We start from the raw sequence: 121,896 nt of genomic DNA, 5'->3' as shown, positions 1-121,896 counted from the left end.
GTTCTGTATTATGTCATTCTGTATTATGTTTCATGTTTGGTGTGGACCCCAGGAAGAGTAGCTGCTGCTTTTGCAACAGCTAATGGGGATCCTAATAAAATACCAAATCCATTACAGGCCACGGCGACCTGGTCTGTGCTCTGTTACAATCTTAAATCAAGCAGAAGCAATCACTATAGTCTGTCCTTTGAGTAGCCTCTATGCAGACATGAAAGGAAATGTTATTAGGCAAATCAATGTCTTATATCAAATAGTGCGACACATCCCTCTGCGCTGTCGGTTGAGGGACGGTAGTCGCCTGGGTGTGACGCCACCTGTCGGAAGACAATGAGGGCAAATAGCATGAATGGATTGATGAAAACCTAACGTAAACATATTGGTGTGATGCTAATCCAATCTTTTTGATGCAATAAAAATATAAGAACACCTTGGCATTTACTGTATATGCCAAAGGGGCGTTATGGCATTGAGCTTGAAAGGGGCAGGCTCTCTCTTGGTCCTCTCTCCCTCTATCGTCATGCCTCACTTGAAAGAAACACCAGGGGGTGCCAAATATCAGAGGGAAGTCTTTGATGCCTTGGCCTTTAATCCAGCTTTGATTTCTGAGGTTCATTCAGTAGTGTACTTGTTTTGTAATGGTTCCCCAACACATTTCACAACTGTTTCCTTACTATTCCAATTCAAACTGAGTCCAAATATGACCTGACAGGCACCAATAATAAAGTCTATAATACCAGTAAGTTATTTTCTACAGAAATGATTCATTACATTTGACGTTTTATTTATTTAAGAGACGCACTTATCATTATTGGATATGATAGATATATGTTTTGATGTGTTGATCATGTGAATGTTCCTAACAGAAGCATGTCAGTTACTTTATGTATGACCATAAACTGGGTGGTTCGAGCCCTGAATGCTGATTGGCTGACCCTATACCACGGGTATGACAAAACATTTATTTGTACTGCTCTAATTACGTTGGAAACCAGTTTATAATAGCAATAAGGACCCTCGGGGGTTTGTGGTATATGGCCAATATACCACGGCTAAGTGCTGTGTCCAGGCACCATATACCACACCGCCTCGTGCCTTATTGCTTAAATAGCCTATGTTAGTAGATAAATAATTAAACAAAACAACTCACATACAATGGTAAACTATATTACAGAGCAGGCCTAATAGCTAGTAGTATAGTTACAGTAGAGTTGCTGCAATACACTTGGCTCTAGCACCAAGGCTAAAATAGGAAAAAAAACTCCTCACTCCACTCTTGACAAACAAAGCCAATTCCCAAAAGCAACGCACTGTTTTGGGAAAGATTAAGGGATAAGGATTAAGTCGACAAAAATAAAGACCAGCCTTCACTACTCGTTCCAGTGCTTTCGTTTAATCCTTCATCAAATTATAGTCTAAAATTTGAAGGAATATTTTTTGTTAGACCAATATTATTTAATTCGACCACTCCCACCGCTCCAAACTGAGTGTGAAGAAAATATGCGCATCTGAATCACAGGCAGACAAGCTTCGTGCTATTGGTTCCCCGGGGATTTACCTGGAAATGGGAGTGCCCATCATCATCATCATCATCATCGTCGAGATGAATTGTTCCTTCCTCTGATCCCTTGTAGAGTCCGTTGAAGAATTCGATTGGGAATAACTGAATCAACGTTCCCAGGACTCCAAGCATGGAGCCTATAACGTCGTGGAGCAAGGAGAGAGTAAGCGACTGGCTCAAAGGTAGGCTATTAACGGCGCCTTTTGTGTTTGCCAGGTGCGTTTAATTCGGTTTGCACGCAGGTAGTCGTAAGTAAAACATCCACAAATCCGCTTGGAAGGGGAGGTGTAGGTGGAATGAGGAAGTGAAGTTGAATGGCCATTTCATAAAGTGATCGTATGTTTTGTACTTTTGTCGACAAGGAGGACACGTTGACCAAAGCGCGAATAGGCCTACAATATTTCACGTCCTACATGTATCAGTTATTGACTATGTGTAACTATTGGAGTTTGCGGTTTTATTAAAGCAGCCAAACGAGTCTAAATTACACCAGATACTGAGCTGTCATTTGCAGCGAGTAGAAACCGGACCAGTTACTCAACTGTTTCTGACATTATTAGAAACTACCACCGTTTGTTATTACAGTTCAATCCTGTAAAGCTACACGGCTTCAAAGTGTCTTTCATTTGCTTGCACATGTCATGGCAGAACAATCGCCACCTAATTGATGCAAATAATCGTGATAGAGATCTGTCAAGTAAACGTACTTTACTGTTAACATTTTAATCGTTTTTTGGGGGGGGAAAGTCTTTGTCTACCCACAAGCGCGGTTATCATTCGTATCGCGAACTGACTACATACAGAGTAATAGACATGCGTGCATTTAACAGACAAACGGGCAATAAAACTGGACATTTGTTTTGCAGATATTGTGTAACGTTAGTCTTTTTAATCCAATAGTGTAGTTGCTTACCAGGGGTGGGATATTGTCAATGTGGATTTGAATGGATAGTAGCCGGGAAGCTTGATGTTTAATGACAGTTTGCGATGGAACACATACAATATGTACGTACTTTCAGAATTGATTGGCGGGCTACTGGTAGCTCGCGATCTACCTGTTCCAGACCCCCTGGTGTAGAACATGTGACGATATGCTTTTTGTTGTACCAGGAAACAGAGAGAGATCTTTAACACTCCAGATAGTCTTTGACATTTGAAAGCAACTCCTCCTCCAGTGTATGTGATTTGTACACTGTTCAAAAAAAATAAAGGGAACACTAAAATAACACGTCCTAGATCTGAATGAAATATTCTTATTAAATACTTTTTTCTTTACATAGTTGAATGTGCTGACAACAAAATCGCACACATTATCAATGGAAATCAAATTTATCAACAACCATGGAGGTTTGGATTTGGAGTCACACTCAAAATTAAAGTGGAAAATCACACTACAGGCTGATCCAACTTTGATGTAATGTCCTTAAAGTCAAAATGAGGCTCAGTGGTGTGTGTGGCCTCCACGTGCCTGTATGACCTCCCTACAACGCCTGGGCATGCTCCTGATGAGGTGGCGGATGGTCTCCTGAGGGATCTCCTCCCAGACCTGGACTAAAGCATCCGCCAACTCCTGGACAGTCTGTGGTGCAACGTGGCGTTGGTGGATGGAGCGAGACATGATGTCCCAGATGTGCTCAATTGGATTCATGTCTGGGGAACGGGCGGGCCGGTCCATAGCATTAATGCCTTCCTCTTGCAGGAACTGCTGACACACTCCAGCCACATGAGGTCCAGCATTGTCTGGCATTAGGAGGAACCCAGGGCCAACTGCACAAGCATATGGTCCCACAAGGGGTCTGAGGATCTCATCTCGGTACCTAATGGCAGTCCGGCTACCTCTGGCGAGCACATGGAGGGCTGTGCGGCCACCCCACACCATGACTGACCCACCGCCAAACCGGTTATGCTGGAGGATGTTGCATGCATCAGAACGTTCTCCACGGCGTCTCCAGACTCTGTCACGTGCTCAGTGTGAACCTGCTTTCATCTGTGAAGAGCACAGGGCGCCAGTGGTGAATTTGCCAATCTTGGTGTTCTCTGGCAAATGAAAAACGTCCTGCACGGTATTGGGCTTTAAGCACAACCCCCACCTGTGGATGTCGGGCCCTCATACCACCCTCATGGAGTATGTTTCTGACTGTTTGAGCAGACACATGCACATTTGTGGCCTGCTGCTGGAGGTCATTTTGCAGGGCTCTGGCAGTGCTCCTCCTTGCACAAAGGCGGAGGTAGCGGTCCTGCTGCTGGGTTGTTGCCCTCCTACGGCCTCCTCCTCCTTTGACTTAACTTACCCGCTGTTGACTTACCATTATGGCACCTGAGAATGCTGTGCTAATGCTTATTACAATGTAGCATTAGGATAGCTGGCTGCCGCCAGAGCTTGCATCCGTCCACTTAGCTAATTAGACCGAAGCAAGCGAGTGCTGATTGGCGTAAACAACCTGATGTACGACCAGTCATTATGATGGAGTCCCAGGCTGTTTTGAAATGCTGTCCGCCGACCTTTAAGTAACCCCACAGCCTTTTCATTTGATTAGCATTAGCACACCAATTAGCCACCGACAGTTCCTGTTTTACCATGCGTGGAACAAGTAATTATTATAATCGGGTTACTACCGCAATACTGGACTAAGTAAATCATGAGGCATCCTCTCCTCTGTGATGAAAATAATGACGATGCTGATGGCCATGACGATAATGGCGATCAGTTCCGGCCCTAGCCTTTTGGTGGCCCTAAGCAAAATGTTGTTTGGAGGTCCCCACCTCGCCGGCAAAACATTTTAAATGGCCCCCCTCTTGACGGTAGAGAGGATGATTGAACTTGTAGAGTTTCCGGCAATTCTACACATTTTGCCATGGGGCGCAGAACATTTTTGCAGTTTTAACCTCTTACCTCTACCTGGGACGCTTGCGTCCCAACTAGAGCTCTGGAAATGCAAATGCACTACGCTAAATGCTAATAGTATTAGTTAAAACTCAAAAGTTCATTAAAATACACATGCAGGGTATCAAATTAAAGCTACACTCGTTGTGAATCCAGGCAACAAGTCAGATTTTTAAAATGCTTTTCGGCGACAGCATGAGAAGCTATTATCTGATAGCATGCACCAATACACTACAACAGAAAAGCACAGCAGGGGACGTAAACAAAATAATTAGCATTTCGGCGTTACACAAACCGCACAATAAAATAGAAAACAGTCATTACCTTTCACCATCTTCTTTGTTGGCACTCCTAGATGTCCCATAAACACTATTGGGTCTTTATTTCAATTAAATCGGGCCATATAAAGCCAAGATATCGTTATATGTAGACTGTGTGATAAACGAAAAAAACAGCGATTTCACAACGTAACGTCATTTTTTAAAATTCAAAAAGTAGACGATAAACTTTCACAAAACACTTCGAAATACGTTTGTAATGCTACTTTAGGTATTAGTAAACGTTAATAAGCGATAAAAATCATCCGTAGGCGATGTACATATCATTAGCTGTCGTCTTGGAAAAAATTTCAGGAGAGAGCTCTTCCGGAATGATCTGGGCGGAGACCGGAGGTACGTCGTGCCCCTCTTTCGGTTCAACCAAGAATCAAAGAGGATTAAATTAACAAGATACTCGACTACATGGGGATGCTGTGGGAGTTGAATGCTCGGTCTTATCTAATTCGGCTCACTGTTAACAATTGCTGGAAGTGGCGCAAGGATATTTATTTCCATTTTCTGTGATCAGGTTTTCCTGCGCTTTCCGATGTAACGCACGTTATGTAATAGCCACAGTCGTGATTTAACCAGTTTTAAAAACGTCCGAGGGTTTCCTATACACATATTCTAACCATATGAACGTACTATATTCCTGGCATGAGTAGCAGGGCGCTGAAATGTTGCGCGATTTTTAACAAAATGTTCAAAAAAAGTAGAGGGTCGACTGAAGAGGTTAAAGCAAGTTTGCTGACATTCTAAAAAAAAGTTGTCATGGGGCAGGAAGAAGATATGGCAATTTTAGAATCAATTTCATGCAAGGTCAGGGCCCCTAGCGGCCGCTTATGACCAGGGCTGGCCCTGACGGTGATGATGAGGATACAGATAATGACCCCGATAATGCTGTTGTGATATGGACAGAGATGGGTAAGACTTTATTGGAGGGTCTGCTGGCTCATATTAAAAACGTGATTACTAGTTTAGGGCATTTCCATGTAAACGGACCTACGAGCACCAACATTTTAAAGTTCTTAAGAGCATGTCACGTGAAAGCAAAGAGTCTATATTTTTGAGAAATGAAGGCATATATATATATATATATATATATATATATATATATATATATATCATTTTTTTTTAACCATTTGATTTCTGATCGAACAGATGGAAAAAGGGGTCTTAGAAAACATCTACTAGAAAAAGTCTTAAAGTGTATTAGAAATAAATCAAAACAATAATGTTGACGTAAAGACCCCTGGCAACTAATATCAAACACTTTTTTCGTTTTTGATACATTATTTGCCTTTTTTAAGAAACCAATCATAATGACCGTTTCATAAGTTTGGTCAGCAAAGTACAGTAGGCCTACATTAGAAAACAGTAGAGTAAAACACAGCACAGTTGAGTACAGTCAAGTTTAAACAAGTTGATTAGAGTATAGGACAGTCATGTGCTGTACAGTAGAATAGAATAGAGTTTGTGCAGTATTTTACTGTGCTGTACTCTACTGAGCTGTACTCTACTGAGCTGTGCTGTACTCTACTGAGCTGTACTCTACTGAGCTGTGCTGTACTCTACTGAGCTGTGCTCTACTGAGCTGTGATGTACTCTACTGAGCTGTGATGTACTCTACTGAGCTGTGATGTACTCTACTGAGCTGTGCTGTACTCTACTGAGCTGTGCTGTACTGTTCTGTACTCTACTGAGCTGTGCTGTACTCTACTGAGCTGTGCTGTACTCTACTGAGCTGTGCTGTACTCTACTGAGCTGTGATGTACTCTACTGAGCTGTGCTGTACTCTACTGAGCTGTGATGTACTCTACTGAGCTGTGATGTACTCTACTGAGCTGTGATGTACTCTACTGAGCTGTGATGTACTCTACTGAGCTGTGATGTACTCTACTGAGCTGTGATGTACTCTACTGAGCTGTGATGTACTCTACTGAGCTGTGTTCTGTACTCTACTGAGCTGTACTGTTCTGTACTCTACTGTTCTGTGCTGTACTCTACTGTTCTGTGCTGTACTCTATTGAGCTGTGCTGTACTCTACTGTTCTGTGCTGTACTCTACTGAGCTGTAATGTGCTCTACTTTGATATCCAAGCTCGTGAAACATAGACTTGTTCAGATTTGATTTGGTCCGGACCAACCAAAAAGTGGTTGATAAGTTGAATCAAGTGTGTTAATGCTAGGGCAAAAAACTCAAATGTACACTAATGTAACTGCACATTTGTCACTTGCGTTTTAATAAAAGGTTGAAAAATGATACGATTATCCATGTGCGGTCTCCCTCCAGGTCTGGACGTCCCTCTCCAGCAGTACCCCTTCACAGAGTGGCAGGTGACTGGTTTGGAACTGCTGCAGCTCTCCTCCCAGGACCTGGAGCGTCTGGGCGTCCATAAGATTGGCCACCAGGAGCTCATCCTCGAGGCCGTGGAGAAGCTCTGCTCCCTGGTGAGGCCTGGGCTGTTGCTCTCTAGGGGCTGGATGGCTCATAGTGGTCCTCTATAGCTTAGTTGGTACTGTAGAGCGTGGTGCGTGCAACACCACGATAGTGGCTTCGATCCCCTGGACCACCCAACCATAAAATGTATGCATGCGTGATTAAGCCGCTTTGGGTCAAAGCGTCTGCTAAATGGTATATATTATTGTTATTATATATTGTTAGAGGGCCCAAGACTAACTTGAGATATGCATAGAGTTGATGTCTTGGTCTAAACTAATTCCTGGAGATAATACAATTGTTTTGACATTCTTTGCATTTCACATTTTAATCAGGCACTAAATTAATCTCCCATTACAGCTCCACTGCTTTCCAGGTGGTAATGGCTATTTGTGGAAGGAGGAGATTGGCAATAAAGTCCTGAACCCTCCCAAATCTGCCATTGACATCCATGCATTGATGTTTCTTAAGTTAAGATTCAGCCTAGAAAGGCCATTTGCCATAGGGGATACTACGATACATTCTTTTTGGGTTCTATAGTAGGTCAGGGCTGGTGACCATTTTTGTGTCTTTTTTTTGTTTTTGCGCTGATCGTGACTTTTTTTCCGTACGTTGAAATCACTAAGCTTGACATACTGCTCACCCGGGAACCAGGCCCTAATCCCCAACACTCGGAGGTGGAAGAGATGACGATATAGCGGGCGACGTGGGGAACCCTGATGAAACTATGGTGGCGAGTGAGTAAACCGCCTTTGCCCTCTGTTCTGTTGGCAAATGTACAATCACTGGGGAACAAACTCGACCAACTCCGTTTGAGACGATCCTATCAACGGACCTGAAGAACTGTAATATCTTATGATTTACAGTCGTGGCTGGACGAGGACACGGTTAAAATAAATCTAGACTGGTGTGTGTGTAAGCGAGCACTGTGTGTGTGTGTGTGTAAGCGAGCGCTGTGTGTGTGTGTAAACGAGCGCTGTGTGTGTGTGTGTGTGTGTGTGTGTGAGCGCTGTGTGAGCGAGCGCTGTGTGTGTGTGTGTGAGCGCTCTGTGTGTGTGTAAGCGAGTGCTCTGTGTGTGTGTGTGTGTGCGAGCGCTCTGTGTGTGTGTGTGTGTAAGCGAGCGCTCTGTGTGTGTGTGTGTGTGTGTGTGTGTGTGTGTGTGCGCTCTGTGTGTGTGTGTGTGGCGCTCTGTGTTTGTGTGTGTGTGTGCGAGCTGCTGTGTGTGTGTGTGTGTGTGTTTGTGTGTGTGTGTAGCGAGCTCTGTGTGTTTGTGTGTGTGTGTGTAAGCGAGCGCTGTGTGTGTGTGTGTGTGTGTGTGTAAGCGCTGTGTGTGTGTGTGTTTAGCGCTGTGTGTGTGTGTGTAAGCGAGCGCTGTGTGTGTGTGTGTAAGCGCGCTGTGTGTGTGTGTGTAAGCGAGCGCTGTGTGTGTGTGTGTAAGCGAGCGCTGTGTGTGTGTGTGTAAGCGAGCGCTGTGTGTCTGTGTAAGCGAGCGCTGTGTGTGTGTGTGTGTAAGCGAGCGCTCTGTGTGTCTGTGTAAGCGAGCGCTCTGTGTGTCTGTGTAAGCGAGCGCTCTGTGTGTCTGTGTAAGCGAGCGCTGTGTGTGTCTGTGTAAGCGAGCGCTGTGTGTGTCTGTGTGTGTAAGCGAGGGCTGTGTGTGTGTAAGCGAGGGCTGTGTGTGTAAGCGAGGCTGTGTGTGTAAGCTAGCGTGTGTGTGTGTGTGTGTGTGTCAGTACTCAAGTCAGTACTCAATGTCCGTTCATGTCTGAGGATGTTGGAAGCTGGCCACTAGGGGCAACAGTAAGTGCTGTTACCTTCAAGTAGGTTTTTGGTTTTGCTATGGTGTTGTGTATGGGAATGGAGGATGGGCGTAAGCATCTGCCTCTGGTGCCAAAGGTTCGATGTTCGAATTCAGTGATGGAAAGTTGTTTTTTATATTTTTGTTTTAAGCCTATCCCAAGCCTTACCTTAACCATTCAGAATGAATGCCTAAACTTAACCTTAAATACTTTGACATATGAAGTTTTGAACAATTTCGAAATGTGATGTTTGAGAAACATGGATGAACGTCTAATTCTGACGTGAGACTGTGAGAGCTTGTTGTGTGTTTGTGTAGACACGCTTCACCTGCCATCAAAGGCGATTATTCCCCGAACACAAAAGAAGCTACCGCTTCATACTTCTCATGCAAATTATGGGGAAAGTTTGTTGTCATTGGCAAACCATCACTTCCTCCTCTTCTCTCTCTTTTTAAGATGCTCTTCATTCTCTTGCTCCTCAAATGTTGGTATAATGAATTTGGCATTCTGTCTCCTTCCTCTCTCCATTTCTCGCTTTTTCTTTCCGAATACTTTCCGGGGAGTCACTCTCAGGACACTAATGTAAACAGAGTGTGTTGCACCACTTCCAAGCTCCAGCATGCTTTTTGTTTCCCCTGGGTGGATTAATTGACAGACGGTGCCAGGGCCTGTGGGTTTGAGTGGCGTAACCACCGATGTCACCGGGGGGGCTAAGCTGTTGATCAGCTTGTAAAAGTCTGTTGCAGAAATAGGTTTCTGGCCTTCATGTGTTAATGAAGTGGTCTCCGAGAAGGAGTGCTGATCTAGGATCAAGTCCCCCCTGTAACCTTATTATTAACTAAAAGGCTAAACTGATCCTAGATTAGCACTCTAGATTCACAGGCCCAGGGGCTGCATGTAATCAAGCATCTCCGAAATAAGAGTGCTTTTCTAGCATCATGTCTCCTCTGTCGTTGTGATGCTATTCATTATTATCTCAAAGGCCAAACTCATCCCAGTTCAGCATTCCTCCTCATTATGAATACAGACCCTGGTCTTTCCTGTGGTCTGAATAAATGGACCCAGCATGTAGTGACTGGGTAAGGTCTGACCAGCTCTTGGCAGGTATCTACTGTAATACTGTTATGGCTTATGGTTAGCCTAATGGAGGTACATTTTATGAACTACAAAGGACTCATATTGAGGTTAACGGCTACTATGTTAACGTGTGTGTGTGTGTGTGTGCGTGTGCGTGCGTGCGCTTTCTTGCTCTCCACTTTTAGTCTGCATTGGGAGTCTGGGCTGCATCATGTTAGCTCCTCGCTCATGCTGCACAGAAGTTTAACACACTAATGCGGCAAGCCATGGAGAAATGTTGAAACTGTTCATTACTGTGTGTAGAACACTGTAAAGCTAAAAGATACCGGTAGCTTACAGCTATCATCAATTGCCTGGTACTTTGTTTTTGATAATATGCTAAATAATACTGATTTCAAAGCTGATTGCCACCAAAACCGTTATTCATTAACTTAATCGGTCTCTCTCACACGCCTCTCCCAAACAGTTATCTATGGCAACGGTCATTTTCAAGGCTGAAATCTTCAAATGACCTTAGCAATCAGGGCTTTCGAGTTATGGATTGTTTAAATGTGAGGAAACGTAACTTATTTTCCCATTTGCTTTTCCCATTGTAAACGATGTGGATGGAGAAGGAAATGCTTTGCTTTACAATTACCATCAGGGTGTACCCTTTCCATGCATACTACATTGAGTGTACAAAACATTAGGCACACCTTCCTAATATTGAGTTGCACCCCCTTTTGCCCTCAGAACAGTGCGTGTGTGCGTGCAGTGCATTCGGAAAGTAGTCAGACCCCTTCCCTTTTACCATTATTTTGTTTCGTTACAGCCCTATTCTAAAATGGATTAAATAAATAATCTACACAACAGTACCCCATAATTACAAAGCGAAAACCGTTTTTTAAAATTATTTCCAAATGTAATGTATTACATTTTTTTTTTTTTTAAACGTATTTACATGTATTCATACCCTTGGCTATGAGACTCGAAATTGAGCTCAGGTGTTTCTTGTTTCCATTGATCATCCTTGAGAAGTTTCTACACCTTGGGAGGTCCACCTGTGGTAAATTCAATTGATTGGACATGATTTGGAAAGGCACACACCTTTCTGTATAAGGTACCACAGTTGACACTGCACGTCAGAGCAAAAACCAAGCCATGAGGTTGAATGAATTGCCCGTAGAGCTCCGAGACAGGATTGTGACGAGGCACAGATCTGGGGAAGGGTACCAAAATATTTCTGCAGCAGTGGGGACTTTCCCCAAGAACACAGTGGTCTCCATCATTCTTAAATGGAGGAAGTTTTGAACCACTAAGACTCTTCCTAGAGCTGGCCGCCCGGCCATACTGAGCAATCGGGGGAGAAGGGCCTTGGTCAGGCAGGTGGAACCAAAAATCTCAATTTTGGACTCGTCAGACCAAAGGACAGAATTCCACCGGTCTATTGTCCATTGCTTGTGTTTCTTGGCCCAAGTAAGTCTCTTCTTCTTATTGGTGTCCTTTAGTAGTGGTTTCTTTGCAGCAATTTGAGCATGAAGGCCTGATTCACACAGTCTCCTCTGAACAGTTGAAGCATTTATTTGGGCTGCAATCTGAGGTGCAGTTAACTCTAATGAACTTATCCTCTGCACCAGAGGTAACTGTGGGTCTTCCTTTCCTATGGCGGTCCTCATGAGAGCCAGTTTCAACATAGCGCTTGAAGGTTTTTGCGACTGCACTTGAAGAAACGTTCAAAGTTCTTATTATTTTCCGTATTGACTGACCTACATGTCTTAAAGTAATGATGGACTGTCATTTCTCTTTCCTTATTTGAGCTGTTCTTGCCATAATAGACTCTGTCTTTTACCAAAATAGGGCTTCTGTATACCTCCCCTACCCTGTCACAACACAACTGATTGGCTCAAACCCATGCATTTGTGAAATGTCTTTCCTTCTTAACTTTTAACAAGACACACTTGTTCATTGAAAAGCATTCCAGGTGACTACCTCATGAAGCTGGTTGAGAGAATGCCACGAGGGTGCAAAGCTGTCATCAAGGCAAAGGGTGGCTACTTTGAAGAATCTGAAATATAAAATATATTTTTTATTTAACTTCTTGATGCACCCATCCCGTTAGCGGGATCATTTTCGTCAACCACCGCTGAATTGCAGAGACACAAATTCAAATTAAATGCCTAAAAATATCAAATGTTAATGAAATCACAAGTGCAATATAGCAAAACACAGCTTAGCTTGTTGTTAATCCACCTGGCATGTCAGATTTCAGTAAAGCTTTTCAGCGAAAGCACACCAAGCGTTTATGTAAGAACATCTCAGTAGACAAAATATTACAAACAGCTAGCAGCCAAGTAGATTGGTCACAAAAGTCAGAAAAGCAATCAATTAAATTGCTTACCTTTGATCTTCGGATGATTGCACTCACGAGACTCCCAGTTCCTTTTGTTCCCTAAAGATTATTTTTATATCCAAAATACCTCCATTTGGTTGGCGCATTTTGTTCAGAAATCCACATGCTCGAGCGGGAATGTAGCTTCTTCAATAGGAGAGCGAGAGAGCGAGAGAGAGAAAATGGCTTCTCCAAGCTGTTGTGCATACAAAACGCTGCTGGCACCCAGCCATACAATGACGCAATGTGATCTTTCTTGCTTATTTTTCAAAATAAAAGCCTAAAACTGTCAAGTCTGTTCACACCATGGGGAAGCCATAGGAAAGGAATCTGGTTGATATCCCTTTAAAAGGAGCGAAGGCAGGCTATGGAATGTGGAGCTTTCAAAATAGAGGTCACTTCCTGGTTTGATTTTCCTCAGGTTTCCGCCTGCAATATTAGTTCTGTTATACTCACAGACAATATTTTGACAGTTTTAGAAACTTTAGTGTTTTCTATCCTAATCTGAAAATTATATGCACATTCGAGATTCTGGGCCTGAGAAATAGACCGTTTAATTTGGGTACGTTTTTCATCCAAACTTCAAAATACTGCCCCCTACACTCAACAGGTTAACACTTTTTTGTTTACTACATGATTCCATATGTGTCATTTCATCTCATGCAAGACCAATGGAGTAATCTATCTCGTCACCTGTTCATGTGGAAAAGCCTATGTAGGACAAACGAAAAGACCGTTGTATAAATACATAGCTGAACACTGCAGCTCAATCAGGTGTAAGAACATGGACTATCCAGTAGCAGCTCACTTTGTTGAAGCTAACCATCCCATCTCCTCCCTCAAATACACAGGTATTGAGCATGTTGCTCTACCAAGGAGAGGAGGTAACATTGAGATCCTACTACTACAAAGACAGGCTTACTGGATATTCTATCGAAAAACATTGACCCCTATTGGTCTGAATATTGACTTTGATCCTCAGGCCCTTCTTATGAGCACTTTTTTCCCTCTTTTTATAAAATGTAAAAACATATTTTTTTTACAGCTTATTAGCGTACACCTAATATGTTCCCCCTCTTGATGATTCTCATTATACTTTAAGGTTGAAACAAAAGATTACATGTAACAAATGAAATACGAAATTGTGAAATTGAATGAATCAACAATGTATGTTGCCGCTAATATGATGTACAGTATTCCATTAAGTTTCTATATGATAGCAATAGTATAATATATGTAATATGCCATATATATATATATATATATATATATATTTACAGTTTCACTAATTCATTTTAATTAACTTAATCATTATGACACACCCCTCACCACTGTCATTGGTTACACTAATTGCACTGTGTGTCTACATAACCTGGTTGAAGTATTCATGACATTACCCTGAGGAAGACACAGTGATGCAGAAACATTGGTGAATACCCATTAAATTGCTGGGAGTTTATATATGGAGTGTGCGACTTTCTTCATTTTGATGGTTTATTCACCGTTAGTCAGCACCTCCACACAAACTATTATTCTGGGTGTGCGCCAGCTTATGTTTTGAAATTCTTTTTTTACATAGTTTTGATGCTGTCACTATTATTCTACAATATAAAGAAAAACCCTTGCATGAGTAGGTGTGTCCAAACTTGACTGGTACTGTGCATACATTGAATTCGGAAAGTATTCAGACCACTTTACTTTTTCCACATTTTGTTACGTTACAGCGTTGTTGTAATTTTGATTTAAAAATCAATCTACACACAATACCCCATAGTGACAAAGCAAAAACATTTTTTATAAATTTGTGCAAATTTATAAAATATTAACTGGAATATCACATTTACAGAAATGTTCACACCCTTTACTCAGTACTTCGTTGAAGCACCTTTTGGCAGCGATTACAGCTTCAAGTCTTCTTCGGTTTGAAGCTACATGCTTGGCACACCTGTATTTGGGGAGTTTTACTCATTCTTCTCTGTAGATCCTCACAAGCTCTGTCAGGTTGGATGGGGAGCGTCACTGCTCAGCTATTTTCAGGTCTCTCCAGAGATGTTCGATCGAGTTCAAGTCCGGGCTCTGGCTGGGCCACTCAAGGACATTCAGAGACTTGTCCCGAAGCCACTTTTGCGTTGTCTTGGCTGTGTGCTTAGGGTCATTGTCCTGTTGGAAGGGGAACATTTAGGGTAATTTAATCCATCTAAAAATCAGGCTGTAATGTTACAAAATGCGGTAAAAATTATGGGGTCTGAGTACTTTCCGAATGCACTGTGTGTGTGCACATGCATACAGTTGAAGTAAGAAGTTTACATACACCTTTGCCAAATACATTTAATCTCAGTTTTTCACAATTCCTGACATTTAATCCTAGTAACAATTCACTGTTTTAGGTCAGTTAGGATCACCACTTTACTTTAAGAATGTGAAATAAAAGTAAAGTGATTTATTTCAGCTTTTATTTATTTCATCACATTCCCAGTGGGTCAGAAGTTTACATATACTCAATTAGTATTTGGTAGCATTGCCTTTTTAAATTGTTTAACTTTGGTCATATGTTTCGGGTAGCCTTCCACAAGCTTCCCACAATAAGTTGGGTGAATTTTGGCCCATTCCTCCTGACAGAGCTGGTGTAACTGAGTCAGGTTTGTAGGCCTCATTGCTTGCACACGCCTTTTCAGTTCTGCCCACAAATCTTCTATGGGATTGAGGTCAGGGCTTTGTGATGGCCACTCCAATACCTTGACTTTGTTGTCCTTAAGCCATTTTGCCACAACTTTGGAAGATGCTTGGGGGTCATTGTCCATTTGGAAGACCCATTTGCCACCAAGCTTTAACTTCCTGACTGATGTCTTGAGATGTTGCTTCAATATATCCACCTAATTTTCCACCCCCATGATGCCATCTATTTTGTGAAGTGCACCAGTCTCTCCTGCAGCAAAGCACCCCCACAACATGATGCTGCCACCCCCATGCTTCATGGTTGGGATGGTGTTCTTCGGCTTGCAAGCCTCCCCCTTTTCCCTCCAAACATTACGATGGTCATTCTGGCCAAACAGTTCTATTTTTGTTTCATGAGACCAGAGGACATTTCTCCAAAAAGTACGATCTTTGACCCCATGTGCAGATGCAAACCGTAGTCTGGCTTTTTTATGGCGGTTTTGGAGCAGTGGCTGCTTCCTTGTTGAGCGGCCTTTCAGGTTATGTCGATATAGGACTCGTTTTACTGTGGATATAGATACTTTTGTACCTGTTACCTCCAGCATCTTCACAAGGCCCTTTGCTATTGTTCTGGGATTGATTTGCACTTTTCGCACCAAAGTACTTTCATCTCTAGGAAACAGAACACGTCTCCTTCCTGAGCGGTATGACGGCTGCGTGGTCCCATGGTGTTTATACTTGCGTACTATTGTTTGTACAGATGAACGTGGTACCGTCAGGCGTTTGGAAATTGCTCCCAAAGATGAACCAGACTTGTGGGAGTTCTTCATTTTTTTCTGAGATTTTTTTCTGATTTTCCCATAATGTCAAGCAAAGAGGCACTGGGTTTGAAGGTAGGCCTTGAAATACATCCAGAGGTACACCTACAATTGACTCAAATTATGTCAATTAGCCTATCAGAAGCTTCTACAGCCATGACATAATTTTCGGGAATTTTCCAAGCTGTTTAAAGGCACAGTCAACCTAGTGTATGTAAACTTCTGACCAACTGGAATTGTGATACAGTGAAATAATCTGTCTGTAAACAATTGTTGGAAAAATGACTTGTGCCATGCACAAAGTAGATGTCCTAACCCACTTGCCAAAACTATAGTTTGTTAACAAGACATGTGTGGAGTGGTTGAAAAACAAGTTGAAATGACTCCAACCTAAGTGTATATATTTCCGTCTGGACTTTTACCACATTTTGTTGTGTTACAGCCTGAGTTTAAGATGGATTCAATTGACATTTTGTGTCACTGGCTTACACACAATACCCAATAATGTCAAAGTGGAATTATGATTTTAGAAATGTTACTAATGTTTTGTACACTCAGTGTAGATATTTGCACTTTTGGTGACTTGACCTACATTGTATGAGCTATGAAAATGACTAACTCATGATTCATGGCTTTAATGGTGTGTGGGGGTGATTCTTATTACATTGACAGCAGTAAGATTTCAGTTTGATTTCACCCTAAACTTTGACTGTAGCTTTAAAATTATATTTCACTTTCTATTTTCTGACAAAACAACCACTCAGAAGTCAACAGTATGAGGCCAACAGTATGACTCCATCTGACCATCTATTCTTCTTTCCCAGATCGTATTTTTGGCTTTTGTGGTTTCAATTGGGCCTCTGTGGATCTTGATGAAGTAGTTTATACACAGTGAAAAATGTTTTGGAAGCAGTGTAATATTTTGGCAGCTGTGCAATCTTTTGGAAGTGGCGTGTACCAGCTGTGCGTATGTTTGCCATGTTATTAATGCTATTGTAGGTTGAGTTTACATGTGATCATTTGTGTAGACAGGCACTCTCTCTTAGATGTCATTGTGCATCATGGCTTTATGATAACAGATGCACTACTGTACTAGGCCTACTTTTCAAGTTGAGTAACTGTGTGTGTGTCTTGTGCATGTGAACTCCCAGCAAACTTGGCCCCTGGTTGTCTCACTCTCAACAGCCTCCCACTGTTTTCCCCTCCCGGTCTCCCTCCCCAGACGTACGGTATGGGTGGAGAAAGCCTACGCTGCCTGACAGAGAAGCTGCGCATTGTGGTCCACTCCCTGACCATGGGCATCCAGGTCCGCAGGAGGGTGAACCCCTACGACGGGCAGACTGCCACCAGGCTGCCGGCCAGCGTGCTGCAGGTGGTGCTGGAGCTCATCACCTCCGCCAAGGGCCTCTTCTCTCTGCTCAACAGGTACATTTAAAAAAAAAAACTGTTTTTATATTTGGCCAATTATTGGCAAAAGAGCTGATCCGATTGGTCAAAACACCAATTAGTGGGAAACAATAGACATTAAAGAGACACATCTTCATCGTCTTGTGCTCACTGTCTGTGTCCAGGTACCAGTTTGCCCAGCTGAGTGCTTACACGACCAGTAGGAACATCATCACCCACTGTAAAGAGCTGGGGACCACAGTACACAAGGTACGTCTACTGCTCCAATAGGCATCAAACAAAACAGACAGAAACCAGGAGAAACACTTGTTTTTATGAAATAAGAAATAGTTGTTTTCGTTTCGCTACAGATATTAAACTGTAGCAGCCGCACATGTGATGAGACAACGACAGTGCCGAAAGCGTCCGTGCAGATAGTCCGGGTAGCTATTTGATCAACTATTTAACTAGCAATTTTGCAGTCTTTCAGGCATGGCTGTTCATGTTTTCTTAGTGTAGGCACTTACTGCTTTATACCAATTTGATTAATGTCGTTTACCTAATAGGTAGGAGTAAGCTAACCAGGAAAAACTCTAGGCCTTATAAACAACATTTTGAAAAATTACACATTGAATGAGTGGCCTAAACCTTCTAGTTTGACCAAACAATACATACCAGATTTTTGTTTTTGTTTTTAGAGGAAGTGTACACGGGGCAGGCCAGCTGCTTGTGGGTTAAAACGCATGCAGCCAACTTCCAAAGAGGAACCACCACTGTGTTTGTTTGGTTTGCTAGTTTAATCAGCCACCTAACACGGCACGACAACAGTAATCTCACTCCTCTGCTATTGTGGAACTCTTGCATAAGCACCGACCGTGCATGCATTCTTTATCTCCAGCATACATGGAATAGTTTAGGTTCAGGCACCTTGAAGAAGCACGGGTTGACCGTCGAAGGAGTCTCTTGCTGTTTGTTGATATTCCGTGTTTGTTATTTTTGTGATGGGGAAATGTTGTACGAGTGGGGAAGGTGGATGAATGTGTTAAACTGGTTACTTGTGACTCGTGAGAAAGACAGCCCTGGATCTTTCCGTAGATAGTGCCTGGGGGAGGAGAGAGTTGGCGTCCGGGGGAGGGAGTGAGAAGCAGGGACAGAGGAGAGAGAGTGCTGATGGAAAGGTTTACTGAAACTCCACTTGTGTAATTCCCTGTAGTTCACCTGCTGTGGCCTGCAGTGCAGTCGTGAGACACCGATAGATAGACAGACAGAGGGAGAGAAAGAGGACCCCAAGGTATTATATTTAGTACTCTTACTTATAGCCCTATTTTGCAACTCTGGATTGTCTCCAGCCAAGGTAGGTAATTGCTCCTCTGTAGCTGTTTTGTTTCTTTCTTTATTGCAGTAGTTAACTGGTTTGTCTGCTTGTTTGTGGTGCTCACATTTTGTCAATTTAGACAGTCTTCCATCATTTGTTTGTTTTCTTGTAGAAAATTGCTTTGCCTTTTGTTTGCTCTCTCGCTTTTTTTGTGGTCCTCCTTTTTAGTTGTTCGCATAAAACATAAGAGACGTGATAATAGACTTGACCTCTTCTTCACAAATCAATACAAAGCTCTTTAAAACGGACTCAAAAGCTTTGCGGTGTGCACACTCATTCGGTACATTCACTGTGCTCCAACGGTAATAATAGCACGTTGTTGAAGCCAATTCATGAATATGACTGACTTCCTCTGAGTCGAGCAGCATAGAAATACAACCGACAGTCTACTCGCACTATTTCTATGGTAAGAACCCACTACCCCTCAGAAGGGAAGGAAGGTGGGAAGTGAGTGTGTGATGGGGTCTGCATTAGAACAATGAAGGCCCTTGAGGGATGTTGATGCTTTCTAAGGGTATTTTGTCCAGCCGAATGCTGGCTTGTTGGTTTTTGTATGAAAGTAATTAGTGCGTGAAACTTTGTCAGACTTTGTCATTACGCCAGATTGTTTTGACGGTGAATTGTACTACGCTGAAGTTACTGGTCATTGTTTGGTGGTTCCTGTTTTTGGACCCAGTGAGCAACCACTGCCCGCTTCTATTGTGTGTTTTAGGGGTAAGTTGAGCCATCCTTGTTTTTAGGAAACCATACACAAAATGCATAATTTAATTTTAAAAGTACAAAGTGTTGGTTAGGTGTTAAGCTTTTGTTAAAAGATGCTTAAAATGATTCAGACAAAAAAAGCGATTTGTGTTGAATTGTGTTTGGGGAAATAAAGATGGTTTATTACACGTAGACATGGTTTTAAAAGTGACTGGGAATATTTGAATTCCGTATAGAAATGTGTCGGGCAGCTTAACTCACCCTGTCCCACGGCTCTCATTACCCCATACCTGGGGTAAGTTGTGCCTAGAGACTGCTTTTGTTGGACAAGCTATGGTTTTAAAAATGTTTACGTGAATTCTGATTATTTCCAGGGATACACAACCTGCTCAAATATATGTACACATTGTTAGAAAGAATACTATATTTCCCATGACGGAGTGATGCTAAATGTAATTTTTATTTTATTTTTAAACTTACCCCACTCTCCCCTAAATAATAAATATATAGGCCATTTTAGAAAACGCTTATATCCAAAGCGACTTACTGTACACGCATGCATACATTCTAGGTACCAGTGGTAACGGGAATCAAACCCACTATGCTGGTGTTGCAAGAGCTATACTCTACCAACTGAGCGACAGAGGACCTATAGTCATAGGCCTCTTATCATAGGTAGGAATATGTGTATCATTGAGAGATGCTGGATATTAAGGGGTCGGGATCCAAGACTCGGGTGCTTGCGGAAGGCAGCTTTGTAAGTGCAATCACTTGACTCTCAAGGCAAGGTAGCTGAGAGTTAAGACAGAAAGGACCGAGGGATGTCCTTCACAGCAGGTTTTGTACAGCGGTTTTGTTGTTGGAAAAAAAATAATAAGCGTACAGCATGTCTGAAGTTTATAAGGAATTTCTATTACACTCAATAAAAATAACGTAGGACATCCAGACAGGTGGGTTGGTCCTCTATCCATCTCTCAAGGCATCATTTATCAAGTTGATAGCTCTAGTAAGGTCGGCAGAATACACGCTCACACACACCCCATCCCCCTCCTCTGCGTACAACAAAGTTAGCCCTTGGCAACAAATGTCAAATCTAATGTGTCCTTGTTTCAGAGACTGATGCTTTCAATGATTATTACTTTGCTTGTTTCTAGAGAATTGGTTAATCTGTAACAAGAACAAGGGCCAGACAGATCGTCCCAAAAGACACCCAATTCCTATATAATGCACTACTTTTGACCAGAGCCCTATGGGCCATCCTTGTTTCCTTGCTATGTAGGGAATAGGGGTGCCATTTGGGACGCAAACCATGCCTCTCAGGGTCCTCATAGAAAATAAAGGACTCTCTTTCATTTCCGGCATGTATGAAATGTATTTATGGATGTGTGGTGCATTCATGTGTCTTTGTGTGTGTTTCATGTTTGTGCTCGTGTGTGTGCGCTCGCTCTCTCTCGCTCGCTCTCTCTGTAAGTACGTGTCCACCCGCCTCCCTCCCTCCCCACTCACAGGGTTTATTTTCCTTGGTGCCCTGAAGGATTTGGTTGGGCCAGGAGTAAGCTGCTGTGATCCTATAGTGCTCCACTGACTAGTGGCTCTGTAGGAATCTAGTGGATATGCTCAATCGGTACTCTTAACTCTGTAGGACTGGAGAGTACATGACAAGATCGGACTGGAATCGGTTAGAGCAACAGCAAGCAAAGTCCACTACAGAGAGCGGTACATACTGGACAGAGAGAGAGAGAGCGTGTGTGTGTGTGGGGGGTTAGTCAGTTGCACAACTGCATTCAACTGAAATGTGTCTTCTGCATTCAACCCAACCCCTCGACATCAGGGAGGTCTGGTTAGTGGTCTGGTTGACATACTACAGTGCATTCGGAAAGTATTCCAACCTTATCCTAAAATGTATTTGTCAGTCTACACTGTCACAATGACGGTGAACAGGTTTCTAGACATTTTAAACGGATACCTTAATTACATAATTATTCAGACCCTCGAAATTAAGCTCAAGTGCATCATTTGTCCATTGATCATCCTTTGTTTCCACAACTTGATTGTAGTCCACCTGTGGGAAATTCAATTGATTGGATATGGTTTGGAAAGGCACACACCTGTCTATGTAAGGTCCCGTAGTTGACGGTGCATGTCAGAGCAAAAACCAAGCCATGAAGTCAAAGGAATTGTCTGTAGAGTGCTGAGACAGGATTGTGTCGAGGCCCAGTTCTTGGGAAGAGTGCCAAAAAATGTCTGCAGCATTGAAGGTCCCCAAGAACACAGTGGCCTCCATCATTTCTTAAATGGAAGTTTGTAACCACCAAGACTCTTCCTAGAGCTGGCTGCCTGGCAATCGGGGGAGAAGGGCCTTGGTCAGGGAGGTGACAAGAGTTCCGCTGTGGAGATGGGAGAACCATCCAGAAGGACAATCATCTCTGTAGCACTCCACCAATCAGGCCTTTATGGTAGAGTGGCCAGACGGAAGCCACGGCTCAGTAAAAAGCACATGACAGCCCGCTTGGAGTTTTCCAAAGAGGCACCTAAAGGAATCTCAGACCATGAGAAACAAGATTCTCTGGTCTGATGAAACCAAGATTGAACTTTTTGGCCTGAATGCCAAGCGGCACGTCTGTAGGAAACCAGGCACCATCCCTACAGTGAAGCGTGGTGGCAGCATCATGCTGTGGGTATGTTGTTCAGCGGCAGAGCCTGGGAGACTAGTCAGGATCAAGGGAAAGATGAACGTAGCAAAATACAGAGAGATCCTGCTCCAGAGTGCTCAGGACCTCAGATTGGGTTGAAGGTTCACCTTCCAACACGACAATAACCAGAAGAATACAGCCAAGACAACTCAGGATTGGCTTCGGGACAAGTCTCTGAATGTCCTTGAGTGGCCCAGCCGGAGCGCTGTCTTGAACCCGATCGAATAGGACTGTGGGCTCTCCTCCGTGGCTGACGTGAGTAAGACATTTAAACATGTTAACCCTCGCAAGGCTGCTGGCCCAGCCGTCATCCCTAGCCGCGTCCTCAGAAGCATGCACAGACCAGCTGGCTGGTGTGTTTATGGACATATTCAATCTCTCCTATCCCAGTCTGCTGTCCCCACATGATTCAAGATGGCCACCATTGTTCCTGTACAAAAAAAAGGCAAAAGGAACTAAACTAAATGACTATTGCCCGAAGCACTCTCTTCTGTCATCATGAAGTGCTTTGAGAGGCTAGTGAAGGATCATATCACCTCCGCCTTACCTGTCACCCTAGACCCACTTCAATTTGCTTACCGCTCCAATAGGTTAACAGACAATGCAATTGCCATAACACTGCACACTGCCCTAGCCCATCTGGACAAGAGGAATAACTATGTCAGAATGCTGTTCATCATTGAGCTCTGGGTCTGACTTCCTGACAGACCGCCCCCCCCAGTTGGTAAAGGTAGGAAACAACACCACTTCTCTGATTCTCAACACAGGGTCCCACAAGGGTGCATGCTCAGCCCCCTCCTGTACTCCCTGTTCACCATGACTGTGTGTCCACGCACGCCTCCCAACTCAATCATGAAGTTTGCAGATGTCGCAACAGTAGTAGGCTTGATTACCAACAACGACGAGACAGCCTACAGGGAAGAGGTGAGGGCCCTGGCGGAATGGTGCCAGGAAAATAACCACTCTCTCAATGTCAACAAAACGAAGGCGCTGATTGTGGACTTCAGGAAACAGCAGAGGGAGCATGCCTCTATCCACATCGACGGGGCCGCAGTAGAGAAGGTGGAAAGCTTCAAGTTCCTCAGCGTACACATCACTGACCATCTGAAATGGTCCACCCACACAGACAGTGTGGCGCAATAGCACCTCTTCAACCCCAGGAGGCTGAAGAAATTTGGCTTGGCCCCTAAGACCCTCAAACTTTTACAGATGCACAATTGAGAGCATCCTGTTGGGCTGTATCACCGCCTGGTATGGAAACTGGTCCGCCCGCAACCGCAGGGCTCTCCGTAGGATGGTACGGTCTACCCAACATATCACCGGGGGCAAACTGCCTGCCCTCCAGGACACCTCTACAGCACCCAATGTCACAGGAAGGCCAAAATAATCATCAAGGACATCAACCAACCGAACCACGGCCCGTTCACCCTACTATCATCTCGAAGGCGAGGTCAGCATATTTGCTTCAAAGCTGGGACTGAGAGACTGAAAGAAGCTGTTTTTCTCAAGGCCTTCAGACTGTTAAATTGCCATCACTAGCCGGCTACCACCCGACTACTCAACCCTGCACCTTAGAGGCTGCTGCACTATATACATAGACATGGAATCCCTGGCCACTTTAACAGTAACCCAACACATTAACGAGTCACTCTAATAATGTTTACATGCTGCTTTACTCATCTCATATGTACAGTACCAATCAAAAGTTTGGACACGCCTACTCATTCAAGGTTTTTTCTTTATTTTTTAAAATGTGTTCCATTGTAGAGTAATAGTGAAGACATCAAAACTATGAAATAACATATATGGAATCATGTAGTAACCAAAAAAGTGTTAAACAAATCAAAATACATTTTATATTTGAGGTTCTTGAAAGTAGCCACCCTTTGCTTTGATGACTGCTTTGCACACTCTTGGCATTCTCTCAACCAGCTTCATGAGGTGGTCACCTGGAATCCATTTCAATTAACAGGTGTGCCTTGTGGAATTTCTTCCCTTCTTAATGTGTTTGAGCCAATCAGTTGTGTTGTGACAAGGTAAGGGTGGTATACAGAAGATAGCCCTATTTGGCAAAAGGCCAAGTCCATATGATGGCAAGAACAGCTCAAATAAGCAAAGGGAAATGACAGTCCATCATTACTTTAAGACATGAAGGTCAGTCAATACGGAACATTTCTAGAACTTTGAAAGTCTCAAATGCAGTCGCAAAAACCTTCAAGCGCTATGATGAAACTGTCTCTCATGAGGACCTCCACAGGAAAGGAAGACTCACAGTTACCTCTGGTGCAGAGGATAAGTTCATTAGAGTTAACTGCACCTCAGATTGCAGCCCAACTAAATGCTTCACAGAGTAACATCTCAACATCAACTGTTCAGAGGAGACTGTGTGAATCGGGCCTTTTTGATCGAATTACTGCAAAGAAACCACTAAAGGACACCAATACGAAGAAGAGACTTGCTTGGGCCAAGAAACACAAGCAATGGACATTAGACCGGTGGAAATCTGTCCTTTGGTCTGATGAGTCCATATTTGAGATTTTTGGTTCCTACCGCTGTGTATTTGTGAGACGCAGAGTGGGGGTGCTTTGCTGCTGACAGCAAATTTATTTGATTTATTTAGAATTGAAGGCACACTTAATCAGCATGGCAACCACAGTATTCTGCAGCTATACGCCATCCCATCTGGTTTGTGCTTAATGGGACTATAATTTGTTTTTCAACAGGACAATGACCCACCACAACTCCAGGCTGTGTAAGGGCTATTTGACCAAGAAGGAGAGTGATGGAGTGCTACATTTTGGGGCGGCAGGTAGCCTAATGGTTAGAGCGTTGGGCCAGTAACTGAAAGGTTACTAGATCGAACCCCTGAGCTGACAAGGTAAAAAAATCTGTTGTTCTACCCCTGAACAAGGCAGTTAACCAACTGTTCCTAGGCCGTCATTGTAAATAAGAATTTGTTCTTAACTGACTTGCCTAGTTAAAGGTTAAATAAAAACATACAAAAATAAATACAAATCTTAAGACCTTGCCTCCACAATCACCTGACCTCAACCCAATTGAGATGGTTTGGGATGAGTTGGACCGTGGAGTGAAGGAAAAGCAGCCAACAAGTGCCCAGCATATTTGGGAACTCTTTCAAGCTTGTTGGAAACATTCCAGGTGAAGCTGGTGGAGAGAATGCCAAGAGTGTGCAGATATGCGCTTCAACGCTTGGCAGTCCAGTTCTGTGAGCTTGTGTGGCCTACCACTTCGCTGCTGAGCTGTTGTTGCTCCTAGACGTTTCCACTTCACAATAACAGCACTTAGTTGACTGGGGCAGCTCTAGCAAGGCAGACATTTCACTAACTGACTAGTTTGAAAGGTTGCATCCCATGATGGTGCCATGTTAAAGTCACTGAGCTCTTCAGTAAGGCCATTCAACTGCCAATGTTTGTCTGTGGAGATTGCATGTCTGTGTGCTTAATTTTATATATCTGTCAGCAACGGGTGTGGCTGAAATATCCAAATCCATTAATTTGAAACATGTGTGTGTATATATATATATATATATATAGTGTGTATCTACCTTAAACTGACGGATTTTAGTGGGGATTTTTTTTAAAGTTACTTAGATTGACGTACATGAGTCAATAGACTCCTAAGCATTTTAAACCGACACAAGTGTTAACGACGACTCCTCACTTTGATCACTCATGCTACAGTATACAATGAAGGGAAATGAGACATTTGAACTTAAAATATGAATTGTTTCCCGATTTTAATGCAAAGCTTTCTAGAGCCTTTGCCTTACATCATAAATTAGCATTTGTAGTTCATTAAGGTGAAAGTTTTATTGTATTTAGTATTTGGAGTAATTATCAAATATAGAGCAAGGAGAAAAGGAACACTTGCTTTTTGTAGTCCCTTCACCATCATTTAAAGAGATATGCTCCTAACATTTCACATGGGTTGGTTCAGTGCAGACCTGGGTTCAAATACGGTTTGAAATCATTTCAAATGCTTAAGCTGGGCTTGATTGAGCTTGCCTGGCGCAATGGAAGTAATATAATAGTCGCAAAAAAGCAAACCCTACCCATCTGTTACTTTAGACAGGCTAAAGCAAACGCTAATTATATATTGGAAATATTTCAAATAGTTGTTGAACCCAGGTCTGGGTTGTTTGGTGTTAGTGTGTTGAAGAAGTGTAATGAGATCCACCCCTAGGTATGTCCCTCTGTCTTTTAATAGATTGTTCCTGTCTGCCCTGCTAACAGGGAACACGTTCTGTCTAATCTGGTCAAGAGCAAAAATACACACGAAGAGGCACAGTGACAAAGTGAACAGAGGTACATAGAAACAGACATTTCTGTATCAAGAAGGGGTTTACAGTGCCTTCAGAAAGTATTCATATCCCTTGATTTATTACACATTTGTTGTTACAGCCTGAATTCAACATTTATTTAAAAAATAAATGTCTTACCCATCTACACACAATACCCATTTTTTTCTTACTATTTTACATTTACATTTAATTTAAGTCATTTAGCAGACGCTCTTATCCAGAGCGACTTACAAATTGGTGCTTTCACCTTATGACATCCAGTGGAACAGCCACTTTACAATAGTGCATCTAGGTCTTTTAAGGGGGGTGAGAAGGATTACTTTATCCTATCCTAGGTATTCCTTAAAGAGGTGGGGTTTCAGGTGTCTCCGGAAGGTGGTGATTGACTCCGCTGTCCTGGCGTCGTGAGGGAGTTTGTTCCACCATTGGGGGGCCAGAGCAGCGAACAGTTTTGACTGGGCTGAGCGGGAACTGTACTTCCTCAGTGGTAGGGAGGCGAGCAGGCCAGAGGTGGATGAACGCAGTGCCCTTGTTTGGGTGTAGGGCCTGATCAGAGCCTGGAGGTACTGAGGTGCCGTTCCCCTCACAGCTCCGTAGGCAAGCACCATGGTCTTGTAGCGGATGCGAGCTTCAACTGGAAGCCAGTGGAGAGAGCGGAGGAGCGGGGTGACGTGAGAGAACTTGGGAAGGTTGAACACCAGACGGGCTGCGGCGTTCTGGATGAGTTGTAGGGGTTTAATGGCACAGGCAGGGAGCCCAGCCAACAGCGAGTTGCAGTAATCCAGACGGGAGATGACAAGTGCCTGGATTAGGACCTGCGCCGCTTCCTGTGTGAGGCAGGGTCGTACTCTGCGGATGTTGTAGAGCATGAACCTACAGGAACGGGCCACCGCCTTGATGTTATTTGAGAACGACAGGGTGTTGTCCAGGATCACGCCAAGGTTCTTAGCGCTCTGGGACGAGGACACAATGGAGTTGTCAACCGTGATGGCGAGATCATGGAACGGGCAGTCCTTCCCGGGAGGAAGAGCAGCTCCGTCTTGCCGAGGTTCAGCTTGAGGTGATGATCCGTCATCCACACTGATATGTCTGCCAGACATGCAGAGATGCGATTCGCCACCTGGTCATCAGAAGGGGAAAGGAGAAGATTAATTGTGTGTCGTCTGCATAGCAATGATAGGAGAGACCATGTAAGGTTATGACAGAGCCAAGTGACTTGGTGTATAGCGAGAATAGGAGAGGGCCTAGAACAGAGCCCTGGGGGACACCAGTGGTGAGAGCACGTGGTGAGGAGACGGATTCTCGCCACGCCACCTGGTAGGAGCGACCTGTCAGGTAGGACGCAATCCAAGCGTGGGCCGCGCCGGAGATGCCCAGCTCGGAGAGGGTGGAGAGGAGGATCTGATGGTTCACAGTATCGAAGGCAGCCGATAGGTCTAGAAGGATGAGAGCAGAGGAGAGAGAGTTAGCTTTAGCAGTGCGGGAGCGCCTCCGTGATACAGAGAAGAGCAGTCTCAGTTGAATGACTAGTCTTGAAACCTGACTGATTTGGATCAAGAAGGTCATTCTGAGAGAGATAGCGGGAGAGCTGGCCAAGGACGGCACGTTCAAGAGTTTTGGAGAGAAAAGAAAGAAGGGATACTGGTCTGTAGTTGTTGACATCGGAGGGATCGAGTGTAGGTTTTTCAGAAGGGGTGCAACTCTCGCTCTCTTGAAGACTGGAGGGACGTAGCCAGCGGTCAGGGATGAGTTGATGAGCGAGGTGAGGTAAGGGAGAAGGTCACCGGAGATGGTCTGGAGAAGAGAGGAGGGGATAGGGTCAAGCGGGCAGGTTGTTGGGCGGCCGGCCGTCACAAGACGCGAGATGTCATCTGGAGAGAGAGGGGAGAAAGAGGTCAGAGCACAGGGTAGGGCAGTGTGAGCAGAACCAGCGGTGTCGTTTGACTTAGCAAACGAGGATCGGATGTCGTCGACCTTCTTTTCAAAATGGTTGACGAAGTCATCTGCAGAGAGGGAGGAGGGGGGAGGATTCAGGAGGGAGGAGAAGGTTGCAAAGAGCTTCCTAGGGTTAGAGGCAGATGCTTGGAATTTAGAGTGGTAGAAAGTGGCTTTAGCAGCAGAGACAGAGGAGGAAAATGTAGAGAGGAGGGAGTGAAAGGATGCCAGGTCCGCAGGGAGGCGAGTTTTCCTCCATTTCCGCTCGGCTGCCCGGAGCCCTGTTCAAATTTATTGAAAATGGATAGAATAATCTCATACAGTATCAGTCAAAGGTTTGGACACCTACTGATTCAAGGGTTTTTCTTTAATTGTACTATTTGTGTGCAATGCTGTTATCAAGGCAACGGGTGTCTACTTTCAAGAACCTCATATAAAATGTATTTTGATTTGTTTATCACTTTTTTGGTTACTACATGATTCCATATGTGTTATTTCATAGTTTTGATGTCTTCACTATTATTCTACAATGTAGAAAATAGTAAAAATAAAGAAAAACCCTTGAATGAGTAGGTGTGTCCAAACTTTTGACTGGTACTGTCTGTATTCACACCCCTGAGTCAATACTTTGTAGAAGCAACATTGGCAGTGATTACAGCTGTGAGTCTTTCTGGGAAAGTCTCTAAAAGCTTTCTACACGTGGATTGTGCAACATTTGCCCATTTTATTATTTTCAAAATCCTCCAAGCTCTATCAAATTGGTTGTTGATCATTGCTAGGCAACCATTTTCAGGTCTTGCCATAGATTTGTATGTATACTGAACAAAAATATAAACAGAACATGCAACAATTCTAAAGATTTTACTGAGTTACAGTTCATAGAAGGAAATTAGTCACATGAAATGAAGAAATTAGGATGTGGATGTCCTGGGCTGGCGTGGTTACACGTGGTCTGCGGTTGTGAGGCCTGTTGGATGTACTGCCAAAGTCTCTAAAACGACGTTGGAGGCAGCCTATGGTCGAGAAATGAACATTAAATGATCTGGCAACAGCTCTGTTGGACATTCCTGCAGTCCGCCTGCCAATTGCACACTCCCTTAAAACTTGAGACATCTGTGGCATTGTTTTGTGTGACAAAACTGCCCATTTTAAAGTGGCCTTTTAATGTCCCCAGCACAAGGTGCACCTGTGTAATGATCATGCTGTTTAATCAGCTTCTTGATATGCCACGCCTGTCAGGTGGATGGATTATCTTGGCAAAGGAGAAATGCTCACTAACAGGGATGAAAACAAATTTGTACACAACATTTCAGAGGAATATGCTTTTTGTGCGTATGCAACATTTCTGGGATCTTTTATTTCAGCTCATGGAAAATGGGGCCAACACTTCACATGTTGCGTTTCATATTTTTGTTCAGTACAGATTTAAGTCAAAACTGTAACTTGGGTTACTCAGGAACATTTACTGTTTTCTTGGTAAGCAACTCCAATGTAGATTTGGCCTTGTGTTTTAGGTTCTTGTCCTGCTGAAAGGTGAATTAATCTCCCAGTGTCTGATGGAAAGCAGACTTAACCAGGTTTTCCTCTAGGATTTCGCCTGTGCATAGCTCCATTTTCTTTTCATTTTTTTTATCCTGAAAAACTCCCCAGTCCTTAACGATTACAAGCATACCCATAACATTATGCCACCACTATGCTTGAAAATATGGAGAGTGGTATTCAGTAATGTGTTGTATTGGATTTGCCCCAAACACAACACTTTGTATTCAGGACAAAAAGTTAATTGCTTTGCCACTTTGTTTGCAGTATTAATATAGTGCCTTAATGCAAACAGGATGCTATTGGAATATTTTGAATCATGTACAGGCTTCCTTCTTTTCACTCTGTCAATTAGGTTAGTATTGTGGAGTAACGACATTGTTGATCCATCCTCAGTTTTCTCCTGTCAAAACCATTAAACTCTAACAGTTTTAAAGTCACAATTGGCATCATGGTGAAATCCAGAAATCCCCGGGAGCTGAGTTAGGAAGGACGCCTGTATCTTTGTGGTGACTGGGTGAATTGAGAACATCCAAAGTGTAATTAATAACTTCACCATGCTCAAAGGGATATTCAATGTCTGCTACCAATAAGGTACTCTTCTTTGTGTGGCATTGGAAAACCTTCCTGTTTGAAATGCATTGCTCGACTGAGGGACCTTACAGATAATTGTATGTGTGGGGTACAGAGAAGGTAGTCATTCAAAAAGCATGTTAAACACACCGATTGCACACAGATTGAGTCCATGCAATTTATTATGACTTGTTAAGCACATTTTTACTTCTGAATTTAGAGTTGCCACAACGAAGGGGTTGAGTACTTTTTTGACTCAAGACATTTCAGCTTTTTATTTTGTATCAATTAGAAAAGGAATCGGAAAAAAAAAACATAATTCCAGTTTGACATTAGCCAGTGACTAAAAATCAACATTTTAATCTATTTTAAATTTAGTCTGTAACAACAAAATGAAGAAAAAGAAAAAAAATACTTTCTGGAGGCACTGTACGTGGTGAACGTGGCAGGGTACGCGGTTGACACGTTGGCCCTGCTACGTTTGAGGCCCCCATTTTAGCTGTGTAGAGAAATGTTGGCATTTAAGCCCATTTCGCCAATCAATCAATCGATCAAATGTATTTATAAAGTCATTTTTTTTTTACATAAGCTGATGTCACAAAGTGTGATACAGAAACCCAGCCTAAAACCACAAACAGCAAGCAATGCGGATGTAGAAGCATGGTGGCTCGGAAAAAGATTTGAGATAAAAATAAAAAAAAGAAAAGTTGATTATAACAGTATGTGGCCAAGATGTTCAAAGGGTCAAATAATCAGTGGTTGTAGAGGGTGCAACAGGTCAGCACCTCAGGAGTAAATGTCAGTTGGCTTTTCATAGCTGAGCATTCAGAGTTCGAAACAGCAGGTGCGGTAGAGAGAGTCGGAAACAGCAGGTCCCCGGGACAAGGTAGCACGTCCGGTGAACAGGTCAGGGTTCCATAGCCGCAGGCTGAACAGTTGAAACTGGAGTAGCAGCACGACCAGGTGGACTGAGGACAGCAAGGAGTCATCAGGCCAGGTAGTCCTGAGGCAAGGTCCCAGGTCCTCCGGGATTAGAGGGAGAATACTTACATTTACCCAGGACACCGGATAAGACAGAAGAAATACTCCAGATATAACAAACTGACCCTAGCCCCCCCCCCCCCCGACACAAACTATTGCAGTATAAATACTGGAGGCAGAGACTGGAGGGGTTGGGAGACGGGCCCCGTCCAAAAATACCCCCGAACCTTGACAACCAGGCAGGATATAACAGCCCCCACAGGGATATCTTCAAATCACCAATTAAGACAAGTTTGAATATTACGAACCCTAGAGGGGCGCCAACCCGGACAGGAAAATCGTGTCAGAGACTCAACCCACTCATGTGACGCACACCTCCTAGGGATGGCATGGAAGAGCACCAGTAAGCCAGTGACTCAGACCCCATAATAGGGTTAGAGGCATAATCTCAGTGGAGAGAGGGGAACCGGCCAGGCAGACAGCAAGGGCGGTTCGTCGCTCCAGTGCCTTTCCGTTCACCTTCACACCCCTGGGCAAGACTACACTCAATCATAGGACCTACTGAAGAGATGAGACTTCAATAAAGACTTGAAGGTTGAGACCGAGTCTGCATCTCTCACATGGATAGGCAGACCATTGTAGCATACGTGTAGGTATGTACGACAGGACCAAATCAGAGATATAGGTAGGAGCAAGCCCATGTAATGCTTTGTAGGTTAGCAGTAAAACCTTGAAATTAGCCCTAGCCTTAACAGGAAGTCAGTGTAGAGGCTGGCACTGGAGTAATATGATCAAATTTTGGGGTTCTAGTCAAGATTTTAGCAGTCGTTTAGCACTAACTGAAGTTTATTTAGTGCTTTATCCGTGTAGCCGGAAAGTAGAGCATCGCAGTAGTCTAATCTAGAAGTGATGAAAGCATGGATGAACTTTTCTGCATCATTTTTGCAATGTTACGTAGATAGAAAAAAGCTGTCCTTGAAACAGTCTTGATATGTTCGTCAAAAGAGAGATCAGTGTCCAGAGTAACGCCGAGGTCCTTCACAGTTTTATTTGAGACGACTGTACAACCATCAAGATTAATTGTTAGATCCAACAGAAGATCTCTTTGTTTCTTGGGGCCTAGAGCTAGCATCTCTGTTTTGGCAGAGTTTAAAAAACTGCCGCCATCCACTTCCTTATGTCTGAAACACAGGCTTCTAGCGAGGGCAATTTTGGGGCTTCACCATGTCTCATCGAAATGTACACCTGTATATCGTCCGCATAGCAGTGAAAGTTAACATTATGTTTCCGAATGACATCACCAAGAGGTAAAATATATAGTGAAAATAATTGTGGTCCTAAAACAGAACCTTGAGGAACATTTGTCAGAGGACAAACCATCCACAGAGACAAACTGATGTCTTTCTGAAAGATAAGATCTAAACCAGGCAAGAACTTATCCGTGTAGACCAATTTGGGTTTCCAATCTCTCCAAAAGAATGTGGTAATTGATGGCATCAAAAGCAGCACTAAGGTCTAGGAGCACGAGGACAGATGCAGACCCTTGGTCTGATGCCATTAAAAGGTCATTTACCACCTTCATGCATGCAGTCTCAGTGTTAAGATGGGGTCTAAAACCAGACTGAAGCGTTTCATATACATTGTTCGTCTTCAGGAAGGCAGTGAGTTGCTGTTGCGCAAGAGCCTTTTTCTCAATTTCTTTTGAGGAATGGGAGATTCGATATAGACAGATTTTTATTTTTTAATATTTTTTTATGTATTTAAAAAAATATATATATAAAAAATATATATATATATTTAATTAGATTATTTATTTTTATTTATGTTTTTATATTTTTTATATTTTCTGGGTTAAGGTTTGGCTTTTTCAAGAGAGGCTTTATTACTGCCACTTTTAGTGAGTTTGGTACACATCCGGTGGATAGAGCCGTTTAATATGCTCAACATAGGAGGGCCAAGCACAGAAAGCAGCTCTTTCAGTAGTTTAGTTGCAATAGGGATGCAGCTTGAAGGCCATGACTATTTTCATGAATGTGTCAAGAGATATTGGATTTAAAAACTCCCTTGATCCTAGGTCCTGGAAGTGTTGTGCAGACTCAGGCCAACTGAGCTTTGGAGAAATACTCAGATTTAAAGAGGAGTCTTGTAATTTCATTTCTAATGATCATGATCTATTCCTCAAAGAAGTTCTTGAATTTAGCACTGCTGAACTGAAAGCCATCCTCTCTTGGGGAATGCTGCTTTTTGACTAGCTTTGCGACAGTATCACATTTTTGGGGGGATATTCTCCTCAATTAAGGTATACTTAGCGATATGATGTAGATGCAGAAAGTAAATGCCATAGTGGGTCAATTTCCGCAACAACTACGAGCGTTGAAGCGTTTAGGATCAACTTCTCCACTGTTTTGGTGCCATGGCTTCCACACCGTGCACATGCGCCGATACTGTGTGTGAGACTTGCATCTCACTATTTTCAATGTCTGCGGTGCTGCTCGTAGCAACGCAATTTCGCTGAGTCTACCTTTAAGCGCAGGGACATTTTTGTCGTTTTTAAAGCAAATTTCTTGCAATTCTAAAGATATCGCCATGCAGTTGAGAGAACATTTTGCCGTTTCAAAGCATATTTTCTGCAATTCCATGCATTTTGCAATGGCTTATGCTGTGTTCTTTTGCTCAAGCATAATAACCAAATCTATACTTCTAAATTCATTGTTTTGGAAATTTTCATTTGTCCTTTGCTGTCAAAGATTATATTCTTAAAAAAATATGCACAGTGGCCATTTTATTAGGCACCGTTCACAAAAATCTCCTACAGACAGTGAGTCACATGGCCGTGGCTTGTTATATAAAGCAGGCAGCGAGACATTCAGTTACTGTTCGATTGAATGTTAGACTGGGCAAAACCAAGTGACCTAAGCGACTTAGAGCGTGGTATGATCGTCAATGCCAGGCGCTCCGATTCCAGTTTCTCATAAACAGCCTGCCTCCTGGGCTTTTCACACACACAACAGTCTGTCTAGGGTTTACCGAGAACGGAGCGACAACCAAAAACCATCCAGTCGGCGTCAGTCTTGTGGGCGTTGATGAGAGGTTGAAGGAGAATGGCAACAATCGTGCAAATAACGGCACAGTACAACAGTGGTGTGCAGAATGGCATCTCGGAATGCACATCTCGCCGGTCCTTGTCACGGGTGGTCTATTGCAGCAAACACCGGGTTCCACTGCGATCTGCTAAAAACTAGAAGAAGCAGCTCCAGTGGGCACGCAATCACCAACACTGGACAATTGAGGAGTGGAAAAATAGTTTGCATTGAAAGCATTTTTCCATCCTGAAAAATGTCAGATAAAGGGAACCTGAGGGAACATATAACACAACAATTACATACTTATTTCATTTATTTCACAAGCAAAGTAAAGCAACACCCAATGCCCCCTTTGTGAAAAAGTAATTGCCCCCTTACACAGGCTCTTACTGTGGAATGCAGTGTTTGGTTTTCGCCAGGCAGAATAAGACCAATGTCATCCAAATGTTATATTTTTTGAATAATTTGTCCATAGAACATTCTTCCAAGTGTCTTGACCATTATCCAGGTGCTTCAAGGTGCTTTTTGGCAAACTTGAGTTAACTTTTTGGATGACATGGGTCCCATTTATGCCTGGTGAAAACCCAACACTGCATTCCACGGCAAGAACCTTATACAAACGGTCAAACATGGTGGTGATTCTTTGCTGGCTGAATCATTTCAAATACTTTGGCTGTGCTTGATTGAGTTTGCCTGTTGCAAAAAGTCCCAAAAAGTGCAAACGCCAACCACTGCAGGCAGGCAGGCTAAAGCAAATTCTCAGTATTTGAAAGGTCTGATAGAAACATGTTCTATTGTAACTGATACAGATTAGATTATGTTCTCTAGAGAAGAGAAATGGGATACCTAGTCAGTTGCACAACTGAATGTGTTCAACCGAAATGTGTCTTCCGCATTTAACCCAACCCCTCTAAATCTCGAGAGGTTGCCGGGAAGCTGCCTTAATCGACATCCATGTCATTGGCGACCGGGAAGCAAGTGTTGTTGCCCTTGAGCAAGCAACTGCCTTGCTCAAGGGCAAAGCAGCAGATTTTTCCACCTTGCGGGCTCAGGGATTCGAACCAGCTACCTGCTGCCATATGAGTGGCAATGTGAATTAAACTATTATTATTATTATTATTATTATTATTAGTACTGTTGATCTCAACCCAAGTGGTGAACATACCATATCAAACACGGTGTAATGAGCCACAGGATTCACCTGAGAGCCATATGCAAGTTATTTGGATGAGTAGCGATACTGATATTCATGTACCTAATCCATGCAGTGGTGGACAAAGTACCCAATTGTCAATGACTCAAGTAAAAGTTCTCCAGTAAAATACTACTTGAGTAAAAGTCTCTAAAAGTATTTGGTTTTAAATATAGTTAAGTATCATAAGTATAAATCATTTCAAATTCCTTATATTAAGCAAACCAGACGGCACCATGTTCTTGTTTTTTAAATTTACAGATAGCCAGGGACATACTTGGACATCATTTACAAACGAAGCATTTGTATTTAGTGACTCCCCCAGATCAGAGGCAGTAGAGATGACCAGGGATGTTCTCTTGATAAGTGTGTGAATTGGACCATTTTCCTGTCTTGCTTCAAGACCATTCAAAATGTAACATACTTTTGGGTGTAAGGGAAAATGTATGGAGTGGGAAATGTATGGAGTGTTTAGGAATGTAGTGAAGTAAAAGTTGTCAAAAATATAAAAAGTCAAGTACAGATACCCCCAAAAAAACAAAAGTATTTTTTAAACTTTTTACTAACCACATCTGTTTCCTAGACAACTACGAAGCACACACAACATCGATACAACACATGTAGATGAAGCACCGGTGTCCTGGCTAAATTTCAAATCTTGCCCTCATACCATCATGGCCTCCTAATCATCCCCAGCTTCCAATTGGCTCATTCATCTCCCCTCCTCTCCCCTGTAACTATTCCCCAGGTTGTTGCTTTAAATGAGAAAGTGTTCTCAGTCAACTTACCTGGTAAGATAAGGGTAAAATAAATACATTTGACATAACTATATTGGAGAAGTGAACATAATGTTTGAGTAATTTTGCCTAACATTGTGTTGGAGTAGGGGGACTGTCTGATTTGCTGCAAATTCTCACTCAATCTTTCATTAAATTCCAATGAAGGCTCATTACATGTGTGAGAAGGCACAAAGCCCGAGGCCAAATTTCATGAAGGCTTTATTTATTATAAATGTAATGGAGGCTTTTATATGAATTCTTCTGCTAAGAAGCAACCACAGTTTGTGTGGAACTCATGTTGAGGAAAAATTGAACATCGAAGTAGAGGGGGCCTGTTATGAACAGGGCTGGGTGGTGGGTGCTGTGGTGCTTTGGGTCTGGCGTGTATCCGTGCAGTACACAAAGAGGAAGTGACACTGAGAAGTGAGCTTAGATTTACACTTGTGCTTTCTCTCACCACTACCCACCTGATCTAAGAGTAGTTTCAGGGCAGGCAGATTTTCACTCTGGTTGCGTCCCAAATGGCACCGTACTCCCTATGTATGTAGGGAATAGGGTGCCAATTGGGACACTGGCCCAGAGATGTCATATCCTGTTCTGTGGGTTCACAAATATAGAAGAAAAATGTATCATAGAGGAAGTTGTCAATAGCAGCCTTAGGGGGAAGTTGTCAATATCAGTCATAGAGCTATGCTACAATGCGTCTAGTCCTACTCCTTCGATGTTATTAACCCATTGCTAGGGTATTGGGTTTTTCCTGGCTGGTGCATGTATACATTGCAAATTGTAGCTATTTGGTCTAAGGTCTTGCCTTTCACTTCTAATTTTAAAGAGGCATTCCGCTCCAAAATCAAAGTTTGGCCGATGTTTTCAGAGCTCAAAAGCGGTCTAATGTAGATCGTCCATGTCCCAGGCCATTTTGTTTTATAGATGCAGCGATATGCCACAATACAAAATGAGTAAATGTTTTTCCAGATGTGTGGTTCTTCGGGCTGAGGCATATACAACCAATTGCATGGGGTGTGGACTCGTTATGAAATTAGGCTACCTTTTGATGTAGGCAACCCGATGTAAATAAATCCAACTCAAGCGACTCTTTCTCTCTCCCTTTATCTCTTGCTTTCTCTCTCACGGCACACAACCTTTAATTAGTTAACTCTAATCCTAGCATTCACTGCTCACAGGAGTTCACAGATTTACCCTCCCTCACAGGGAAACCCAGTTAAACACACACTCACACTGTATCTCAGGGGAAAATGTACCTCCCACTCGCTCCTCTATGTTGACATAACCTGGTATCCACATTGCGAAACAGTGACTTTGAATACAATTGGTCTGCCTCTCTAAAAAGGTGTTTGTCAATGAAAGGACGAGTGAGGTAAATACCGTGAGTGGCCTCGATAGCATGTGTCACAGTTAGTGTTAGCAGAGAGGATTGTGGGTGTTGTAGTGTTCCTAGTACTCTTGGATTGTCTACTTCCTGGTCTTTGAGAATGCCTCAGGCCTTTTTTATCAGAGAAAGTGGGACATGAAACCATCAGATCGTCCAATTGTCAAATGATACTGCTCTCTGCAAATGGTTTTTCAGTCTCAGCGGGTGTTTGTATATTATTTGTAAGGTTTACACCTGTCCCTGATCTTGTTGTTTTCACTGTGCTCTTTTGACAGGATTCAACAGTTTACGAGAAAGAAAAGGACATCATCTCCATCGTGAGTACACTCATAGCCCCTGTCTTCTTTCCCTCACCTCTCATTCCAAAATCATGGGCATTCATATGGAGTTGGTCCCCCTTTACTGCTATAACAGCTTTCACTCTTCTGGAAAGGCTTTCCACTAGATGTTGGGGACTTGCTTCCATTCAGCAACGAGCATTAGTGAAGTCGGGCACTGATGTTAGGCAATTAGGCCTGGCTCGGCAGTTGGCATTCCAATTCATCCCAAAGGTGTTCGATGGGGTTGAGGTCAGGCCTCTGTGCAGGCCAGTCAAGTTCTTCCACACCGATCTTGACAAACCATTCCTTTATGGACCTCGCTTTGTGCAGAGGGGAATTGTCATGCTGAAACAGGAAACGGCCTTCCCGAAACTGTTGCCTCAAATTTGGAAGCACAGAATCATCTAGAATGTTATTGTATGCTGTTGTGTTAAGACTTCCCTTCCCTTCACTGAAACTAAGGGGCCATGCCCTAACCATTAAAATCAGCCACAGATCATTTTTCCTCCTCCACCAAACTTTACAGTTGGCACTATGCATTGGGAAGTAGCGTTCTCCTGGCATCCGCCAAACCCAGATTCGACCGTCGGACTGCCAGATGGTGAAGTGTGATTCAGCACTCCATAAAGCGCTTTTCCACTGCTCCAAAGTCCAATGGCAGTGAGCAGTGAGTGTTGAAACTGAGGAAATACTTGTTTACATGCTTCAGCACTCAGGGGTCCTGTTCTGTAAACTTGTGTAGCCTACCACGTCTCGGCTGAGCCGTTGTTGCGCTTAGATGTTTCCGCTTCACAATAACAGCACTTATAGTTGACCGGGGCATCTCTTGTAGGGCAGAATTTTATGAATTGACTTGTTGGAAAGGTGGCATCCTATGACGGTGCCACGTTGAAAGTCACTGAGCTCTTCAGTAAGGCCATTCTACTGCCAATGTTTGTTTATGGAGATTGCATGGCAACGGGTGTGGCTGAAATAGTCAAATCCAGTCATTTGATGGGGTGTCCACATACTTTGGTGTATACATAGTGTGTCTACTAGATGTGCAGTGCAACCCCCCAAAACTATTTTTATTGTAATTGTTTAATTTTAATGCTAACAGCAACTGAATTTGAAGCATTTGATTTTATACATCAAAATATAGGAATCAAGCATGGTGAAAGAAGGTTATATTATAAGTAAGCGTAGATCGTAAGCGGCAGTCATATCAGCGGCAGTCTTGTCAGAGGCGGTCTCTTCACCAAACGAAATACTTTTCTGGCGAGTTGTTCTGCATAGTTATTCGAGGAAGGAAAAAGAGGAAGGCTGCACATCGCTCTCTCACTTGAGTATATTACCTAATTATTTTCAGATTCTTATTTTACTCTTTTGTAGCTTTGTCAACTGTGTGTTTTCTATCCCTGTTCACTCCTCTTTCTGTAGGCTTTACACGTTCCCCATCCGTTGGCTGTCAACCCTGTCAACCCCTTCTAATTTACATTTACATTTTTACATTTAAGTCATTTAGCAGACGCTCTTATCCAGAGCGACTTACAAATTGGTGCGTTCACCTTAACACATCCAGTGTGTGTACAATTTAGTCTACCCTGCACGCACAGCCCATGTGGAATTCCTAGTATCAGGCAGCGTTTGGAACTGCCAATCTGCGGTCAAGAAGGCTGAGTTCATGTCAGCCTATTTTGCCCTGAAATCCCTCCACTTTTCGGCATTGAAGGAGACATGGATTACCCCGAAGAACACTGCTACTCCAGCTGCTCTGTCGTCTTCTGACTAAGTGTTCCCTCATAGTCCGAGAGCATCTGGATAGTCGCGCTGGTGGCACAATGCTACTAATTTCTCCGAAGTCACAATTTTTTTACTTTCCCCCCCCCCCTCTAACCTGTCTATCTCCTCATATGGATTCCTTGCTGTCACTGTCACTTGTCCACTCAAGCTTTATATTGTTGCCATCTATCACCCAACATTTGCTCATCCTTAATGAGCTTGACACCTTGATGAGCTAATTTCCCAACAATGGCTCACCACTCATCATAAGGGGTGACTTCAACATCGTAACACCTGGCTTCGATGAATTTCTTTCCACATCTTTCTTTCTTCCTTTCCTTTATTGACTTCTGCTTTTCCCAGTCCCCTCCCACTCACAAGGCAGGCAATGTGCTTGACCTCATCTTTACTAGAGTCTGTTTGCCTACTAATCTCACTACAACCCCCCTCTGTGTCTCTGCTCACTACTTTGTTTATTTTTCTTTCCCTCTCTCCAGCAACCTTACCAACTCAGCTCCTACTCAGACGGCCATGCACCATTGCAATCTCTCTCTCCCATTACTCTCATCTTCTATCCTATCATCTCTACCTTCTGCTAAATCCTTCTCTCCTGTCTCCTAATTCTGCCTCTTCAACCTTACTCTCGTCCCTGACTCTCACTGTCCCCTTTGCTCCCGACCGTCTCGGCCCTCCACTCCTACTCCGTGACTGAGTGACTCACTGCGAGCTCATAGAATAGGGCTGCGGGCAGCTGAGCAGAAATGGAGGAAAACTAAACGTCCTGAGTACCTATCATCCTTCCACTCTTTCCTCGTTACCTTCTCTTGCTTTGTATGCCCTTCCTCACACAAGAAGGGACGCAGGTCCTAATCCAGGCTCGTGTCATCAACCTTCTCGAATTCTCCCATGTCGCCCCGCTCCTATGCTTACATCCACTACAAGACTATGGTGCTTCCCTACGGAGCAGCAAGGGGAACTGCTCCTCCCTACCTTCAGGCTATCCTCAAACCCTACACCCCAACACAAGCACTCGGCTATGCTCAAACCCTATGGTGGTCAGCTCCTGCTCAGCCCAGTCAACTCTCTTCTCTGTCCTGGCACCCCAATGGTGGAACCAGCTTCCTCTTGAAGCTAGGACAGCAGAATCCCTGCCCACCTTTCGAAATGTCTAAAAACCTACCTCTTCAAATCGTATCTTAAATGAATCCAGGAGAACCCCACCGCCCACACACACAAAACAAATTCCTAGTAGTATTGACTTTACTGGTAAGTACTTTATTGATACCACTGTGATATGTTGTTGTCTCACCCAGCTATTGTAAGGTAAATGTAAGTCACTCTGGATAAGATCTGTAGAAATCAAATTGTATACCCATATAAGATATCAAAGTAAGTGAAACCATTTTTCATATACAACATCTGTCTGTCCCGTCAGTGTCGTCAGTTGGAGGCAGTGTGCGACGAGATCCTGAACTGCAGTCCAGAGGCGCTCCTTTCCCACACTGCCCAGTTGGAGAGTGTTGACCTGGTGCCTGTCTCCCCCGGCGACCACCTGGTAACTGGTCCACTGTCAATGTCATAAATTTTAACTAACCAATCAGATCTGGGACCGGCTTTGGCTAACCAATCACCTGTTATTGGGCTCTGTCTGTTTCTTCCTTTGCCTCTGCCACGTCTCCCTCTACCTTTTGGTTAGTCAGGTTGGTCAGAGACAGAGAACATCAGAACACCTTCTATTGAGCGCCTTCTACCTCTAACCTCTGTCTCTACCTCTATCTTACTAATCTGACATAAGTCCTTTAGGTCAGCCTGGTCGTCCTTTAGGGATGACTCATGTTGTCTCCATCTCTCTCTGCTCTACATTTCAAACGTATTACTTCTCTCACTCGCTGTCCTCCTTATTTCCCATCTGTTTAATCATCCTCTGATCATTTCTTCAAACTTCTTGTCCACTTTCCTCCAGCTGTCACTCACTCTATGCAATTAGTCCTCACTCGACCTCCATTGTTATACAGTGCCTTCGGAAAGTATTCAGACCCCTTCACTTGTTCCACATTTTGTTACGTTACAGCCTTATTATAAAATGGATTAAAAAAAAACACATTTCCTCAGCAATCTACACACAATACCCCATAATGACAGTGACATTTTGTTTTTTACAAACATGAGATTTGAAATTGAGCTCAGGTGCACCCTGTTTCCATTGATCATCCTTGAGACATTTCCAAAACTTGATTGGAGTCCACCTGTGGTAAATGCAATTGATTGGACATGATTTGGAAAGGCACGCGCCTGTCAACATAAGGTCCCACAGTTGACAGTGCATTGTCAGAGCAAAAACCAAGCCACGAGGTCGAAGGAGTTGTCCATAGAGCTCAGAGACAGAATTGTGTCGAGGCACAGATCTGGGGAAGGCAGCCCCAACATTTCTGCAGCATTGAAGGTCCCCAAGAACACAGTGGCCCCCATATTTAAATATTTTCTCCCAAATTTTGTGATTATGATCTTGTCTCATCGATGCAAGCTGCAACGGGCTCGGGAGAGGCGAAGGTCGAGTCATGCGTCCTCCGAAACATGACCCGCCAAACCGCGCTTCTTTAACACCTGCTCGCTTAACCCTGAAGCCTGCTGCACCAATGTGTCGGAGGAAACACCATTCAACTGACGACTGAAGTCAGCCTGCAGGCTCCCAGCCCCCTATAAGGAGTCACTACAGCGCAATGAGCCAAGTAAAGCCCCACCGTCCAAACCTTCCCCTAACCCAGATGACGCTGCGCCAATTGTGCACCACCCTATGGGACTCGGTCATGGCTGGTTATGACACAGTCTGGCATCAAACCCTAGGCGGTAGTGCCGCTGCAACACTGCGATGCGGTGCCTTAGACCACTGCACCACCCGGGAGGCTTTTTGCCTCCATAATTCTTAAATGGATGAAGTTTCAAAGCACCAAGATTCTTCCTAGAGCTGGCTGCCCGGCCAAACTGAACAATTGGGGGAGAAGGGCCTTGGTCAGGGAGGTGACCAAGAACCGGATGGTCACTCTGTCAGAACTCCAGAGTTCCTCTGTGGAGATGGGAGCACCTTCCAGAAGGACAACCATATCTGCAGCATTCCACCAATCAAGCCTTTATGGTAGAGTGGTGAGACTGAAGCCACTCCTCAGTAAAAGGTACATGACAGCCCACTTGGAGTTTGCCAAAAGACACCTGAAGACTCTCAGACCATGAGAAAAAAAATCTCTGGTCTGATGAAGCCAACTCTTTGGCCTTAATGCCAAGTGTCACGTCTGGAGGAAACCTGGCATTCATCCCTATGGTGAAGCATGTTGGAGGTAGCATCATGCTGTGGGGGATGTTGTTCAGCGGTAGGGACTGGGAGACTAGTCAGGATCGAGGAAAAGCTGAACGGAGCAAAGTGCATCAAAATCCTTGATGAAAACCTGCTCAGGACCTCCGACTGGGGCGAAGGTTCACCTTCCAACAGGACAACGACCCTAAGCACACAGCCAAGACAATGCAGGAGTGGCTTCGGGAAAAGTCTCTGAATGTCCTCGAGTGGCCCAGGTATAGCCTGGACTTGAACCCGATCTAACATTTCTGGAGAGACCTGAAAATAGCTGTGCAGCACCACTCCCCATCCAACCTGACAGAGCTTCAGAAGATCTGCAGAGACGAATGGTAGATTCTCCCCAAGTACAGGTGTCCCAAGCTTGTAGCGTCATACCCAAGAAGACTCAATGCTGTAATCGCTGCCAAAGGTGCTTCAACAAAAAGTACAAAGTATAGGGTCGGAATACTTATGTAAATGTAATATTTCATTTTTTAGCAAAAATGTCTAAAAAACAGTTTTTTCTTTGTCGTTATGGGGTATTGTGTGTAGATTGATGCGAGGGGAAAGAATTTAATCACTTTTAGAATAAAGCTGTAACTTAACAAAATGTGGAAAAAGTCGAGGGGTCTGAATACTTTCCGAATGCACCGTAGGTGTCCACTTTTCTCTTTGCTGTTCCATTTTCTCTCGCTCTGACTCAGTTTTCCGTTTTCACTCAGTCATGTTTCACCAACACCCCACTTTTTTTATTTTATGTTCCCTGATTCTCTCTCTGTTCACATTTTCAGTTTCCTTCCTCTGACATTTTCGTTGTGCTACAGCATTGTGCAAAGTTATTGCCATGGAGACAGCACAACCCAAGACACATACTGAGTGTGACATATTTCGAGTTACATGAGGGGAAGAAGGCACATTTCCCCCTCTGCAAGAAAAAAAAAGCTTCAGTTAGAAATGTATATTCTTATAAATTATACTTACTTAAATGAGGATTAAAGTATTGACCTTTCATCAAAATGGTGAAAACCAATGGACAAGCACCTAGGAAAACATATTTCAAGTTATGTAAAGAATAATATATCAATATCTTACCGATTTTTGCCCATTTCATGTGCTCAAGTAAACTGAAAAGGTGGATAATTCCCCCCTTTTAGTTGACCGTTGGAGGAAGATTATGGACCTATGCTCCCCCAAGGCTAGTCAGTTTACCGTTGGTGTGATGTGACCTGTCAAAGAGTGATTGGTTAGAATGGATCATTGGTATTAGAACTTGGCTGGCATAAAGGATTTACTGCAGTCTGGTGCATGTCACACTGCACTGCAGTGATTTAAAAACCCTGTTGCCTTTTAAATCCAGTCAGAAGAATCTCATAGAAAATGAATATAGAATTTCTTTAAAAATCGTAAATGTTGATCATGAGAAACCGAATATAGAAGCTCTATGATTTGATCTGCTCTAGCTGCCCCAACAGTCTTTTTCTCACACAGATCTGGGTTCAGATAGTATCTGTATTCTTTCCCATCCTTTTCATTTTTGGTTGAGCCTGCCTGAAGTTGGTTCCTTGGTTTGGTTCCTTCACGCCAGGCAAGTTCAATTAAGCGCAGCTAAAGCCCCTGAAAGGAAACAAATATGGGTTGTTCCACCAAATGAGTACCGTTTCACACCAATATAGAATTGTAAATGTCGTTTTTTTTAAATGAAGTGCCCTTTTAATATAGACCACATGGAAATTCAATAAATATATATTTTTTTTATATGAACAAATTCTTCCTAAAGTGAAAAATTTGGCATTTTGACATGTCCCTCTGTGCACCTTATGTGACTTCTAGGAAGATATTAACCCACTTAACCCCAACATTTTGGCAAGTTTTCACCAACATTGTAAGCCCCTCGTTAATTGTTTTTGCTTTGACAGTCATTTCTGAAGATTATCATTTATTTCATGTGATTATAATCACATGGAATGCCTGTCCATAATTTCAAGGTCAACCCTGTTACGTGAATTAAACTTTAATTTTCATGTGGGGAAACTATTCCTTTTTAAATATATTTTTCAAATGAAACATTGAACTTCTAATAGTCAAATCAAGTGTTAAAGCACGTGAACTCTTTTTGGTCATTTTTTTGTGTGTTTTGTGGCGGAAAACTGAGCGGGTTGAGCATAACACGTCAACCCTGTTACCCATAGATAGGTATGTGCATTGTTGTGGAAATTCTTACACAGTCTATCTTAAATCAATCATTCTGTTTATTGTCAGCGTGCTAGAGAGGTTCCAACCAACTCAATGCACCATTGTACACATGTCAATCAGGAGCTCTGCCTGGGCAATCCCAGCGGTTGTCTTATATATGGTTATACACAGACAAGTTATATTTGCATGATTTAGCATAATTCATGAATCATTACCATTTTGTTTCATTCATGTGACCGACCAATACTGGTTCATAACATGTGACAAACCAATGCCTCACGAGGCTTCTTCTCTCTAAGCTGAGACCTTCAAACTGAGATATATTACGTTCTCAAAACAAGGTCTGGGCGTACTGCCAAATTGCAGGTACTTGTAGTGAGGATTCAGCCACATGCATGAACACAGAAATTGGTTTATTGAACAGCACGTGAATAGAACATAAAAATGAGTTATAAGAAAAGCACCAACATTAAAATTCCCATTACGTTCCATCCTCTTATCACTTGTGTGATAATAAGCATTTTATTTTCATGTAAGAGTTTAGATTTTAGCTTCTATATCAAAATATTCTAAACTCCTAAGGGAGGGAACTCAACACAGAAAACCCCCAGACAATTCATAATTTCAAACCCTTCATTCTGGGTTGTACAATCAAATTAGTATGGTAATAATATAATCATAATAAAGGTTATATTTCTATTAATGGGAGTGAGTATCAAAAATACACACACATGCTCAAGGGATCTCTAGATTCAGAGGTGAATAAATCTTTGTTAACCATTGTTTCCACATCTCTTACCAGAATCGGGTTGGATTGACATATTTTTTTCACGAACTGTCCCTGGGACATCCACTTAGTCAAAATATAAAACCCAGTTGTTTAACAATTCTGCTAAGACCTTCAAAAGGTTGGTGCTTGCTTATCAGCTCAGTGTTCCACATAATGTAAACAGGTTAAGGGTTTAGATGACCTTACCCTCAAAAAAAAAAAAACTTCAATCATTACCGTCCGTATCTGCAGGGGGAAATAGGAGCTCATCCAGAGTAGGCAGCTCATTAGTTTCATCATCCTCTGGAGGAGCAGAAAACATGTTAGCTGCTGAAATCTTATCAGCCAGAGAGGCACAGATCGCCTTACAGCACATTAATAACATTTCACAGAGAAGAGAGAAAACACGTTATAAGTTTCACACCAACCTTGATAAGAATGAGGTTGGGGCATGGTTAGTCCAAGCCTCACCTTTCCTAATTATAACTAGTAATAAATGATCAAATCCAAATTAAGAATGACAGTCCTTAGTGCTTCACGTTGGTTCTATTACTTTCATTTAAGAACCTCAACTTAGCACACACCAATACTGACAGAATTTACATTTACATTGACATACAGTATATTCATCCTATATTTCTAGCTTCAACTTTTCTCATCACTTGTGCTAATGATAGATTGGTATCTCAATGTATTCTTAGTCTAAATTACTATACATTTCACAGTGTGCAGACCTCCACAATCAACCTGATACCCCAAATAAACAATTTTGGATAAGCCTAAATCAATTACGGGCACTGTTGACCAAAGGCACTCATCCTTTCTGCCATTTCTTCAAGTTCTTCTTCAGATAGACTTTCAGTTCGTCCTTTTTAATGGCATATGTTCAAAGTGGATGGCCCTTGATAATGTCTCTCACCTGAGCCGCCACTGTCCTTTACAATCCAGTATGTCTTTGTCCATTTTCCAACCAGTACACCAGCAGCATGAGAGAAGTTTGGACTGGATCTCTCTCCAAGGACCCATGTCGCACTCCTGAGAGAAAAAGCTTGAGAGAAAAGACAGTTGATAGCTTCGACTGGATGCTGTGTACAGGTTGCTGTCTCGGACTCAGGTCTCACGGTAGACGTGAAGGACCATTTTGAACGCCATTGTCAACCGTTACTTCAGCCGGTTAGAGGGTGTGTTGAGGTTCACACTGTTCTTGGTCAAATTATCTTCCATGCATCTAGATACCATCTATGGTCACCTTCACCATAACCTCGAGAGAGGACAGACCGGAACAACAGTAGTTGAGGGCATTTTTAATTTACTGTATGACAAATTAGTATTACTATCTGATTCAGGAAATCCATATTTCCTGAAACAAATTTAAAGGAGAATAACTCCACACAGCTGAACCCCCCCCCCCCCACACACACACACACACACACCCCCCAATTGGCTTATACTCCCCGATCATCTTTGCGATCCCACTGCAGAGTTACAGGTCAGAGAGTCAGAGGGCTAATCCTTAGGGAGACATCCAGACACTCCAGCAGACCCAATATGGTGAGATTTGTTACAGAAGCAAGACAAAAACAAAAACGACAACCGCAATACACATCTTCATATAAAACTAGAGGTGTGGAAAACTTCAATCCATTTGAAGTAACTGTCATCCAATACCAACATCTCTTTTTTTTCTTTTACAGGCAGGCATGTGAAAAAAATGTTTGATTATTTACTGAAGGGCCCCAGGGGACCGATAATCCCCCTCTTTGGACACATGACTCACATCTTGATTCATCCGTCCCAAAAAAAACATCACTGCCTGTTAAATCAAAAGTAAACCAATTAGAATAACAAAATTTAAATAATTGTATCCCATAAGGTAATGGTAAAACAGACTAAAGACAGGTGTCCCTCATTGAGGTGCAGCGATCTCTCTGTTCTTCTCGTGGTCCGAATCTCACACAGACTATTGATAAATTATACACTTCAGCCTTCCACTAGATGCAATTGTTTCAGGCTTGTATTCTTAAAAATGAGGGAGTAAGCGCCGTCTGAATGAGTGGACCCTGCCGTGTCACAGAGCTTTTTCATGCGCGCGACCGAGAGAGTGCCTTTCTTGTTTACCTTTTATATTGACAACGTTATTGTCCGGTTGAAATATTATCGATTATTTAGGCTAAAAACAACCCGAGGATTGAATATAAACATTGTTTGACATGTTCCTATGAACTTTACGGATACAATTTGGATTTTTTTGTCTGCCTGTTGTGACTGCGTTTTTAATGGGGGTGAGTATCGGATATAAAGAGAGACTTTATCGAACAAAAGGAACATTTATTGAATAAATGAATGTCTTCTGAGTGCAAACATATGAAGATCATCAAAGGTAAGTGATTCATTTTGTCTCTATTTCTACCTTAATGATTTGTCTGCTGGGCATGTTCTCAAATAATTGTAAGGTATGCTTTCGCCATAAAGCATTTTAAAAATCTGACAGTGTGGTTGGGTTCACAAGAAGTTAAACTTTAAACCTATGTAAAATAGTTGTATCTTTTCTGAATTTTTATAATGAGTATTTCTGTATTTGAATTTGACGCTATGCAATCTCACTGGATGTTGGCCAGGTGGGATGCCACATTCCCTAGAGAGGTTAAAAGGTGTACAGCATCCTTTCTAACCCACTAAAACCAAATAAAAAGACCCCACCCCAGAAACCAATATTAACACCACTAACAAATATTAATTAACAGGTGGGTTGTGTGTGGGTTCTGGCGTGTGTGTGTGTGGCAGAAATCGTAGGGTAAACACAAACAAAATGTCCAGGCCTTGCTTAATTTGGGAGGTCCCTTAACAGCTGGATCTGGGCACTTTTAGCTGCTCTCCCAAGGCACATGCCTCAGGAAGCCTTTCAAAGGGAGAGATACAGAATCATTCATAAACATGAAAAAAGGGTAATAGCAGACATTCCATCAGTCCCAAGAAAGAAAATTCACACGTACTTAGTTTTTACTTTGCATTTTAATCAGTCCTAAAAATTCTTAATCATAAATCGAGTTTACTGCATCTTGGGCAGGAAGTCTTAATTAACCCATGCATATACAGAATTAAACTTCATACACATGAGATGATACGGTGTCCTGTAAAGCTGAATAAGGCGCATTCTAAAGTAAACCATTCTCTTGTAATCTTAATTTCTTAGGGCTGAAATCCCATCAACGGGATTGATATGACAACAGCCAGTGAAAGTGCAGAGCGCCAAATTCAAATAAAAATTCCTCAAACATACATTTTTCCAGCCAAAGAGATGAGTCACAAAAAGCACAAATAGAGATAAAATTAATCACTAACCTTTGATGATCTTCATCAGATGACACTTATAGGACTTCATGTTACACAATACATGTATGTTTTGTTCGATAAAGTGCATATTTATATAAAAAATCTCAGTATTCATTGGCGCGTTATGTTCACTAGTTCCAAAAACATCCTGTGATATTGCAGAGAGCCACATCAGTTTACAGAAATAATCATTATAAACGTTGATGAAAATACAAGTGTTAGAAATGGAAATATATATAAACTTCTCCTTAATGCAATCTTCATCAGAATGCACTCCCAGGAATCCCAGTTCCATATTAAATGTTTGATTTGTTCGATAATGTCCATTTATGTCCAAATTGCTACTTTTGTTAGCGCGTTTGGTTAAAGTCCCGAAGCGCGTTCACTAGGAGCAGACGAAATGTCAAAAAGTTCCGTTACAGTCCGTAGAAACATGTTAAACGATGTATGGAATCAATCTTTAGGATGTTTTTAACATAAAACTTCGATAATATTCCAACCGGAGAATTCCTTTGTCTTCAGAAAAGCAAAGGAGTGCGAGCTACCTCATGTGAAATGCGCGTGACCAGCGCGTGACTGCCGGCAGACCTCTGACTCATTCCTCTCTCATTCAATCCCACTTCACAGTAGAATCTTCAAACAAGTTTCTAAAGACGGTTGACATCTAGTGGAAGCCGTAGGAAGTGCAACATAACCAATATCCCACTGTGTATTCAATAGGGGCTGAGTTGAAAATCGACCAACCTCAGATTTCCCACTTCATTTTTAGATTTCTTCTCAGGTTTTTGCCTGCCATATGAGTTCTGTTATACTCACAGACATCATTCAAACAGTTTTAGGAACTTCAGAGTGTTTTCTATCCAATACTTCTAATAAATGCATATATTAGCAACTGGGACTGAGGAGCAGGCCGTTTTCTCTGGCCACCTTTTCATCCAAGCTACTCAATACTGCCCCTGCAGCCATAAGAAGTTAATATTTTTTACCTGTTGCATTGACATACAATTATGTACAAACTGTTCCAAATTTCCACACTGTCTCTCTCACAGCTTGTTTGAGTTCAGTGTACTGGCGGCTAACTACTGTTCCACAAAAAGCTTATCTTAAATCACAAACAACAGATGACTTACAGTGGACCAAGCCAAGAAGTGAGTGGCCTCTAATTTAAGTCGCAATGCTCAATCCCTCTGTCTTACTACTTCAAATTACTAAAATATTGTATTATTGGATTGCTATCTGAAAGCCAATTACCATTTAGTCTCCATAATCTGTTTACTTCAACCTTGACTCCCTTCTTCCCAATAGGAAGACCTTCTCAATCTACTACTTATACACATGGATTACTCTTCTGCTTTCCCCACTATTGCAAGGTTTAAAACAAAACAAAACAAACATGATACTTTTCTCCATATTGGAAGGCATTGTTTCATTTTACTATACCTTCAAAAAGTGAGTCTATTTTATCAATATATATATTACATGTCTATTATTTAAAGATTCATATGTAATGCCTTGGAGGGATCAGTATGTATTAACTGGGTTGGCACTGTCTCAGTCCCCAGTAGATGGCATGCTGCCCATACTAAGTCTCTACCTAGCACCTTAAACAGTTGAGTAGGTGAATACAGAAAATCATTGGTTCTATTTAACAGGATATGGGCTTATTTCAAAATGCATTACCGGGGTGGAGGAAATCTTCTAAGCGTTTATAGTTGATCAGGGGTAAATCAAGTCCCGTACAATGCTTTAATATTATCATACCTCAAATGATCCATAAAGGAACCACTCTGAACATTTCTCAGAATACTTTTTTACACCACTTTACGTATGTCTACGTGTGGATGTGCAAGTTGTAAAATATTATTTACTTCTTCAGTTCATCATAAGAACCTATTATACTCAATATTATGTTACTTTAACTCTAACCTTTTGTTACATCACAAATTCCTCCTTTAGACTAGTGTTCTATTCATACAGGGGTTTAGATATTTGCAACTAGTTCTATTTAACAGCATATATTGAAATAGTTATCTTCTTTCATATCTCCATACATGACTCCACTGATGAGTAATGTTATCCTCATGTAATCTAAAGTCATGTTAACCTCAGAGACATGTTATCCTCGTTACGAACAAGACCCGTTATCCTCTGAGACATTTTACGTATGACATTCATGAGACATGTTATCTCTACCTTTTGGTCCTACAGCTGTGTTGGACAGACCCCTAGATAACGTTATGATCAACTCGCACACAACTGGGTAACACAGCTCACATTCACACTGGAGCTAGTCCCCTGACAGCTCTCAATCACTCAATTCTTAATAGCTAAATTTCAATCAGCTCTTGTTATCCAAATATCAATATTTCAGCTTATTCCATATCTCACAATCACACAACTTTCACTTAGTACTATTCCCAAACACACTCGGTAATCGCCTCATTACCCCATGTGCATCGTCAATGATTCTCTCTTGTCGTTACTTGCTATGAACCATATGGATCATCATCAACGGTTCTCTTGCCGCTACCTGCTATACATATAAATAACACCCCTAATTCAAAAATACCTTGTTATTTTGTAGTGGCTGCAGACAACAAAGACATGTCTTCAAAATGCCTACAGATGGCTGTCAGCGGGGCTTTCCATGGTACTGTTACGCCCTCGCTCTAGTCTTTTCATAGAACTAGTGAATAGTCTTCTCTCTAGAAGACTATGGGTACCTTTAATGCGTTACAGGCCTTGATTAAAAATATATATATATATATATATATATATACAGATTCATATAAATTGACTGACTGAAATCAATTGCCGTCCCTCAATTGTTCGTGGATGATGTGTCTCCTCCTGGGCAGCTCACAGTAAGGGTCTGCTCTGGGCGGGTCTCGTCGTCTTTTGGTCAGGTGGGAATTTCCCTCACACTTCATAAAATGCGCCACCGGTTTTCCTCGTAGACCCCCACTGGAAAGCAGAATCAATCATCCTGTTTGTTGACGCCATATTGTTGTGGAAATTCTTACACAGGGACACTCAGTCAATCATCCTGTTTATTGTCAGCGCGCTGGAGAGGTTCCAATCAACTCAATGTACACGTCTATCAGGAGCTCTGCCTAGGCAGTCCCCAGCAGTTGTCTTATATTCAGCTATACACAGACAAGTTATATTTGCATGATTTAGCATAATTAATTCATCATTACCGTTTTGTTTCATTCATGTGACTGACCAATACGTCACAAGTCTTCTCTCTAAGCTGAGACCTTGAAACAGATCTTTCGCTCTCAAAACAAGATCTGGGCATACTGCCAAATTGCAGCTACTGATAGTGAGGATTCGTTCAGCCAGCCACTTGCATGAACACAAAAATGTGTTTTAAAATTCCCAATATAGCATCTTTCCCTTTTTAAGACAATTTGATACGTATCTGATATGATACAGGAACGATCCGTTTTAGAGTTAAACAATTTGGTGCGATTCGGTTTGATTAGAGGAACGAATTGATGCAATTCGATGTGATATGATTCGATGCACTAACATTTGTTGCACAAACGCAAACACATCTCAAGAGGGTAAATAAAAGAATCGTATAGTAAGTGCCAAATAAAGTAACAGGGTTGATCGTAACAGGGCAACGCACTCGTATCTTAAACACTACGCAAAAGGTACTACGTTGGTGGAACGACCCAAATAATACCCAGGTCTGTTCAAGTCTCATCTGACCATTACCTCTCCCTTCCTTCATTTTCAGTAAACAAGAGCTGGGCCATGTTCATTAGGCACTAAACGCATGAAAACATACTGAAAGAGGGAAGGACTACCTGAACATGTCCAATAAGAAAAGCTTGTCTTCGTTTCTATTGCAAAACTTTTTGCTACATTGTACGCACTAATGAATACAACCCTGGAGTCTGAGGGACGTGGCGATGGCCTTTCAGATCTATTTTCTCATCTGCTCCAGTCAATAAGTCATTATTAGAGGCATGTCTACAAGCCCCAGGAATCATGTGATGTGTATTGATCGTGGCTGGGCCGTGCATGATCATGATCCCCACGGCTCCCCTTAGCGTACCTGCGCAAATATCAAACAGGACCCCAAGGGAGAAATGACATGACATGACATTACAGGCAGATCACTATGAATCAGTATGCACCTGTACATACATTAGAGCTAGAGTAGAATGACATAGGAGAGAAGGATTGGAGGTTTGATTGCTGTGTGGGACGTTGAATGACATCAGCACTGCAGGACTAGAAGGTTTTGTGTTGTTGTGGCAGGTTGATGGATGATGGGTGATTTTTAACTGTAGTACTGACATCAGATTAGCTGGGCACAGAACGCAGGGAATTTCTCCTTATCTGGCGATCTTGTTTTTTCTTTTTCTTTTTTTTTCATTCTGTCTGTCTTTTAATGTATTTTACATTACCGTGTTGTCTCCCTTCCAGGGCATTGAGATCACGTCCACTGGCTCCAGTAATCACTACATCACAGGCACCACCGCAGAGGTCAGACTCTTTATTCTCCTCTTCCCCCTCTCAACCCTGTCCTTCAGAGCCCAATGCCATGGGCTCTTACCGAACATTATCATATAAATGCACTTTTACTTTAAGCAAACGCCATAGGACTAATGGTTTGCATTACCTTGACATTTAGAAGGTCTGCTGTACTGTGTGGGTGGGCGGGTGTACAATCGGGTCGGAAATTACTGATACCCTTGAAAAAGATTATCGATAATGACTGTGTTAAAATAAATTATTCAAATACTGAGCTATATTGTATGCTAAACATAATTGGGAAATTATATACTTTTATGCTAATACAATTGCTAAGAGAAAGATTTTGTTAAGCAAAATTGTTGACCACCCAAAGATTCCTACAAATCAAGTAGTCATAAGTTTAGTATTTGGTTCCACATCCTGAGCACAAAATGACTACATCAAGCTTGTGACTACAAACTTGTTGCATGCATTTGCAGTTAATTTTGATTGTGTTTCAGAATATTTCAGCCCAATATAAATGCATGGCAATGTATTGTCATTTTGGAGTCAATTTAATTTGAAATAAGAATATGTTTCTAAACACTTCTACATTTAATGTGGATGCTACCATGATTACAGATACCCCCAAGATAATAGCAGACATTCTAACCTCTCCTGTTATTGGTAATAGTATGAGGTTAGCATGTCTTGGGGGTATCTGTAATCATGGTAGCATCCACATTAATGTAGAATTGTATTTACAATACATTGTACTCTACATGACACACTACATGACCATTATTTTTATTGGGGACAAACTAATCTGAACCATAACCAAAACAAACTTCAAATGCATCCAACAAGCTTGATTTAGTCATTGTGTGCTCGGAATATGGGGCCAAATGCTGAACTTTTGACAACATTATTTATGAGAATCTTTAGGGGTGTTTAATTTGAGTTTAGTTTTGACCCCTACCTTTTTGAGAAAAAAGTATTAATTGTTAAACAAAATCACTTTCTCTGAGCAATTGTATTATTATAATATAATTTCCCCCATTTTCTTGGTGCATACGATATAGCTCAGTATTTGAATTCTTTATTCTTTCCTCATCTTTATCAAGGGTGTCAGTAATTTAGTACCCACTGTACACACTGTGTGTGTTTCTTTGTGTGCACTGTAGATTTCTAAATAACCATTAGTTAATCGAGCTAACATTAGTCTGCCATTCTGTAGAGGGACAGTTGCCATGTGCAAGTACTCTGTTAAAGCCACAAATATCAGGGGATTACCATGGTAGATAGAATCATCAGAAAACACGGACCTCATGGCATCGGCTGTAAGCCAGTATAATGATACCACTATTTACTATAAAGGCATAATGTTTATAACAAGCTGCTACAGTGGGAGGATTGTTCACACCACTCTCGTCAAAAAGTAGTCCACTATAGGGAATCTGGTGCCTTTTGGGATGTAACCACTGACCTACAGTATCTAAGACTGGTAATCCAATGTGGTTGTAACTAATCCTACTGCGTTCGATACGTTATCTAGGTTGATTATTGAGGTTTTAGTGTTGTGAAAGAGTGCCACTTTAATGGTCATTAGTGGTACGGCTATTTCACCGTACTTGCGCATGACAAAACTTGAATGGTCGTTCGTGAAATATCTAAGTGAAATGTCTTGCTTAGTTGATGATATTGACTGGTTGAAGCAGGTCACTTTTTATGGCCAGGAGTTTTTCCCCTGTCAGTTTAGGTGGTTCACATATGTACTCCTTCCTGACTTGGCTGTGTCTGTCTGCTATTACAGTACATGCACAGCGACCTGAATGGAATGGCTGCAACGATTGTGATAGGCGGTTGTTTTTCCGAACTTACTTGAATGCGCTAATTGTACGTTTCTCTGGATAAGAGCATCTGCTGAATGATACAAATGCACATATAAAATAGAATTCTGATCATTCCTAGGTGATAGGTGGAGCGGCAGGTAGCCTAGTTGGACTAGTAACGGAAAGGTTGCGAGATCGAATCCCCGAGCTGAAAATGTAAAAAAAAAAATATTATAATAATCTGTTGTTCTGCCCCTGAACAAGGCAGATAACCCACTGTTCCTAGGCTGTCATTGAAAATAAGATTTTTTTTCTTAACTGACTAGCCTAGTTAAATCAAATCAATAAATCGGTTGGGGGCTTGGCTATTTTATTACTCTCCCAGTTAGATGAAGGCTTGCCAGGGAAAGGATCGAGGGAACCAAGCTTTAGTACAGGATGGTCTCTTCTCTGGGACAGCCTGGGATAGACATGTGTTTTTTCCATGATGTCATGATCAGAATATAGACCGACTCCCCTGGCTACTGCTACTGGAGTCGATCTGAAGCACTCTGTGTATGCATTCTAGAGAGAACAGCACATGCACACTCAGTGCATGCACATGTGCACGTACAGTATGCATGATTTAGTACACAAGCCCACTCAGACTTTTAACCTCTGACCCTAAGTAAGCATTTCGCTGCTGTTTACGAAGCATGTGACAAATTTGATTTGATTTGATTCCTCTTTTAAACCAATTACGGTCAGACGTCAAGTCCCCACCACAATGTTACATCTGTCATACATAGTCTATAGTGGTGTGCGTTTGTGTGTTTTAATTATTGGCTTGTGCATTGCAGTCACCCGCTGAGTTCTGTGAGAAGATACTGGCTGGAGACGAAGTGATCCAAGTCAATGACCAGATTGTGGTGAGTATTTTGTGTGCTTGTGTGTTACTTAGCGCCAAGTCTGGCCTAGCCAAACATAACTTTATATGAACTCCAACTCCCATAGTGCTCTGCATTGTCAGGTTGGCTGGAGCAGGAAGAACCTCGTGAAGAAACTGAAGGAGAACCCCAGTGGGGTGACGCTGGTCCTCAAGAAGGTCCCTGTGTCACTGAGAAGCAAAGAGACAGCCCAACAGCCCCCCTCGCCACAGGTAGGCTGCTGGAGTACAGTGAGAAGCATACATTGCATGTGTACATACATACACTCATTCACGAGGATGCACACACACACGTTTACACTCCGGCATGTACACACTCGCACCAGCACATACTGAACCAAGGAAACACATCCATTTAGACCTGTAGGCTTTCATAGAGCAGATTCTCTCTGGATAACCTCTGGTCACTTGGGTTTAACTGTTTGTTATCCCTACCTTCAAGCCTTCATGCTCTCACCCTGCCCAAGGTCTTGTCTCTGTCTATATAGAAAAACAAATCACGGATGTGCACACACACATTTTTTCCCTCTCATACACACACTCTTCTGTCGTGCACACACAGCTAACTACTCCGCCACCCCTCGTTACATGACTCACCGTGTTAAAGCCAGCCTGTGCTGTAGTCTGAACACTGAGACAGCGAGCCATGTCAGTCAGTCGTGTGTATTGACGCTTGCTCAGGACCTGTGTATGTGTGTGCGTGCAGTACTCCAAACGTGGAATCTTTTATAATCCAATTATTATTATAAGCACATAACATTTTACTGGCATGGACAAATAATGTAATTCAGGTATTCAATTTGTCAAATGTAAAAAAAAAAAAAAAAGATTTATAAAAATCGTAGAATGCACTCCTATATAGATTTTCTTACTATATCGGGTATTTAAAAAAAAAATATATATATATATATTGTATTAAAATAAAGGTATATGTACCCAATTTGCATAAACACACCTGGTGTATTTGCATATATGAATATTAACATAAAGGGGTGGAACAGGGCTGTAACCACCAACAACTTGTTCCGTCTACCCTACCTGCACTCAGCTGTGCTGTCTAGACTGCCTCATTAATTGGTGTTGTCACATTCTCTTGCATAATTTAACAAATGTGTCAATAGCAGAATACCATTGGATTAAAAATCAACACACTTGGCTCTAGATTATACCTATCGGAACATACTTCACATTGTTTGCGACATCAGACATAATATCACTATAATCCGAGTGTTCATTTTCAGATGTTGCTTTCATTTCAGTGCATCTAATTTATGAACGTTTCAACTAATATTAAATTATAAAAATAAAAAATCTAATCCACAAAAACTGTACACCCTTCAAAATAGTTATCTTTCTAGTCTTTCTTGTGATGTCTGGAGACAGTGCATGAAGTCCCCGATGAAGCTTTACCATTCTTATAGATGCAACGGAAAGACGGTGTATTCCATTGAGCCCATTTCAGCCATTACCGGGGTGTGTTTGACAGGTCATTACAAACATTTCCATGGTCGTAAAGTGTGGAAAAAGTCGCAGGAGTAAAATAAAAGCAATTCATCCAGCGAGATGTAAATGAGAAGTGGATTTTGCACCCCTTAAACACAGGAAATATACAGCTGAAAAAGAGGGGCAGGCGCGTTGCTAGTGTGTGTGCGCCACAGGTGAGTGGAGGCTGAAAACTAGGATTTTATGTGGATGATAAAAGCTGCCATTTGTCCTGAGGGCTCGGTCCACATGGCGCGCTGTGGCTCAGCACACACACACACACACACACACTGTATTAAAAGGAACTGAGCAGAGTTCACAACTTCACACCCTATCTCTTAATCTGAAGTGGGTGGGGAGGGTTCACATTTTCTGCTGGCTGGTTTTCAGAAAGAGGAAGAGGAGGAGGAGGAAGAAGAAGAGGGAAACCAGAAACACTCCATATTTGAGAGAGTAGCAGCCTCAGTCAGGTCTCTGTCATTCAGGTGAGAACACACACACCAGACATGAATGCTACTACTTCAGTACTTTCTCTCTCTCTCTGTGTGTGTGTGTACATTTTACACAACCATTTGAACATATTTTTTGTCTTTATCAAATGAAGTCCAGTATTTTTCAATTAAGAGGTTTTTTTTTTCTTCATCCACCTACGTAGTATATTTTAGGCAGAAACTCTTCAGTTGTTTTGAGCCTAAAACCTATTTTCTGTCTGTACTGGCTGATTTTAAAAATAAATGTCCGAAGTGTTTCCTCTCGCACAACTTGTCTGACCTGTCTGCAACAGGCAGCATGATTCTGTAATAGACCAATGGCTGAGGTCATGTTGCAAATGCAATTAAGGCTGTCATAGATGGTCATTGGCCATTTAATATTTTCCCTCCCACAGAATACTGGAAACCAACAAAGGCCTGCTGCGTTAGATCAATACATTTACATTGTGTACTGTGCTACTGTCTGAAAAACATTTGACTCGGTCTCATACTGATCTCCTATGGGAGTGTAGATGAATTCTGACTTCTGATGAGTTTTTGTTGAAACGATATATCCAAATTGAGTTGCACTTTAAAGGGGAAGTTTACCTTAAAATGAACGTTTGTCAGTTGCTTTCATAATCTCCACAATGGTCTTACATTGATATTAGTTCATATTCACCACCTCGAAAAATACCCTAACTTCATGTGTTGCATTTGTATTTCCTGCTTCAGGGTTCTATATCAATGCTATAGTTTTTGGCCCCTCCCACTCTTTTGCGTGTTGCGTGTATATGTTTCTAAACCCAGAGGCCCAACATCGCAAGACTTCCGGGAAAGCTGGCGAAGCAGACTCTGCAGACCAGATTGGGGTTTGAGAAGTGAAACATTCTTTCTTAGTTGTTAATTTTCTCAAAATCTAAAGGCACAACCTAGATTCGAGCCAAGTAGCTGAACATCTTATTACTCCAACCTCATGAAAGTGACAAACTGACACGTTTTCTTTTTTCGTCAAGAACAATTTTATATCGAAGGAGTGCCTTTTGATTTGATGGCCTGCACATGCGCAGTTCGACCATTACACCCAATGATGTGTTTCTGCGCATGAGCTTAGTCGCCATGACATCACCTACATGCGCAATGTTGAATTTCTATTAGAAGCAGTTTCTACATATCTTCATTCTAAACCATCTTTGGTGTTAGTGTGACTAAGTGTGCTCCCTCTTCCCCTCCATCCCATGTGTGGTGTGCAGGGCTGACATATAGTGTTGTGGATGGATAGTGTGAGTGTGGTAAAGTGTGCCCCCTCTACCTGTATGTAGGGCTGCAGTTCAAGGGCCAGTGGATATCCAGCCTATGGGCCAGGAGAAGTCGGATCTGTCCAGCGACAGGGGATTGGACGGCAGCCTGACATACACCTTATGTCCCAGGGGGTCCCAGGAGGACCTCTCATACCTGTCATCAGGTCGGAACCATAGACATGACCATAAATGGTAGAAGGGTTCCCACTCGATGCTGAAAGGTCAAAATTGGCTAAATTGTAAACATTAATGAAAACAAAATGTAGCTTTTTGGTCTATATTTAAAGGTTAGGCATAAGATTAGCAGTGAAGTTAAGTTTAGGGTTAGGTTTAATATCAAATTTAAAGAAGAGAAATTGTAGAACAACTAGCCTGGGCATCCGTCTTTGGAACTTGGCCAGATAGTGACCATCTGGTAGAACTAGTGCCGGGGCACATAGGCCAATATGATAAGGTTTAGAAGGAATAGCCGAACTGGCATTACGGTAAATGGTAATAATAGATACCATTTTATTGATTCCTTTTGTCATTTGAACAAGTGTCACTATGTATCGTTCAAGACCGTTTGAAGTGGTTATCAGACGACACCGCTTATCGCCATAACATGTTTCAGTAGATAGCCTACCAGGGCCCTGTTCAGTTACTCTCGGCATCCAAAACCAGTTGGTAAAATAACGAGAGAAAAACAGGGAAGAACATTGAAGAATTAAGCCAATAAAGGGATGAATTTGTCCTTTTTGAAAACTTTTCAAAATATTTTTGCTACTGAACATGACACTAAATTCCAGCTAAAGTAAGACTGTTGGAGACAGAATGTTAGTTGTTGGCTGTTAGTAGTGTTTGTAACTGTGCTGTGTTGTTGTATAAAAAGTGTTCTCACCTGTGCATGTGTGTGTGTCCTAGGAGAAGCCGAGGGTTTGGAGGGGTCCAGGCTCAGCCCCGGGCCGAACGGAAAGGGCTCTGCGCCCTCCAGAAGTCCGTCCCCCCGGGTAATAGAGCTAGGCAGAGAGAGTATCAGTTCCATCAGTTCCTGTCCTGAGATGGGCGGACACACGGTGAGAGAGACACACACACTGTTTTATTTGGTGGTGGTTATGATGGCGATGAGGTTAGTTTCTGGAGAGGCTCTCTACATGTGATGTTTTAATGTGTACATTTGAGCTTTTTGGAAAGACAATTACGTGTTTTTTTTTTAGATTGAATTGAGGACAAATTATTCTCTGCTGTTTTAATTTTAGGAGGATAAAGAACAAAAAAAGGGGTCTACAAAAGGTAAGTTTGGGTTTTAAAACTCTGTTTTCCTTATTTATTTAGAGTACTTATTTTCGCAGCAGGTATTTCGATGTGCATGGAGATTGTGTCACCATAACTTTGACACCCTCTCCCGTCTAACCCCTCACACACACACACCACAACCCCCCCAGGCACGCGTAAAGTGATGAGCAGGCGGCGTGTGTCGTGTCGTGAGCTGAGTCGGCCCGAGTGTGACGGCTGGCTGTGGAAGAAGAGGAAGGAGAGCAGTGTGTTCATGACCCAGAAGTGGCAGCGCTTCTGGTTCGTCCTCAAGGGCCCCTCTCTCTATTGGTACACCAGTCAGCAGGTGAGGTCCTTTTTGTTTAATTTGTTATAAATATGAACTGTTCTATGAACTGTGTAATTGAATGTATTAACTGTTTCATTAGTTAGAACCATGTTACCAGTGCTAACCCAGTTGAGCCCCCACCCCAACTCCCCACTCATCCCCCCTCAAAAAGGGTCGGGGGAAGAAAACTGTTAAACACTTATACACAAACCTACCGTAATTGCTGGACTATTAAGCGCACCTGAATATAAACCGCACCCACTGAATTATAAAAAAATATGTGTTTTGTACATAAATATGCCGCACATATCTATAAGCCGCAGGTGCCTACCGGTACATTGAAACAAATTAACTTGGTCACTATCTTCCTCCTCCTGTGCACTGAAACCACTGAAGTCATCTCCTTCGGTGTCGGAGTTGAATAGCCTCAGAATTGCTTCATCCGATGTTGGATCGTTTTCATTGTCGCTCTCGTCACTTTCATCCGGAGGCAAATACCCCGCTGAGCTCATGCTGCCCCTTCAACACGCAGCAGTCCAGCCTTTCGAAACCCGTTGATGATAGTGGATTTTTTGACAATGCTCCTCGCTGTCAGGACCCACTGGCAGACTTGACCATAAGTTGCTCTTCGCATGCAGCCCGTTTTAGTGAAGGATTTCTCCCCACTTGTCATCCAAGACTCCCACTGAACAAGGAGCGCCACCTTAAATGCACGATTTACACTGATGTCGAGTGGCTGCAAATACTTTGGGCCATCTGCTTTTCTTCCCTCTGAAAGCCTTTGTTGTCTTTTTGCACTGAGTCAGTTCCTCACGCTGCTGTTTCCAACATCTTATCATCGACTCATTAAGGCCAAGCTCCCGTGCAGCAGCTCTCTTTCCTTTTCCAACAGCCAGATTTATCGCCTTCAACTTGAAAGCTGCATCATATGCATTTCTCCGTGTCTTTGCCCATGATGAGGGTGACAAAATTACTACCGTAATCAGAATGATGGGAAGTTTGAGCGCGCTCGATTTACGTCACATTATGTGACGGTGCTCAGTTTTTTGGCTGCATTGAATCTTGTGAAAGCGGGAAAAATCCATCAATTAGCCACGTCATTGTATAAACCGCGAGGTTCAAAGCGTGGGAATAAAGTAGTGGCTTATAATCCAGCAATTACGGTACACAATCATGTAAGGTGCTTTAATATTCCAGGACTTGATAACTGTTCGGGAGGGTGCATGCAGAATTGTGTAGATTGTATGGTATTGTGTAGAACAGATGGGATTGTCTGTCATGAGGAAAATGGTGAGTCGTGGCAGCTTTATTCACAACGTTTCTATGGAAAGGTTTCACTTCCCTGAATATACCCCCAAGTGAACACAATCGTATAAGTGCATTCATTCATTATTGCGTTGATAGAGACGATGCACATGAATCGGCATTCCACGCCTTACATCAATGTACAGTCGTGCTTGTGTTAGCCATAAAAGTTCATTTTCATCTGAAGTTCTTGGACAGGCTACAGCAGATAATAGACAATATGCTATTATATCATATTATACACTGTGTCTCATTGGCAGGTTTATGCACGTAATGTGATGGAGGCCCAATAATAACATGGCTGAGATTGTTGCATTTATCACCATGACTGATAGTATTATTGCATTTGGTTTAGAAACAGGCTTCCACAGTGCAATGTGATTTGGCATTATCTGTATGTATTTTATGCCTGGTAATTGTGATAAGCATGGCCTCTTATGTTCGATAATGTGTTTTTTCAACGTCTTGTGCTCACTGGAATTGCAGTAGCCTGGTTAAAGTGGACTGAACACTCATAGGGTTCATTGTGGAGTAACCAGGCTATCATGGCTGCAGTAGTTGTGTTTGATTAACCTATTCCTTTCTTTGTCATCGTCAGGAGGAGAAAGCGGAGGGCCTGGTTAAGATCTCCAGCTACAACATCGAGGGTGCAGGAGAACACAAGAGGAAGTAGTGAGTATTCATGTCGGATGGAGTGTCTAGTGTGATAAGACAAGTTATTTAGGGGCGGCAGGTAGATTAGTGGTTAGAGCGTTGGGACAGTAACCGAAAGGTTGCTAGATCGAATCCCCGAGCTGACACGGTAAAAATCTATCGTTCTGCCCCTGAACAAGGCAGTTAACCCACTATTCCAAGGCTGTCATTGTAAATAAGAATTTGTTCTTGCCTAGTTAAATAAATAAAAAATCAAATTTAGGATTCACTGTTTGATGGTACCAGACCTACTTGAGTCCCATCTGGGTTTTTGAAATCTGGCGCAATGGAATCATCCTAAATTTGAAAGTCCCATCCATCTGACACGCCAGATAGCCGCAAATTAAGTATTTTGAAAATGATTTTAACCCAGATTTGGACTTAACCTTTATATTATTAGATTGCAATGCAAGCCCAGTGTAATGTGCATCAGCAAAAAAGGGAACTGCTATATACGTTTCCAAGAGTGCAGTGTTTCCCCTATATTCATTTAGCTGCCGCTACTCCAAAAACTAAAATAAAAATAAATTATTATTTTGTTGAAAATAATTTTCTGAATGGTCAAACATTTTCATTGTATAAGCAATTAAAACCTGGTATTAAGTATGTATTAAAGATAATGGAGCCACATATATATTTTTAAAGATCATCTTTGAAACTAACAATCACCAAAATAAACTTAGATTCAGAATCTAAAATATCAAAAATGTCATGTCATAGGGCCCACATTGATTTTGTTATAATGTTTGAGTCACTCGGATAGCATAAGAACATGGCATAAGCCATGGCAAAATTGGAGAATTGCAGCACATTAGCTTTAAAACAGCTACACTTTGTCTCTGCAGCAAAGAGTAGGGCCTCTAAAAATGTGGGTCAGAGGCAAACACTGAAATGTCATATCTACTAAAGGTAAAGGGAATCAATTGAGCAGACCTTCTTACTAATACCATTCTGTCAAAGTGTGAGTAAGTAGTAACATCCCCCATCTCTTATTGTAGGGGTAGCTAGCTAGCTAGCTTAGGGGTAGCTAGCTAGCTAGCTTAGGGGTAGCTAGCTAGCTAACTTAGGGGTAGCTAGCTAGCTAACTTAGGGGTAGCTAGCTAGCTTAGGGGTAGCTAGCGTAGTCTTAACTTTTATTTTATTCATATTTTTCTTTGGGGAGTAGATCAGCTTTAATATTGCATATATATTGTAGCTTCCATCAATGTAATTGTCTGTATAATTTCCAATCGACCATTATATTTTTTTGTAAATACATTGTACATGTATTTACATGCATTATACATATATACAAAATATTTTCCTTTATTATGTTCCCCTAAACCTACCACCACTCCCCTAATTGGAGTAAACTAATGGGCAACAGCACTTAGGCTTCTACTTCCAGGTTATACATACTATGTATATTTTACGGACACAATATATTTTACAATAGTTATCTTTTTTAAATGTATTTTTATCCCATCCTTCACTTACCCTCAACCCATTCCATCTATCTCTGAAGACCATCCAGTTTCTATTTTCCACATATTTTTCAAATGTGCTGTGATGTTTCACAAAAGTTCTGAACCTTTTTCTATTCTCGTAGTTTCTACAGATAGTGAATTTTAAAGATAATAATGATTTTAGCAATAATGTTTATATTATTGATTGATTGACTAAAACTTTTCAAATCACCCAGCAGTAACCCTAACCCTAAACAAATGATCTAATGGTTGTCTCTTCGCAGGAAAATCTGCAGAGCTGGGATGATTGTATCCCCCATATACCGTGCATATGGAAAGTATTCAGACCCCTTTTTCCACATTTTGTTGCGTTACAGCTTTATTCTAATCTCATCAATCTACACACAATACCCCATAATGACAAAGTGAAAAATTATTTTTAGAATTTTTTGCAAACGTATTAAAAAACAGAAATACCTTTATTTACATAAGTATTCAGACCATTTGCTATGAGACTTGAAATTTAGCTCAGGTGCGTCCTGTTCCCATTGATCATCCGTGATATGTTTCTACAACTTGATTGTAGTCCACCTGTGGTAAATTCAATTGATTGGACATGATTTGAAAAGGTCCCACGGTTCTCCCATCTCTGCAGCACTACACCAATCAGGCCTTTATGGTAGAGTGGCCAGACGGAAGACACTCCTCAGTAAAAGGCACATGACAGCCCACTTGGAGTTTGCCAAAATGCACCTAAAGGTCTCCCAGACCATGAGAAACAAGATTCTCTGGTCTGATGAAACCAAAATGGGAACTCTTTGGCCTGAATGCCAATCGTCACGTCTGGAGGAAACCTGGTACCATTCCTACGGTGAAGTATAGTAGTGGCAGCATCATGCTATGGAGATGTTTTTCAGTGGCAGGGACTGGGAGACTAGTCAGCATCGAGGCAAAGATGAATGGAGCAAAGTTTAGAGAGATCCTTGATGAAAACCTGCTCCAGAGTGATCAGGACCTCCGACTGTGGTGAAGGTTCACCTTCCAACAGGACAACGACCCGAAGCACACAGCCAAGACAACGCAGGAATTGCTTCGGGACAAGTCTCTATGTCCTTGAGTGGCCCAGCCAGAGCCCGGACTTGAACCCGATTTTAACATTTCTGGAGAGACCTGAAAATATCTGTGCAGCGATGCTCCCCATCCAACCTGACAGATTGAGAGAATCTTCAGAGAAGAATGGGAGAAACTCCCCAAATACAGGTGTGCCAAGCTTGTAGCGTCATATCCAAGAAAACTCAAGGCTGTAATCACAGCCAAAGGTGCTTCAACAAAGTACTGTACTGAGGAAAGGGTCTGAATACTTATGTAAATATGATTTTTCTGTTTTTCTTTTTTTGTAAATTTGCAAAAATTTCTAAACCTGTTTTTGCTTTGTCATTATGGGGTATTGTGTGTAGATTAATGAAGGGTAAAAAACTATTGAATCCATTTTTAGAATAAGGCTGTAACATAACAAAATGTGGAAAAAGTCAAGGGGTCTGAATACTTTTCAAAGGCACTGTACATAACATTCTATTGGTTGCAAGAATTATGTATGATAATATAAATTGGAAACTTATACGTTTTGAATCCGACGTCGTTTTGTGTATCAGCTCATAAACCATGTGCCTAAAATCTAAAATCTCTTCCCAACTATTTTGCAATCTATATGGCAACAGCTGTCAATTATTTATTTTTTGGTCCTTAAATGAAACTGGTATACTTTCTCAGTAATCACAAATTTCTTTAACCAATTTTGGTCTTTAATGCAGGGCCGACAGACAAGTTTCTTACTATTTCCCTCTCCCACTTGCCTCTTTGATTTTTGTGTTGATGCTGCAATTAGTTGGTTGAAATTCTGGGTAGAGCAGACATTTCCATATAGTTTTGTTAGCTGCATGTGTGAAATAACTCCATCAGTCCTATTTATTTTCAAGTAACCGAAAGTGAGATGATGTCATCTGAATGAAGGGAAAAAGGCCATTCATGAACAAGGGGTGAGACATTCTTACTAATCTGCTGGAGAACCCGTTCGGATTTAAGTATAACTGTTGTATGACTGACGCCTTTAGTGAGAGGTCTAATGTTTTAAGATTTTATCATTTCTGCCCTCCAAATTCATATTAATGATATAAATAGGCCCCTTCAATTTAGTTTCAGTTTTCCGTTCCAAATAAAATGGAATCTTTTTTGCTCATATAATTTAAAAAACATTTTGCTAGGTGTAGGCAAGGCTATAAGCAAATAGGTAAACTGGGATATGACTAAAGAGTTAATCAGGGTGATTTTTCCACAAGTGTTTTTCTTTCCATGGTAGCAAGATCTTGTCTATTTTTGCACATTTTCTATAAAAATGTATTGTAGTGAATTGTTTTTTTTCAAGATATGAATACCGAGTATGTCCACATCACCGACAGAACATTTTATTGGTAAACAACACTGTAATGTAAAACATTTTTTAGGGGGTGGTCAACACGTACTATGGTACACTCATCGTAATTCGGTTGTAATCCAGAGAGGTTAGAAAAAGTATCTAGATCGTCTGAGGCTGTGGAGCCGTAATTTAATTAGAATTTCTCTCGCTCTCTCTTTCTGTCGCTCTCCTTTCTCTCTCTCGCTCTCCCTCGGTTTCTCTACCACTCTCGCTCTCCTTCTCCCAGCGTCTTCCAAATGTGCCACCAGCGCTTCCAGACTTTCTTCTTCGCCGCCGAGAACGTCAATGACATGACCAAGTAAGTGTGACCGATTTTATGAACACACACAGTGTGCTAATACACACATACACACTAGGGATGGGCACGATTAATCGAATATCGAAACGGATTGCTAGTATTCGATTGCTTGCGAGAGTATTCATTTTTTTAGGAAAAACAAGGCAACAGTAAACAGTAAACGTCGCCCACGAATGATGCCGCCCCCCTCCCTCCCCCATGCTAACAAGTACATGGAAAAAAACATAGCAAATGCTCGTGAGCGCATGCAAACATTTTGTACAGTCTCTGACATAAACTATTTCCCGACTCATAAAGTTATAAAAAAGTAACTCGAAAATGCTACTCACAGTTTTGCTGCACGCACAAAACGTATATTAGACAGCAAGGCTCTTGATCCAGGAAGGGTTTCTCTGCTCTTACTAAGAGAAGCATGATTCTGCGAGAAGCTTGATTTTGCAAGAAGCTAACCACTTAGCTAGCTAGATAACTAGCTACTAAGTTAGCAAACCAAATGCACAACTGCAGGGCATTTAGGACATTTCTGTGAGCTCCAAAAGTATTGGGACAGTGACATGTTTTTTGTTGTTTTGGCTCTGTACTCCAGCACTGTGGATTTGAAATGATACAATGACTATGAAGTTAAAGTGCAGACTGACAGCTTTAATTTGAAAGTATTTTCATCCATGTCGGGTGTTACAGACGCACAAGTATCATAGCCCCAAGACATGCTAACTTCACACCATTTCAATAACAGGGGAGGTTAGCGTTCTTGGGTGGGTATGATATTTGTGTGTTTGTAACTTTCTCACATATTCATGGTTCATTGAGGATTATCTGTAATTATTCTAGCATCCACATTAATGTGGATTTAGAAACATATTATATTCTTATTTATAATAAAGGTGACTCCAAAATTACACAATACATTAATTACCATTCATTTATATTGGGCATAAAATAATCTGAAACACAACCAAAACAAACGTAAAATGCATCCAACAAGTTTGTAGAGTCACGAGCCTGATGTAGTCATTGTGTGCTATGAATATGGAACCAAATACTTAACTTTTTACTACTTTAATAAACATAAGTGAATTTGTCCCAATAATTTTGGTCTACTATAATGGGAGAAACTATGTATAAAAAGTGCTGTAATTTCTAAATGGTTCACACCATATGGTTGAAAATTCCCTAAAATGAAAGCTGACAGACTAAAGCTGCACTTTCACATCGTAGTCATTGTATCATTTCAAATCCAAAGTGCTGGAGTACAGAGCCAAAACAAAACATGTCACTGTCCCCATACTTTTGGAGCTCACTGTATAAGACATCTAGCTGGCGCACATTTACTTGTCATTTCCGTACTGTAGCTAGATCACCTGGTGCGTGCTGCAGAACAGTGAGTGACTTAAGGCTCCGGTCTCTTGTCATTGTGTGCTTGTAAACGTGACTGGGGACTACAGGTAAACTTGATCATTTTTAAAAAATGTGACAGGTGAAATGCTTGATCTCCTAACTTAGTGCACAAGTTGACTGTGGGTATTTTACTTAAAAAGTAAAAACAAATATTCATTATTTATATTTTAAAAAATTAAAAGAAATAGTTTCAATGCTATTCATGGTATTGAAAAAGCATGCCGTGGCTACTTCCAAATACCCCGGTATACAATATATACGGTCTACCTTCCAAGCTTACAGCTGACGATTCCCCATAGAAACGACGATGGAAATGTCCCAGTGATTTGATTTGCATACACTTATTATTCAAATTGCATTGAAATGATGTAGCGTGGCTAAAGAGACGTCTTCTGATTCTGTTTTTTTTTTAGGCAGAGAATGAGTTATGTTGGTTGGTTGGTCGGTCCGGCAACGTCTTATAGGTGTGGCAGACCAGGGGGGTGGGGTCAAAACGTCTACACAGATCAGACACGGACAGAGTAGGATTAGCTCGGTGTCAAGGGTGTCTATTTGAACAACAAGCCAAAAGAAAAGGTCTCCTCTCCGGGATACCGTCTTCTGGGCTCCGGGTCTTGTTGTATCCTGTGGGGAACAAAAACGGAACTCCCTCCTTTTACCTCTGGAACCGTCCCCAACTATATGGGAGTAACCTTTCTTCCCCCAGTCCTTCCTCCCGTGTGCTGCTCTTCTGGCAGCTTTATTGGGACCTGTCCAGCTGGTGAGCAATCAGCCCTTGATTACTCACCAACCACTATCAGCCCCAATTAGTCCTGTCCGGAGAGCCCGTCGAGACCTGGCACGTCCAGCAGAGGGCGCCATCGCCTCGTGATGTATACTCCGTCTGTCACCATGCCTCGACGAGTCTCCCCCTGGTGGCTGATCTGCTGTACGCCACATAGGTTACAACCATGATCAGTGATGGCTCTTACTTTAGAGAGGGTTATTATATCAGACATGGGTCACGTTAGCCTTGTCCCAGATCTGTTTGTGCTTTCTTTCCATTCCTGTCATTGTCACGTGGCACAAACATATCAGGGACTAGGCCATAAAGATAAAGGCTAACCTATGAGCACAAGAAAGAGGTATTTCACCATCTTGAGCTCATTGGATATGTCACTAGGACTGTGGAGCCGGTGATTGTCAAGCAAATAACTGCAGGTTTCACACGGTAATTGACCGTTAATTAGCATAAACACGTTTATCATCTCTTCCACGCATAGCCTACAAGCCACTGATGCAGACCTTTGGAACATCTTCATTTTAAAAAGTCAAATCCATTATTTATTTTAGACAGTTCTAAGGAAACATGAAACACGAAGCAAATGTAGTCTATTTTAAATCCAATCTAATTTTATTGGTCACATATTAAGCAGATGTTATGGCAGGTGGAGCGAAATGCTTGTGTTCCTACTCCAACAGTGCAGTAGGATCTAATAATTCACAACAGTACACACACATCTAAAATTAAAAGAATGGAATTAAGAAATATATAAATATTAGATTGAGCCATGTCGGAGTGGCATTGACTAAAATACAGTAGAGTAGAATACAGTATATACATATGAGATGAGAAACACACTTCACAAGAACAGAATAGTATACTCTTGAGTTGTCTTTAGGCCCTGATATGGCTATTTATTTGTTTTGTACCTTTATTTAACTAGGCAAATCAGTTAAGAACACATTTTTATTTTCAATGATGGCCTAGGAACAGTGGGTTAACTACCTGTTCAGGGGCAGAACAACAGATTTGTACCTTGTCAGCTCGGGAATTGAACTTGCAACCTTTCGATTACTAGTCCAACACTCTAACCACTAGGCTACCCTGCCGCTATGCCATATGGCTGTGGGCTACACTGGTTCATTTAGCAGACAAGATTTGCTTAGAATTCTGTGACATTATTTTGTATTATTTTATAGTATGTAGAATACAATTGAACATGGCTTAATAAAAGAGAGAGGATATTTTCTCCAAATGATTTCAAAGGAAGTGTGCATGTGGCTATTCTGTGTTGAGCGGTTAACAAAGGAACTCTCCCTATATGCTTCATGTATAGGTATTTATGCAACTTTAGTTGTGATACAAATGTCGTGCCATATGTTTTGTTGTGCCATATGTTTTGATGTTTTAATATATTTTAAGGCTGCATGATGGGACTCTGATGATTTGAAAAAAAGTCGCAAGCTGCGCACACACTTGGCGGCATCCCCCTTGTGTGGCCGTAATGCCCCCTAAAAAAAATCAATACCTTTCGCTGCCAAAGGGGACATTTTGCCCTTGGGCTGAATATAATAGGCTAATTGTAAATCCCTTCTCCCCGGCTGCCGTGCTCTGAAGCACCTCTCACTTACATGGCTCTCTCAGATGTAGCCAATGCACGTCACGTGATCGGGTCCTTCTCTCAGGCATTTCAACTAAGAAGTAGGCTACAAGTGAATGAAGATGGACACATCGGGGGACGCAACTGCGCCCGTCCCTCTTATCGAATTCCGAGGCGCACACTAAAGATGTTAGAACAGTCCGTGTTGCCTACTTTTTGTCAGCCAACAAGATGAGTAGACCTAACGAACAGCAATAGCACTAGCCTTTGTCAATCTACTATTCCCCATATTACAAAAGTTCACCTATTCTATTGGTCAACTTGTTCTTCTGTGCAATAAATAGATTTTCCAAACATACTCTGGGACAATTGTAGGATGCGATAGATCCCAAATTAATAAAACCACTCGCATCAAAACACCTTTTAAAAGCAACGAGGCTGATCATTTAGCTTAACATTTTGAATATGCACATGGCAGTAGGCTATAAGAGCGAATGTTCCAAAATGCAATCAATTAGTGGGAAGACACTGTTCTCAAAATTGATGGCAAATGTGATTATGCATGTAATGCTCTATTATAAAGGTGCATTGTTATGTTGAAAAGGATCTTCCCTAAACTCACAGCCTGTGTATGCCAGTTAGGGAAAGGGGGATACCTAGTCAGTTGTACAACTGAATGCATTCAACTGAAACGTGTTTTCTGCATTTAACCCAACCCCTCTGAATCCGAGAGGTGCGGGAGAGCTGTCTTAATCGACATCCACATCTTCGGCACCCGGGGAACAGTGGATTAAGTGCCTTGCTCATGGGGGCAGAACAACAGATTTTTTTACCTTGTCAGCTCGGGGATTTGATCCCGCAACCTTTCGGTTACTGGTCCAACGCTCCTAACCGCCAGGCTACCTGCCGCACGCCAGGCTCGACACCGGTTATAAAGCGGATGAATGTGCTTAATTTTAAGGAGTTATTGTCCACTTTAGTTGTGATATGAAACATATAGGCTCGTGGGATTGGATACATGAGGTGTGCGACTATGACTTGAAAAAGTCCCCAAAAAAAGCTATGCATTGTTTCTTGCCTTTCACAAGTGATAGGCTAGTAATGTCACCCATCAGACTTGTTAATTTAATGTTGTCTTTACACTAAATAATATACAGTAGCAGTCCAAAGTTTGGACACACCTACTCATTACAGGATTGTTCTTTATTTAGACTATTTTATACATTGTAGAATAATAGTGAAGACATCAAAACTATGAAATAACACATATGGAATCATGTAGTAACCAAAGAAATCTACATATTTGAGATTCTTCAAAGTAGCCACCCTTGGCCTTTATGACAGCATTGCACACGCTTGGCATTCTCTCAAACAGCTTCATGAGGTAGTCACCTGGAATGCATTTCAATTAACAGGTGTGCCTGGTTAAAATTTCATTTGTGGAATTTATTTTCTTAATACGTTTGAGCCAATCAGTTGTGTTGTGACAAGGTTAGGGGTGGTATACAGAAGATAACCCTATTTGGGCCAAGTCCATATTATGGCAAGAACAGCTCAAATAAACAAAGGGAAACGACAGTCCATCATTACGTTGAACGTCTATTCAAGTGCAGTCGCAAAACCATCAAGCGCTATGTTGAAACTGGCTCTCATGATGACCGCCACAAAAATGGAAGATCCAGAGTTACCTCTGCTGCAGAGGATAAGTTAGAGTTAACTGCACCTCAGATTGCAGCCCAAATAACTGCTTCACAGAATTCAATTAACAGAGACATCTCAACATCAACTGTTCAGCGGAGACTGTTGAATTGCTGCAAGGAAACCACTACTAAAGGACACCAATAATAAGAAGAGACTTGCTTGGGTCACGAAACATGAGCAATGGACATTAGACCGGTGGAAATCTGTCCTTTGGTCTGAGTCCAAATTTGAGAATTTTGGTTCCAACCGCCGTGTCTTTGTAAGACGCAGAGTAGGTGAACGGATGATCTCCGCATGTGTGGTTCCCACTGTGAAGCATGGAGGAGGATGTGTGATGGTTTGATTTATTTAGAATTCAAGGCACACTTAACCAGCATGGGTACAACAGCATTCTGCAGTGATACGCCATCCCATCTGACTTGCACTTAGTTGGACTATCATTTGTTTTTCAACAGAACAATGACCCAAAACACATCTCCAGACTGTGTAAGGGCTATTTGACCAAGAAGGAGAGTGATGGTTGACTGCATCAGATGACCTGATCCCACAATCACCTGACTTCAACCCAATTGAGATGGTTTGGGATGAGTTGGACCGTGGAGTGAAGGAAAGCAGCCAACAAGTGCTCAGCATATGTGGGAACTCCTTCAAGCTTGTTGGAAAAGCAATACAGGTGAAGCTGGTTGAGAGAATTCCACAAGTGTGCAAAGCTGTCATCAAGGCAAAAAGGGTGGCTACTTTGACAAATCTCAAATATTTACTTGAACACTTTTTTGATTACTACATGATTCCGTATGTTATTTCATAGTTTTGATGTCTTCACTATTATTCTATAAAGAAAAATCCTTGAATGAGTAGGTGTGTCCAAACTTTTGACTGGTACTGTATGTTTGATATTTAGTTTTGATTTCGAATGGACCATTATCATGCACCTGTCTCGGAACAGGGGCATGGGGAAGAAAATACATGTCATTTATGCACTTAAATAAAGAATGGAGGACGCTTACCCAATATTCATTTTTAAACACGGATTCGTGTTTAACGTCGAAGGAATGAGCGTTACACCGAGGCCTGTACTCTGGTGCGGGATAGATTTGGAGGTGGAGGGTCCGTCATGGTCTGGGGCAGTGTGTCACAGCATCATCGGACTGAGCTTGTCATTGCAGGCAATTTCAACACTGTGCGTTCCTCCTCCCTCATGTGGTACCCTTCCTGCAGGCTCATCCTGACATGACCCTCCTGCATGACAATGCAATGCCACCAGCCATACTGCTCGTTCTGTGTGTGATTTCCTGCAAGACAGGAATGTCAGTATTCTGCCATGGCCAGCGAAGAGCCCGGATCTCAATCCCATTGAGCAGGTCTGGGACCTGTTGGATCAGAGGGTGAGGGCTAGGGCCATTCCCACCCAGAAATGTCCGGGGACTTGCAGGTGCATTGGTGGAAGAGTGGGGTAACATCTCACAGCAAGAATGGGCAACTCTGGTGCAGTCCATGAGGAGGAGATGCACTGTAGTACTTAATGCAGTTGGTGGCCACACCAGATACGGACTGTTACTTTCGATTTTGAACCCCTCCCCCCTTTTGTTCAGGGACACAATATTAAATTTCTGTTAGTCACATGTCTGCGAAACTTGTTCAGTTTATGTCTGTTGTTGAATCTTGTTCTGTTCATACAAATATTTACACGTTAAGTTTGCTGAAAATAAACGGAGTTGACAGTGAGAGGACTTTTTTTTTTGTAGGCCTAGCCTGTAGAAAGCTGATGGGATCCACCTATTTTCAATAGCGGCCTATTCTATTCTACGCAATTGGTAGAAGAAATAGTGCGCAACATTAACTCATGGGCACTCGTGATTTTAGATTTTTGATCACATTTGCATTGATGTACGAGTGATTAGAGGGACAATAGAGTGCTGAGTACCAAGCAGTTAGCAAGTTTGGTAGACTGCTAATGACTAGCAGCAGCACAGAGCTTGGAGAAGCCTAATAACCATGACTAAACGGTCACATGGAATTTGACTGCTGTCATGACTCGTGACCGCCGGTGTGGTGGTAATATGGTCACCGTAACAGCCCTGTATGTCACATTAAGGTTTTATTGAACAAACTGTAACATTATGATGGTATGGGTTGTTTGAATCCACTTCCACTCCTCTATAATCACTGCTGTGTGACAGAATCAACAATAGATTGAATCTCTCCATCCCATTCACTAAGTCTTGCTCTGAAACATTTTATACAGCTGTTATCCCTGTCTCTGCAACGGTCTGGTGCTATCTCTCTCACACTCACTCACTCACTCACACACGCACGCTTAAAGCAGAGCCTTTATCTCTCCCGCACATAGTTTGATCACATGCAGGTAAGGTAAAGTGAGGTATGAGTACTGACTTCTGAGCATATGCTATAGTCTTCGCTGCCACCTTCTAGTTGATTGTTAGTGCTACAGAAATAGGCAGAGAATTACGTCTTTTTTTTTTTTTTGTTCCAGTTTCAAATAAAGACTTGTGGGCATAAGCTGAATTTTCTTTTCTGAAATGATCCTAGTGGGGTAGTTGGTTGCTTGGAGGAAATTCAACGTGCATACCTGTACATAAAGACATTGTTTTCCCAGTAGCCTGCTTTAGCCTCACAGGCATTTGTTCAACATGTGGTATTTTTTGGAACTCTTCCCTCCAGTGTTTTCTCCTCGTTTCTAATGAGTGCTAAAAGCTGCCTGATGGCCCGGTCCGTGTTTATAAAGCTCTCAAAGTAGGAGTGCTGATCTAGGATCAGTTTCCCCCTGTCTGTGTATTCATATTCAATATGATCTATAAAAAAAAGGTCCTCTTCATTTTTATTTTATTTTTTTTTTTAAATATTTTTTTTACAATACAAAACATCCACATACAGTTGAAGTTGGAAGTTTTGCATGCACTTGGTTGGTGTCATTAAAACTCATGTTTCAACCACTCCACAAATTTCTTGGTAACAAACTATAGTTTCGGCAAGTCGGTTAGTGCATGACACAAGTCATTTTTCCAACCATTGTTAACAGACAGGTTATTTAATTTATAATTCACTGTATCACAATTCCGGTGGGTCAGAAGTTTACATACCCTAAGTTGACTGTGCCTTTAAAAAGCTTGGAAAAATCCAGAAAATCATGTCACGGCTTTAGAAGCTTCTGATAGGCTAATTGACATAATTTGAGTCAATTGGAGGTGTACCTTCAAACTCAGTCCCTCTTTGCTTGACATCATGGGGAAATCAGCCAAGACCTCAGAAAAAAATTTTAGACCTCCACAAGCCTGGTTCATCTTTTGGAGCAATTTACAAACGCCTGAAGGTACCACGTTCATCTGTACAAACAATAGTACGCAAGTATAAACACCACTGGACCACGCAGTCGTCATACCTCTCAGGAAGGAGACACGTTCTGTCTCCTAGAGATGAACGTACTTTGGTGGGAAAAGTGCAAATCAATCCCAGAACAACAGCAAAGGACCTTGTGGAGATGCTGGAGGAAACAGGTACAAAAGTATCTATATCCACAGTAAAACGAGTCCTATATCGACATAACCTGAAAGGCCGCTAAGCAAGGAGAAGCCACTGCTCCATAACCGCCATAAAAAAGCCAGACTACAGTTTGCAACTGCACATGGGGACAAAGATCATACTTTTAGGAGAAATGTCCTCTGCTCTGATGAAACAGAAATATAACTGTTTGGCCATAATGACCATCGTTATGTTTGGAGGAAAAAGGGGGAGGCTTGCAAGCCAAAGAATACCATCCCATCCGTGAAGCACGGGGGTGGCAGCATCATGTTGTGGGGGTGCTTTGCTGCAGAACGGGCTGGTGTACTTCACAAAATAGACAGTATCATGAGGGAAGAAAATTACATGGATATATTGAAGCAACATCTCAAGACATCAGTTAGGAAGTTTAAGCATACTTCCAAAATTGTGGCAAAATGGCTTAAGGACAACAAAGTCAAGGTATTGGAGTGGCCACAAAGTCCTGACCTCAATCCTAGAAAATAGAACATTTGTGGGCAGAACTTAAAAAGCTTGTGCGATCAAGGAGGCCTACGAACCTGACTCCGTTACACCAGCTCTGTCAGGAGGAATGGGCCAACTTATTGTGGAAGGCTACCTGAAATGTTTGACCCAAGTTAAACAATTTAAAGGCATTGCTACTAAATACTGAGTATGTAAACTTCTGACCCACTGGGAATGTGATGAAAGAAATAAAATCTGAAATAAATCATTCTCTACTATTATTCTGACATTTCAGTCTTAAAATAAAGTGGTGATCCTAACTGACCTATGACAGGTAATTTTTACTAGGATTAAATGTCAGGAAATGTGAAAAACTGAGTTTAAATGTATTTGGCTATGGTGTATGTAAACTTCCGACTTCAACTGTACAACCGACAACATACAGATGCACTCGAACATACACAACATCACCCCTGCCCAGACCCACCTGCTCACACCCCCATCTCCAGCACCACATCACTCTACACCACTTGGCCTCAAACTGCACCATTTTGTTTCTCTCCACCGCCCACACTCACTCAGCATTTAGATAATACAGCAGTTGACCTTTCCATCTAGATCAGTACTCCTAATAGCTTAATGAATACAAGCCCTGGAGTGAATGCTGTCTCTTCCTCTGCAGGTGGATCAACTGTCTGATTTCAGCCATCCAAAAACACAAGAAGTTCCACAAAGGGCCACCGGACAGCGAAGAGGGTAGGAGAAGCTTTACATGAAATCTTGAGATTTTGATTGGATGAAGATAAGTATTTTGTCACCATTTTCCATCGTACAGTTGTCCCTGACAGTAGCCAAATCAAAAAATACATTAGAGGCTGGTTTCCCAGCCTACTACTGGACTAGTTTAAATGGAGTTTCTCCATGAGTTTGCTTATCTTTGTCTGGGTAACCAAACAAATGTGTTTTAAAAAAAGAGAGAGATTAGATTTAGAGACAGTTGAAGTCGGAAGTTTACATACACCTTAGCCAAATACATTTAAACTCAGTTTTTCACAATTCCTGTCTTAGGTCAGTTAGGATCACCACTTTATTTTAAGGATGTGAAATGTCAGAATAATAGTTGAGAGAATTATTTATTTCAGCTTTTATTTCTTTCATCACATTCCCAGTGGGTCAGAAGTTTGCATACACTCAATTAGTATTTGGTAGCATTGCCTATAAATTGTTTAACTTGAGTCAAACATTTGGTCAAACATTGGGTGAATATGGGCCCATTCCTCCTGACAGAGCTGGTATAACTGAGTCAGGTTTGTAGGCCTCCTTGCCCACACATGCTTTTTCAGTTCTGCCCACAATTTTTTTTATAGGATTGAGGTTAGGGCTTTGTGATGGCCACTCCAATACCTTGACTTTGTTGTCTTTAAGCCATTTTGCCACAACTTTGGAAATATGCTTGGGGTCATTGTTCATTTGGAAGACCCATTTGCAACCAATATTTAACATCCTGACTTATTTCTTGAGATGTTGCTTTTCTGGAATTTTCCAAGCTGTTTAAAGGCACAGTCAACTTAGTGTATGTAAACTTCCGACTTCAACTGTATATTTGTGTATATATATAATAATCAAATGTTATTTGTCACGTGCTGAATACAACAGGTGTAGACCTTAGCGTGAAATGTTTACTTACAAGCGCTTAACCAATGCAGTTTAAAAAAAATAGTTTTGTTTTTACTAAATAAACTAAAGTTTAAAAAAAAATGCAATAATAATACTTGTATTATTAATACTTGTATTATTATTATTATTATTATTATTATTATTATTATTATTATTAACACAATAAAATAACAACCGTACAACAATCTATACTGGTACTGAGTCGATGTGTCGGGGTACAGGTTAGTCGATCTAATTTCTACATTTAGGTAGGGGTAAAGTGACGATGCATAGATGATAAACAGTTAGTAGCAGCAGTGTAAAAACAAAGTGGGGTGTCAATGCAAGTAGTGCGGGTGGCAATTTTGATGAATTGTTCAGCAGTTTTGTGGCTTGGGGGTAGAAGCTGTTAAGGAGCCTTTTGGACCTAGACTTGGTTCTCCGGTACCGCTTGCCGTGCGGTAGGAGAGAGAGAACAGTCTACGACTTTGGGCCTTCCTCTGACACTGCCTAGTATATAGGTCCTGGATGGCAGGAAGCTTGGTCCCAGTGATGTACTGGGCCGTACGCACTACCATCTGTAGCGCCTTACAGTCGAATGCCGAGCAGTTGCCATACCAGGCGGTGATGCAACCAGCCATGATGCTCTCACTGGTGCAGCTGTAGAACTGTTTGAGGATCTAGGGACCCATTTCAAATCTTTTCAGTCTCCTGTGGAGGAGAAGGTTTTGTTGTGCCCTCTTCACAACTTTTTTGGTGTGTTTGGACCATGATAGTTTATTGGTGATGTGGACACCAAGGAACTCTCGACCTGCTCCACTACAGCCCTGTTGATGTGAAAGGGGTGTGTTCGGCCCTTCATTTCCCGTTGTCCACTATCAGCTCCTTTGTCTTGCTAACGTTGAGGGAGAAGTTGTTGTCCTGGCACCACACTGCCAAGGTCTCTGACCTCCTCCCTATAGGTCGTCTCATCGTTGTCTGTTATAAAACAAATGCATAGATAAAATAATATATATACCTAGTACTAGTCAAAAGGTTTTTTTCTTTATTTGTACTATTTTCTACAGTGTAGAATAATAGTGAAGACATCAAAACTATGACATAACACATATGGAATCATGTAGTAACCGAAATAAATGTTTAAAAAATCTACATTTATTTTATATTTGAGATTCTTCAAAGTAGCCACCCTTTGCCTTGACAGCTTTGCAGACTGTGACATTTCATTTTTAATACGTACATTTTGAAACATGTTCTAAAAACCGGTTTTTGGGTTGTCATTATGGGGTATTGTGGGTCGATATATATATTTTTAGAGTAGGGCAGTAACGTAACCAAATGTGGAAATAGTCCAGGGATCTGAATACTTTCCGAATGCACCGTATATATTAATAATAATGTATGCCATTTAGCTGACCGTTTTTTATCCAAAGCCACTAACAGTCGTGTGTGCATACATTGTTTCCCGTATCGGTGTCCCCAGCGGGAATCGAACCCACGACCCGTGGCGTTGTAAGCGCAATTGTCTGGACAAGTGGAAATAATAATGCTACGGTTGATTTATTTATTTTTTTGTCTTTGTGGACAGATTGTTACAGTGAGACCGAGTCAGAAGATGAGGGGTCTTCTCCTTCTCCACACAGAAACAAGATCTACACGGTGAGGAGAACCACACACAAACGCATGCATTGTTTCTGTCTTTTTGTGTTTTGTTGTCTTGTCTTATTCTGCACTGTACTATTCTTCTTTTTATTTTATTTGTTTTTTTTGTCTCTTGTTACTTGCCAGGCCATCATCGTACCGGTAAAATAACAATTTGTTCTTAACCGACTCAGTTTTTTCTCGTCAGAGGACATGCTCAGGAAAATATCTTGGTTCTAGTAATGCCGTAGAATAGAGGTCCAAGTCAGAACACTCACTAAGTCTACCACACTTACCTGTTCTCTGGTTCTGGTTACTCGTTCTCTCTCTCTCTCTCGCTCCCTCTAGCCCTTTCCCACCTCTCTACCTCTCGCTCTGTCCTTCCCTCCATCCACTCATTAAAAAAAAAGCAAGTGATGTTCCATACTAATCTAATGTGTTGTGTTTGATGGACACCAGAAAACCCTGTCCAACACACTGCCTCGGGCCAGGAAGGGCAAGGACAAGGACAAGGGCAAGGACAAAGAGAAGAAGGACAAGATGCACATTCCTGGTCCACCCACAGGGCGCAGCAGAAGCCCAGGTACTGTATGGTGGAGCGCAACACTTCTGTTTCACCACAAGGTGGAAGAAGAGTCATATAGGCCTATAGGGGGTTCCATTGATGGATACGTTTTAATTTCTACCAGATGGCCCCAATGTTCTGGGGGCTTCATCATGGCTGTTGTCTGCCTGTCTCTCCCCAGTGTCTTCAAATTGTGCCACCAGGGATTCTATAATGTGTTTATTTGTCTGCCTCCTTTGTGTCATGATATCTATTAAGCCCCCCTCCTTCTCAATAAGTTTTATTGGTGTCGAAAGCATGACAAAATACAATGCCAAAAGTGTTAGTTTAGCGGTACCCACTGTTTGTTTTTTTCAAAGTTAGGCAGGAAGAGGATGAAAGAAGTGGTGAGGTTTTGGATATAGTGATGTGGGATTTTGTTTTGTATCGAGAGGTAGAGGGCAAGGTGAGTATGCAGCACAGGGGATATTTGTTTTTTAAAGAGGGGTGGGGTGGTGCAGTGTTAATGAAATGAGGATGTATCATTAAAGAAAGACAAAAGGTCTCTCTCGCTCTCTATATCTATCTATCTATCTCCCCAATCCCACCAGGAGCTCCGGAGGATGAGATGGGCGTGCTGTTCCACCGGCTGAATGAGGGTGGCGTGTCCCTGATTGGCAGCGACAAGCTCACAACTCACGACCACTTCCGCAAGTCCTTCATCCGGCGCAACAAGAACCCGGTCATCAACGAGAAGGCCCACACGCTCCGCGTGCTGCAGAGCACCCTCAAGGTTCGGGTCGACCCTCCGAGCTCAGAGCCTCTTCAGCTAAGCAGTGTCCCCTGAACTTGACCCACATCGCTACTTATGTGTACTCCTTATTTGAACGTTTTTGTATAAGTGACCTATATGGGGATTGTATCCACAAGTAGTCTCACTTTTGACCGATGGTATGCTCTTATTGTTGTCTTAATTTGTTCTCTTTCATACAATTTGAGCCGTTTCTAAATTGGGTTGTCTTTGAAAGAAGATCTCTTTCCACAAGTGGTTTTCCCCATGACCTAGAATGTTGTGAAAGGAACAGGCATAGCAGCAGGAGGTATGGCCCGGTCTGTGTGACTTCACCTGGAAAAACTCCTGGCCCCAGTTCACGTAGCCAGGGAAAACTCCTGACCCTCATTATAGTGTACTAATATAAACATTTAATGTACTATTATGATGTGAATAACCGTCTGTTCTGAATGTGCTTCTAGGATAAAGAGGCGGAGCTCCAACTCATTAACAAGGTTCTGGAGGACTCTGATCTGACGTCGCAAAAGTACCGTCAGTGGAAAGAACATAACGAAGACCTTCACCTGGTGATCGAGAAACTGGCTGTCCAACGGGCTAAAGCTGTAGCCACGGCAAGGGTGGGGCATAAAGAGGACCAGGACACACCCCCCGAACCGTCGCCCGGGAAGCAGGTCACTGTGGAGACTGGGGGGTGTGTGTGTGGACTGAGCCTTAGTGACGGGGAGATGCTGGTGGATGCGGAGCCGTTGTTGTCAGGCCCGGTGAAGAATGTGGGTGACTTGGATGTAGAGCCACAGTCCGAACACTCATCGACTGCTGAGAGCAGCACAGACCAGCAGAGCAGCAACACAGCCGACGTAGCTAGTCAAGCTAGCCCAGATAATTACTTCTACATATGAGACACCAATGGACTGATCTGATGATGGTTTTTCTAGTTTCCATCAATGATTATTATAAGGGCCTGGTGTTTTTCCCAACCATATGACCTAAGCAGGAAAAACTCATGGCTCTAGTTACAGCTGTGATATGTTCCAGGAGATTTTTCTGGTCAGTAAAAAGTGTGGCCCCTCAGGATTTTTGCCTGGTTTTTGTTGATAGGAAAGACGGGCTTTGTCTATCCAAACCTGAATTCGGTATTCATATCACAAAAAACTAACAATTTTGCCAAGTATCACACTATTGATAGATATATATATATATATACTGTATTCATGGGATATTATGGGCGGTCTTAGATTTCTACTATTGCATTATTATTGCAGATTTTAAAGGAGATTTTACAGGTAAATGATATCTATGTGCTTTATGCCTGTTATGTACATAGAGTTTTAAATGTCATGTAACAAGATGTATTGGCGTTTTTAAACTTAGATTGTATGTATTTTTGCACAGAATAAGGTCCGATCTTGCCACATTATGAAAATTGTTATTATAGATCAAAGACAATTATTCATTTTAATCTGAGGTTCACATTGAAGACTGTTCCAAGATGTGTTCCCAAGTGTGTGTGCGCGTACGTGCTTGTTTTCAGCTGGTTTTGTCCAATGCATCTTGAATACACTGATGGTACAAAACATTAGGAATACCTTCCTACTATTGAGTTGCTTCGCTTTTTGCCCTCAGAACAGACTCAATTCTTCGGCATGGACTTTACAAGGTGTCGAATGCTGGCCCATGTTGACCCCAATGCTTTCCCACAGTTGTCAAGTTGGCTGGATGTCCTTTTGAGTGCTGGACCATTCTTGATACACACTTGGAAACTGTTGGGTGTGAAAACCCCAGCAGCATTGCTGGTCTTGACACACTCAAACCGGTGTGCCTGGCACCTACTACCATACCCTGTTCAAAGGCACTTCAATCTTATGCGCATTCACCCTCTGAATGGCAAGATATACACAATCCATGTCTCCGTTGTCTTGAGGCTTAAAAGTCCTTCTTTACCCTGTCTCCTCCCGTTCATCTGAAGTGTATTTGACGAGTGACATCAAGGAGGGATCATGGCTTGCACCTGGATTCACCTGATCAGTCCATGTCCTAATGTTTTGTACACTCAGTGTAAATTGATTCAATATATTCTGATTGAGCAATAGCGATCCTCACTGGTGACTGAGCAAGCGACTGCTGTAAAGAACAAATGATGAACGCATACATTTGATAAAAGTTGAATGATCTATTTCAAGTAGCCATTGTCCTACACTCTTAGAACAAAAGGGTTCCAAAAGGGTTAGGAACCCATTTTGGTTCCAGGGAGAAAGAACCCTTTTTGGTTTCAGGTAGAACCCTTTTGGGTTCTATGTCGAACCCTCTGTGGAAAGGGTTCTACATGGATCCAAAAACAGTTCTACCTGTAACCTCAAAGGGTCAAAGACCATCTTCAGTCCCCACCCAGGCAAGTAGAGCGACCCGGCCGGGTGCAGAGTAAGCTGGGGGACAGCCTATGAGGTCTGTTGGGGGGTGTCTTCTCCAGCTGTGTGTGTTGTGATGTCCTATGTGATGATGAAACTGTCAATAAAATGACATTACACTTATTGATGAAATTTGTATTGATATTTGTCTGGGACTTTAGTTTTGCATTCATTGCTGAAAAAAGTGATGAGAAAAGTGTTGACAAGGTTGTGGTAAAACTCTCATTGTATTTGTCACATTCTTTGTAAACCACAGGTGTAGACTAAGAGCTTCCTTATGGGCTCTTCCCAGCAATGCAGAAATAAATAAAAAGGTAATACCATGAGATATAAATACACAATGAGTACCTTGGCTGTATATACAGGGTATTTGCTAAGAATTTGCATGATAACAACGGGCACCTTCTGATAATTTCTTTGGAAATCAACACAATTGGGAACAACATTGTTACCTCTAGTATCAAACGATGCCTACTTGTTTTTGGTAATGAACCTCAAACAAACAAGCAGTTAATAGGTTGTTGCTGTATACAATATTACCATGTAATTTATCAGTAAATATATTGAACTGAATATCAATGTAACATGAAAAATGTTGGTCCCATGTTTCATGAGCTGAAATAAAAGATCCCAGTAATATTCCATACACACAAAAATCTGAATTCTCAAATTTTGTGCACAAATTTGTTTACATCACTGTTAGTGAGCATGTTATCCTTTGCCAAGATAATCCATCCACCTGACCGGTATTGCATATCAAGAAGCTGATTAAACCACATGATCATTGCACAGGTGCACCTTGTGCTGGGGACAATAAAATGCCACTAGCCAGCAGCATACCAAGCAGGGTTGGTCCTGGTCAGTCCCTGGATGGGAGACCAGGTGTTGCTGGAAGTGGTGTTGGAGGGTCAGTAGGAAGCACTCTTTCCTCCGGTCTAAAAAATATTCAAATGCCCCAGGGCAGTGATTGGGGACACTGCACTGTGTAGGGTGCAGTCTTTCGGGTGGGACGTTAAACGGGTGTCCTGACTCTGAGTTCATTAAAGATCCCATGGCATTTATCGTAAGAGTAGGGGTGTTAACCCCGCGGTCCTGGCTATATTCCCAATCTGGCCCTCAAACCATCACGGTCACCTAATAATCCCCAGTTTACAATTTGCTCATTCATCCCCTTCCTCTCCCCTGTAACTATTCCCCAAGTCGTTGCTGTAAATGAGAACGTGTTCTCAGTTAACTTACCTGGTAAAATAACGGATAAATAAATGTAAAAAATAAAATAAAATGTACAGTTTTGGCACAATGCCACAGATGTCTTAAAATAACATTTGATTTGAAGTTTTGAGCGAGCATGTAAATGGCATGCTGACTGCAGGAATGTCCGTCAGAGTTGTTTCCATAGAATTGAATGTTCATTCCTCCAACGTCGTTTTAGAGAATTTGACAGTAGGTCCAACTGGCCTCACAACCGCAGACCACGTGTAGCCATGCCATCCCAGGACCTGCACATACGGCTTCTTCATCTGTGGGATCGTCTGAGACCAGCCACCCGGACAGCTGAGGAAACAGGAGTATTTCTGTCTGTAATAAAGCCCCTTTGTGGGGAAGACCTAACCCAGGCCCACCCGTGGCTGTGCCCCTGCCCAGTCATGTGAAATCCATAGATTAGGCCCTATTGAATTTATTTCAATTGACTGATTTCCTTACATGAACTGTATATTTTTGTTCAGTATACATTTCTGTGCTGTAAGATCAGTTTTTATCACTGACAGCTTTGAATATTGTTTAGTTCCCTACGTTTCCTCCTCAAATAGTTCTCTAAGACACTCGCTGCCATGCATTGGTGTAGTCCAGAGTTGTCTAACTTTTTTCTGGTGTCCCCCTGGGTGCATGTTTAGTTTTTACCCCTAGCACAACACAACTGATTTCAAATAATCTAAGCTTGACGATGAGTTGGTTAGACTGTTGGGGCAAAAAAACGAAACGTGGCCCCAGGAAAGGTGCCAGTGTGTGTGTGTGTGTATGAATTTTGATGAGCAATATTTTTGTGTTTCTTCTTCCTCATTGTGTGATTTGGCAAAATTATCTTTGTGCTGGGTCAAGAACACAAATATTAAGATAAAAGTGGTAGCGCATATCTTTACAAACCCACCCGTTCCATGTGTCTAAATACACTTAAACATATTTAATAGATAATTACCCTCTTTGCAGGTTTCAAAACAGGATGTCCGTATAGGGCTCAATTAACTAGGCTACAATACTTCACAGCCTGTTGAAAGTTTAGCGATTAGCTTTCCTTATCGTTAGTCCCTGAAGGCAGTTTGTGTTTAGAGGATTACATAGCATTTACACTATACAAGCAGCACTCGCCTAGCCATGCTAGCCTCACCCTCATGTGGGTACTAAGCAAGCTAAATAGTGACACAAATCAACAGCCATTGTCAGCCAGTCCAGTAGGGATTGGAAGTTATGGTGAGCTTTGATTGGTCACTCGCGATATCGCGGAGGATTTGAATTATAGTTCCGCTTTCCCCAACTTTAGTCCCGCCGTGTTCAGCTCCCTCGCTCGTGCTCGCATCGCTCAATGGTCCCGGCCCACTCCGCTTCTCTAGCTTTCCTTCCATTGAACGTGAATGGCTCCCGATGTTTCGCCGTGCATTGGCGCTTCCTCGTGTAAATGGCCCGTTACACAGCAGGACCTGTGAACATAAAGCATCTCAGAGTAGGAGTGCTGCTCTTTGATAAAGGTCCCTGTGGTCTAAAAGTCCACTGTAAACTGATCCTAGATTTGCACTACATGCTTTATGAATACAGGCCCAGGAATCTAGGTGTAGCCTGGCGTAAGTAGGGCTTATCATTGTAAATACACGCTAGATTCTTCCAAGGTCTTGTCACATGTTTGCTAGTCAGTATCAATGAAATACCCAAGACCCATTCTGTTTCTGTGGGGCGTATTTTGAAATCACTTTTCTTGCAATGGATGTGGATTTCTGTGTCCCATAGGTCAGTGACGTGAGTTCTTCAGATATTTGCTCTGTAATTAAAAAGTCCATAATAGTTCATTCTGTGCATTGCAATTTCTCGTGGACAGATGCATGTAACACAACTGGTATTGTAGGACGTGGGATGCAATAAATTCACCACAGGAGTGCACAGGTTTTTCAACACTAATGATTTCAATGCTCTAGCTGCAGACCTCATCTCAGCCCCCTCTGTATACTGCCACCTACTGGAGACCACATCTCTCAGGCCCCTCCCCCTCATCTCTCAGGCGCTCAGTGACGAACTGCCCAGGGAAGACATATCCCCTCTTTCAATTAGCTCCTGGATGCTTCTCTTTCTATTGGCTTCAAAATCAAATCAAATTTATTTGTCACATACACATGGTTAGCAGATGTTAATGCGAGTGTAGGGAAATGCTTGTGCTTCTAGTTCCGACAATGCAGTAATAACCCATGAGTAATCTAACCTAACAATTCCAAAACTACTACCTTATACACACAAGTGTAAAGTGATAAATAATATGTACATAAAGATATATGAATGAGTGATGGTACAGAACGGCATAGGCAATATGCAGTAGATGGTATCGAGTACAGTACATACATATGAGATGAGTAATGTAGGGTATGTAAACAAAGTGGCATAGTTTAAAGTGGCTAGTGATACAGGTATTACATAAAGATGCAGTAGATGATATAGATTACAGTATATACAGTGGGGCAAAAAAGTATTTAGTCAGACACCAATTGTGCAAGTTCTCCCACTTAAAAAGATGAGAGAGGCCTGTAATTTTTTCTCTTGGCCATAGTGGAGTTTGGAGTGTGACTGTTTGAGGTTGTGGACAGGAGTCTTTTATACTGATAACAAGTTCAAACAGGTGCCATTAATACAGGTAACGAGTGGAGGACAGATGAGCCCCTTAAAGAAGAAGTTACAGGTCTGTGAGAGCCAGAAATCTTGCTAGTTTGTAGGTGACCAAATACTTATTTTCCACCATAATTTGCAAATAAATTCATTAAAAATCCTACAATGTGATTTTCTGGATTTTCTTTTCTCATTTTGTCTGTCATTGTTGACCCTGTCATTGTATGATGAAAATTACAGGCCTCTCTCATCTTTTTAAGTGGGAGAACTTGCACAATTGGTGGCTGACTAAATACTTTTTTGCCCCACTGTACATATACATATGAGGTGAGTAATGTAGGGTATGTAAACATGTATTTATGTAAATATGTAAATATATTAAGTAGCATTGCTTAAAGTGGCTAGTGATATATTTTTACATCAATTTCCATCAATTTCCATTATTAAAGTGGCTGGAGTTGAGTCAGTGTGTTGGCAGCAGCCCTCCATGTTAGTGGTGGCTGTTTAACAGTCTGATGGCCTTGAGATAGAAGCTGTTTTTCAGTCTCTCGGTCCCTGCTTTGATGCACCTCTACTGACCTCGCCTTCTGGATGTTAGCGGGGTGAACAGGCAGTGGCTCGGGTGGTTGTTGTCCTTGATGATCTTTATGGCCTTCCTGTGACATCGGGTCGTGTAGGTGTCCTGGAGGGCAGGTAGTTTGCCCCCGGTGATGCGCTGTGCAGACCTCACTACCCTCTGGAGAGCCTAACGGTTGTGGGCAGAGAAGTTGCCGTACCAGGCGGTGATACAGCCCGACAGGATGCTCTTGATTGTGCATCTGTAGAAGTTTGTGAGTGCTTTTGGTAACAAGCCAAATTTCTTCAGCCTCCTGAGGTTGAAGAGGCGCTGCTGCTCCTTCTTCACGACGCAGTCTGTGTAGGTGGACCAATTCAGTTTGTCCGTGATGTGTACGCAGAGGAACTTAAAACTTACTACCCTCTCCACTACTGTCACGTCGATGTGGATAGGGGAGTGCTCCCTCTGCTGTTTCCTGAAGTCCACAATTATCTCCTTTGTTTTGTTGACGTTGAGTGTGAGGTTATTTTCCTGACACCACACTCCGAGGGCCCTCACCTCCTCCCTGTAGGCCGTCTCATCGTTGTTGGTAATCAAGCCTACCACTGTAGTGTCGTCCGCAAACTTGATGATTGAGTTGGAGGCGTGCATGGCCACGCAGTCGTGGGTGAACAGGGAGTACAGGAGAGGGCTCAGAACACACCCTTCAGTGTTCAGGATCAGCGGGGTAGAGATGTTGTTACCTATCCTCACCCCCTGGGGGTGGCCCGTCAGGAAGTCGAGACCCAGGGTCTTGAGCTTGATGACGAGCTTGGAGGGTACTATGGTGTTAAATGCTGAGCTGTAGTTGATGAACAGCATTCTCACGTAGGTTTTCCTCTTGTCCAGATGGGTTAGGGCAGTGTGCAGTGGGGTTGAGATTGTGTCGTCTGTGGACCTATTTGGGCGGTAAGCAAATTGGAGTGGATCTTGGGTGTCAGGTAGGGTGGAGGTGATATGGTCCTTGACTAGTCTCTCAAAGCACTTCATGATGACGGAAGTGAGTGCTACGGGGCGGTAGTCGTTTAGCTCAGTTACCTTAGCTTTCTTGAAGCATGTGAGAACAGCAGACTGGGATAAGGATTGATTGAATATGTCCGTGAACACACCAGCCAGCTGGTCTGCGCATGCTCTGAGGACGCGGCTGGGGATGCCGTCTGGGCCTGCAGCCTTGCGAGGGTTAACACGTTTAAATGTTTTACTCACGTAGGCTGCAGTGAAGGAGAGTCCGTGTGGGCCGTGTCAGTGGCACTGTATTCTCCTCAAAATAGTTATTTAGTCTGTCTGGGAGCAAGACATCCTGGTCCGCGACGGGGCTGGTTTTCTTTTTGTAATCCGTGATTGACTGTAGACCCTGCCACATACCTCTTGTGTCTGAGCCGTTGAATTGCGACTCTACTTTGTCTCTATACTGACGCTTAGCTTGTTTGAATGCCTTGAGGAGGGAATAGTTACACTGTTTGTATTCGGTCATGTTTCCGGTCACGCGAATGCTGCCATCAATCCACGGTTTCTGGTGTGGGAATGTTTTAATCGATGCTATGGGTACAACATCATCAATGCACTTTCTAATGAACTCGCTCACCGAATCAGCGTATTTGTCTAAGTTGTTGTTGGACGCAATGTGGAACATATCTCAATCCACGTGATCGAAGCAGTCTTGAAGCGTGGAATCAGATTGGACCAGGGTTGAACAGACCTGAGCGCGGGAGCTTCCTGTTTTAGTCTCTGTCTGTAGGCTGGGAGCAACAAAATGGAGTCGTGGTCAGCTTTTCCGAAAGGAGGGCGGGGGAGGGCCTTATATGCGTCGCAGAAGTTAGAATAACAATGATCCAGGGTTTTACCAGCCCTGGTTGAGCAATCGATATGCTGATACAATTTAGGGAGTCTTGTTTTCAGATTAGCCTTGTTAAAATCCCCAGCTACAATGAATGCAGCCTCAGGATATGTGGTTTCCAGTTTGCATAGAGTCAAATAAAGTTCGTTCAGGGCCATCGATGTGTCTGCTTGGGGGGGAATATATACGGCTGTGATTAAAATCGAAGAGAATTCCCTTGGTAGATAATGCGGTCGACATTTGAATGTGAGGAATTCTAAGTCAGGTGAACAGAAGGACTTGAGTTCCTGTATGTTGTTATGATCACACCACGTCTCGTTAATCATAAGGCTTACCCACCCGCCCCTCTTCTTACCAGAAAGATGCTTGTTTCTGTCGGCGCGATGCGTGAAGAAACCAGCGTGAGCCATGTTTCCCTGAAGCAAAGAATGTTACAGTTTCTGATGTCTCTCTGGAATGCTACCCTTGCTCGGGATTTCATCAACCTTGTCAAGAGACTGGACATTGGCGAGTAGTATGCTAGGGAGTGGCGCGCGATGTGCCCGTCTCCAGAGCCTGACCAGAAGACCGCTTCATTTGCCTCTTTTACGACGTCGTTGTTCTGGGTCGCCAGCTGGGATCCGATCCATTGTCCTGGGTGGAAGGCAGAACACAGGTTCCACTTCGGGAAAGTCATATTCCTGGTCGTAATGATGGTGAGTTGACGTTGCTCTTATATTCAGTAGTTCCTCCCGACTGTATGTAATGAAACCTAAGATTACCTGGGGTACCAATGTAAGAAATAACACATAAAAAAAACAAAATACTGCATAGTTTCCTAGGAACGCGAAGCGAGGCGGTCATCTCTGTCGGCGCCGGAAGTGCCTCGTTCTATGGGTCGCAGTAGCAGACATATTTTTTAAAAACTTAATTTCGATTTGCCTATCTGAATCATAATATCCTACTGTTCCTGCTTTATATGCTTATAAGTTTTTTAGTTCATGGAAGGCTGTTTGTGTCACTATCTCAATGTTTTTATTGTCTTGTTTATTTCATTATATTTGGGAGATAACAACTTTAACCATATTTTGTATTATTGAAATATTATAAATTATGTTGGATGATGACAAGGGGAGAGGGGCATGGGAGATGAGGGCAGGGGGCCTGAGAAATGAGGTCTCCAGAAGGTGTCAGTATAGAGAGAGGCCTGAGAAATGAGGGGCCTGAGAGATGAGGTGGAGCCCTCTCGATCATTTGGAAAAATCAAGATTTCGTAAGGGTTTGCAACTTTGGAATTTCAGAAGGGGAGGTGCAAAGAGAGGGGGTGGAGCTACCGCCCTGCTTCCACTTAAATGTTCTAACAAGTCTGCAGTCTGCCCCCAGAACTTAATCGAGCATCTGATGCAATTACGCAAGATTTTAGTTCCGACCTTCCGAGATGATGTGCATTGTATTCTGTTATATATTCTCTTCTACCTCTGCCAGCTTCTGAATGAATGGAAGGTGTGTTTGTGCGTGTGTGTGTGCGCGCGCGCGGGCGTGCGTGCTCGCTCGCCAGTTCCGTCTTCACACAGACACTGTTATTGTTGGCTTTTCAACCATGGCAGTGCTGACGTGTTGACAGTGTGAGTTGTGAATATTACAGTTTCACTAAATAATCATTACAAACTCCGATGACAGTGTTTGTTGCACAGTTATCAAACCTGTTTATTCACAGTAGAATCATAGTAACAATACATTACATACTGACAACTACTATACAGTTCCAAATGACATAGAAATAATATGTTTTCCGTATATTATCTCTACACTACAAACAGTATAAACATCTTGATAAAATCTTCACAGTCATCAATAGGATTTGGCATCTGTAATGTCTGCCTGACTTAAAATTCTATACAATTCGCGATATAATTCTTTGAGGTATTGTCAAAAATGGTCAACAACTAACACGGCTTCTAAAGCTTAAGTCCTAAATATGCCCTTAGATCTAAGATTATCCCTAAATCATATACATTTAGTTTGACACAGAAGTAGTAGGGTCTGCTGTATGCTCAAATATTGTGTCCGACAGAAACCATGACTTAATGAAAATCAGGAAAGAAAGAGGAAGTATTAGACAAAGGGCAAAGAGTTGGCAAAGGCATGGGTAGTAGGCTACTACAACTACCTACAAGGCCGACATCAAAACGTTGCTTTGTGACAGTTCTATACTTTTTTTTGCAGTTAAAGGCAACATGAATACTTCATTTTTTTAAGGTTATCATCTCCAAGTTAAACACCACAGTGCCATACAGCTTCCTTTACGAAAGTTCAAGTTCATCATCCTTCATACACCCTCTGTGCCAAATGAACAAAAGACTCCCACCACTGAACTCAAACCATCCACAAACACCCTTTTCACACTGTTGTGTTAACCAGGGGCAGAATGGCCAGCTGGCGTTTCGGGTACATTTTTAGACCAGTATCCCTTTCTAGCTTGGGTTTTTGCACAAATTGATCATTATTTAGCTAATAATGGGGACTTCAAGGGGAAAAAATTGTCCGGTTTGGGGGCCTCGAGGAAAAACAATGGCCAGTGTTTTAGAAATGCCAGTGCCAATTTCTGGTCCCAGTCTGCCCCTGATGTCGACCTGAACCTTACTGTGTTGGCTTAGATATGTTCTTTCACAATGCCCTTTCCAGCATTGTTCTAGCAACTATGGTGGAAACATACCAAGCAATTGCAGTACAGCTTGGTTCGGCTTTTGCTTGGCTTTGTAGTGTTAAGGGTAAATCCAATTCATCATCTTCACTCACAGTAACTCTCCCCCAGTCTCCACTAACAGCTGACGTCGTACACCTCTGTGTCCTGCTTGTTCTTCAGCTGTGAGCAGGAGGGACATCTGGGCCGAATCTTGAAGCTGAGCAGTAGCGCCACCCCCCCCACCACCTGTACACATCCCCCCACCCAGCCGAAGTAGAGCGACCCGGCCGGGTGGAGAGTGAGCTGTGGCAGCCTATGATGAGGTCTGTGGGGGGGTGTCTGCTCCATCCCCAGTATTCCAAGGTCGTGTGTGTACACCCCCAGGGCGGTTAGACTCAGCAGGCCTGACAGCGCCACTAGCAGGCCTCCCGCCGCCACCACGCTTCTCAGAGGCAGGTCGGTCCAGCACCTCACCCCCACACTGGCCAGCACAATGCCGGCACCACACAGGAACAAGGAGCTGAGCACAAGGCCTTGCGCCAGCCTCACCTGTGGGTCGCTCTGGTAGGCGCCTTCTACTGGCCAGCACTGCTTCAATTCCGAGTGGGCCACCTGTAGGCAGCTCTCCCATAGGCCATCGGTGCGCAGGAGGAGGCGGGGCTCGGCCCCGGCCACACCCACTAGCTGGGTCTGCCCCTCCCTCCACTGGGGCGTGATGGCTGCCATGAAGACCAGCACCAGGCCCAGAGGGGCGAACACGATGCCCATCACCATGGAGGCCGGGGTTTGCATGCTGCTGCAGGGTAATTTCGGAGGAATTTCTGGGTAATGGAGTTCTGGATGGGCTTCTGGATAATGTTCGACTCTAAGTGATGGTGGTTATGAAGGTCGACCTGTGGTGTAGGTTGACCTTGTTCAGAGACAAAGGATGGATGGTGGATCTGAGATCGTGGCCAGGTGAGTCACAGACAGTAGACGTCAGTCACACCTTGAGGTAGGACACCGTCAAGCTACAAGGAGGAAAGAGGAGACATAAGACATTACCTCACCCAGTACAAAACCTTGCACTGACGCAAATATGACTGACTGTCCTCCGACCACAAACTCCAATTGACCTGATTTGGAATGTGCTGGATTTCATCCCCATCTCTGAGAGATCTAACGGTCTTATATCTGGTGTAACTGTCTACGTGACAGATCTAAATGGTTCCCTTCACCTTGCTGTAGTCTTCTAAGCATCCTTCACTCCTCACTGGGCTGAGAGAGAATATGTACATTGTTACGTCATGCCAATAAAGCGAGAGAGAGTGAGAGAGCATATGGCTTCAGTGGTCTGCTGGAGGCTAGGAGAATCTAGATGCCCCTCTGTTGCTAAGATACACTAACCTGGCCAGTCTCACAGCCGCTTTATTACACTTGGAAACGTCGGATAACGTCGGATTGAAAGATACATTAGTCAATGAGTGTGTGTGAGTGCGTGTATATTCATACAGTTGAAGTCGGAAGTTTACATACACTTAGGTTGGAGTCATTAAAACTCGTTTTTCAACCACTCCACAAATTTCTTGTTAACAAACTATAGTTTTGGAAAGTCAGTTAGGACATCTACTTTGTGCATGACACAAGTCATTTTTCCAACAATGATTTACAGACAGATTATTTCACTTATAATTCACTGGATCACAATTCCAGTGGGTCAGAAGTTTACATATACTAAGTTGACTGTGCCTTAATTAAACAGCTTGGAAAATTCCAGAAAACGATATGTCATGGCTTTAGAAGCTTCTGTTTGGCTAATTTACATCATTTGAGTCAATTGGAGGTGTATCTGTGAATGTATTTCAAGGCCTAGCTTCAAACTCAGTGCCTCTTTTCTTTACATCATGGGAAAATCAAAAGAAATCAGGCAAGAAATCCCAGAACAACAGTAAAGGACATTGTGAAGAAGCTGGAGGAAACAGGTAGAAAAGTATCTATATCCACAGTAAAACAAGTCCTATAGTGACATAACCTGAAAGGCTGCTCAGCAAGGAAGATGCCACTACTCCAAAACCGCCATAAAAATGGACAATAACTCCAAGCATACTTCCAAAGTTGTGGCAAAATGGCTTAAGGACAACAATGTCAAGGTATTGGAGTGGCCATCACAAAGCCCTGACCTCAATCCTACAGAGAATGTGTGGGCAGAACTGAAAAAGCGTGTGTGAGCAAGAAGGCCTACAAACCTGACTCAGTTACACCAGCTCGGTCAGGAGGAATGGGCCAAAATTCACACAATTTATTGTGGGAAGCTTGTGGAAAGCTTTGACCCAAGTTAAACAATTTTAAGGTGATGCTACCAAATACTAACTCAGTGTATGTAAACTTCTGACCCACTGGGAATTTGATGAAAGAAATAAAAGCTGAAAGAAATAATTCTCTCTACTCTTATTCTGACATTTCACATTCTTAAAATAAAGTGGTCCTAACTGACCTAAAACAGGATTTTTTTTACTAGGATTAAATCCCAGGAATTGTGAAAAACTGAGTTTAAATGTATTTGGCTAAGGTGTATGTAAACTTCCGACTTTGTGCGCGCGTGTGTGTGTGTGTGTGTTACTTTATGGTAGGGATAGTTAGGAACAGTGAATAGTGACCTTGGTTATATTGAGGCTAGGATGTAATTGGGTTGTTCTACTGTCTGAATGCTGAATGAGTTGATCAGTGACAAGAATACTCAGGGGGCACACCTAGGCACACACACGGAAAATCCAGGAACAAACATCCCCCGGGTACAAAAAACATCAGTCACCATCAGAGGGCTGCATGACAAACGTGTCCTTATAAAGGGATGTTCTAATCAAAGACATCAAGGCCATGTTCAGTAGGGCACACCGTATTGAAGTGTTTTGAAATTGAAAATAAAAATGAGCATTTCTTATTAGCCAAGTCCATGTAGTCCCTCCCTATTTTCAGATTTTTTTTTCTCAACTTGGTGCCTGATAACACAACCCAGTTGTTTGATCCCAGTTTTGTGACAGTGTTTTATCCACCCCAAGATAATTACCCTCTTAGTTAATAGCAATCTAAAAGTATTCCCTTCATGATTTGCCACATAATAGCAATTACCACGCATGCATTAGACATTTGATACATTGTGTGAAGTGCTACAAGGCATCAATTAATTGCGTTGTGTGTGACAACATCATATTAGCATCTAAGTGGCTGCCATCATAGAAATAGAATTACTAGAAGGGACATTCCCATTCAAGCCAATTATGCCATCATGGTTGGACTGGTAATTATTTTTCTATGATGGCCATACGGCAGATACAGATGCTGCTAGGCTGCAGCATAGAGCGTTAGAAACAGTTGCTCAGTCTGTATCTCTTTGATTCTTCACTGTTTCTGGTGATTTATTTATTGAAGGAGTCCTACTGAGCCCCTTCCCACTGGTAGGGTGTGTGTTTATGAATTTGTGATTGCGTATGTGCACGTGTGTGTGCATTCACGCATGTGTGTGTTTGTAGCATTTTTCACTCCCGCTACTTTGAAATAACCTTGTTGTGTATTTCTATTTCCCCTAACGCTGCTGTGTGTGTCTATATGCGGATCAGACTAATTACAGACAACATGGGGAGATTGCAATGGGAGTTTGTCTGCAGCCTCCCAGGCAGATTGTTGATCTGTGGGTTTGGATGCAGGGTGGATGCGAGTACATTGATGCTCTAGGGAGATTATATAATAATTGTTAATTAAAAAATTGTTACTCAATTGCATACGCCTCTCTCCTCGGGTTATCACTAGTTAACACAGCCAAAAGTCCGAATTGGCTGTATCGTAAAAAAAATAATGAAAACAAAAATGCACTTTTTGGTGTTAATTTAAGGTTAGGGTTGGGCATAAGGTTAGCATTGTGGTTAAGGTTAGGTTTAATTTTAAGAAATATGCACGGTTTAAAACTTTGTGGCTGTGGTAACTAGTGACGACCGTGCACAGTTCCTCCATGCTGTTTATTCTCTCAGCATGCTGTCAACTCATGCACAACAGATTCTTACAAAACAAGAATGATGTTGCTTTCCACATTGCTTGCAAAAATAAATCTCTATTATAGGCTCTATTATATCTCTATTATAGGCTGCTATTCGTTTCTGTATATTTTCTTTGCGAAATGTGACATGATCCAAACATAATGCTAATCGCTATTATGGCTGGCTAGCTAAATGCTATTTAGCTATTTGTGCAACGGCATGTTCTGAATCAAATAGCCTATTTTAAAATCTTTGTTTGAAAGTAACACCTATTCAAATGTGATTAGGGTCCCCTGGGAACCATTGACCAACACTTTGGTTCCTACCCTGTCATTACTGCAACCTGGCTTTTTTCATTAGTTGTCATGCCAAATAACAAATAACATGCCAATATGGCCAATAATCATGGCAATAATAATTATATTTTTTTGATTCTGTCACGTCTACTCCCGCTCCCCCTCTGGCGTTCGACATTGCCGGTTTACTAATCACTGGCTCTGACAACGTTCATTACGCACACCGAGCACCATCATTATGCGCACCTGCGCCTCATCATGAGACACACCTGGACTCCACCATTTCACTGATTACCTCCCCTATATCTGTCACTCCCTTAGTTCCATTCCCCAGGTAGTATTGGTTATGTGTTCCATGTCCAGATGCTACTCTTGGTTTGTATCGTTCCATGTATTATTAAATTCACCACCTGCTTCTCGACTCCGAGCGTCTCTGTCACCGACTACTGCCTCAACAAATGGAAGTAGCAGGGAATCAGAACATCTCCCAGACGGTCGACGAACAGGGATATCTACTTCGTCTGCACCACGACCAGCTGGCACAACTGGAACAGCTATGGAGGTCCTTTGCGTTCTCCAACGTCTCGAAACATACCCAGAAGGTGTTACCTTCAACTACCGGAAGATACTCTACCACCAGTCAACTCAGCAAGCCAGGACACCAGTCCATTCAGCAGTCAGCCCAGGTTAGCAATGCCCGTTTGTACCTCCCGGACAAATGATGGAACCCTATCTAAATGCTGTGGCTTCCTACTCCAGTCCTCCCTCTATTTTACACACCAGACGGACCTCTCAGTGGTGGGAGCTCCCAAGGTTATTTCTCTGCTGGCTGGGCAGGCCTTGGAGTGGGCTACGGCCATCTGGGAAAGAGGAGGGGTTCATGGCTCTGTTCAGAGGTATCTTTGATCATCCACCGGAGGGCAGAGAGGGGGTTGAGCACTTATTCCAACTACGGCAGGATGACCAGAACGCTGCCGAGTACGCGCTCTCCTTCGGGACAGTAGCAGCATCCAGCGGATGGAATGAGCCAGCGGGCCAGACGGAACTGGCATGTCGTGATGACAACCTCTCCTTGGATGCACTCATTGCGATGGCCATCCGTCTGGATAACCTACTTCAGGAGCGTCGGTACCCTCATCGCTTCTCTCCCTCCCTCAGGATCAGAGCCTGAACCCATGGAGGTAGGGGTCACACGCCTCCTCGCAGCTGAGCGACGCAGGCGGAAACAGCTGGGGCTCTGTCCCTATTGTGGTCAAGGGGGGCACCAGCTTCAGCAGTGTCTGGTACGTCACAACTCGAGATACACAAGAGCAGAAGGATAGTCTTGTGATCTTCCACCTCCTGGGGCAGGTGTGAGTATCCTTCATAATTTTCTGCCAAACCCTTTTTAGTGTCGCTCACATTAGCTAGCTGTCCCTCATGTACTGTTTCTACAGCGTTAGTGGATTCTGGTGCCCTGGGGAACTTTATTGACCAGACCCTTGCCTCTCTGAACATCACCTCATACCCCCTCTCCGTTTCCGGTTTCAGCCCTTGATAATTGGACACTAGGATCCGGCACCATCACACACCACCACACCACTCACCGTGGAGTCCATTAATCATGAAAACATTCCCTTCCTCATTAGTGCACCAGCTCACAAGATCATCATTGGCCTCCCATGGCTCTGACGCCATAATCTCACCATCTCAAGGTTGAGGATGAGAATCACGGCCTGGGCAACTGAATGCCGGAGGACCTGCTTTCCCATCCCCTCTCGAGTCATAGCCCATGTGGTCTGGTACGTAGATATTCTCCAGGCTCTGGAGAGGGAACACGCACCCACTACCTGACCTCCTGAGCGTATCTACATTTCCACAGGGACAAGAGATCGGCTGCTGACCTGGGTGCACACAGCTGTTGTTGCTGGCCATCCAGGGATCACCCGTACTATTCAAGCCCCCCCCCCCCCGAAAAGTATTGGTGGCCCACCTTGGCCCTGTTCTATGTGTGACAAACTAAATGCCCCCGGCATGCTCCAGCAGGGAAACTCCTTCCCATGCCTCAGCGTCCCTGGTGTCACGCCCTGACCTTAGTTATCTTTGTTTTCTTTGTTATTTTGGTTAGGTCAGGGGGTGACAATGGTGGTATGTGTGTTTTTTCTTTGTCTAGGGTTTTTTGTATTCTATGGGGTTTTGGTATTCTAGGTCTATGTAGGTCTATGGTGGCCTGAATTGGTTCCCAATCAGAGACAGCTGTTTATCGTTGTCTCTGATTGGGGATCCTATTTAGGTTGCCATTTTCCATGTAGGTATTGTGGGTTATTTTCTATGTGTAGTTGCCTGTCAGCACTCTTGTTGTTTTATATAGTTTTGTTCAGTGTTCGTTATTTATTAAAGTAGTATTTACGCCTATCACGCTGCGCCTTGGTCTCATCAATATGACGAACGTGACACTTGGTCTCATCTATCCATTGATTTTGTCACTGATCTCCCCTCTGACAGATTCACCACCATTTTGGTGGTTGTGGCTAGATTCTACAAATCCTGTTGTTTTATCCCTCTCTCTGGTCTCCCTACTGCTCTCCAGGTCACTGAGGCACTGTTCCAGCAGGTCTTTCGGCATTAAGGCCTTCCGGAGGACATCGTCTCCGACCGTGGCCCCCAATTCACATCACGTGTATGGAGAACCTTCATGGAGATGATCAGGGTCACGGTCAGCCTCACGTCCAGGGATAGGCCTCAGTCTAACGGGCAAGTGGAGAGGATGAACCAGGAGCTGGGAAGGTTCCTGAGGAGCCACTGCCAGGACCAGCAGGGGGAGTGGGCCCGATTCCTTCCCTGGGCGGAGTATGCCCAAAATTCATTATGTCACTCCTCCAACGGGCTGACTCCCAGTCTGTTCTGGGTTATCAGCCAGCCCTGGCTCCGTGGACGCCGGGCCCGACCAAAGCTCCTGCGGTGGATGAGTGGTTAAGACACGCAGAAGTGTGGAGCGATGCCCTCCGCAGGGAGGCTGCTGTGTTCCATCCTGGTGACCACGTCTGGTCCTCTACCAGGAACCTCCCACTCCGACTGCCCTGCAAGAAGCTGAGCCTCCTGTTTGTGGGACAGTTCAAGGTTCTCCGGAGGGTCAACAAGGTGATGTATAGATTACAACTCAATAGTGACTACTGTATCTCACCTTCCTTTCATGTTTCCCTTCTCAGGCCAGTGGTTCCTAAGTCCCCTGGCCGAGGCTGTCCCCCACGACACCCCTTTGGACATCGAGGGAGGTCCCGCCTATGCCATCAGATCCATACTGGACTCCCGACGTTGTGGGGGTCGGCTCCAGTACCTGGTGGACTGGGTGGGGCACAGTCCAGAGGAGCGGTGTTGGGTTCCGGTGTAGGACATTCTGGGTGCCAACATCATCCGTGATCTTCGCCGCCCGCTCCTTGCCCTTGAGGTCATCCCCCTGGCCAGAGTGGGAGGGGGGGGGGGGTTACTGTCACATCTACTTCTGCTCCCCCTTCGACAGTTTACTAATCACTGGCTCTGACAACCTTCATTACGCACACCTGGCACCATCGTTACGCGCACCTGCACCTCATGAGACACACCTGGACTCCACCATTTCACTGATTATCTGTCACTCTCTTAGTTCCATTCCCCAGGGAGTATTGGTTGTGTGTCATGTCCAGACGCTACTCTTGTTTTGTATCGTTACATGTTTCTTGTATTATTACGCACCTGCTTCTCGTTTCCCAGCATCTCTGTTACAGATTCCAACTTTTGACCGAAGTGTGTTGCTCTACACTGAGTGTACAAAACATTACTAATATTGCGTTGCACTCCCTGTTGCCCTCAGAGAAGACTAAATTTGTCAGTATGGACTCTATGAGGTGTCGAAAGCATTCCACAGGGATGCTGGCCCATGTTGACTCCAATGCTTCCTACAGTTGTGTTCAAGTTGGCTGGATGTCCTTGGGTGGTGGACCATTCTTGATACACATGGGAAACTGTTAAGTGTGGAAAACCCCAGCAGAATTGCAGTTCTGGACAGGCACATACTACCATACCCCCGTTCAAAGGCACTTAAATATTTTGTGGTGTTCATAACTCTTATGAGTGCTCCAAACTTTAAATGCGGAGCACCAGTGATACCAATGAAAAATATTAATTTTTAGCCTACTTGTGACTGGCTTCGATTCCATCAGATTGAGCGTTAATCTGCATTGGCATTCGTCTGCATAGTGGATGTTTTGGTGGGGTTGGAGGTGTAACTGTGGTATGAGCAGACAAATAGGTGAGCGGCTGCTCTCGTGTCAAGACACTCCCTTATTATTCCTACAAAGTTAGAAGTTTGAAATGGCGATAGAAAGTGTAGGCTAATGCATGTTTTCATGTTTAGTTGATGGGGGATTTACAGCCTATCAGTCTTATCTGTCTTAAACAATAGAGCATTGCGCTTGTAAGTGTTTGAACTTGTAGCGCAGCTGCATGAGATTCTAATGAGGCTGCATGAGATTCTAATGAGGCTGCATAAGATTCTAATGAGGCTGCATGAGATTCTAATGAGGCTGCATGAGATTCTAATGAGGCTGCATGAGATTTGTCGGATTATAAAGTCGGTGGTTTTGTTGCATCCAATAGCCGTTTCCGCGGTAAACTAGCGTAAGGAGCCGCTTGTGGATTTGACAGCTCTAAATCTAGGTCCAACTCAGACATGGCCAAAACAACCCCTACGCGGGTGTCGGCTAGCCCGGATCTGATAGAATCTAGCCCTGAGTGAACATGGGCACTTGGGCAGTGACATTTTCACTATCAGCATCTGGCTTTATCGTTGTCGTTTATTTTTTGATCCTGGCATTATCACTGAATAATGGATAATATACCACAAATTCAGCACATACAGTATGACCGCTGTTGACCAATTAAAGTAGCTGTCCAGTGTTCCAGATACCTGTGAAATATGACTTAAAGGCCCAATGCAGCGGTTTTTATATCAACATCAAATAATTTCTGGGTAACAATGGAATAATATATTTCCAATAAAAACTATTTTTTTTGCTAAAATGTATCAAGAATTTTGCTAGGACTGTTTGGGAGTGGTGGGGAGGGGGAAATGTGAAACTAGCTGTTATTGGCAGAGAGAGTTGGAAATCTCTTTGTTAGTGGTCTATTTACCGCATGATAATCTCACAAAAACCGAAACTGCCGATTAGAATGTCTTGTGTAGATTGTATTTTCAATGAGCAACTATCAGGAAATATCACTCTTAAAAAACATCGGACGTTTACAGTGTTCGTATCATCAGCTTTTGTACAATATGATACAAAACACAGGGAATTGAATTTTGACTGCACTGGGTCTTTAAAATGAATTACAATATTAATTAAGTCGATTTTCCAGAACAGCTTCAATGCGCCTTGGCATAAATTCTACAAGTGTCTGGAAATCTATGGGTGTTTTGTTGATGGTGGTGGAAAACACGTCTCGGTATTCAATTGGATTGAGATCTGGTGAGTGAGACACACACACACCCTTTAAATCCCCTATGCTCCTTTGAGATCCCTCTTTAAAAGTCACTGAGATCTCTTCTGCTAGCCATGCCATCCAAAATAATGGGCAACTGGGCATGATTATACATGACCCTAAGCATGATGGTTTGTTTGAATTTCTAAATTAACTCAGGAACCACACCTGTGTGGAAGCAGCTGCTTTCAATAGACTTTGTATCCCTCACTTACTCAAGTGTTTCTTTTATTTTGGCAGTCAACAACAGCTAAATAGGTTTCATCTTGACATCCAACTTTTAGCTACAAACCACAGGATTTGAAATAGAAGGGAATGGCGAGATGGCTGTGTGGAGGATATGCCTTGACTTGCTTTCTTGTTGGCTAGCCAGCTACACTGAACAAAAATATCAACTCAACATGCGACAATTAAAAATATTTTAGTGAGTCATGCAAGGAAATCTGTCAATTTAAATAAATTCATTAGGCCCTAATATATAGATATCACATGAGTGGGAATACAGATATGCATCTGTTGGTCACAGATACCTAAAAAAAAAGGTAGGGGCGTGGATCAGAAAACCTGTCATTATCTGCCTCATGCAGAATGACACATTTCCTTCGCATGGGCTTCATCAGACTATTGATTGTGGCCTGTGGAATGTTGTACCACTCCTCTTCAATGGCTGTGCGAAGTTGCTGGATATTGACGGGAACTGGAACACATTGTTGTACACATTGATCCAGAGCATCCCAAACGTGCCCAATGGGTGACATGTCTGGTATACAGGCCATGGAAGAACTGGGACATTTTCAGCTTCCAGGAATTGTGTACAGATCCTTGCAACATGGGGCCTTGCATTATCATGCTGAAACATGAGATGAATGGCACAACAATGGGCCTCAGGATCTCATCACAGTATCTCTGTGCATTCAAATTGCCATCGATAAAATGCCATTTTGTTCATTGGCCGTAGCTTATGCCTGCCCATGTCATAACCCCACTGCCACCATGGGGTACTGTGTTCACAACGTTGACACGAGCAAACCGCTCGCCGACACCACGCCATACGTCTGCCATCTGCCCGATACAGTTGAAACCGGGATTCATTCGTGAAGAGCACACGTTTCCAGCGTGCCAGTGGGCATCAAAGGTGAGCATTTGCCCACTGAAGTCGGTTACGTCGCTGAACTGCAGTCAGGCCATGACCCTGGTGAGGACAACGAGCACGCAGATAAGCTTCCCTGAGACAGTTTCTGACAGTTTGTGCAGAAATTCTTCGATTGTGCAAACCCACACTTTCATCAGCTGTCCAGGTGGCTGGTCTTTGCCATGTGAAGATGCTGGATGTGGAGGTTCTGGGCTGGTGTGGTTACACGTGGAGAAATGCTAACTAACGGGGATGTAAACAAATTTGTGCTCAACATTTGAGAGAAATAAGCTTTTAGTGCATAAGAAAAAAAACATTTATTTATTTTTGTTCAGCTCATTGAACATGGCACCAACACTTTACATGTTGCATTTATATTTTTGTTCGGTATAGCTAAGTTTGCCACCATTCTAGCTAACTGCTTCTAAACAAAGAACATGATGTCATGTTGCAAGCAGATTTCAAGCATTTTTTGAAACAGTGTTTTTTCTGCAAAGTAAAGGACGAGTCAGCAACTTTTTTGGGTATGAGTTAACAGAATGAGCTTTTAAAAATTAGATTTCCTGGGACAGTTACTTTAACCTACTTTACACTTTCACTCTGGCAGGTATTGGAAACTGTGACATATTCACCAGAAATGTTATTACAATGGCTTGCGAAAGTATTTTTCCTATTTTGTTGCCTTACAACCTGGAATTAAAATATTTTTTTAAGGGGTTTGTATCATTTGATTTAAACAACATGCCCACCACTTTTAAGATGCAAAATAGTTTTTATTGTGAAACAAACAAGAAATAAGACAAAAAAACAGAACATGAGCATGCATAACTATTCACCCCCCCAAAGTCAATAATTTGTAGAGCCACCTTTTGCAGCAATTACAGCTGCAAGTCTCTTGGGGTATGTCTCTATAAGCTTGGCACATCTAGCCACTGGGATTTTTGCCCATTCTTCAAGGCAAAACTGCTCCAGCTCCTTCAAGTTGGATGGGTTCCACTGGTGTACTGCAATCTTTAAGTCATACCACAGATTCTCAATTGGATTGAGGTCTGGGCTTTGACTAGGCCATTGCAAGACATTTAAATGTTTTCCCCTTAAACCACTCGAGTGTTGCTTTAGCAGTATTCTTAGGGTCATTGTCCTGCTGGAAGGTGAACCTCATCCCAGTCTCAAAACTTTCTTTTTTTTCAACTTTATTTAACGAGGTAGGCAAGTTGAGAACAAGTTCTCATTTTCAATTGCGACCTGGCCAAGATAAAGCAAAGCAGGTCGACACATAAAACAACACAGAGTTACACATGGAGTAAAACAAACATACAGTCAATATTACAGTAGACAAATAAGTCTATATACAATGTGAGCAAATGAGGTGAGATAAGGGAGGTAAAGGCAAAAAAAGGACATGGTGGCAAAGTAAATACAATATAGCAAGTAAAACACTGGAATGGTAGATTTGCAGTAGAAGAATGTGCAAAGTAGAGATAGAAATAATGGAGTGCAAAGGAGCAAAATAAATAAATACAGTAGGGGAAGAGGTAGTTGTTTGGGCGAAATTATAGATGAGCTATGTACAGGTGCAGTAATTTGTGAGCTGCTCTGACAGCTTGTGCTCAAAGCTAGTGAGCTAGATAAGTGTTTCCAGTTTCAGAGATTATTGTAGTTCGTTCCAGTCATTGGCAGCAGAGAACTGGAAGGAGAGGAAGACTTTGTTTTGGGGGTGACCAGAGAGATATACACCTGCTGGAGCGCGTGCTACAGGTGGGTGCTGCTATGGTGACCAGCGAGCTGAGATACGAGTATAAAGCCAACGGCCAGCAAACGAGAGCGTACAGTTCGCAGTGGTGGGTAGTATATGGGGCTTTGGTGACAAAACAGATGACACTGTGATAGACTGCATCCAGTTTATTCAGTAGGATATTGGAGGCTATTTTGTAAATGACATCGCCGAAGTCGAGGATCGGTAGGATGGTCAGTTTTACGAGGGTATGTTTGGCAGCATGAGTGAAGGATGCTTTGTTGCGAAATAGGAAGCCAATTCTAGATTTAACTTTGGATTGGAGATGTTTGATGTGAGTCTGGAAGGAGAGTTTACAGTCTAACCAGACACCTAGGTATTTGTAGTTGTCCACATATTCTAAGTCAGAACCGTCCAGAGTAGTGATGCTGGACGGGCAAGCAGGTGCAGACAGCGATCGGTTGAAGAGCATGCATTTAGTTTTACTTGGATTTAAGAGCAGTTGGAGGCCACGGAAGGAGAGTTGTATGGTATTGAAGCTCATCTGGAGGGTTGTTAACACAGTGTCCAAAGAAGGGCCAGAAGTATACAGAATGGTGTCGTCTGCATAGAGGTGGATCAGAGACTCACCAGCAGCAAGAGCGACATCATTGGTGTATACAGAGAAGAGAGTCAGCCCAAGAATTGAACCCTGTGGCACCCCCATAGAGACTTCCAGAGGCCCGGACAACAGGCCCTCCAATTTGACACACTGAACTCTATCAGAGAAGTAGTTGGTCTACCAGGCGAGCCAATCATTTGAGAAACCAAGGCTATCAAGTTTTCCGATGAGAATGTGGTGATTGACAGAGTCGAAAGCCTTGGCCAGGTCAATGAATACGGCTGCACAGTATTGTTTCTTATCGATGGCGGTTAAGATATCGTTTAGGACCTTGAGCGTGGCTGAGGTGCACCAATGACCAGCTCTGAAACCAGATTGCATAGCGGAGAAGGTGCGGTGGGATTCGAAATGGTCGGTAATGTTTTTGTTGATTTGGCTTTCGAAGACCTTAGAAAGGCAGGGTAAGATTGAAATACAATGGGGAAAACAAGTATTTGACTTGTTTTCCTACTTACAAAGCATGTAGAGGTCTGTAATTTTCATCATAGGTAAACTTCAACTGTGAGAGACGGAATCTAAAACAAAAATCCAGAAAATCACATTGTATGATTTTTAAGTAATTAATTAGCATTTTATTGCATGACAACTATTTGATACATCAGAAAAGCAGAACTTAATATTTGGTACAGAAACCTTTGTTTGCAATTACAGAGATCATACGTTTCCTGTGTAGTTCTTGACCAGGTTTGCACACACTGCAGCAGGGATTTTGGCCCACTCCTCCATACAGACCTTCAGGTTTCGGGGCTGTCGCTGGGCAAAACGGACTTTCAGCCCCTCCAAAGATGTTCTATTGGGTTCAGGTCTGGAGACTGGCTAGGCCACTCCAGGACCTTGAGATGCTTCTTACGGAGCCACTCCTTAGTTGCCCTGGCTGTGTGTTTTGGGTCGTTGTCATGCTGGAAGACCCAGCCACGACCCATCTTCAATGCTCTTACTGAGGGAAGGAGGTTGTTGGCCAAGATCTCACGATACATGGCCCCATCCATCCTCCCCTCAATACGGTGCAGTCGTCCTGTCCCCTTTGCAGAAAAGCATCCCCAAAGAATGATGTTTCCACCTCCATGCTTCACGGTTGGGATGGTGTTCTTGGGGTTGTACTCATCCTTCTTCTTCCTCCAAACACGGCGAGTGGAGTTCAGACCAAAAAGCTCTATTTTTGTCTCATCAGACCACATCACCTTCTCCCATTCCTCCTCTGGATCATCCAGATGGTCATTGGAAAACTTCAGACGGGCCTGGACATGCGCTGGCTTGAGCAGGGGGACCTTGCGTGCGCTGCAGGATTTTAATCCATGACGGCGTAGTGTGTTACTAATGGTTTTCTTTGAGAATGTGGTCCCAGCTCTCTTCAGGTCATTGACCAGGTCCTGCCGTGTAGTTCTAGGCTGATCCCTCACCTTCCTCATGATCATTGATGCCACACGAGGTGAGATCTTGCATGGAGCCCCAGACCGAGGGTGATTGACCGTCATCTTGAATTTCTTCCATTTTCTAATAATTGTGCTAACATTTGTTGCCTTCTCACCAAGCTGCTTGCCTATTGTCTGTTGTCTGTCAACATGCCTTTTGGTGAACACCAAACGTGTTTGCTTATTTTTTTCTTTAAGCAATGGCATTTTTCTGGCCACTCTTCCGTGAAGCCCAACTCTGGAGTGTCCGGCTTAAAGTGGTCCTATGGACAGATACTCCAATCTCCACTGTGGAGCTATGCAGCTCCTTCAGGGTTATCTTTGATCTCTTTGTTGCCTCTCAGAATAATTCCCTCCTTGCCTGGTCCGTGAGTTTTGGTGTGCGGCCCTCTCTTGGCAGGTTTGTTGTGGTGCCATATTCTTACAATTTTTTAATAATGGATGGGAAACTTCAAAGTTTCAGATATTTTTTTATAACCCAACACTGATCTGTACTTCTCCACAACTTTATCCCTGACCTGTTTGGAGAGCTCCTTGGTCTTCATGATGCCACTTGCTTGGTGGTGCCCCTTGCTTAGTGGTGTTGCAGATTCTGGGGCCTTTCAGAACAGGTGTACATATACTGAGATCACGTGACAGATCATGTGACACTTAGATTGCACACAGGTGGACTTCATTTAACTAATTACATGACTTCTGAAGGTAATTGGTCGCACCAGATCGTATTTAGTTATTTTGTCCATTACATGAAATCCAAATAAAAATCCATTTAAATTACAGGTTGTAATGCCACAAAATTGGAAAAATGCCAAGGAGGCTGAAAACTTTTGCAAGGCACTGTAATTTACTATTTTGAATCATAGAAAGTTCCAAACTTTTAAAAGTAATTTCTATCATTTTCCCTCTCATTCTTTTGACATGCTCACCTTCATGGCCACCCAAAGATGATCAAGTACAAATGAGCAAATGCGGCCCCTGATGACACCTGTGTCTCTAAGGCTGTGTTTAAACAGGCAGCCCCATTCGGATATTCAGAGTTGGGCTGTCTGTGTAAATGCTGTCTGTGTTAATGCAGCCTAAGACATTGTGCAAGCAGGACACATTTTACATAAGATACAGAAGTTGGCATAGCAACTTTCAGAATAATAATCAGGGGAAACTATTAGAAATGCGATTAAGGTTTGAATTGAAAGATGAGGACCAGAGAGGAAGAGGTGAAGCTAAAAGGGTAACTCGGTCCACAATCGGTCTCCTCCAGAAGGTGGCATTTAAAAAAAGAAAATTGCCCACCAAGCTAGTCGTTTTTGTATGGAGGTCCATGAGAGAATGTCGAATTTGGTCCCCAGAAACTGTAATAGCTTATTTGCTATGTGAGGCTTATTTGATTGAATAGAAGTGTCGTGATGTGTAGGTTGTTACGAATGTACTAATATAAGTACACACGCGTGGCATACCGGCAACTTTTAGAAAAACTATTTTATATGGTGTTGTGCCTGTTTTTCACACTATCTTCCTTCTCATTGGCTAGAATGGTCCCACATGGTATTCACTTCGTCTCTCCTGCCTCTTCCTCTCCGAGGACAGCGAATCCCATTGTTAGACATGAGACTTGACCATCTCGTCATTATATACGTATCATTGTGACGACTCAATACTCTCTCTAAGCGTGTTTAGTTTCTCACAACATTTTCTATGATTCACAGACATCCTACATCCACACACACTCTTTCCCTCATTAGCTGTCATATTGATTGCACTGTAAGCCAAACCGAATTAGAAGGACACACGTACCATTCAGGTGAGGTAGTAGCGGGCTCCACGTCTTGCCTGCTCATCCTCTGTCCGTCTGTACTCCTTACGTTATTCCTTCTAGTAGGATCCTATGCTTGCCCTATGCATCTCTTACCCTTTCTCTCTCCTCCCCTCTTTCTCTTGTCTCGATCACGGGTCACGGGAGGATGGCTGTGTTAGATTTCAGATGTAGCCGAGTGTGCATTCAGCTTCTCTCACTCTCTCTCTCTCTCTCTCTCTCTCTCACTTCTATTTCTCTCGCTCTCTCTTTCCTTCTGTCTCTCTCATCTCTGGTACCCACTGGATTCACAAACCCTCTCTTGCTGTCTTTCGCTTCTCTTTTATTCTTCTCTCTTCACTTTCTCTCCATCTCCCTCTCTCTCCCCCTCTCCCGCTCTCTGTCTCCTCTTTGGTACCCAGTGAAGGATGCCCAAACACTCCACATAGGTACGTGTGCTGCCTGCTATATAAGTTGTGTCCGCACTAGAAGCAGCTCGCATGCTGGAACAAACGGGTAAGGATAAGGAAGAGGCAAGAGGGTTCATCCAATAAACTGGCTAAACAGACAGACAGGCACACACGTGCACTTAGACACAGACTCATGCATACAGTACACTCATGTATACACACACACACTCAAGATGATAGAGATACTTAACCTTATTGTTAACAGAATAAGAATTTGGTTTGTGATGTCTGATATAAAATAAGCAGACAGGACTAGACACACACGTGTACATGAATTAAGCAACAAGCTCTCACAGTCTCACTGCAGAATAAGATGTTTCTCCAAACGTCAAATTTCGAAGAGTATTTGACACTCTGAGTTGACTCCTTCAGAGTCCTCCTGCTCAGTATCATTCCGTTTCTCAAAACATCCAATTTTGAAGCTGCTCCAAATGTCAAATTTGTAAGGTTAAAGGTCAATGTTTGAGATAGGTCTAAAACAAAAAAGCATGGAGTGAGTGAACACTCAACCTTCTGATCGAGAGTCATGGGATTATTGGCAAAACCCAAGCCTACTTGATGGCAATAGAGCTCACTGTTGCCCCTAGTAGCCGGTTTTAAAGGCATTCCCAACGTCCTGAGGACATGGATAGATATCCAATTTTTAAGTCACTTTTGAGCAATCTGTCTGGTATTAACCCAGCTAGCACATTTGGTTCATTGGAAGTTGTGGGGACGTATGTTTTTGGTTTCCCATTGGTTCTGGGAACTAAGTGATACATTTCCTGACCGGCAAAATTGAAAGTTTTTTTTAAATTTTCTGAGACCATAAGTGAAAATTCTGCCTGTTCTGGGAACGTTCATTTTTTGGTTGCAGGGAGGTTCTGAGAACAGATATGATTGGTTATTTGAAGGTAATTAAATAAGTCTTCTTGAAACATGTTCTCAGAACGTTAACACTGCTAACTGAAATTTCCACCGAAGAAACATATGGTTCCCAGAATGTTGTGGGAAGGTTGTATTCAAAATAAACATAGGACAACCACGCTCTCACCAACCTGGAAGAAACATATAGTTCTCAGAACGTTACGTGCTAGATGGAAAGGGCCTGTGCTATAGGCTATAGGCCTGTACTGGTCTAGGGTATTCTTATCATGTCATCATTCAGTAAGATTTGAGTTGAAGTTAATTAATTTTAAGTCATCTTCAAACTTTAGCATACTAAAACCACTAAAAGACATCTTTTATTTCGTATATTTTTTATATTCTTTCAAAAACAAAGAAACTAAGAAGAGTATCAATACAAAAGGATTGCCATGCTAAAATCATAATATTACATTACAGGGATATAGATAGAGAATTGAAATGTTGCAAAAACATACAAGTAAACTCAACTGAAAGATTTTGACAGGGGTTGATAAGGTATCAAGTGGTTCAGGCACAGGTCCTTAGGGGAAAAATGTGATGGTTACAATACAACCTAGAAATGTGTACAGTCCTCTATGAAAGAAGGCCACTCAGGTTTTTGTGAAGGCAATACTCGCCGAAGTGGGAAATGTGTGACTTTGGTTCTAAAAAAAAGTCCCTGGTTGGAGAATTCTGGGGTGTGAAACTAACAGGCTACAGCATTATACTATTGGTAGCACTATAATAGCAAACATTATGGTCAGAGAAATACACAGATGTAGGATCTTAATTGATCACCCTATTGCAGGAGAATTTTCCTTTAAAAAGGGGTTTTAAAGTTTGCTTCCACTTAGAAATGTCACTTGATTTTCCCTTATGCAAAATATATCAACCCCTACAAAAATGTCCATTTATTATAATCCACATAATACTTCACATTCCCTATTGCTGCAGGATTATTTTCCTGCTGTAGCAAACTGGCACATATTAAGATCCCACATCTGTAATATAGTGAAAAACATATATAATCCAACACAATGGCATCATTCCCATTACTTGAGATCCCTTGGAAGAAATTATAAGTACATGAAAAGCAGCAAGAATGGCAGTCTTTGGAAAAGTTGACAACATACATGGACGGTATGTCTCCTGAAATGGAAATACATAGCTTTGGATGTTTGTGGAAAATGGGTTATACTATCACTCATATGTCATATTAATTTCTATTTACATAAAATATTTACAGCATAATTCATCAGAATCGCTTTGTTATAAAATATATACTACAGTAAAAAGTCATAAGGGTGTTCAATTGTATTTACAAAGGCAGTGACTGGCATTGGTATAAAGCTCTTGGTCTGAAGTCGGTTCGATGGTTGAACTGATGGTGGGTGTAGCTTGTCTTCTTTGGCCTCATTGGTCTTTGCCATCTTGGGCTAGCCAATAGAGTCTCTCACAGAGTAGTGCTTAAAAAGTTGAAATCGGCAGGCAGTTTGATTGGCCACACTTTGCAATGGGGTGGGCCGAACATCAAAAATGTCCGCCCCCTCTCTTCATAACTCCATGAGAGTGACCTGGAACTGACCGCACATGATTTCAGAGATCTCTATGAGGAATGCTGAGTGGTTGCTGTAGTGTTCAATGATGTTGTCATCCATGTTGACGAAAATCCTGAAAAATAAACAGACAAATAACAGATTAATGTCTTTGTAGGGGGGAACATGTAAATGACCAGTTTTCTGCTGTCTGGCTGATACATTTTGTAGTCACGAAACAAAAGAGTGAGAAGCCTACAATTCCCTCAACACTGCAGACAATTTATCAGGCCAGACTCCTTTTCCCATATGGCAACCCGTCTTTACGGTAAGTAAAGCTCTGCTGATAATCAAGCGAACTGCCTGCTCACGCTACCCGGAGGGAAGGGACTGATAGAACACTATAAGCGGAATGAGACATAACCTGTTGGGTTCTCCATTCAAACCCCAGGGCAAACTCAACTTCAATCAAAGTTATTAAAGCCTTTCAGGCAGTGTGACAGAATAACCACACAACATTCTAGGTGACAGTGATCTACTCCATCAAGTCAGCTTCATCAGATTACTGCCTCGGAACATGTTAGTTACACATCTTCATTGGTATGAATGCTTGTGTGAAGACACCTACAACAGGCCTACTTTACTACTAGTGGTAGATCTGAAGCTTAGGGAAATGTCACCTATTCAGTAAACATAAAGACCTTCGATGTACACTGTAAAATTAGAATAGTACAGAATTTTTCCCCAGAGACTATGGTGACATCCAAATACGCATACATATACTTGCATTCTAAATAGAAGGCATTTTAGATATGCGAAAAGAGTAAGTTTTATAGTATGTGAAATGTCTAAAATCGAGTATGGTTTAAAGGTGCAATATGCACAAACAGTTCTGCCATTTTCTGGTTGCTAAAATTCAAATAGTTAATGTGACAAAACAAGCAAGTGTAGAGAATCATTGTACCATCTAAAGTGCTGTGAAATATATTTTTTTCAACAACCCAAAATATTGTATTTTCAGCTTTTTGAAGCTGGTGTACAAAACCAAATATAAAAGATGCAAAAACTAAACTTAAGAACGGGAACCATAGAAATAGTGCACATAGAACAGATCTACCACTTCTTAGACTTGCTTTCAATCAGAATGACAGATCAATATACCTCACATTTCTATGTGAATTTGATCAGGTTGCCCAAAAAGTTACATATTGCAGATTTAAATGCCAGGATGCTATACTCATTACTGCTTTTCATCTAGTAGAACTTGCTGCAGACTATTAAGGAAGAGAATTGTCTTTCCAGACTTGCATGTGTTTGATAAAGACCTTCAATAACGAAATAAGCGGACACGCTGTGACCAAATGAATGAATGATGGGAATCAATTGCACACTAGATGACAGGTTCTCAGGATGGGTGAGCCTAGTATGTTGATATTTGTTGATAACTGCATTCGTTTTTACTAAACAGTATGTTCTAAATAGTATGTAGTAGAGTTAGTACATAGTAGGACATTTTAGTAAGTATTTGGCAAGACCGATTTCGGACACAGCCTTTGGCGCAAGCATAGAAAACAAAATGGCCACCATTATTTAATTTCATGGATGACATACTGCCAATAGGGAGACCAGCTCTTTTTCAATGGCTAGTCCTATTTAATGTCAACCACCTGGCCTCCACATTGTTGCTCAATAAGGTGCCACCCTCTTTTCACTCTCTGAAGTAAATAGACCAGAACACTTCTTGGTGTAGCTATGGGATGGTTAGATCAGATTAGAGGAACATAAATACTGTAAAGTAAAAGAATAGGGTGACTCATCCAGCCTAGTTTTAAAATCTTTCCATCCTGTGTTTTTTGGAAGAGCTGCAATTATCACATTCCAGGAGACAGAGCTAGCTAGCTCACCTAGCCGGTCTGTCAACTTTAGTTGCCTTCCTTACTGAGGAAAGACCAAAATTCAAGCAAGATTCAACTTAGATTCAACCTACCAAGATATGTAACTTTCAAAATACAGAAATCATCCCGTATGATGCATTTTGCAGCATTATACAGGGATGATTTCAGTATTTTGAAAGTTATATGCTGCATGACCAAAAGTATGCTCCTCGAACATCTCATTCCAAAATTATAGGCATTAATATGGAGTTGGTCCCCCTTTGCTGCTATAACAGCCTCCATTCTTCTGGGAAGGCTGTCCACTAGATGTTGGAACATTGCTGCGGGGACTTGCTTCCATTCAACCACAAGAGCATCAGTGAGGTCGGGATGTTGGTCTGGCTCGGAGTCGGTGTTCCAATTCATCCCAAAGGTGTTCGATGGGGTTGAGGTCAGGGTTCTGTGCAGGCCAGTCAAGTTCTTCCACACCAGTCTCGACAAACCATTTCTCTATGGATCTCACTTTGTGCAAGGGGGTCATTGTCATGCTGAAACAGGAAAGCGATTTCCTCAAACTGTTGCCAAAGTTGAAAGCACAAAATCATCTAGAATGTCATTGTATGCTGTAGCATTAAGATTTCCATTCACTGGAACTAAGCCCAAACATTGAAAAACAGCCCCAGATGATTATTCCTCCTCCACCAAACTTTACAGTTGGCACTATGCAGTCGGGCAGGTAGCGTTCTCCTGGCATCCGCCAAACCCAGATTCGTCCTTCAGACTGCCAGATGGTGAAGCGTGATTTATCCCTCTAGAGAGCGCGTTTCCACTGCTCCAGAGTCTAATGGTCGCAAGCTTTACACCACTCAAGCCAACGCGTGGCATTACGCATGGTGATCTTATGGAAACCCATTTCATGAAGCTCCTGAAGAACAGTTCTTGTGCTGATGTCACTTCCAGAGGCAGTTGGGAACTCGGGACTGAGGTGTTGCAACCAAGGACAGGCGATTTTTACGCGCTTCAGCACACGGCAGTCCCGTACTGTGAGCTTGTGCGGCCTACCAATTCGCGGCTGAAACGTTGTTGCTCTTAGACGTTTCCACTTCCCAATAACAGCACTTACAGTTGACCGAGGAAGCTCTAGCAGGGCAGAAATTTGATTAACTGACATTGGAAATGTGGCATCCTATGACGGTGCCACATTGAAAGTCACTGAGCTCTTCAGTAAGGCCATTTTACTGCCAATATTTGTCTATGGAGATTGTATGGCTGTGTGCTCGATTTTATACACCTGTCAGCAACAGGTGTGGCTGAAAAAACCAAATCCACTAATTTGAAGGGGTGTCCACATACTTTTGTATGTATAGTGCATCTTGAAAACATGATTGCTGACAAGTAAAACGTTTCAACAATAGACTAATTATTTTTGGGTGGAACAATTTCCCTTCAACTTACTGTATCTTGCTAATGTTACATGCTAATACTATTGGTAATTATGTAGCATAGCTAATGCTAACACTTACTCCTCCTGATGTAAACCCCCCCCCCAAAAATAAAATAAAAACAAGGATCAATGCAGGGCCTTGGTTTAAAAAGTAACTTACCCTCTTTTGCATTTCTTGTAGATGTTCCCAATGGTCTCCTGTTGCATGGCGTACTTTTCAGAAATCTGAGAAAGGAACAAACGAAAGATGAGTGTCACGGTCAACTCCCACGGTATCTTCTCCTGGTTGCTGGATGAGATGCTTGGAGCATGACAACAAGGTTGGGTAAGGAAGGAACAAGTATCATGAGTGTACTACCTACCGCTTGTCTTAGGCCTTTCAGGGTTGGGCTGCTGAGCATGAGAGCATCGAACACTTCCTCTGACTCGGTTCTCACGTACAGGAGTACTGCAAAAACAAGGTAACAGAAATACTTCAGGTTGTGTGTGCCAGACAAGGACCACAGCAGGGCTTTGCTTTGCATATTGACCACTTATTCTTTGCCTCATACTATATGTATTGTCTGTACAACAGGTTTGGGTTTGAGCCAATTCCATTTCAATACAGGAAGTACATTATTTTCAATTCAGAAATTCTTCTTTACCTCGCTGCTGCTCCTCGCATCTGGCCTGCTTGCTTGGTGGTGGGCTACCATTGCTTTGTTCCAGTCGATTAGGGTAAAGTCTCTTCAGTGAGCTCTTTTCAACCTCCTCCAGTGTTGTGGGGGGTGCCTACACGGAGAAATAGGAGATGTGTAAAACGATTAGGTACAACTCCTCCGTAGAATATTGCATGGTTGTAACAGTCACGAGTATGAATGTTATTATCACGAATCTGTCGATGTGCACATGAATGGTGACGCAGATGCAGACAGATAAAAGGTTCCAGACAAGCCGTTTGTCTGACGTTCAGAGATGTTTGTCTCACAACCGGTCAGCGAGTCACATTGTATATTATAGAACAGAACATTTCCAGACTCTTTTACCAGTCATGTTGATGTCGCTCCCCTCTAAAGAAGCTGACCTTTTCTAAGAAAGTTATCGAAGACATTTTCTTTGAGCGATGGAATGATTTACGATACTCAAGTCTTGAAACCCCCCCCCCCTCACCTCCAAAATGCAAGGTACCCCCTTCACCTTTAGCCTGAATTAGGTCACATCTCTACCTTGCTTTCCTCTCTTAAAGCTGTGAAGATGTATATAATCTACGTACTGTCTAATAAGTGTGTGTTCATTAACACTAGGGAAGTAATGCTGGAAAGGGGCTGGCATGCAGACCTTACTAGGCATACTGAGCACATACACACTCTCCTTTCCCACTCTCTAAAGCTCAGACTGTGGGAACTAAAGGCCTGTCAGGACAGCAGCCTTTACCACCTCCACTGGCTTGTGTCAACAACACTGAAAAGGGGGACTTGTGTGTGTGTGTGCGTCTTTGTCTAAGCCCCCGCAGGTTAATCCGTGTTTCAGTCACACTTGAGTCGAGTTTCGAGTCGAGGAAACTGAACGACCCACCAATTAGATCGTCTGATCTCGGCGTCTGTCTCTCCTCACTCTCCCTTCCCAACCCACTTTTCCCACAACATTTTTTTTCCCACACTATCCCTCCTCCTCCCCCCTCTGTGCGCCGTCAGCCTGGAGCTACAGTCCAGGGATAGCAGGGAACATGACTCAACTCACTCTTGTGGTGGTGAACTCCAAGATCCCTCAATCCCAGAAAGAGAGAGAGAGAGAGAGAAAGGAGAAGACAGGAAAATAAAGGGGGAGTGGATAAGGGATGGGGGGAGGGAACCTACCAGGCCGCAGCGCTGCATGTTGGAGAGGTGCATCTCTGGGATGAAGAGGACAGGGTTGGTGACATGGTCCTCCAGGGTCTTGAAGAAGGTGCTGCCACTTCCCATTGAGCTGGACACTACTGACTTGTTGGCTAAGGAGGGAGAGGAGAACACTGGTTTAGAATTGGCGTTACAGACTGGCCTAAGGTATAAAGGACTGGTTTACCCGGTGCTCTTTAGTCTATGAGTAAGGTTTACCTGAGTGTCGGAAACTGGCTCTATGATATTGTAATGCACCACTAGTTATTCTCTTTAAGAAAGAGTTGGATGCTATTCATACAAATGGGGCTAAATCCCCAAATTCTAAATTTAGTTAGAAACCCATGAGGTGTTAAATTACAATCACAGACTTAAAATACAGGATGTATTTCTTGCTTGGGTTGGTGTCTTGCTCCACTGCTGATCTAGTCAGAGTACATTTTCAATCACGCAATGGAGTTGAATTGGACTTGGGAAGGCCAAGCTTCACGATAAAAACAAACTGATGAAAGATACCCAAACTGTAATTAAATTCCTTATTTGCATGTTCTGGCACACAACATGATGTATAGGTGGATCATTTTGTTGGTGGATGTAGTAGGCTGTCATTATATTAGTAATAAGAGCCTGAGGTAGACTTACTGTTGTTGCTTGAGTCAATGATTGTCTTGACCCTCCTCTTGCTCCTTTTCCTCTCTTCATCCCTCATCTTCCTCTCTGCACCCTGAGAAAAAAGACAGACGGTCAAAGCTCCACTCTGACACTTTTACTCCTCATTTAACAAATGAGTCAGCCGTACAACAGGTGCATTTCTTTAAAAACAAACAACAACAAAACACACAAAAAAAAATGTATGTCATGGATGAGCATAGCTAGCACAGTGGAAAGAGATCTTCACTGACCTTATCGCAGAAGATTTTGACCTGGCAGGCTGCTCTGTGGATAAGGCGGTTGGTGCCGCTGCTGAAGTCATATGTGTCGATCTGGAGGTTGAGAGGAAGCCCCTTCACTCCCTTCTGAGAGGAGAAGTCTGTGCTCAGAGAGTTAATGCCAATGTACACCTGGAGGAGAGAGAAGAAGAGGGTTACACAGGATATCAGACAACAGTTGAATTGGAACTTTCTAGAACAGTTTTGCTGCCCTGTAGCACTTTCCTGTCGTCAAATGACCTAGTGCCCTCCTGGGTGAAATGTTATTCATAATGAATGACGATTATTTTTTAAAAGCCGCAGAAAATACGGTGTATCGATGTCAAACGGTTTTGCTATATTTCAGTCTTCTCTGATGTGTGTAAAGTGTATTATTGGGATGCAAACTCAACATTGAATACATTTCAACTCTATATCTGACATGGTACAGTTGTCTTCTTTTTTGTAGGCCCATAACCATATGTGAGAGGTGTACATTTTGTTTCACTGTATATTTGTTTAAGACTACCAAGAAACACTGTGTGACCCTGATTTAGCCCACTGCCGTAAAAGGTTAAAGGTCCTTGCACAGCAATTGGAACCTTAAAAATCATTAAAGCATTTAAAAACATTTTTACCTTCATTTAACTAAGCAAGTCAGTTAAGAACAAATTCTTATTTACAGTGACTGCCTACCAAAAGGCAAAAAGCCATCTGCGGGGACGGGGGCTGGGATTAAAAATAAAATAAATAAAATATAGGACAAAACACACATCACGACAAGAGACAACAACATAGCAAGGCAGCGACACATGACAACACAGCATGGTAGCAACACAACATAACAACAACATGGTAGCAACTCAATATGGTAGCAGCACAAAACATGGTACAAACATTATTGGGCACGAACAACAGCACAAAGGGCAAGAAGTCAGAGACAACAATATGTCACACAAAGCAGCCACAACTGTCAGTAAGAGTGTCCATGATTGAGTCTTTGAATGAAGAGATTAAGATAAAACTGTCCAGTTTGAGTGTTTGTTGCAGCTCGTTCCAGTCGCTAGCTGCAGCGAAGGAGCGACCCAGGGATGTGTGTGCTTTGGGGACCTTTAACAGAATGTGACTGGCAGAACGGGTGTTGTATGTGGAGGATGAGGGCTGCAGTAGATATCTCAGATAGGGGGGAGTGAGGCCTAAAATGTAAATAAGCATCAACCAGTGGGTCTTGCGACGGGTATACAGAGATAACCAGTTTACAGAGGAGTATAGAGTGCAGCAATGTTTCTTATGAGGAACATTGGTGGCGGACACAATTTGCTTATTTTTTTTTTTACAAAACAAACACTAGAAGTCTATGGACACATGGTGTAATGACACCTTTTTGGATTGTAAACCCCCTCCAATGTGGACAAATGTACAGAGGTACAGTATAGCAGAAAAGTCTAGAATGTTTCCACACTGGTTGGGTCTTGGTAAGGTTTTAGGATATGAGAGGCATTGATTTGAACATACTATTGTGAGGGGCCAGGAGTGGAAAGGGATGGTTGTGACAACAAGTGCCTTCCGTGTTTATTAAAATGAGTTTTTCTCTCTCATTCCTTCCAACCAGTCCTTTCCCTTCTCTTTCTCATTCTCATTCTCTCTCCTTCACCTGCAGTGAGTTTTATTGCCCCACCCTTATGCCCTGGGGGGCAGTGAGCAGATTGCAGTAAGCGCTCGACGTGACGCTCTTCCCTTGCACCGGGGCAGCCGCATGCCAGGGATTCCTCCCCTCCCAACCCTCAGCGCTCCTTCATCGCCCCATTTCAGCTCAATGGGTAGCGTGGCTAGGTACATAATAGGGGTGCGCCAAGCGTTACGACATCAGCTGTGTGAGTGCCAGTGTGCGCGTTTTCCACTGTTGCTCCAGTTTCCTCGCTGCTTTTACCTTAGCTTCCTCATTGGGGTTCCAGATGAAGGACAAAGCGTTGAAGGCCACCTCTTCCACGTGGCTGATGCCACTGAATACCTCTTTGTAGTCAGCTAGAAGATAAATAGAAAGATATTGATTTAGTTCAGAGAAATTTCTGGAACCATTGGAATTGTTATTGTCTTTCATTGAAGTGGTTATCTGCTCAGAATAGATACAGGCTTTACAAAAAGCAACAACAAAAACAACATGCAAAAATCTTCCAGTCAGTGGCATTTGTTGTTGTAGATGTTGACCTATGGCATTTATCCATGACATTCTTCAGAGAAGACAACGGGGAAAGCCTTGTAACTGTCTGTTCCTATACTATACATGTGTTTGTGTGTGGACGGTCAAAGTTGCAGTGCCATACCGATGTCAATGACTCTCTGCTTAACGGTCGGCTGCCGTGCGTGCCAGTGATTCCAGCACCTCAGCTGAATCTCTGCGCTCTTGTCGTTCTCAAACACCGCCATGACCACCGTCTGGAGAAAGAGAGGCACAAACAAAGAGAGAGAAAGAAGAGAAAATAGGGAAAGACCGAGAGAAAGAGAGAGAGAGAGAGAGAGAGAGCCATCAGACAAGGTACATTTTGTGTAGGTTATACGTCTTTGTTGGTGCGTCGTCGACTTTGAGAAAGGCACAACTGGGCACGTTTTATTCAGACATCAGGCCCTGTTATCATAATTCAAAATCCTCAATTCTCTCCTGGTATTGTCACCAACTATTAGCAGGGCTTGTGTGTGCTCTCTTTTTACTTGACAAAAGAGAGGGTTGTCACCCAGGCTGTTGGCACCACACCTCTCCCCCTGTTCTCCTTCTGACTTAGTCACAAAGAACTCAGGGCCTGACTAACTGGCTGACATGCATTGGGTTTGGCCCCGCCAGACGAAATATGCAATGGCCCGAGTACTGTGCCTGGCGGAACTCCAAACCCGAAATCACTCATCACAGAAAGAGAGAAAAAGGTTTCCCACCCCAATTCACCACGACTTGGTTCAGACAGTCAACAATGTTGAACCTATATATATATTTTTTTTTTCTCTCAGGAGATTCCTAAGGAACATACTTTCACTGGGGTTGTGTCAGACAGAACATCCTATGGATAGAGGAAATGTTCCTGGGTGATGTCATCAAAGCTCGACTCACCT

General features: G+C 42.6%; 3 protein-coding genes and 1 long non-coding RNA gene across 7 annotated transcripts in view; 1 reads left to right on the top strand and 3 right to left on the bottom strand.

Annotated features, from left to right (window-relative positions):
* Positions 1-1,358: 1,358 nt before the first annotated feature.
* cnksr1 (connector enhancer of kinase suppressor of Ras 1) lies at positions 1,359-84,456 on the top strand. 3 transcript variants are annotated; one of them, XM_029674971.2, is made up of 22 exons: positions 1,359-1,740; positions 7,052-7,209; positions 17,136-17,338; positions 17,485-17,569; positions 18,513-18,653; positions 38,141-38,182; positions 41,382-41,501; positions 54,013-54,072; positions 56,714-56,782; positions 56,884-57,012; positions 58,672-58,766; positions 60,074-60,216; positions 60,956-61,107; positions 61,291-61,324; positions 61,477-61,652; positions 63,538-63,611; positions 67,777-67,848; positions 77,977-78,050; positions 80,539-80,609; positions 81,051-81,174; positions 81,747-81,928; positions 82,390-84,456. In XM_029674971.2, the coding sequence occupies exons 1-22, from the start codon at positions 1,689-1,691 to the stop codon at positions 82,825-82,827; spliced, it is 2,694 nt and encodes an 897-aa protein (XP_029530831.2). In that variant the 5' UTR covers positions 1,359-1,688; the 3' UTR covers positions 82,828-84,456. The 3 variants fall into 3 exon arrangements, with proteins under 3 accessions (XP_029530831.2, XP_029530832.2, XP_029530834.2); XM_029674972.2 differs by having other exon boundaries at positions 1,361-1,740; positions 18,513-18,590; XM_029674974.2 differs by lacking the exon at positions 18,513-18,653 and having other exon boundaries at positions 1,367-1,740.
* LOC135574332 (uncharacterized) lies at positions 83,323-86,915 on the bottom strand. Its single transcript, XR_010465359.1, has 2 exons — positions 86,531-86,915; positions 83,323-85,887 (listed from the first exon to the last, which is right to left on the bottom strand). It is a non-coding gene; the product is annotated as an uncharacterized LOC135574332 (long non-coding RNA).
* A 6,514-nt stretch (positions 86,916-93,429) lies between these two features.
* On the bottom strand, positions 93,430-94,086 carry cldn23l (claudin 23-like). The gene has a single exon (XM_065025068.1). It carries the CDS (start codon positions 94,084-94,086, stop codon positions 93,430-93,432), a length of 657 nt encoding a protein of 218 aa, XP_064881140.1.
* Positions 94,087-111,509: 17,423 nt separating this feature from the next.
* The window catches only part of LOC115138281 (grainyhead-like protein 3 homolog), a 15,898-nt gene continuing 5,511 nt past the window's right edge, over positions 111,510-121,896 (bottom strand). For both annotated transcript variants that reach the window (XM_029674969.2, XM_029674970.2), the window contains exons 6-15: positions 121,895-121,896; positions 121,119-121,230; positions 120,725-120,819; positions 118,789-118,947; positions 118,529-118,610; positions 117,869-117,999; positions 116,678-116,804; positions 116,396-116,481; positions 116,194-116,258; positions 111,510-112,851 (exon numbers count right to left, since the gene is read on the bottom strand). The exon at positions 121,895-121,896 is cut by the window's right edge and continues 149 nt beyond it. In XM_029674969.2, coding sequence (XP_029530829.1) covers positions 112,734-112,851; positions 116,194-116,258; positions 116,396-116,481; positions 116,678-116,804; positions 117,869-117,999; positions 118,529-118,610; positions 118,789-118,947; positions 120,725-120,819; positions 121,119-121,230; positions 121,895-121,896 — 977 coding nt within the window. In that variant the 3' untranslated portion in view covers positions 111,510-112,733. The remainder of the gene's footprint in view (positions 112,852-116,193; positions 116,259-116,395; positions 116,482-116,677; positions 116,805-117,868; positions 118,000-118,528; positions 118,611-118,788; positions 118,948-120,724; positions 120,820-121,118; positions 121,231-121,894) is intronic.

Source organism: Oncorhynchus nerka, linkage group LG12 (assembly GCF_034236695.1).
Source record: "Oncorhynchus nerka isolate Pitt River linkage group LG12, Oner_Uvic_2.0, whole genome shotgun sequence".
Lineage (NCBI taxonomy): Eukaryota > Metazoa > Chordata > Actinopteri > Salmoniformes > Salmonidae > Oncorhynchus > Oncorhynchus nerka.
This window is presented reverse-complemented; position numbering and strand designations above follow the sequence as displayed.

Coding starts and splice junctions, on each gene's coding strand:
- cnksr1 (XM_029674971.2), top strand. CDS start 1,689: ATGGAGCCTATAACGTCGTGGAGCAAGGAGAGAGTAAGCGACTGGCTC. Junction 17,570..18,512: donor TGGGGACCACAGTACACAAG/GTACGTCTACTG, acceptor AATTCCCTGTAG/TTCACCTGCTGTGGCCTGCA. Junction 18,654..38,140: donor CTGGATTGTCTCCAGCCAAG/GTAGGTAATTGC, acceptor CTCTTTTGACAG/GATTCAACAGTTTACGAGAA.
- cldn23l (XM_065025068.1), bottom strand. CDS start 94,086: ATGCAAACCCCGGCCTCCATGGTGATGGGCATCGTGTTCGCCCCTCTG.